This window comes from Micromys minutus, assembly GCF_963924665.1.
Source record: "Micromys minutus genome assembly, chromosome: 19".
Classification (NCBI taxonomy): domain Eukaryota; kingdom Metazoa; phylum Chordata; class Mammalia; order Rodentia; family Muridae; genus Micromys; species Micromys minutus.
The window spans coordinates 24,639,922-24,759,017 of record NC_137954.1 but is presented as its reverse complement, the minus strand read 5'-3'; the positions used below and the strand labels follow the sequence as shown (position 1 = coordinate 24,759,017).

Here is a 119,096-nt window from a genome sequence, read left to right as displayed (position 1 = left end):
CCATGCTCATGTTTGTGTGTTCTAAAAGACTGCTTCCTTTTTTATTTTTTAAGTCACACTTGCTAGAGACTGATAATGGAGGCATGAGACTGGATATCCTAGTTTCTTTCCCCATCTCAGGAAGAATAACTTTTTTCCTTTTGAGACAGAGACATTACTAATCAGACAGGACTAATGGAACAGCGATGGACTGTTGAGCTCATGGAACTCTTGACTCTTGTCTCCTTAGTGTTGGGAATCACATACATGCCCTTGGCTTATTGAGAATTTCAGCATTTTCTTGAGAGATCTGCTGTAGAAATTTTGTTAATGTTTTTTATGAAGATTAGCCTATGTAGGTGCTGAGGACTACTCTGAACTTCTGAACCTCCTGCCACCTTTCCCTGGATGCTGAGTTTACAGCGGTGTGTAACTCCAGCATTACTATATTATTATTTTTGAGATAGGGTCTCATTATGTAGCCCAGGCTAGCTTTGAACTCAGAGATCTGCCTACCTCTGCCTTCTGAGTGCTGAGATTTAAAGGAATGTGCTATCATAATGTGCTCTTAAGCACTGAGCTCCAGCCTTAAAATTCTTTTTACTTTTGGGTTTTCCTTACACAGGGTTCCTCTGTATAACAGACCTGGTTGTCTTGGAACTCACTTTGTAGACCAGGTTGGCCTTGAACAGACATACCTGCTTCTTCCTCCCAAGTGCTAGTAGTAAAGCCGTGCACCACCGAGTCTGGCTGTATTTTTATTCATTGCTAGGTTTGATTATTTTGTCCTGAAAATTCTTTTCCTGTGGTGCTAACACCTCATATGTTCTACCAGTGAGATGTACCCCTTGCTTCCTTATTTTTCAGTTAAAAAATTACGTATGAGTGATTTGCTTGCATGTGTGGCTGGCCTTGAATTCCCAGCAATCCTTGCCTCAGCTCCCAACTGCCATTACAGGTATGAGTTTGTATACCCAGTTTCCTGTTCTCATTTTAAGAGACTAGTCCTCATTATTGGGTAGTTATATTTTCTTCCCAGGGAAGCTGAGAAAGTTGAATCATAAACCAAGGACTAGATTGAACTAAATGTGATCCTTTGAACTTTACATTCATGGAAGAAGTTGGTCCCCAGTTTTTATATAGGTTTTAGTAGCTAGGTGCCACTGCTTCAAAAATGAACTGAAATCTATTTGTTTTGTTCATAACATTACCCCATTGGCTATTCTACAATAGGAACGTCATTGTGTGTATACCTTCACTTGCCCTTGTGTTTATGTATGCTGACACTGGTTGACTTTCCCTTTTAAAAATACTATCTGGTTATATGGGTGCTCTGCCATAGTCCATTTGTGAGGCCCAGAGGGTAAACGTATGGAGTTTCTATCATTTCTGGAGACCTAATTCAGGTCATTTCATCAGTTCCATCTTTATGTACTCAGTATTTTGGTTAAATTAGCTGACCAGAAAGACCTCCAGACTGTGTCTGACCCCTCAGAGTTGGGATTATACATGCACCCTGCCAATGGCTTTTATGTGCTCCTAGGTTCAGGAGACTAGGTTCACATAGTGTGATGGCTGAGTAGAAGGTTCTGGGTGGTAATAAAACAGGCAGGCAACCCAGTGAGTGTTCCTCTTCAGCCTGTTTGCTTTAGTTCCTGTCTTCAGGTTCCTTTCCTTGATGGACTGAAATTTGTAAGGGAAATAAATCCTTCTCTCCCCAGATTGTTTTCTGGTCATGCTTTATCATTCTGCAGACAAATCTGAGACAGAACAAGTGCTCGACCGACTGAGTTTTCTCCCACGCCTCCAGTGTAAACCCTTACCCCAGACCTACAGTAATGCATTTAAAAATTCTGATTAGTCTGTTAGGGGCTAAGTTCACTGATATTTTCAATGTCATTTTTAATTTGTTAGGGTTCCCCTCCAATTTTAACTGACTTTTGCTTTTACTCTTCACATTAAGTTTTGTTTTCCATATTGACATGAAGTTAGTGATTTCCAGCTGTGAGGTATGAAATAGAGGTTATGTATTTATTTCATTACATTATTTGTTTGTATGTGTGGGAAGGCACAGACTCCAGTGTCCCAGTTGAGGTCAGAGGGTTACTTGTAGGAGTCAGCTCTCTCCTTCCACTATGTGAGTCCTAGGGATTGAAAAGTCATCAGACTTAGTGGCAAGTGCCTTTACTCAATAGTTTTTTTTTGTTTTTTTTTTTTGCCCCCCCCCCCCCCACCAAGTCTCACTATGTAGCTCTGACTGTGCTGGAACTAACTATATAGACCAGGCTGGTCCTGAACTCAAGAGATCCACCTGCTTCTCCCTCTTGAGTGCTGAGATTAAAGATGTGTGCCACCCCCCCCCCCCCCAGCAAAATTGGAAATCTTTTCTTTTTTAAAGATAGGGATGGCTGGCCTAGAACTCCCTATGACTATGTATATTAAATGAGCTTAAACCCATGGAGATTTACCTGGCTCTGCCTTCTGAGTTCACAAACCATCCCTGGCTTCTATCACTATATTTTTGAGAAAGGGCCTCACTGAATCCAAGACTACTGCTTTAGCTAGATTGATTGGCCACAAGCCCCTTTATTTTCCTTTGTCTGTGTCCCTCTGTGCCAGGTTACAGGTGTGCTGGCATACCCATAGCCCTTTGTTTGTTTAGGTAATAGGGAATTTGAACTCAGGTCTCTACATGCTTCCATGGCAAGCAAGCTCTTTACCCAGTGAGACACATTCCCAGTCCCTCCATGGTTCTTAACAGTTTTGTCTTCCTTTCCCTGACTTTTGAGCAGCAGCATTAGCAAGGAGATGGACAAAGTCCTCTCTGATGCCTGCAGATGTCTCTCCTTGCCCTGTCGCACCATGAGAGCAGTATATGCTTTCTAAGATCCTTCAAGGAAGCTGAAAATGGGCTCATTGTGTCCTACCAAGCCAGGCATAATAAAATCAACTGTGAAAATGTTCTCTAACATTTAAAGTTCACAATAAATGTAAGCACTACTTTACTTATAGAAATCTCTCCTACTCACAGGCACAGAAGCCAGGAGTGAGGTTTGGCCTGGGCAAGAAATACTTTATCAGGTAAGGGCCACTATCCTAGACACCCAGAGCTCTCATGATCTGCTGCAGCGTTCTGGCTGTCTAAAAATCTATCTACAAAGGAACCATCATTGTCCTCTTAGCAGGGCAGTCTGTGTGTGTAAGCAGACAGGGTAGAGACAGGTCTCACAATGATCACCAGATTAAAGTGCCTAGATATTTCCATGCTGACGGAATAAACTCTCCAATTTAAAAAAAAAAAAAAAAAAAAAAAAAAAAAAAAAACAGAGCATGTTTTATTTTAATCCTGTTGAGGGTGAGGGATGGAAAACACAAAATAAGGGGAGGGGTCTCTTTATAGTACATACAACACCAGGACCAACCACAGGAAGTAAGACCCACTGCACCCCTCCCCATTCAATTCCTATATAGGTCCAAGGCCAGCTGAGAATAAAAGGGACATGAATTAAGACACTACTGGCACAGTAACATGGCCAATGCACCCAAAGATGGAGAGAATGTCCCAGGAACAAGGCCCCAAGCCTCAGCTGCTCCCACCAGTGAAGGGGAATGAGAGACTTAAGCTCAGTAGAAAGGCAGATTTCAAAAATCAGGGTACCCTAGTGAACTTTTCAGATTACAAGCTGCAGAGTGAGTCAAGACATTTACCAAGGTAATGCTGTTCTTTGCTGAGACTTTGCTTCTTCAGGCTTGAGGCCAGAGTCTCCTCTTCAATTTGGAAGGCAGGGGAATAAATGCTTATTCTACCCTCCCTAAATCTAGGCTACTTAATTACTACTTTCTTGGCTCTAAAGACAGAAAGCTAACAAACAAGGCCGGCTCCCTTTGTGAAAGTCGGCTTTAAGAGCCCTTGGGTTGGCACAACTGCCTCTGCAAAGGTTTCTACGAGCATCTGTCCCTTTATAACCTCTTCAAACTTAATAAAGACATCTTCAAGTGCGTGAGACACAGGCTCAAGATTTGGACTCTCTCTAGAGTTGGATTAATAATCCCATCTTTGGAATGAGGAGAAGACAGGCTGACAATGGAAGGACTGCAGAAAGAAAGAGTTTACAGTCAAGCCCATGAAGATGGAAGGGGAACTCTGACACTTACAACAAGTAAAAAACATTTCACTGGCAACCCTGTAGTTTCCATAGACCAAATAAGTGTGTTAAATGGGAAAGGAGACTGAACCAGCAGAGTCCAGCTATTCATTTTAAATCTGAAGAAACTCATTCAGCTAATACTGCTTCAAGTATAATCACGAGGAGAGATGGCGCTCCTGAAACTCATACTAGAAGAACTGGGTCAAGTAGCCATTGGGATCCAGGTGCTTGCTCCGTTTGAGAAGACACCTGGAAATTATCTTGGAAGATCCGAATCTGAAGAACTGTCATCCCTCCTGTCCTAATACATTTCTCCTTTAAAGAAGGTCAGGTAAATTAAGACACTTGCTTTAAGTCTAAGCGGTAAAAAAGGAGAAAGCGCTGAGATTTGGGTAGGCTAGCAGATTAAGCTAGAACCAAAGTCCTCACGGCAGCCAGGCTTGGGTGGGAAGAAACAGGAGCGGAGGGAAACAGGCAGAGTTCCTGCTTGGCCTTTGGCTTTCCTCTTCCCTAGCCTCCCATTCCATCCAACAGCCTGATGCAGCTATCGGTCGGCCAAAGGGGATGTAATGCCCAGACCAACTTTTTATTGAGCTTATGCAGCTAACAGACTTGTAAACAGTGCCAACTGACAATGTTTTGCTGAAAACTACAGCTTTTTTTTCTGTCCATTAAACACATCTCTCTCTTTTGAGATTAAAAACAAAAATCCAAAGTAAACAAATACTGTATGAGAGAGAATTAAGAGTCGTCCAGGAAGGCAAAGTTTAAAAAAAAAAAAAAAAAAGCCACATGGCTTGGTCCCAGGTGCTCTCTATGCCTAGAGTGTTGCTGCTATTATCATGTCTCCTCTTTCTACCAGTGGAGAAATTCAGGCAGAGATTCAGGAGCAGGGTCATCTTGGGCATGCTGCAAATACAGCATTTGCTGGTGTTGACACCCTCCTGGGGCTGTGGTAGCAGACTGCTGTCAGGAGCCCAATTCCTGGGAGCAGCAGGGGGATCCAGGACCTCCAGTCAGCCCACACACCTCAGTGGGGTACCTTGCCCCTTTTCTCCAGTACAGTTCAGCACTGAGGTTGCCTATTCCCAGTCAGCAATAAAACCTGAGCTGTTTTCCTCTTAGGTTCCAACCTCACTTCCCCAATGTAGGGCAGCAGTGAGAGGGAACAGTGAGGATCACTGAGGGGGTAGGGGAATTCCCCGGGGATCGGTGACCTGGCCCTCTTGCAGGTTCTTCACCAGTTGTGCAAGCCAGCGTTTCGTGGTGGTGTCATCTTTTAGCACCTGGGCAAAGGTTGTGTCCTTCAGTTGGTCAGGAAGGCACTGTCTGAGTGCTTCACGTGCCCTACATCAGAAACAAACAAACCAACCAGAAAGACAACAAATAAGCCCACATTTGGGGGCTGGGAAGACCCCCTTTATTAGATACAAATATACAACTTCCTAGGAATCTATGGCTATCAAGTTTTACCATGAAACTATTAGAATTCCTTAAAGCAGGTGTTACGTAGTCCACAAATATTTTCACCACACCCAATGCAGAATTTCATGCAAAAGCAAAATGGAATAATATGAATAGTTTACTTCGCTCCAAACTTTGTTCTGATTTATTAAAAACACTGTCATAATACCATTAGACATAGCTTATGAGAAATGAAATTATTTTAAAAGTTGTACACTAACAGCAGATATGACCTCATTTGTATGATAAGCCAATTTTAATTCTACACTAACACCAGTTATGGCTTTATAGAAAAATTTCAACTTTAGATTTGAAACTCTTAATAATCAAATACCAACTCCACAAAGAGCTGTTCTGAACAGTTACAGCTCTGATACTCAAACAGGCATAATTTCTAATAAGTATATTGCACACTTGGATGGTACTGAAAAGCAGGACAAAATGATCAAAGAATACTGAGAGCTCAATTAACCCCAGTGGCTAGAGACCAATTCACATTAGTCAAGCCACTTGATTCTTAAGAACTCAGAAAGCACTCCACTATGTGGTTTAGCAGAATCTGAACATGTAGCTTTCATCATAAATTATGGATTGATGGGAGAAAAGGTCAAACATTTCTGAAGTGCATTATATCTAACTACAAAGTGCATAATTCTGGCAGAGTTCTTGAACCAACCAAGAAAAAGTAAAGCTCAACAGCTTACAGAAAGCAGAAAACTGCAAGCTAAAAAAAGCCTCTAGGCCACAGGACTTTGCAAAAGACCTTTAAAGTATACTCTGATTAGTTGTAGCCATAGAAAGCCCAAACCACACTAGCCTCCCCTGAAATTGCTTGGGCTTTCCAGAATTTCAGGGCAGAATAGTCACAACAGGAAAATCTAACTAGTTCATTTAAAGTCAGAAGTTTTAGATTTTAACAGGAACTTAAGTTTGTCTTAGATCAACCAAACTTTATACTCGTTCCAATTCTCAAGACAGAGGATCTGAGCTGTATACTAGAATCCATTCTTGAGACTATTCCTCCAAAACCTTGCAAGTCCTGTTAAATCTTTACCTGGGATTATCTGAGAGACGAAGGTAACATCTTACTACATGCTTCAGCAGACGGGCAGATGGCTCTTTGGATAACTGCAGGACCATTTTGCCCTGTTTTACCCAAAACAAAAGAAAGGGGAAAAAAAGTCACAAAATAATTCAAATTGAAACCAGAGATCTGATCATCTAAGAATTATTATCAAGTTCTCAAGATTTTTTTTTTCCTTTTGAGACAGGATCTCTTTAAGTGGTCTTGGTTAGCCAAGCACTTGCTATATAGATCAAGCTGGAGTTGAGCTCACGGAGATCTGCTTGCCTCTGTCTCCAGAGTTCTGGGATTAAAGACACATACTACCACTCTAGCTAGTATTTTGGGGATAGGACACAACTTCTTCATGGTTTCTCAATGGTTTCTCATCAGGTGAGAAACCCAGGCTGCTACTTCAAGCACACAGTCATCCTTTTGCCTTCCTCTGTCTTATAGATACTAGGATGACAGGTATATACCACTGTTCCTGGCCAGAAATTATCTCTAGTTAGAAGACTACATTTTGGGCTAATTACAAAGGGACTAAACTTTGTGATTGAAGTAGACTGCAAAGAGAGTAAAGGAAAGAACTCACCAAGATCATGGCAACATGGGAAAAACGCTCATATGTCTGACATATATAAGCCAGACCAGTGTCATCTAAGAGGATCTTCTGGAGAATGAATGTGGCAACCTGGAGTAAAACAAAGAGCTGTTCAGACTTGTCATTTAAGTGACTACTACTCCTATATCTAGGCATGATCAGCACTCAAAGTATACAGCAAGCAGAGTCCCCTGAATTTTACACAACTTTATCAAGCATCATTAACAATTACCATATCAGGATTTTTTTCTTGTGGCTGAGTCTACAAAGTCCATACCATTATTCTCATTTTATATAAAAATGAAAGCCCTAGATAGTTACCAGGAGGATTGCATAAAATTTGAGGTTAGCCTTGGCTACACAGTGAATACCAAACCAGTTTGAAACCGGGGCTCAACCAACTCCCTACCTGCTCCAAGCTCCTATTTTATTTTTTTATTTATTTATTTTTTCAAAAGATTCATTTATTTATTATATATAAGTACACTGTAGCTGTCTTCAGACACATCCGAGAGGGCATCAGATCTCATTACAGATGGTTGTGAGCCACCATGTGGTTGCTGGGATTTGAACTCAGGGCCTCTGGAAGAGCAGTCAGTGCTCTTAACCACTGAGCCATCTCTCCAGTCCCAAGTTCCTATTTTAAATCAGACAATCTTTATTTTGGGAAAAAGGTTTGACACAGGGTCTTACTCTGTAACCATGACTAGCTAGCTTCAAACTCACAGCAATGCCTCAGCCTCCTAAGTGCTGGAATTACAGGCATGAGTCACAATTGCAGACAATCAGGATAATGATTACCTTTCTTTGGTGCCATAAGAACAGCTGTTGTTATTGTTCTGAGGTATAACACTGCATATACTTCACTGTATATATGAGGTATAATGGGACAAATCATATACTCTGAAGGTAGCTAAATCTTAATCATTAAACCCTGAGAGTGCTGTACAAGGATCTTTGCAGATATGATTAGGGATCTTGAGCTAGAGAGATTACCTACTCAGGTCCTAAGAATCACTAACATCATTTTAGCAGAGAGATGGAAATTTAACCACAAAGAAGGGAATACAACAGAATGAGATGTGAACATGCTTGACTACTTTCAGCAACAGAACACATTGAATGTAATTCTAGAAGTAAAATGGCACGTTAAGGACTCCCCTCTATAGTCTCTAGAGGAACCTGGCCCTGTTCTACTTGGCTTAATTTTAGCTTATTGAAACTCACTTGTGGCTTCTAGAACTAAGAATAAATTTATAAATTAAGCCATCATTTAATTCTGCCAATTTGTCATGACAGCAATAGGCAACTAACACGAACCACATCAAAGAACATATTCACTAATAAATTATTACTTGGTGAACTTTTAGTCTGTATACCATATCTGTACGCCATAACAGCTTAGACCACAGAACATTTCCAGCAACAATTCCAGAAGTCTAGTATTGCCTTCTATCTTTTCCCAGTTAATCCTTTATAGGTAATCACCAATAATTAAAAATCTAAGGCACCACCAATAAGGTAGCCTGGCTTTTTGTTAAATGTAAACGAGTGCTTTGTCTGCATGTACATGTGCATCCTTGTGCCCATGATAGCCAGAGAGAAAGCATGTCAGATCTACACTGGAGGTACAGATCACTCTAAGTTGGTATGTAGATGATAAAATTGAACCCAGGTCTTCTGGAAGGGCCATTGGTCTTATTGCTGGTCCATCACTCGAGCCCTTTTACTTGTTTTTGAACTTCATCTAGGTGGAGTCACAGTAAAAATCTATATGCTGGTTTCTTTGCTTAATACAATTAGAACTATCAGCATTACATATATCAGATCACATTTTTTAATGTAATTATCTAGGACCATACCACCTTTCAATCTTTTAAAAACAGAAATGTTATCAATGGGTGAGGACATCTGCTCTTGAAAGCCCAAGTTCAATAACCAAGGTCCACATGCTGAAAGGAGAGAAGCAACTCCTATAGAAAGTCCTCTACCTTTACATGTGTGCTGTGATATGTGCACATACAGATTAAAACATAGTTAATCACCAAATCCACCTATCCTACTACACTTTACCACCCTGGAAAAGCATTTATAGTAGGTCTAGAATTAGATTTAGACATCAGCATTTATCAAAGGTTTATTTATTTATGTATTTGTACGATATGTGTGCATGTAATGTTACAGGTCTGTGCAGAGGCCAGAGGGTATCAGGTACTCTTCTCTATCACTTTTTGCCCATTACTTCCAGGCAGGGTCTCTACCTGAAACCTGAGGTTTGTGTTTTCCTGTAGGCTGGAAGCTAGCAAGCCTAGCATTCTTATCTGTATCTGCTCAGAGCTGGGGTACAGGTGTATACAGGATGTAGCTTGCTACACTTGGTACACAGGAACTGAAATCTGAACTCCAGTTGCCATGATTATGCAGCAAGTGTTCTTAACTACCAAGCCATTTTCCCCAGACTTTAAAAGATTTGTCTGTTTTTATGTGTGTGGGTGATTTGCCTTCATCTATCTCTGCACATCATGTGTACATAATGATGAGAAGGAAAGAAGGGGCATTGAATTATCTGGGACTGGAGTTATAGGTGGTTGTTAGTCACCATATGGGTGATGGGGATTGAACTTGCGTCCTCTGGAAAAACAGTAGTTAAAAACTGAACCATCTCTCCAGCCCCACACCTATGTCTTATAAATATTTTCCAGGTTATTACATTGTTACAGTCTTAACTGAGGACCTTTATTTTAATATGTGCCTACTATGGATAAAGTATTTTAATTGTAGCACAAAAAAGTTAAATACAAGCCTGGTACTGTGGTACAAGTCCTCAGGAGTCTGAGACAGGAGGATTGTTCCAAATTTGAGAGAAATTGAGTTTATGTGCATTGTATGTTTGCAGAGGGCTGGTGGTCTTGGGTGCTTTAAGAAGGCTGAGTAAGTTATGTGGAACAAGCCAGCAGCAGCACTCCTCTACGGCTTCTGCATCAGTTCTTGCCTTGACTTTCTGCTCTGACTTCCTTGGACTACAAGCTGTAAGATGAAACAAACCTTTTCAACCCCAAGCTACTTTAAATCATTGCATATTATCACAGCGATCGAAACCTTGACCCAAGTTGTTTGACCCTTAGAGCCCCACATAAAAAGCCAGATGTGGTGGCATGCACCTGTAATTCCAGCACTCTTATTGGGAAGCAGACACAGAAGTGCCCAGAAGCCTTTGGACCAGCTAGCTCACAGAAGACCCACAGAAACAAGACAGAATGTGAGCGCTAACTCCCTAAGTTGTCTTTATCTCCAAAGGAGGGAATGGCTCAGGCACAGGCGCTCTCTCTCTCTCTCTCTCTCTCTCTCTCTCTCTCTCTCTCTCTCTCTCTCTCACACACACACACACACACACACACACACAAAACAAACATTTTCAAGGTGAAAAATCTGAAAATTAATCCAGACCACAAAGCAGCAGCTCCAGAGCCAAAACAATGATGAATCTCACTTAAAGCACATACCGTTTTAGAAAGCTCACTTCCAGATTCCATGATGCGCAAACACAATGGGATGATTTCTGTCGTCAATAAAAAGTTGATTACTTCTTGCTCATCTGTTTTAACCAAGGCCCCTAAAGAAAATATAGACAAGCAAAGTTATTTTAAAGAAAGGATTTCTAATTATATTTACTCTGTATTATTCATCGAAAGCGAGTAATATGACATACAAACTGTAGTTTCTGTGTCAGGGAATCCATTTCATATCCATTTAAACAAAAAGCAAGAGTCAGATGTAGTGAGTCATGAGTGTAATCCCAGCATTGGGAAGGCTAAGGCAAGAAGATACTGAATTCAGGGCCAACCTGGGCTACAAAGAATTACAAGACAGAGAGAAGGGGGTTAGGGGAAAGTTGGAGAGAGACAGACATACACAGACAGAGAGAAATTCATGTAGGCACATTATTCTTAAAAAAAAAAACAAAAAAACCCCCTTAAATCAGAAAAAAAAGATTTATTGAATTAAGTTCTTGCCAGACATGATACTCTATAATTTGATGTGTCTCTAGGATATCAATGCTGTTTAGTTGGTAGCATGCTTGCCTAAAATGCACAAAACCCTGGGTTCGATTCCCAGCTCCACATTAAAAACCATAGCAAGTAAAATGAAATATGCTTGTAATCTCTGCACTTTGGAGGTGAAGGTTAAAGGATAAAAAAATTCAAGGGTATCCTCAGCTATATAGTAAGCCTGAGGCTAACAAGGGATACATAAGACCATGTCAAGAAAAACAAAACAAAACCCAAAAAAACTTACCAATAACTCCGAGGCTGGTGAGCCGAAGATATTCAAAGGGACGAGTTTTGCTGACTGTGTGCAAAAAGGGGTACAAAAAGAGTGGGATGTGTGCTGCGAGAAAAGCTGACCTGAAAGAAAACACAACCACAGTCAGAACCCAGAGCTGATGTCTAAGCCTGAAGCAATACGGGAGACTGCCAGGGTGTGGAATCTTTAGAAAAGAATTTCACTGGCTTTTAGTTGACCAACATTCTTAATGTATGATTTTGTCCCCTAGGACACATTTGTCAGAAGCGGGAGATGTTGAGGTCTACTTAACATCCAGCTACAGAAGCCAGACACGTCGACATTGTTGAGAAGGGTACTTCCTTGCCCTCAGACATACCATAAAGATTATATTTCCCATAGTTTACAACTGCCTTTGGTACTTTATACTTGAAAGGGGATCTTCCAGGTTCTGCAAGCACCCAGACAGGAGTGGCAGCTGGGTGCATGTGTATGTTCTTGAGCACACATGCATGTGTCTGTAGGTACACACACACACTGAGCGGTCATTTCAATCAATTCCTTTCCTAATTTATAATAGAACAGTGATCTCATAAGACGAAGTCAGATAAAACCTTATAAGATGCCAAAACAAAGAAATCACTATCAGGTTTATCTGCTGTGGTTTGTTTGTAGACAGGATCTTATACAGCTGAGAGTGGCTTTAAACTTACTATGTAGCTGATAGTGATTTTGAACTTCTGACTTCCCAAGTGACAAGATACCCAACTATGTCCAGCTACTTTGCTGTGCTTAAACATACATTTTTCTTTTTTGTTAGGCATACCAAATACACTAATCGTCCTGCCTCTGCCTTCCCAGTGGTGGAATTATAAGTCTGTACCACCACACCCATCTAAGATAAATTTCTAAGCCGCTTTTTTAAGTTTCTGACAGGTCAGTACTAACTAAATACTCAGACTTTATATCAGAAGGAAATACCAAAGAAGAAAAAAAGAGACAAGATGACAGAGGAAAACATCAAGTGAGGAGAGCGATCTAGAAATTGACAATGAAGGTGTAACTAAACCAAACATAGATGCCCTCAGGAAATGGGAGATGAAAATGCAGAACTGAGGAGGCGAAGAAAAGGGAGGCTGCCATTGACACACTAAATAATGGTGAGCTCCAGAAAGCCATTGACTTGTTCACAGACGCCATCAAGCTAAATCCTCACTTGGCTATTCTGTATGCCAAGAGAGCCAGTGTCTTTGTCATATTACAAAAGCCAAATGCTGCCATCAGAGACTGTGACAGAGCTATTGAAATAAACCTTGATTTAATCCAGACCTCAGCACGGCTCTTTTCCAGGTGGTTTTCCTGAGGGAGTGCCTGGTAATCTTCCTGGAGGACTGCCTGGAATGGGAGGGACCATGCCAGGAATGGCAGGAATGCCTGGACTGAAGGAGATCCTCAATGATCCAGAGGTCATAGTGGCTTTCCAGGATGTGGCCCAGAACTCATCAAATATGGCAAAATATCAGATCAACCAGAAGGTTACGAATTTCATCAGTAAATTGTCAGCCAAGTTTGAAGGTCAATCATAAAGTCAAAGTTCTTGCTGAATGTACCTCTGACCTACCCTCTGCATCAAATTCAGCCGAGGCATTTTACAGTGATTTGTCATTAGAATGTTCATTCAGATAATGATTTTCTACTAGAAATTACAAACTTAAAAAACATTTTTCAACCTTAAACATATTTTTAAAATTTTTAAAAATTTAGGGAATGTCAATTTCTACATTTTCTTTAGCAATCTTTTTGGAGTTTTTCTTTTGAATCACTGGACAAGGAAGGTGATTTACAGCTTTCATGAATGATGTAAATATTTGTTAGTGAGAAGCAAATAAAACACATTTAGTTGATTGAGTTGGACATAGGGTTACTGAAGCATTTTGATTTGTCTTTTTTAATGTTTTATTTCAGAATGATCTATTTCAGTAAATCTCTTGGGACTACCATTATTTGGATTTGACCTTGGTGGGACTGGAATGTTAGGCAGAGCAGCAGTGGTCCTAGGTTTTGTTTGACCTGTGTAAGCTGCATTTAAATCTTAAACTGCTTTCGTGTTGCTTGCTAGATTACATAGCTTTGCGGTTGTCCATTGTTCAAATAAATGTTCCGTAGCATTCTCACACAGAGGAAAAAAGGCTACAGCAGATTGTTTATCTCTATTTGTATGAGTGTATGTATTGGTAGGGAGTGATGAAGCCATGCCCATTTCTCCCTCCACCAAGTGAGTCCTGGGGATGGAACTTAGGCTGTCAAGTTTAGGGAGCTTCATTACTTGTTGATCCATCTCACTAGCCTCAAAGTAGATTCTCAAACAGGATTTTTCTCTACTTTTTCAAATATGACAATATAGTAAAAAAAATTTGCATGTCAATCCCCATTAAAATTACAGTGGCTGCCTAGAATTAAGAATGGCTAAACTAAGAAGGACTCTGAAGCAAGATGTAATGGCACATACCTTTAATCCCAGCTCTGGTGGATATTAGTGAGTTTGAGACCAGCTAGAGTCTCTAGACAGCCAGAGCTACAAAGTGAGACTTTGTCTCAAATAAACAAACAAAAAAGCTTTAGAGATCAAATCTGAATTTTGTGACAAAAAGTGCTTAAAAATATTTACTGAGTTCCTATTATATGACATGTATTGTGTAACACTTGTGGTCCAATGCCTACCATGATTTAGAAAAGAGAAGTAACCATGTGCCTATCATATATTATCTTTCCTGTGATATAACCATTGTTCTTTAAAACTTTGCTGCTGTAAGATGACTCTGATTTAAGTAAAGATAAAAATAATTAATTTAGTTTTTGTTTTGGAACAGGGCCTCATTCTTTAGCAAGCCTCCTGTCTTAGCCTCCTGAGCACTGGAATTATAGGTATGAACAACCATGAAAGGCTTAAAGCTCTGATTTTCTATTTGGGATTGAATCAATGACAGAAAATATTCTTTAAGGTAGTTAAGTAAAATCATCTTACAACAGAACAAATCACTAAATTAGCAAACTGTTCCTGTGTTGTATGTATGGTATGGAATTGATTTTGGCTTCATTTTAAATCATGTCATGTAACCAGAAACTAAAAACAGCTATCAACAATGTAGAAATGGGTATGCGAACAGTTACAGAAAACAAGAAAAAGGTGCGTACACACCTATAATCCCAGCATCCGGGAGACAGAGCTGGAAGGATTAACAATTTAAGGCCAAACCTGGTGTGAGGTGGCAGCAACCGGCAGGTGGATTTCTGAGTTCAAAGCCAGCCGGTCTACAGGATGAGATAAGTAACAACCAGGGCTACAGAGAACCCTGTTTCAAACAAGCAACCTCCCCCAACCTCCAAATGAAAAAAACAAAACTAAAAAATCCAAATGAAAAGAAAGTTTAAGACTCGTCTCAGCTATGAAAACAAAAACATTTTGTCTCAAAAAGAGAAAAAAAAAAAAAAAAAAAAAAAAAAAACAAAACAAGCAACCCACATATACCCACCAACTCCAAAACCAACCGATAAAACACTACAAGCAAAAAAAAAAAAAGCCAAGAGACATACAGAAAGTATATTAAAAATATTCACACACCAAAAACTGTAAAAAAGTCATTGCCATGAATAAGTAAAAATATGAGTTCTGAAGACTCATATCTGTACACTATATTGCATCTCCTTTCTCTGATCACTCAGCAAAGGTATTTAAGTTCCTATAAAATACTCACCTACCCCCATTAATTCACCAACACAAAAACATTTACCTGGTCTCCGGGTGTGAGGCCACACACTGTAGCAGTGCTAGAGCATTGCAAACTCTGTTAGACTGGTGTGCTGTCAAGGTTGGAGGGTTGATAGATGGATAAATATTTACAATTTCCTGAAAAATGCAAAGAAGCCCAGACAGCAATTAATAACCAATTAATTACCAGTGTCACAGCACAGTAACTTTAATTCCTGAAAGAATTGAAATTTTTTTTAGATGTATTTATTTCATGTATGTGAGTACATTGTAGCTGTCTTCAGACAAACCAGAAAAGGGCATTGGATCCCATTACAGGTGGTTGTGAGCCACCATGTGGTTGCTGGGAACTGAACTCTGGACCTCTGGAAGAGCAGTCAGTGCTCTTAACCGCTGAGCCATCATATCTCCAGCCCTGAATTATTCTTTCAATACAGGTGTACAAAGCTAAGTAGGCAAGACTTTTTCCTATGTGCCTCTAGGAATACTGTGTCTCCCATACTTCCCCCTACATTTGCAGCTAGTCTTTATTTTACTGTATTTCATATGTGTTGGTGTTTTGCCTGCATGTGTGTCTGTGCATCACATGTATACAGTGACGAAACCAGAAAAAGGGTGTCAGATTCCCGGGAACAAGTTACACACATCTGGTTGTAAGCTACAATGTAGGTGCAGGACTTCTGAAGAGTAGCCAGTGTTCTCACCATTGCATTGAGCCCTCTCCAGACCCTATAACTAATTTAGGGACCTTTATTTTTCTAACTTTAAGAAGTTGTATTCTACTTTATAACGAGACCCATGTTGAATATAGTTCTGCTTATTTTAGCTGCAAATCCTTTCAAACACTAATAGATTCTTGGCTACACGTGTTAGGAATAACATGAATTTAGCAAACAGATTTGAAAGATTATTAGTAATTTGGGGAGAAACTATTTATTCTTGGTTTTATTAATTTGTTTTTGTGGTGTGTACAGACATCACAGCACTTGTGTAGGTCAGAGGACAACCTGCAGGATTTAGATCTCTCTTTGTACCCAGAGATTAAACTCAAGTTGTCAGGCTTGGCAGCAAGTGCATTCATCCAATGAACCACCTTACTAGATGCATGGTCTTCATTCTATTTCTATATTCTTCACAGCTATAACAGATCTATCCCCCCCCCCATTTCTAAAAGCTGTTTTTCAATGCAGCTCTTAGATATAACCGTTAAACACAGATTTTTAAGGCCTGCCTCTCAGATCAACTAAATTCAACCTCCTAGGTAGAACCCCTAAATATTCATTTAACAAATACCTCTCTGACTTCTTAAAAATGAAGTCTTACAAACGTTAATGTAATGGTTTAAACAACCATTCTCAAGTCTTCAATATTCATTTGAGCACAGGAAAAGAAAAATCCACAAGTGACAAACAGTACTACTGAATTCCTACTTGTGGACACGTACCCACCTGTAAAAGTGCTGCAATAGTACCAAATGAATGCCATAGCATGGGCGCAAGGTCAGGGACAGACTCTCGCTTTTTGCTCAGTTCCAGCAAAGCATTTTCCCTTGTCTCAGGACTGGACAGTTCATTGATCCATTGATAGATCTTCTCTCTGTCCACTTGGGCCAGTGCAGTAGGCACAGGCTTTAGGGGAAAACAGGAAAACAAATGTCAACTTAGTACAAGTAAACCAAATCTCCTGCAGTAGTGCTTTATAAACATGTATATTTGTAAATTATAGGAGCTTTGTTAAACACATATATTTGATGCAAAATAATTCGACCTGTTTGCCAAGTTATTGAGCCCAATGTTTAGGAGGCTATGTTATAGGTGTATTTGGGCTGTCCTGAAAAATATACTAGGATGCTTACTTCTGTAATGTTTTAAGTCAAAAAACTAACAAATAGCTATCAATAAGAGATGGTGTAAGTATAGTATGGTAGGTACATCTTTATAATGAAATATTATGTTTGAAAGAATGTGGATTTGGAAAGCAGTAAAATACTTTAAATGGGGCTTAACAGGCCATTAAAGTAGGAATATGAAAGACTTTGTTGATGGAAGTAATTTGAACTGTGCTGACCTGGCCCAAGAGGATTTAGAGAAGAACTTCAGTATGTGATATAACGATTGTTTCAGTTGGTTTTTGGTGAAAAATGTGACTACTTTTTGCCCTGGTCTAAAGAGTCTGCCTGAGGCTAAAATGAAGAGACTCAGATTAATTGGTTTAACAAATGAAGTCTCAGGAAGAACATTTTGAAAAAGCATAGTAAGCTTAGAAAGGAAAAATATAAAATATGATTTGAGTATTAAAGGGGTACCAGGAAGCGAAAGAGCTAAATCCTGTGTTCAAGGGGATAACAAATTAAGGGAGTGAGACTTTGGGGGCAAAACCCTACCCAGCTAAATTTAGATCCAGGCAAGGTGATAGACAGCTTTAATCCCAAGATAAGCGTGCAGATCTCTGAATTCAAGGTCAATCTATAAAGATCCAGGAGAGTCAAGCTTAGGTAGTGAAGGAGTTGGAAAACAAAAAGCTGGTGATAATGTAATAGAAGAAGGGGGGCATATCCTCATTATTAAAAAAGAATTTATCTTATTTTATTTATGTGTGACCTGTATATGTGTATAGCACATGCATGCATGTGGGTACCCAGAGGCTAGATAAAGGCATCCCTTAGACCTGGGATTTTTGAGCCTTCCATTGTGAATGACAGGTCTCAAACTTCAGTCCCCAGTCAGTATAAATTCTTAGTAACTAATCATCTCTTTAGACCCCACATCTTCATTCCATAGATGAAGAAGTTATGAGGATAGAGAAGTTATTTAAAATTTAAATGACAAAAAGGCTCATGCCTATGATTTCAATACTCTGGAGGCAGAGGCAGATAGATTGTTGCATATTTGAGATTGCTAGTCTATGCAGCAAATTCCAGACTACCTACAGATAAAACTATCAAAACAAAAACCTTTATACAGGTCATCCAGCAAGAGTTCAGATTCTTATCCTCTTTGCTAATGTTGTTTATTATCTGCCTGGAAATCAGATCTGCTATAAAAATGTTTGTTCTTCTTAGTTACAGGTGTTTTACCCACCCACAAAGCCTGAGGATGACTTTTAATAATGCATTTTGTCTTAGGCATAGAATACATACAAGTTTCAAACATCATGTTTAGTTCAACAGATTCTAAAAGAAAGTCTAGTATCAAGAATGCCATTGTTAGGAGAAATTCTCTAGTTAAATAAGAGTACAATGCACTTAATATTCATTTTCATGTGAAAGTTGGAATTGTTTTTAGAGTGGTTAAGAGCTCTTCCAGAGGACATGGGCTCAATTCCCAGCACCCACATGGCAGCTCATAACTTTAACTCCTATTCCAGGAGATCCAACACATAGACATACATGAAGTCAAAACACTAAGTACATAATATAAAAATTAATTATTTTTAAAAGTTTAAAATTATTTTTAAAAAACTATAAATACCACCATAAATGAACACATCCTGAACTGGGAGCCTAAATCAGCTTAAGACCCAGTTTAAGGCAGGCGTGGTGGTGTGAGCGCCTTTAATCCCATCACTTAGGAGGCAGAGGTAGTTAGACTCTTCCAAGTTCAAGGCCAGCTTGGCCTACATAGCAAGCTCCAGGACAGCCAGGGCTACATAGAAGAGACCCTGAACCCTGAAACCGAAATAAGTAAATAAACTGAACACTGCCCCCAAAATCCAGTTTCCCCCCTCCCCAAACCAAAATCCAGCTTGGCTATCTATAGTTTCATGACCTATAGTAAATTATTCAATTCTGTCATGGTTAAAGGGGAGCTATTATATTAACTACTAGCTTCAGTTTAAAAAAATCTTAGAAATTATTTAGTTCTGTTGTAAGAAACATCAACTTTATATAAGTAGAATTTACATACAATAACAGCACACCCGTTTTAAAGTCACATTTCACTGAATTTTGATGAACTTACATATCTCAGTGACCATCACAATTATGATATAGGTTACTTCTATTATCTCCAAAAAAGCTCTCCAGGGCCTTGTTCAGTAAAGCCAAAATCTGGTCTAGACAACTAGATATTTTCTGCTGCTGCAGATGAGGCTGTGCTTTCTAGTAATTAGTTAGGAGGTATGGTTCATTCACTTTATCCTAAGAAACAGGCTGATAAAAGATTAACACGTTAATTAAACATAGTGAATGTATGGCAGAGCTCAATTTATCTAAAACCCACCTAGTCTATGTGATTGAAATCAAACATCCTCCCTTCATGTTGAAATTATTTCTAACAACTATAGCAAAACTTTACTATTGTTACATTATAGGTTTAACAGTTGGATTTGCAGTGAGTTCAACTATTAATTCATACCCCATCTTAAAATCATCTGAGAAATTTAGACTATTAATTACCATCCTCAATACTCAGACTACGATTAAAGCAGGGCTCTGTTCCAGTGCATATTGTGTCATCCTTTCTAACTCAATTGTCAATCAATGCACCTGTCATTAACATGCTACTTATTTACACAGTACAAGTGCAGGTGTAGTATATACATATGCAGGGCTTAAGTGTACAGAGACAGATTTCTCACTTAACCTGGTGCTAGGCTGGTAGTTAGCAAACCCTAGTGATTCTTCTGTCTGTAACCTTACTCTGAAAAGAGGAAATCAACTTCATGAAGCAGTATGTTCTTTAAATTATTTTTTATGTCTATTAGCTTGTGTGTATGGTGAGTTCTGAGGATTTAACTCAGGTCATCAGGCTTGGCAACACTGATTTTTACCCACTGAGCCATCGCACTGGTTCCTGAAGCAATGCCAGTTACACTTAGCTGGGCTGCTTGCTTTTTTTCCCCTTCTGAGACTAGGTCTAACTCTGGCTGGGATAAAATGTTCCGTAGAGCAGGCTACCCTTGAATGCAGAGATCTGCCTTGCCTCTGCATCCCTGTGTGCTGGGATTAAAAGCATGACATCATGCCAATCAGATTGTTCTCTTTTGGAAGGAGTTTCTGGAGACTGAACCCAGGGTGTCACACATGCTAGATCAAATATTCTGCTATAATGAACATCTCCAACCATCTTTTAAAAAGTGTTTTCTAAGATTTAATAAAACTGCCAGGCTGGTCTTGAACTTGTGATCTGTCTGCCTGAGCTGATTTTACAGATGTGCTGCCACCACTCTCTGGAGAATGTTTTTTTTTCTTTTTGGTCAGGATATCACTATGCTACCATATAGATCAGGCAGGCCTCAAAATTCACAGAAATGCACTTGCTTCTGCCTCCAACACACTACTGTCCCAAATATTTCATTTTATCCTTAAAGCTAAGGTAGATTTTCATGTTTTATTTGGTCCTTTTGTCATGTTATCTCATAATGTAATCCCATACATTATTTCCCTGATAGCAATTCCCCTTGGTGAAACAAAGTGAAACCGGTCAAGTGTTCTTAAATTATGCTGCTTCCGGTATGGCTGTGAGAGTAGCCATTCAGGTCAGCAGTATTTGAATCCTTACCTGGTAGTAGGAACCGTCCCAGCGGTGGGGAAAACAAGTAAACAGGACTCAACAAATACCTGCCCCTGACTTCCAGAAGACAGACAACCCACAAGCAAAAATTTAAAAACCCAGTAATTGAGCACTGGAATCAGCGCTCTATAAGAGAAAATGTTGGGGTTACAAGCTGCTATGAATATGGTTGGAAAGTCACTCTGAGGTAGACTTGTGTGCATGTATGGGAGGCAGAGTCCTAAGAAATACGTTCCAGGTAGAGACTATGCAACAGAAAAGTTCGTATACTTTTTGGTTGAAGCTTAGTGAGCAAGTGACAAAACCAAGCCCATGACTAAGACACATCATACAGGGCTTGTAGGCCAAGGAGAGTACTTTCTCTAAATTAACCGAAAGTCATTGTATGACTTTCGCTTTTCTGGTTAGAAGATAAATCGAGATGCGCGCGGAAGGCTCTAAACGCAGAAAACCTTAAGTCAGATATTCTTTGGCTTGCCTCACGCAAAGTAAATGGCCTGAGCTAGAAACTAAATTTTCTAACCACGGAGATGTGCCTAGGCGGGATCACGGGACCACAGCGAATGGCCGTGGAATTATCCTCATCTCCGCCGATGCCCAGCACACAACCGGCGTTCAGAAACTGACGCCGAGCGCAAAGGAATCAATGAATGGCCTGCTGAGGCAGCGCGGGGCGCGGGACTAGGCCTCGGCGCCGGAAAAGAACGCGAAAGGCCGCGCGCCCGGCCAGGAGAGGGGTCGGGAGGGAACAGCGGGGTACGGCTCCGCCACGGTCAGAGTGTAAAGACTCCCGGACCTTGAGACTAGGGGCAGAAACAGCTGGACCCGGGGTCCGGATCTGGGAGCTAGAAAACAGGCTGAGACGGACATCCGGGCGCAACCACTCACCGCTGCCGTTGCCAGGCTGTGCATGTTGGGAACAGCCGCCGCTCTTCTTGTTCCGCCGGACGCGCGGGACCCGCGTCCCAGCTCTAGCGGCTCTGCAGCTGAAGATGAAGAGCCGCCATCCGCCTCCGGCTCGCTCCTCCCCCTTCGCAGCCCTTTGACCTCTCACCTCCGACCCTCCGCCCACACAGCCCTTTCCCGCCTCCTGGACCTCGGCCTAGCAAACAGTCCCAAAATATGTTCTTTGAACCTTCAGGTTCAGAAGCAAAATGATGTCTGCAAACTAATGTTCCTCGTATCCTCCCGGCATCACAGGTATATCCCCTGAGAAACGTGAACTCTGACTTTCCTCCTAAAGCCAGAGAAGGGCGGGAAAAGGCCAGCAGCCTAGGAAGAACAAGAATTGCGCATGCTCAGTCAGGTTGAGCGAGAGGAAAATGATGGGAGGGCCAAAGTTGGTAAAGTGGAGAGTGCGCATGTGTATTACAGTACCGTCAGGGCAGGGGCGGGGCCACCCGGGTTAGGGGATGGGCTTGGTGAGGGGGCAGAACGAATGCTTGAAGGGCGGGGCTTGCGCGCTTACGCGCATACGCCTCGACTGGTTGCGTAGAGTGCGTGCGTCCGTACGTGTTTGCGTGTAGTCACAGTTCCCGCCATCAGTGGGTTTAGGTGTGCTAGGGAAGAGACCGGCCTCGCAGTCTGAAGCTACGTGAGCCCCCTTCCTTTGGAGCCTCTTGGCCCCTCCCCCTCCGCGGGAACTTCGTGCTTCCGGCAGGCTGGTCGGGAGCTGGGACCCTCTGGCACAGGTAAGTGAGCCAGGACAGCTTCTGAATTTTGAGCCGTTTTCTCCGGCACCCCCCCACCTTGTGCGGTCCGCCCACTCGGCGTCCACTACAGAGTTCGCCCGGCTGCTTCTCAGCCCACCCCCGGTCCTTGGACTCTCCCGGTGCCTTACAGGTGTCCCATTCGAGTGTTTCCTCTTTACTTTCCTTTTCCTTTAATGCAGTCCGTACTGTCACTTGCTTTCTGCATCCTAAACCTGGCCCTCTTCACCAGGGTTTAGGTGGTTTCAGCTTGCCTCCTTGCAAGGCCTGCTGTCTTTACAGGTGACTTAGTTGCCACATATTCATCAAGAACTTGGATGCGATACTCAGTCGCCCTCTTCACCTTTCTTTACTACTTCACTTGGATATTACTCGCTAAAAGGGAGTGTAATTTTAGTCATGCCTTTGGTTGCTACCCGTATCTAGCCATGACACTCACGTTGTTCAGCTTACTAATTTTAAATCAAGATCTGGCGAAAATTAAAAAGGTAATTGGTAATAAAGTTACGTGTCGTTGGAGAGTTGTGCTGTAGTGTTCTTCAGATATTGTTTTGGCGAGTTACAGTACCTAATGAGTCTATACCTGAAAGAGCTAATCTAGAGGGAATGTTAAAGGGGCATTTGGGTTTATTGGGTTAGGTATTAAAGGACGATTATGGGCCAGACAGATAGACACTATTGTGTTTGTATGATAGGTTTGTCATTTGTCATGTTAATATTTGGATGAATATCCAAAAGAATAGTGTTGCATACTAGAAAAGGTAAATGAGGGACTGAAAAACCCAAGGATAGATGTAATCAATTGTCTTGGTAAGAACTTTTGGCAGGATAAAATGATTTGGTTTTGGACTGGGAGTCTCTTCTGTTATCCTTTCATTTTTCTCTAAGTTTTAAATTCTACTATATGTTGATAACTTGGATTTTTTTATTTTCAGTTCTATATTCATCTCAACTTGATTTTTCCCCCCTTAGGAATTTCAAATATGTCACTTTTTTTTTTTAAGATTTATTTATGTAAGTACATTGTAGTTGTCTTCAGACACACCAGAAGAGGGCATCAGATCTCATTACAGATTTGTGAGCCATCATGTGGTTGCTGGGATTTGAACTCAGGACCTTTGGAAAAGCAATCAGTGCTCTTAACCACTGAACCATCTCTCCAGCTCAGTGTGTCACCTTTAAAAACTAGTCTTTTTCTCTGTACCCAAATTCTCTTTTTTCCAGTGTCCACTACCACAAGTGGCATGCCCATTTTGATGCCATTTATTCAGTTATGCTGGGTAGAAGCTAGAGAGGCAGTCTTGATTTCTTCATCCTATGTGTTCATATCCTTCCCAAGTTCTGGTTTACTTCTAGTACATGTTCTGCATCTATTTCTGACCACTTCACTTTTACTTTTCTAGTTCAAGCCACATTCCTTTTTCATATGGACTTGATTTCCCTTGCTCCTATTCTCACCTGTAAAATAGGAGTAAGAGTTTTTATCTTAGCCAGGTAGTGGGAGGCAGGGGCAGACAAGACCAGCTTGGATTACAGAGTGAGTTCCAGGACAGCCAGAGCTACACAGAAAAACCCTGTCTCTAAAAACCAAAAAAGAAAAAATAAGTTCTCACCTTAGTAGATTATTATGACCGTTATAAACTTGGTAAAGCATTGACACATAAAAACTGTTAAGTAAGAATTTATTATTATTGTGATTATGAGTTAAAAAACAGTACTTTTCTATCTGATCTCCCTGGGTTTTGTTTTTCTTCTTTCCTTTTCTTCCCAAACTCACCACTCTGTTTATCCATTCATCCAAATAACATATAATTTCTTTGCTTGAAACCCTTGAGTGACGTTCCCATTGCCAAGGTGCTTATTACGATAAAATTTAAAATCATGTTCTGGGGATACAGTTCAACTGCTGGAATGCTTGCCTAGAATGCATGAATCCCTGGGTTTGCGCTCTAGCACCAAATAAAGCCAACAGAAACAGGAGGATCCAAAATTCACGGTCCTTCTCATATACACCAGCCGACAGCCCCACCCCCCCTTTTTTTAAAGAAAAACATTTCAGATACATAACCTGCTTCTTGCTTACTTCTTTAGTTTCACCTTCAGACCTCTTCCTTTCTTTTACCTAACCTCTAGCTACACTGATTTAATTTATGTAGACACAATGTTTTTTGGTTTATGGCTTTTGCATATTACTCTGTTTATGGATTGTTCCAGCACTAGTGCTACCATCCTTCAATCAACTTGCGCTTTAATTTTCAGTTTAAGTAATACTTTCTCAGAGAAGCCTTGTTGATTTTTTTTCTCCTCTACTCTCAACTCCCAAGTTGGATTAAAGCTACTTTAGGCAGAACCCTATCCTGCAAATACAACTGACCTCTTACACACACATACACACACACACACACACACCCCACAATGTAAAAGTAAAAAATAAACCAAAACAAAACAAACATAAAGCAACTTACTTTCGCATTCACTTCTCAAGAATTGGTTAAATGAATCAAATTGGAAATTGCATAAGCTAGTACTGATCTAAAGTGTAAGATGTACTCTTATCAGATGAATTATTCTGCAAAGACCACATAACATCAAAGGAAAACAGGTAGGAATATGGCTCAGCTGTAGGGTACTTGGTTAGCATGTTGGAAGCCTGAGTCTATTTTAAAATGAGCAGGGGGCAAAGAACAACCAATGGTCTACAGTTAAAGATTTTTTAAAACTTATTCCTGTGTGAATCAGGAACAGGATTGTATGAAATCATGCTGATGTCAGACAATCTAATGGAGGTAAATCTTTTCTTTTGTAAATTAGAGATAAATCTTATTTAGGTAAAAAATTTCTTTCCACTATGACATGAACTTTATCTCTTTGTATACTTCTTGTATGTGATTTTAAAAATTATATTATTGGTGTGGTGTCTGTGTACATGTTCATGCAAACATGCAAGTTGGGTGCATGTGTGTTGATGTGGCCCAAAGACATCTTTCAGGAGTCAGTTCGGTCTTCACTGTTAGATCCAGGGATCAAATTCATGTCATTGGGCTTGGGCAACTAGTTCCTTTTCCTGTTGGGTAGTTCTTTACAGGGTCCTTGAAAATCCGTAGATTAGTTTATATTTTTTAACAACAGGTTAAATTGAGACTAGTAAAGATGAGGGGTTTTTTTTTGTTTTTTGAAACAGGGTTTCTCTGTGTAGCCCTGGATATCTCTCTTTAGACCAGGCTGGCCTCAGACTTACTAAAGATACTCTTGCTTCTGCTCTGAAGTGCTAGGATAAAAGGCTCATGCCACCATACCTGCTTTAAACTGGGTCTTAAGCCACTTCAGGCTCCTAATTCAGAATGTGTTCATTTACAGTGGTATGTACATACTTGCAAGATGAAGTTTCTACAAATAGATGAAACAATTCTTGGTAGATAAGGGAGTCAGTATTAAAGTTTAATAACATGTTTTAGGGCTTTAAGAATTTTTACTGAAAACAATAAAACAGTAAAGTGTTATAGATGTCAAACACAAGCAGTTAGTTTTATTTTCTAGTTTGTAATGATCAAGTAAAAATGTTTACAGTGGAGTTAATAGTATTAGTAACAGGTACTCAACACTGATTATTTTGTTGGAATATACTAGAAGTGTGCCTAAGTTCTTGTGGTTATATGTCATGTGCCTCCCTAATTAGGGAGAAGGCTATAAAAACAGTGTGGACTTTGGTTCTTAAGAAATAAAAAGAATGGTTCTTTAGAAAGATTTTGTAGAAAAGGATTCATTGATGGGAAAAACAAAGTCCTTTGAGAATAGTGTCTGGGAAGTGACTCAGACTTCATTGATGAGAATGACCTATGGTAGTGGTTAAATGTTTGGGTTCCAGCCAGGTGTAGTGGTATGTGCCTGTACTCCTAGTCCTTGAAGAGTGGAAGGAGAAACAGTCGTCACCACTACATACGTACTTCAAAGCAAGGCTAGGTTACATGAGACTGTTTCAAAAACAAAAAACCAAAAAAAAAAAAGCAGGGTTTGGACTTCACTTTTTCTCTTGCTGATTCTATTGTTTCTTTTCTTCTCTTTCTTTTTTAAAGATTTGTTTACTTTTATGTCTTTTTTTTCCCTGCACATATGTATGCATATAACATCTGCCCGGCACCTGTGGAGATGAGAGTGCCACTACCTACCACCCAACTAATTTCTTAATCTCTGAAAGCCTGAGTTTCCTTTTTTTGTAAAATACACTTATAAACCCTATCCTCTAAGATTACTAATATTAAATGAAAGTGTTTCATACTGTACTTAGCACTCTACTTAGTTAATACATGACACTTACTGGGTGGGTGATAGCAAAAAAAAAATGAGAATTTTAATTAATTAATCAACTTATTTGAGATTGGTTCTCATGTAGTCCAGGCTGGCCTTGAAACTCACTGTGTAGCTGAAGATGATCTTTGAACTGATCCTGCTTCTACCTCTCAAGTTCTGGAATTAGAGGCAGGCCAGTTAACCAGATACTGAGGATCAAATCTAGGGTTTCCTACAACCACCCTACAAACTGAGCCATATCCCTATCACAAAGTGAGAAATTTCTAAATTAGGGAAGCACTTTTTCAAAGATAGGGGCTAAAAGATATTGAATATGTGAGAATGAGGTTAAAGTTTAGCAGTTGAGACTTGAGGGAAAGGATAAATATAGGGAAATCAGGCCAAGCATAATGGCACATGCCGGGCTGGAGAGATGGCTCAGTGGTTAAGAGCACTGACTGCTCTTCCAGAGGTCCTGAGTTCAATTCCCAGCAACCACATGGTGGCTCACAACCATCTGTAATGAGATCTTGATGTCTGTTATGTCTAAAGACAGCAACAGTGTACTCATATAAAATATATAAAATAAATAAACCTTAAAAAAAAATAATGGCACATGCCTTTAATCCCAGCACTCTGGAGGCAGAGGCAAGTGGACCTCTGAATTTGAAGCCAGTCTGGTCTAAAAAATAAGTCTAGGACAGCCAGGGCTCTGGCACACAGAAAAACCCTTTCTTAAAAAACAAAAAACCCAAACCAACCTAAAACAACCAGGGAAATGGAGGAACAGTAGCTGGTCAGGCGCTATGTTGTCCTCATTTGTTTCTCCTGCTACACTGTCTTCTAACTGGAGTAAATCAGTGAATTTTGTCCAAATGAACAGATGAGTTCAACATTGCTCTTGTTGTATTCAGGTTTATGGTAGAATTTCAGAGAAACCTAGGCTTAGAGGTTTAAGAAATTAAAATTAAGAAAGAAATTTTTGTTGTTCTGAGAGCTTTCAAAAAGGTAAGTGAGGTGAGGATCTCTTTTCCCACCTTTAAAAACTACAGCTCAACATACCTTAGAAGCAGCCTTTAAGATACTTATGATGTAACAATGTTTCTAAAGTCAACAAAGGTACTTTTTCACTGACTTAGTTTCAAAATCTAGTAGCAATAAATAAAAGGAAGACGCAGGGTGATGGACTTGAAAGGCTCTTCTTACAATTCCTCATTCTCTACTGCAGACACATCCCTATTTTGTGAAGGGTGGAAAGTCTTGCATTATATTTTGAATATTTTCAGTAAGTGATCTTTAAATGAGTCTTTTTTTATACACATGATTTGTTTTCTTGAGTTTTAATTTCATATGTTGAAAGTTTTTAAAGCATACTTATATTTTCTTTAGCTGAGTTGATGACTCCTGGAGGGACCACTGGTAGAGCTGAAGAATATGAATAGTTTCTCAAGAAAAGTACATTGCTTTTGGCACAAGAAGCAAAATAACTGTGAATTATTATCACGTGGAATTTTTCAGTAAAAATCACTGAAAAGTAAGTTGGTTTTGTTTTGGTTCTGTTTCCAGTATTATGCAAATAGGCAAGAATTGGCAGTTTTTAATGTTTACTGTGTAATTATACTTTTAATGCCTCTAATATGTGTGCATTTAAGTAACAACACAACATATACACGTAGTCTGCAATATGAGCTTGCATGGAATGAATGCTCAAATTTGGATAGTAATCAATTATGAAGTAGTTTAGAAAAAAGAAAATGTTTTTAGCATACTTAGAATTCATTTTAATTTTCTTTTGTTCTATGTTACTTTAATAAGGGAATTAGTGTTAGAGTTCAAGGAATTCCTGTTGACAGAAAGTTTAACTATTGCTAGACACAATGATTCACTTTTAGGTGGGGGGCTAAGACAGGAGAATCCCTGAGTTTGAAGCTATCCTATACCATACAGTGAGTTCTAGACCAAACTGATACAATGTAAGGCCCTGTCTCAAAAAAATGTTTTTTCTTTTAAAATTGTTTTTATACGTACTTCAGACTGAAAAAGAAACTCTTTTAAGCAAGGAGGCCAAGCTCTGATATCATGAGTGTTCAGAAGTGGCTGCTGTTCATCTGTTCAGTACAAAAGGGGGCACTGAGCATATTAAAGTCTGATTGTTCTTATTCTCTAATTTTATGTATCTTTCAGTTTTTTCATTAGAAGAAAACAAAGTTGTTTGCGAAGTGATTAAGAAAAAGTTCAACACATAAAGTTATGAATTAAAATTTTTAAACTCATAACCAAAATTTGCATTTAAAATTAGACAAAAATAAGATTTTTTTTAAAAATGTCCTGTATATTTTAGTAAACATGAAATTTTATCTCTGTAAGTTTTATTTAATTATGATTTTTTAATTGAATGTAAAGATAATTGTGCTTTACATTCCCTTTTGGTACCTTAACCAATAATAAGATTGAAAGAATTTGATAAGACATAAAACTTCTTAAAGGGAGAAGAATAAGAAAAGATGAAAAAATTTATAAGATCTAAAACGTTTTTTTGAGATGGACTTACTAATTGTCTTTGATCTGTACTTGTTGTATAAGCTAAGTCCATGTTTATCTTCCAAGTGCTGGGACTTGTAGTGCTACCATGCCTAGCTTGTTCATCATTTTGAACCCCGATACTTTATGAGATTAAAGAACATATTCCCTATCTTAAAGTAGTATAGACAGAAACAAAGGTATAAACAGCATTTATAATAGTGTCAAAAGTGTCTCCATAAGCACAACATATAACAGGAATATGGAAAAGGTTTTAAATAATTAACCTCAGAGTGGTTACGAGGAAGAGAACCAGTGAAAAGTAGTCAGGAAGCTTACCAAGGGTAACATCTAAGTTGATCCTTGATTTTAGAACCAAGGGAAGTAATTAAGGCAGATTTGGGAAAGGAGAATAAATCAAATATATATATATATATATATATATATATATAGACATGACCACAGTATGTAAAAGTTCAGTGTCATGAGAATACATGACTTTGGGAAAAGTTTTTAGTTGAAAAAGCTGGAGTGAGGGGCACTTACTGGGAATGGATAATCGGACCTGGATCACCAGGCTTTGATGTCATGTTAATGAAGTTGTATTTTATTTTGAGGAGAGTGAAAGGTCATCCAATAATACTAAGATGGAGAGTGATTCTATTTAATTTGTGTTTACTTATAAAGTTGCCTGAGGGGCTGAAGAGATGGCTCAGTCATTAAGAGCACTAGCTGCTCTTCCAGAGGTCCTGAGTTCAATTCCCAGCAACCACAAGGTGGTTCAGGACCATTTGTAATGAGATCTGATGCCCTCTTCTGGTGTGTCTGAAGATAGCTACAGTGTAATCATACATATAACATAAATAAAAAAAAAAATTTTAAGTTGTCTGAAAAGACATGTGGAATTAGAATTCATAGAATTTTGACCTCCCATTTCTAGTTCGGTACCAAAATATTATACAAGAAGGTCAAAGCTAGTGATTCTGGCTTAGGAAGCTGGTATAGGAGAAGAAAAATGTATCCTTTCTAATCCTGATAGAAAAAATGGAAAAAGCCTCAAGGACTTGATCAAACAGTAGAGCCACAAATAATTGCTGAAATGTATTACAAGTGTAGGTTGCTTATTTAGCTTTCTATAAGGTTACTAGTTTGAGCAAAATGACACATGAATAGGCAAATCTATAGATAATAAATTACTTTGAAGTTATATATTTAGTAAATTGCTAATATTTAAATGTGGCTACAGCTGGCCCTCAGAAATTTTTGAGGATGTGAATAAAGAGCATTGACATTTAAAAATGTTTTAAAATCTCTTTTAATTCCTAGTTACTTTCTGTGCAATAACTATTAGGCTTTGAACTAGAGGACCCCAGACTAGTCATCTTCTGCCTGCAGGTGAATTATGTTTGATTTGTAGCTTTTGAAAGTAAATTAGAATTTATAGCTTATGATATAAAATAAGTTGTTTTATAAAAAGTTCATTTTCATGAAGAAAAAATAGGTGATCTGGCAAATTTGGCTCATGTGCTAGTAGATTTGGTAGCACTTGTACATGTTTTATCTACCCAAGCCATTTCTTTACCTAGCCAGCACTACAGATGGTTGATTTGTAACTTGTGTCAACATGGGATTTATTGAGGTCTTTGGAAAAGATACTATACAGAAGGAATAATTCAACTTGGATGCTAACTCCATAAATATTAATAGTACTATCAGCTGAGTAGTATATGTGTTATTTCTTTCCCCCTAACATTGTTTGCTGTGCACTTTATGGTTGGCAGCACTAATAGCAGAGAAAGAAATTACAAGTTAGTGACAGAATTGGCTCCCAATTTCTAGACCTATACTGTCTTTTCTGTTTTCCAGTTGAGCTATCTAAGCAGTAATAGTGTTCAAATGAGGTTTAATTTATAAACTTATAAGCAAAAACCTATTTTAGAGACTCTGTTTTAGGATTTGAAAATACATAAAAAATTTGATTTAACAATTTTAGATACTTGCACATTTATATATATATAGTACTATTTGGTAACATCTCCTATTACTGTAATTTTACTTGCTGACTTTTGGCAAAGCTAGTTGCGGAGTATTAGCCTATTAATGACTGCTATAAGCCATTTATAAGTATTAGAAGTTCATTCAAGAGGTTGGGAAGATGATTCAGTGGGTAAAGTTGGGTAAGTCTCAATGACCAAGCCTGATGACCTGAATTTGAATTTCCAGAACTCACTAAAAACCTGGACAGACTGTGTACATATCTGTAATCCCAGCATACTTCTACAGGAGATAGGAGGCAGAGACAGAATCATAGGAAGTTTATGACTTCATTAGCCTGCAGGATGCAGCAGTGAACAAAAGAGACCTTGTTTCAGACAACTGCTGTACATATGTACCTCTATTCAAGCACACACATACACACACATAATTCATTCTGGAAACTTGAATATTTGTCTAAAGTTAAATTGCTTTATAGGAATGGTAATGCTGAATATTGGGTTAGGGAGGGAGGAAGATGTTGTTGTTGTTAGAGATTAAATGATTTTTTTCTAATGTATTCTGGATGTTGAACTAGTTTGTTTATTCCTAGTATTTGAAATTCATTTGATATATGGCGTACATGTGAATATACTTACCGCTGACTAAGTTATGTTGGGGTGAAACTCCAGATTCTAAGAAATGGAGTCAGTGGAGTTAATTTTTAACCTGAATTGAATTCAAACTCTATTATATAAAAAGAAAAGAATGAGTACTTTAATGGTAAAGTCACCTAAATTGAGAATGGAGTCTCTATTTCTAATTGCCATGTCAGCTAATTTATGAATCGTGCAGGATACAAAGTACAGTTGCCAATAGATACAGAGAAGCATGTCCAGAAGAAATGAAGATAATTACATTCCACCTGCCTTAGGTGTCTATATTATCTGTATTCTTCATCTGATCAAGACCTTTGAGTATGAGGATGCAGAGATAAAAGATTTATTGAACTGGAAAACTGTATAAATGATTCATTAAGTATTAATCACTTGTAATTTTTTGTTTTTCTTCTTTAGAATTCATCAGGTGAACATATATTTTTGCTTTTTAATTTGGTTAAAAGCAATTTATTTTTAAAGAAAATATGTCTCCTCTGAAGATATATGGTCCTATCAGAATTCGAAGTATGCAGACTGGGATTACAAAGTGGAAAGAAGGATCCTTTGAAATTGTGGAAAAAGACAATAAAGTCAGCCTGGTAGTTCACTACAACACTGGAGGAATTCCAAGAGTATTTCAGGTATAACAAATTTTGATTTGGACTGGTTCCTTAGTGAATTCTTTTAGTAAATAGCGTTAATGTGTCAGAGTTATAGGAAAGTGACCCTGCAAGGCTTCCTACTTCAGAACACTAGAACTTTTATGTACCTATTTTATAAATTCCTCAGTAGTTTTGTGGATTTAATAAAGTAGTCACCATTTAAGAAAGTAGTTACCATTGTTGCAATGAAAACTAATGGGAAAGAATTTAGAGAGGTTTGGGTACCAAATATTTAGCTATTTCAAATCTATATTAACAGTCATGAACAGTGATTGCATATCTATATGCAATCTTAAGAAGGAGAGGCAGGAAGATTAGCAGTTCAGTGTTATTTTGGGCCACATAACAAGTTTGAGGCTAGCCTTGATTATATGAAACCCTGTCTCAAAAACTAACATGGCATGAACTGTAAGCTAAAATCCAGCCCCCCCCCCACTCCCCGGAAAACAACAAAATAACAATAAATAAACCCTATTAGGCCTGCCAGCTGTGGCAGCACACTTCTATGACCTCAGCATTTTGGAAGCTGAGCCAGTAATACTTGTAATGCAAGGCCAGCCTGGGCTTCAGAGGCAGAACCCAGATGAAGTTGGGCACATATCACAAAGTGATAGGGCCATGAGAACCTGTCTAGGGAAATGGGGAGCTAAATATGAGCTCAGTGGTTACACTTGCCTAGTGTGCTCAGTACCTTGGATTCAATTACTAACATCTTACACACACACACACACACACACACACACACACACACACACACACACACACACATCAGGGTGATCTGAGTTGATTCTCCCTTTTTTTTCTTTGAAGTAATTGCTAGATTTATTTAATGGGATGTTTTTTTAGTGTCTTCTAAAACTTAGTACATAGGTAAGTACTATGATAGTACTATGTACTAAGCTTTAGAAGACACTAAATAATTCTATCATATGTCATAGATTTTAATGGATGATTGTTCAGGTCATCTTTATAGCTTTATAATTTTTGATGTTTTGGGTTTTTGTTTTGTTTATTTGTTTTAGAAGAGGGCATCAGAACTCATTAGAGATGGTTGTAAGCCACCATGTGGTTACATATGGGAATTGAACTCAGGACCTCTGGAAGAATAGATGGTGCTCTTAACTGCTGAGCCATTTATCCAGCCCCCTTACAGTAACACACTATAACTTCTAACTGTAAAAATGTCAAGGTTCTTTGTTACTTATCACAATCATTAAAAAGATAGTTATTAGGCCAGCAAGGTGACTTAGTGGGTAACAGCACCTGCCACCAAACTATGTGTTCTGAATTTGTTCCTTAAGACCTAGAGGGTAGAAGAGTGTCAGTTCCCACAAGTTACCTGCTGACCTGCACACACATATGTACACACAAAAAATATAATAAGAATTTAAATAGTTAATCTTTATCTTCTGAACTACTCTGTGGAACACAGGGCTGCTGCTATTTGTGTAGTTGAATTTAAGAAAACATCTTTGCATGAAAACACATTTCTATAATAATCCCAGCATTTGGGAAGCTCATGTAAGAGAATCACAACTTCAGGCCTAGCCTGGTCTGCCTGGTGATTTTTGAGGCCAATTTGAGGTACATAGTAAGATAGTGTCTCAACAAAACAAAACAAAACAAAAACAAACAAACAAAAAAACAGGATCTGGAGAGGTGACTCAGTGATTAAAAGCACTAACTGCTCTTGCAAGAGTCATGTGTTCAGTTCCCATCACCAACATAACAGCTTACAACTGCCTGTAATTCCAGTTCCAAGGTATCCAGTGCCCTCTTCTGGCTTCTGCAGCACTGTCCATCCATATAGTATGCATTCATACATGTGAACAAAAATTCATGTTCTTAAAAGTAAGTAACACAACTGTAACTTCAGTTCCAGGGCATCCAATACCTTTATCTGGCCTCTAAGGGTACCAGGCAAGAAACATAACATGAAAGCAGAATACCCATACATATAAAAATAAAATACATACTAAAAATTTATATTTATTATTTAGTTTTCAAAGAAATATATGTTAAGCTTTATGCTCGAGTTTTATTGAATAAATTTTCTCTTTGTACTTTTAAACTATGAAAGTAAGTTGCTTATACTTTTGTGTATCACATATATTCTGTTTAGGTATAGTGGTACATACTTGTAACTCCAGCATTCAGGAGCTCGAGTCGGGAAGAACTGAGGCCAGATAGACTGGACTTTACTATGTAGTAGGCTCAAGGCCAGCCTGTTATATAGTGAGATTGTCAAAACAAAGATCAGAGAAATTGCTGAGAGGGTAAAAGTACATATCAACCAATTACCACAGGCTGTCCTCTGACCTACATTGGCATGTTGTTGTAACCCTCCTCCCCTAATACTCACAAAATGAATAAGATGTAATAAAAAGTTGGTTTGAAAAGCTAAATGTGAGCTGTGTATGATGGCGTGCATATTTAATTCCATTACTTAGGAGGGCAGAGGCTTGGTAGTTAAGAACACTGCGAATTTAGAATTTAGAGGCCAGTCTGGTCTACATAGTGAGTTCCAGGCCAAGTAGTCTATATAATGGGACCCTATATTTAAAAAAAAAAGAAAGAAAGAAAGAAAGGTTCGGTGGTTAAAAGCACATACCTCTCTTGCTACAGACCCAGTTCAATTCCTAGTAGTCATGTGGAGCAGCTCATGACTGCCTGGAATTCTAGCCTCAGGGAATGCAATGCCTTCTGGCTTCCACAGATGCCAGTACATGCCCATACTCAGACACACATGCATCCTTGTAATTAAACATAGAATAAATCTTTTTACAAAAGGTATATATTGGAGTTAAATTTATCAAGAAAGGGGAACTCTTTTGGATGAAGGGAGAAGTTGAAACAAATGTATGAAGGTTAGCAGTTTTTAAACAACTTTATTTTAATTTGCTGGATATTTTGGACAAGAAGATAATTTTTCTTTCTTTTTATTAGCTAAGTCATAACATTAAAAATGTGGTACTACGACCTAGTGGAACAAAACAAAGTCGCCTGATGTTGACTTTACAAGATAACAGCTTCTTGTCTATCGACAAAGTACCAAGTAAGGATGCAGAGGAAATGAGGTTGTTCCTAGACGCAGTTCATCAAAACAGACTTCATGCAGGTAAGTACCAGTCATCTCATGAGTCATTCGGTGGAGTGTTTGCCTAGCACGCACAAGGCTCAAGTTCAGCACATAGAAACCAAGCATGGTGGTCATGTATGTAATCCCAACACTTTAGTCGAGGAAAGAGGATCAAAGTTTAAGATCATCCTTGGCAATGTGAGTTGTATGAGATTATGTGAGCTCAGGCCATTCTAAGCTATGTGAGAAAGAATATGATCACTGCACACCAGTATTCCTGATGGAAAAATCCTCAACTAAGTACTATTGAACTGAGTCAAATGGCACAATACAAGAATTATGTTAAATTTATTTCTGGAATGTTAGAATAGTACAGCATGAAAATCAGTCTATATATATAAAATGTAAATATTAACAGAAGGAAGGACAAAAAACAATCATCTCAATGTTTAAAAAATAACAAAATTTAATGTTCTTTGATAATAATACTCTAAATAAACTATGGGTAGAAGAAAATTATTTCAGCATGATAAAAGGATTTGCATGTTAAGCCCACAGCTAACACACTTAAGAGCAAAATCCGAAAGCCTTTTCTCAAAAATCAGTAACAATATAAGGATGTTTGTTCTTACCAGTTCTGTTCAGTATAGCCCTTGAGATCTTAACAGAGCAACTGGACAATGAAGAAAAAAGGGGTGTTCAAATTGAAAAGAAGGAAGTAAATACCTCTGTTCACTGGTTGCCTTTATCTTTTTTTTAAGGTTTATATATATATATTTAAAAAACTTCCTTTGATCAAGGCTTGTAACACGGAAAGATTTGTCAGATAAAATGGAAAGTTTCCAATACATCAAAACATAAACCTATAAGTCATCATAAATACAATACCCAATAGTAAAAACCACAACAGCAAATTCACACCATCCCTGTAACAGTCATGAACTGATTTCACATGCTTCTGACAGATGGCAAAACGGCCTGCTGGATGTCAAGTACACTAGGACTTTAAGGTCACACTCATCTCACAGGGCTGTGGCATTGGTGGCTCAACTCCAGAAGCAAAGCAGGTGCCAGCACATTCAAACAGTGTATCCTTTACATATCAAAGCGAGAAGTAAGAAAGCAGCATGGTCACACTATCAGAAAGATGGTAGGGAGTAAGGACAGCTGTGTAAAGCTCGAGGCCGAGAGGTGGTTTGCTGGCTTCATTTCTTTGGCTTCTTGGGCAGTGGCCACTGGAACAGTAAGATGTGAGGTTCTGGTTCATGGATCATATAGTGGACCCATCCCTGACTCTGCTGAACACCAAGATTTCTCCATTCAGATTTAGACATCAAATGGGTTTTGGGGACCAGCTTGGCTATGTCCTTGGGCAACATGACATGCCAGTACCTCAAACTCGTATTTGTCTGAATAGTAGATTTGTTTGTGAGACATGACTGTTCTGCCCGAGGGTGCTCAGCCCCGCACTGCAGGCCTCCAGACAACTCCCAGCAGCACGCCATCTGTTTTCTTTTTAAGTGTGACACATGAATGGAGTGGAGGTGTAGCTCTGGTGGAACAGGCACTTAGTTTGTACAAGGCCCTGCACTCTCCCTGTCCACAAAGAACAAAGATATAGCAATGGGAGTTTTCTTATCTTTAGTTCATGTATTAGTACACCACTCTCGTAAAATAAGGTTTTTGTTGGTTTCTATTTAGTAGTCATTTGTTCATACCACCAGTCTTGAACTACATTAACATAAGCATTAACACTACTGAGTTCAAGTATAGTGAGATGGCAAATGCCTGCTGTCCCGGCACCTAGGAAACCTTGTTTAAAAACAGTGTATTAACTAACTCTGTTGAGGAAAGGATAGAAGAGAAAGAACAGGAGGGAGGTGTACAATAATGTACTTGTAACTATCACTAAAGAGGCAGCAGGATTGTGAGTTTGAAGCCAGCCTGGACTGCATAGCAAAATCCTGTCTCAAAAAAGCATTTGAATATAGCACAGTTTAAGATCTTACACATTGGGAACATTGCCCATCATATTAATTGAATCACAGTCCTAAGAATTAAAATGTGAGCTGGGTGGTTGTAGTGCCTTTGATCTTAGTTGGAGGTAGATGAAGGTCAAGGCCAGGACAGCTTGGGCTACATAGACCCTGTCTCAAATAACAAATAAATGAATAATAATAATAATGTGCTTTAAAAAATGTGGGTAGCAAACCATGTCTTTAAATGCATTGAGAGCTGTTTGTTCCTAAACACTGATCTTGGTAGCTGCATGAGGAAAACAAGATAAACAGTCCATATTTGTAGAGTGCCTTGAGCTTTTGTAAACAAGTATGGATATATATATATTTGGAGTAGAAATTATTCTACTAGGTAATTTTTTTAACTAAAATTTTTTTAGCTACATTTATTTTCTTTGTGTATATGTGTGTGAACTAATTCACTATGACACAGTATGCATACATGTGAAGAGTTGGTTTTCTCCTTCCATTATATGGGTTCCAGAGGTGGTTTAAGCTTGGTAACATGTGCCTACACAAACACACAAATAATACAAAATAAACAAAAGGTAATGTTTTTTAAATAAAAACTGTAACTGTTAATGTTTCTGATATTTTATTGACATTGGTATAGGATTAATGCTTAAGTTACAATGATATGTTTCTCCATCGTATTAATTGTAAAATACTATGTTTGAGAATTTCTAGCACTTTCTTGTAAATTTTTATATCGTTCAATGGTCTCACCCTTTTGTGGTATTTATTCTTTTACCGGAGCTTTTATTTCTAAATGTTGCTATGTATTTTGTTTATACATTCTGTCAGGAAAAAAAATGGAATGTTTTGTCTTTTTTCCTCTTATTACTTTCATCTCCATATTATTACATAACAATAATAAAGATTAATATTTTTACTAACTTACATGGCTTATTCATTTTTGTCCCAGCTATGAAATCTTCTCAAGGTTCTGGTAGTTTTGGAACTATTCTGGGCAGCAGGGCCTCTCAGAAGGAAACTAACAGACAGCTTTCTTACTCGGACAATCAGGTATGTTCATTTAAATCGTCTTAGCTTTTTAAAAACTTGACTAGAACAGTTATACTAAGTAGCAAAATAGTATGGACTTTAGGTGACTTAAAGTGTCACAGTGGCGCTTTAGCATACATAACCTCTTATCACTTTGTTTTTATAAGCAATTTCTTTGATTTTATCCAATTTTACCTTTTTGTTGTTGTTTTGGCTGTTTGTTTTGAGACACATTTTCTCTGTGTAGTCCTGACTATCCTGGAACTAGTTCTGTAGACCAACTGGCTTCCAATTCAAGAGGTCCACCTGCCTCTGTCTTCCAAGTGCTTTGAACAGCCACTACTGATGCCTGTCTTACAATTCAATTTTACCTTCTTACATAGTTTCTCTAAACACACAGTTTTACTTAACAATTGTTTTATGTCCCATGGTCATCAGTATAGTGTAGTTTTTATGAAGAAGGATTTCTTATTTAAAATCTGGCTTGTAGTACTGCCACTTATATGTGTCATTGGTTAAGCTCCTCAAGTTTCCTGAGCCTCAGTACCTCTCTGTAAAATGGAGACAACACCAACATCTTAAAAGTTTGAGACAGCATCTGTAAAAAGGGCGAGCTGCATACTGTACGACTAGAGACCACCTCTCAGTTTTGCTACTTCTTTGATGCCTTTGGGTCTGTTTACATTATGAATGTTGCCTTTACACTATGTAACACCACACTTTTATTGAGATCGTCCCTTTGATTTGAAAAAGACTTTTGCTTATAGTATTCTGCAAGTTGTGAGACTTGGTGTGCACCAGTAAATATTCTTATAGCTGTTTAGCAATTACTGTGTTTCTTTTCATTGCTTTGCAAAGGAAAGCCAGGTATAAAATCAGAAACTTCAAAGCTCTTCTGTAAATTTATTTGTACAGAGAGATGATTATACTTGCTAGGTTGAACAGTAATAAAGAGTTAAATGACTTTTAGGTTCTTTTCATGGTTTGTTTTTAGAGTTTTAAAATTTTGCATTTAGAGTAAATGTCTGTGTGCGTATGTGCCACTTACATACATCTGGTAGTCAGACATAGAATAATTTTCACACCATATGCATCCTGGTGATTGAATTTTAGGTTATCAGGCTTCATGAGAGGTGCACAGGGTCAGCTAGAGATTTCTGTTTTGTTTTTTGGTTTTTGAGACATGTTCTCTCTGTGTGTAGTTCTGGCGGTCCTAGCTTCAGACTCGGAGATCCTCTTTCTCTTTCCTTTGCCTCCCAGTACTGGAATTGATGGTATTGACCACCTTCCCTGCATGACAATGAAGATAATTGTTATCATGAGAGAGTGTGTAGGGAACAACCAGTTATACAGCTAGAACCAGTGTGTTTTTGGGGAAGGAGTGGAGGAGTCTGCCCTTTTTGAAGTATATTTTGAGGTGAACAAATTTATAGTTAGAAATTTAAATGCTGAAATGTTAAAATGTTTAGGAGATATGAATGTTTTGGGTTTTATTTTGTTGTGGATTTGTTTGTTTCTTTTGAGCCTTTGTTTGTTTCTCTGTGTAGCCTTAGCTGTCCTGAAACTCATTCTGTAGACCAGGCTGCCCTTAAATCCAGAGATCCACCTGCCTCTGTCACCCTAGTGCTGGGGTTAAAGGTGTGCACCATCACCACCCAGCAATAAATGTTTTACCTCTATAAACATCTATAATATTAATTCTACACAGTTTTCTATATTGTAATTCAATCTTTTTGGAACTAGAGTTACATGTAGTTGTGAGCTGTCTGATGGTGGGTACTAGGAACCAAACTCTATTTGCAAGAACATTTAACCCTCTTAACCCTTGGGCCATATCTTCAGTACCTCATTGTAGGTTCAGATGTAAAATACTTTTATGGTCAAAATTTCAACCCATAAAGAGCTGGAGGGTTGGCTTACCAGTTAAGAGCATTTGTTGCTGTTGCCAGAAGACCTGTGTATAATTATAAGAACCCATATGTGGCTCACAACCATCTGTAACTTCAGTCTTTGGCAATTTGTTGTCCTCTTCTGACCTCTGTGGGCACCAGACACACATGTGATGCACAGACATGAATGTAGGCAAAGCATAAAACAAATGAATAAATTAAGTAAATAAGCTAATTAAATTTGTTTTAAACAACAATAATGGCCTAACAGCTAGTAAGCTACCAAGTATATAATTAAAAAGAATAGAGAAAGAAGGGAAGAAGAGCAGATTGGGAAATAGGTAGTGGAATTCAGTCCCAGAATCACATAATTCTTAATGTTACTATATAAATGTCAACATCACTGGCTGAATGTTCATTTCAAATGTTACTTCTCACAAGTGTTCACATTACTGCACTAACCATTCATTAGGTAGGGAGCGGATAACAGTAATGGTTCTCTGTCTGTCTATAAAATATTTTATGGTAGTACTTTTTGGTTTAATTTTTTTTAATTTTATGTGTATGGTCAGTTTGCCTACGTGTATGTGTACACCATGTGTGTATTTTGGTGCCTTTGGAGGCTAGAAAATGCCAGCAAATTCCCTGGAACTGGAGTGTTTCAGATGGTGTTTTCTGCCATATGAATGCTAGGACCTGAACCTGGGTTCTTTAAAAGATCAGCCAGTGCTCTAACTTTTGTGTCATCTCTCTTAACTCATTAATCTATGTTTTTAATGTTACTTTGATTTATAAACTGGAGATTTTTATATTTTGTGGTGTGTGGGCTTGAATTTAGAGCCTTTTGCAAACTTGTAGGTGCTTTGTTGCTGAGCCACACCCATTAATTAACCTTGAAAATACACCACTCATTTTAATTTAGCTTTACAAACATTCTGAGATTTATTTTCTGTCCTGAGGTCATAATTCTATAAAAGGGAAGTAATTTGGATGTATGTTCCATAAAGGAATCATAATTTTTCCTCACCTTTTTTTAATGTACATTGGTGTTTTGCCCTACATTCATTTCTGTGTAAGAGTCTTGAATCTTGCAGTTACAGACAGTTTTGAGCTGCCATGAGGGTGCTAGTAATTTAAGCCAGATCCCCTGAAAGAGTAGTCAGAGCTCTTAACCAATGGACCATTTCTCTAGCCCTGTCACTTTTTTCCCACAATGTATTCATTTTAGTATATGTGAGTATTTTTTCTGTTCTCTACATGCATGCTTGGTGCTATGGATAGTTCTGAGCCACCATATGGGTGCTGAGAATTGAACCCAAAGTACTGTGCAAGAGCAGTAAGTGAGCTCTTAACCACTGAGCCATCTCTTTGGTCTCAGAATTATATAGTTTTTAATGTCAATACATAAAACACCATTGGCTGAACATTGATCTCAAATGTTAATTCTCACATATGTTCACATGACTGCACTGACCATCCTTGAATAGATCCTTAATTCATTTGTCAGCTTATCTTCTTTCTCCCCATTGTTGTATGTCTGCTTTATTTCTCAAATTGACTCCGTCAAGAACCATGTGGCTTTAATGTGACCTCACCTCCATCCTTTTTTTTTTTTTTTCCCTTTCATGGTTCTAAGGCTTTGAGCATGTCAAACATGTAACACTGAACTACATCCCCAGACCTTATCTTCATTTCATATCGTAAGCTGGATTTATTTTTTCCACAAAGATCACTATGCGTACTGATCACTAGAACATGTCTTTCTTTGGTTTTATTTTTTATTATTAAAAAAAAAATACACGCAGCTGCGCGTGTGTGTGCATGCGTGTGCGCACACACACACACTATCTCTCTCTGAAACCCAAGGCAGACCTGGATACAGAAGGTAAGAACCAAGAATGATACCTGGTGCATGCAGTTTCAGTACCTGGGAGACCAAAGCATAAGAATCCTTGTAAGCGCAGAAGTAGCTTGGACTACATACTGATTTCAGACCAATCTAGACTACAAAGTGAGACTAGGTGTTTGTGGAGTTGGTTCTCTTCCTTACATTTTACATGCTTCTGGGAATCAAATTTGGATCACCAGGCTAACATGGCAAGTGCCTGAATTATCTCATCAGCTGGCCCCAAGAGTTTTAAGTTTAAAAGAGTACTATGAGAGAATTAGATGTTTATAAGCCAAGCACTTGAGGAGGCCAAGGCAAGAAAATGGTGAATTCTAGGCTATCTGGAATGACAGAGCAAAATTCTTTCTCAAAATCATAAACAAACTACAAGAAAATGGTTGTCAAACTCAGTTTCTCATACTTGACTGTTTTATAGAATCTCCTGGAGATCTTTTATAAATATATTCATAGGTGCTGAGCATGAAGCTCAGTGGTAGTGTTCACAGGGTGTCACTCACAGAGGCATGATTTCACAAGGTGAGTCTTATACCAGAGAGATTGGACTAGAAATGAATAACCTGGGTGTACTTTTTTTTTAACTCTCCATAAAAAAAAGTTGCTCTGAAAAAATTAAACTTGAGCTGGTGATGCAGCTCAGTTTCCAGAAGACTTGTCTAGCATCAGCCAGATACAGTGGTGCATGTCTATAGTGTTAATACTATGGAGGTAGTAGCTGGAGGGCCAGTTCTAGATAAGCCATATGCTGCTAAACTTGGCAAGTTTGAGGTGGTCCTGGAGTTTATATGCGGTCCTGTGTCAAATATGTTTTCACTTAAGTCAAAGATTTAACTGTTCCACATTTTATTCTTACAGGCCTCTTCAAAAAGAGGAAGTTTAGAAACTAAAGACGAAGTTCCATTTCGAAAAGTTCTTGGCAGTCCTGGTAGAGGACCGATTAAGACTGGAACTGGAACTGGAATGGCTGTTTCCCGGACTGTTCCTTCTTTGACGCTGACCTCAACACCTCTTAGATCAGGATTATTAGAGAATCGGTAGGAAAGACTTTATTAGTCCTTCAGAACCTGTTTATAAGTGTTGTTTGGGATTTTGAGGGATTCGAGGATAAGAAAGCAACAAGTATAGAACACAATTTTCATGTATAATTACAAGTGTTTGTCATCAGTTTATGTCAGTGACGTGTACTGAGCATGAAGACAAACGGCATATTAAGTAGACTGTAAAGAATCAGACTATTGTTTTTCTATCTTTGAGCATGTTTTAAATTTTTTTGTGTGGATGTGGGTGTATAGATACATGTGTACATTTGTACATGTGTGTGAAAGCCACAAAGCAACTGGGGGGGGTTAATTCCTAAGATTATCTACCCACTTTTTTGAGATCAGGCTTCTCACTGGCTTGGAGCTTATTAGCAAGGCCCAGGAACTGTCCCAGCACTAGGGTCATAATCACATACTCTCAAATCTATCTTTCGTATGGGTCTTGTGCTTTACTAAGTGAAACTTTGTTCCCAGCCCTGGTTTAATGTTGTTGATGGTATAAATTATGACTTTGTAAAAGTAGTCTTTTTAAAAAATCTCTTCTCCATAGCACTGAAAAGAGGAAAAGAATGTTATCTGGTTCAGAACTGACCGAAGATTATCCTAAGGAAAATGATTCATCATCGTAAGTTGCTTTAAGAGCCTAAGCGGCTCTTGACCAATGCTTCTTAGATCAATTGTTAAAGCTCGTGTGGAGAATTTGCAGCAGCAGTATTCAGTTTGTGATCATTGCTATTATAAAGTGTCTTGGTGTTGCTAGAGCAGAGACTTACTTCATGGGGGCTCTAGCTCTTGTCATTCTATTGCACAACTCCAGTTTTGCCTTTTGTTACATGGAGAGAAAGGACAGAGCTGAAGAACTTGAAATAAATAGTTCTTTTGTTCTTTGAGTTTCTTGTTTATTTTTGTTTTTGAGACAAGGTCTTGATAAGTATGTACTGGCCTTGAGCTCATCAGCCTCCTGTGTGCTGAGATTACAAATGGATGTCACTATGCCCAGCTCAACAAATGTTTTAGTGTTAGCCTTCCTCCCTATAAAATGAATTTGTAATTCTCAGTAACCCGTATAAAAGACACACAGTTTAGGTATTTTGTTTACAAGCTGTAAACAAGTGCTCATGGTACATCTCCTCTCATGGCAGCCTCCTCCTCCTCCTCAGTGCTCAATGCCCTCTCTTTTCCTCCCTCTACCTGCAGTCCCCTCACTCGATCCTCAAGTCCCACATAATCTCACTCCACTGCCCAATCACAGGCTCTAGCCTGTTTTTTTTTTTAAGATTTATTAATTTATTTAATGTATATGAGTACACTGTCACTGTCTTCAGACACACCAGAAGAGGGCATCAGATCCCATTATAGATGGTTGGGAATTGAACCCAGGACTTCTGGAAGAACAGTCAGTGCTCTTAACCACTGAGCCATCTCTCCAGCCCATTAAGGCTCTTTCTTATAATAATAATAAACAATATACAGTAGGAACAATTATGAAAACTCTTAGGTAATAGTTAACATTCATAATGTCTACTGCATTTATATTTGGCAACCTAAAGTATTGTATTATGTAGCCTATCTTCATGAGTAAAGCATTCTGCATCTAAACTACTTTCTATTCTAATCAGTATTGCCATCCTAAAAACATCTTAGATCTAGAACATCTTAAATCCTAAACATCTTAAGTTTATAGTAAAACTGTGACTATCTTCAACTCTATCAGACCTGAGAAGTTTGCAGGAAGCACAGGGACACAGCTTCCAGAAATTATAGAAATGACAGACAGCTGACTGCCTATACAGTCAACAACATTCTCTAAAATAATAGAGCATCATTTTCAGCCTCTGGCCCAGAATATTTCACACAGACCTTCTGTGAAGCAGGAATTATTGAAAGACTTTGTTACCTTGCCTTGGCAGTGCTTGGCAGTTGACTTCCCTGCATCTATTTGTCCTTTCTGGACAGCATTCTGTCTGCAGATGAAGTTAGGCATTTTCTTTGCCCAGTGGCAAATGAAGCTCTCTTCAAATAGAGATCCTTCAATGTTCATCATCTTCTTTCAAGTCGAATGGGGTTCTACCAGGAGCTGACATAAAACCATCTTTAAATGCCATGTTCTGTAAGTCTCTGTGGCTTTTGAAGACCATATATTCTTAGCATATCTGAACAAGCAAACGTTCCTTTCTTCAGTTTCCTATTATCTGTTCAACCAGGACATATATTTCTGTGATGATCTAGACTAGTATCTGACGTGACTGTGAGTTTGACTGTCTATTAACTTGTATTTCTTTTCTTTTCTAAACTAATGTAACCTTTACATTTTATCAGCAAACAAAATTTTGTACCAGTGTAACAAAATATAACCTCAGTTTTACATCAAAATACAAAGATCTAAACCAATGTAAGATTATTACTATAAAATATTTTTTGGTTTAAGAGTAGATTCAGTAATCTACCCTTTTCTTTTTATTATTCCTGTAATACTCCTATATCCTCCCCCCTTTTTCTTCTCAACCTCTTTCTCCTTACATAAAAAAGAAGGATAGAGAAAAAGAAAGAGGTGGCTAGAGAGATGGCTCAGTGGTTAAGAGTTCTGACTGCTCTTCCAAAGGTCCTAGATTCAATTCTAGGCAACCACATGGTGGCTTACAACCATCTGTAAATGAGATCTGATTCCCTCTTCTGGTGTGTCTGAAGACAGCTACTGTGTACTCATATACATAAAATAAATAAATCTGTTTTTTTGAGTTTTAAAAAAAGAGAAAGGAAAGAGAAAAACAAATTCCTGAATCTAATCCCCCATTTCATTTTCTCCTTGTCCAAGACCATAACTAGTTGTAACTTTCCCCTTAAATGACAACACACATCCAGTATCTAATGAATGACCAAATTTCCTCCACCTCACCTCTTTGGAAAGGGGCGGAGTTTCCTTAAAATTGCTTTCTGCTAATTTTGGGGCACGTTTTTTTTTGGGGGGGGGCCAAGAAAAACGGGAAATGGTTAAGTCTTAAGAAAGGCAGCTGTAGCGTTTGTTGTCCAGCTCCTGTGTTCTGAAAAGGTTGAGGCTTAAGTGAAGTCCTGATTGAATTAGTCTATGAGGCTGGACCTAAAGAGCTGGCTGTTTTGAAGTTGTCCTGGAAGCAAGTCTTTAGAAGTATTGATGTAGTCTGAGGTTGGATCACATAGGAAGCTGGAACAGTAAGATTAGTGTACCTCAGCATCCCTGAGGGTGATCTTGTCAGGGTTGTATTTTTGGTTTTCTGTGAACATAAAGCTTTCAGAGGTATCACAACACCTCCCTTTCTTGTGAGTGAGTGAAAGACATCAAGAAGCTATTCCCTGCTTCCAAATTCATTTGCTGAAGCCCTCATCCTAAAGTTGATTTTAGAACTAGAACTTCATGGAGTTAGATGAGATTAAATGGGGTCTTACAGGTGTAGCTCTAATTGAGAAGGACTGGGACTAGAAACAGATGTCCAGACCTCTTTCTGAGCACGCTGGCCATGTGATAGATAGTGAAAAGGTGGCCATCCACACGCCATGGAGAGGGGTTGCCAGAAACTGAGTCTGTTCATATCCGTTGTTGCATATAGTGTCTAAATTATAGCCTAAAATGTATTGTTGCCTAGGCATGGTGATGCATACTGTTAATCCATGCATTCAAAGGCAGAGCCAGGTAGATCTCTGTATTCAAGGCCAACCTAATCTACATAGTGAATTCTAGGATAGTGGGCTATGTAGAAAGAGCCTGTTTCAAAAAACAAACCAACAACAAAATACATTGCTTATAAATTATAGTCATTTCAGCTTATTTGAACTTGGCTTAACCAGTTACATGTACACACTTTGATATTTCTCTTGAATCTGTGGTCAGTAAGTAGCTTGGGAAGCTTAGAATAGTCTTACTCATGGCTGACCCTGGAGTTCCTATTAAACCATGTGTCTTTCACCATCTAGAAAGCAAGCCTATATTTATTCACATAGCAGTGGCAGGTTTTAAAGGAATTAGAAATCTGAAAGACATTTTTAGGCTTAGGATCAGAACTCACAAACACTTCTGTTTTGTTCTTTCAGGAAAAGAAAATTAATTACAGGGGCAAGTTCATTAAAGGATGGAGAAAAGGAGACAAGGTTCTTACGTAGCCCAGGCTGGTCTCAAACTCACTATGTAGCTCAAGCTGTGAGCTGACCTTCTTGCCTCTACTTCCTGAGTGCAAGGATTAGCTATATTTCTTAATAATAGGTTGTAAGCTGAAGATGTGAAACAGAGGAAACAAAAATGGAGTTAGGGAATATGGGCAGAACAACAGCATTGTCTGCTACAAGCTTAATTTATGATGATTCTCCTAAATTAGAAATTTCAATCAAATCTTGGAGATTTTATTTATGTAGACACTCTGCTTTCAGGTACTTGGAAATAATAGGGAGGAATTGAGGTTTAAAGTTAATAACTTTGTGCATGATGTGATGGTGCATGCCTTTGTTTTGTTTTTCAAGACAGGGTTTCTTTGTGTGTAGCTATAGCTCTCCAGGAACTTGCTTTGTCTACCAGACTGGCCTCCAACTCAGACATCCACCTGCCTCTGCCTCCTACAGGCTAGAATTAACAACTCCCATTGTAAGCCAGATGTAGTAGTTTATGCCTTTAATCCCAGCACTTAGAAGGCAAAGACAGGTAGATCTGTGAGCTGGAGGCCAGCCTGATCTACAGAACTAGTTCTGGGACAGGCAGGGCTATATATAGAGGCCCTGTCTCAAAGAAAGTCTTAACTTTGTATTCATGCACTTAAACTTATTAAACACTACAAGTTGAAATGTTTATATTTTCTAAATAGCATTTCAAATTCTATGTGACATAAAAACCTTTTGGAGTTTGTTTTTCAAAACTCCAAAGCATCAATACTATATAGTTGACATATTTAATTGTCCTTGTCTTGTCAATAGTTTTAAATTTTATTACTTTGCATGTGCACATACTTTTTCCTACATGTGGAGATCACAACAACTTGTAGGAGCTGGTTCTCTGCCTTCATTGTGGGATCCTGGGATCATACTTAGGTCATTAGGCTTTTGTATCCAGCCTTTTATTTAGTGAACTCTCTGGCCAGCCTTTTGCTCTTGCTCTTAGCCAAGAAAAATCTGTATCATCTTATTGTCTTTAATTATTTTAAAATATTCCTTTTTTTTTTTTTTTTTTGCTTAATTTGCCAGAGTCATAGTTTATATTGGTTCTTGACTCAATGAAAAATTATTTTCATAGTTCTTAATTCACTGAAAATTAAGAGTATCTTTATACAGTCCCTATATTGATTTAAAATTGTTAACTGTAGGAACAACAAAGCTATGACAGATCCTTCAAGAAAATATTTAACCAGCAGTAGAGAAAAGCAGCTGAGTTTGAAACACACAGAAGAAAATCGGACATCAGGTAAGTTTTGATCTTTAGTTATAGTTTCATTTTTTGTTTTTATGATAGACTATATTAAACTAACTAGTACTTGCCTTGTACATTGTTCATGAATAGTGTTATTCATTAGTCACTAACTCGTACCAGTAATTGACAAGAGTATTTTAAAGAAGGCTGACCAGATGACTCAGTGGCTTAGATTACTTTCCACTAAGACTGAAGACCTGAATTTTATCTCAGTGACCCACTTGGTGGAAGGAGAAAACTGACTTTGGAAAGTTATCCTCTGACTTCCACAGGTATGCTGTGTTGTGTGCTTACAAACACACACTGAATATAAATACATAAATAAATAAAGACTGTTATCGAGTCATAATGTTAGACACCTATAATTGCAGCACTCAGAAGGTAGAAGCAGGGAGCTGGAGAGAAATGGCTCAGCGGTGAAGAGCACTGGCTGTTCTTCTAGAGGTCGTGAGTTCAATTCATGGCGGCTCACGACCATCTGTAATGGGATCTGATGCCCTCTTCTGGTGTGTCTGAAGACAGCAACAGTGTATTCATATACATAAAATGAAAAAATAAATCTTAAAACAAAAAAACAGAAGGTAGAAACAGGGGAACCAGGAGTTCACAGGCTAGCCTCAGCTACCATGTGAGTTTGATACTAGCTGGGGCTACTGTCTTCAGAAAAAAAAACCAGTAGTAAGTGGCACGGTAACTTATACTTTTAATTCTAGCACTGTTCTACCCCCCAACTCCAAAATCCAGATTTTACTTTTAACCCCCTTTATTTAAGTATGTTAAATTTTAGTATTAAAGTGTCAGGACCATAGACCGAATCAAAGATTCACAGTTAAATTAAGGCTTATCATTGTTGCTCCTTATCATTGGGATTCCTACAGGAAGAAATATGACCAATATAAGCTTTAATTCTGAAATGCTAACACTTAGACCATATTAATAGCACATGTTTAAATGATTATAATCAACCAGCAATCAGCAAACATAAACAGGAAATACACAACCATCTCATTAGTATACAAATTGCTGTTATAAATGATAAAATTACATGTATATTAAAGAATTGCTTTTAAAATACTTATAACTTACTATCAGCAGTTGTTTGAGTTACTTATCTATGGTGCTGAGGAATTGCTGAAGCAAATGAGAAAGTCTTAAGAACATCTGTTTCTTTGGGCAGTCATTTAGTCCCAGTAGTCAGAAGGCAGAGACAGGCAGAGCTCTGAGTTCTAGGACAGCCTGGGCTACATGGAGAAACTCTGTCTGGAAAAAAACTAACCAGTTGGTCTTATACAGAAGTCAGAGTAGGAGTTTCCCAAGCACCTCTTGGGAGAGAGGAGTGTTAGCAGCAAAGGTAAGAAGAGTGAGAGCAAGGAAGAGGGAGTCAAATGACTGCATTATACACATGAATGAAACTTTCAAAGGAAAAAAGAGGAAAGGGATCAGAAGCCAGAAGAGGACCTTGAACAGCTTTCAGGCAGGGGGACACTTTTCTTCACAGTGCTGATCTTCGGGATGGGCGTGAATTAAGAATAGAGTTAAATATAAATTGTGTAATCTTATTAGATAGGCCTTAAGTGTTCTTTCATGTGTTGTAGGGATTTTACCTCTGCAGTCATCCTCATTTTATGGGAGCAGAGCTGGATCGAAGGACTACTCTTCTGGTGGCACTAACCTGGACAGGTATGCGTTAGTTACAGAATTCGAGTATAGAAGTTGAAGGGTTCTCCCGCTTCAGAATTTTGAGTGATGAAACAGGCTATTCTTTATACTCTTAGCTAATGCCCTAGTTTAAGCACAGCAGAGCAGAGTCAATTCTGATGGTAACATCATGACACTTTAGGTAGAAAATTCTCAAGAAATATTTTAGTTTTTATCTGCTTTGAAATGTGTCCAACAATAGTAAACTGAGATCTGGAAAGATTTATACTGATGCTGCTCATGTTGACTGACACTTTTGACCATTGCATTTTCTGTCCTCTCCAGCATGGTCCTGTTAAAGCCTTTGGGGGCATTTTGAACCGCTTTTGTCTCCTATGGAGTAATAAAGTTTACTTCCAAAAATTAACACTTTTTTTCCTTTTAAAAAGCTAAAGTTTGGGCTGGAGAGATGGCTCAATGGTTAGAGCACTGACTGCTCTTCCACAGGTCCTGAGTTCAAATCCCAGCAACCACATGGTGGCTCACAACCATCTGTAATGATATCTGATGCCCTCTTCTGGTGTGTCTGAAGACATTTACAGTGTACTTAGATATAATAAATAAATCTTCTTTTTAAAGCTGAAGGTTAATATATTTCTTTCATCAGAAAGAATTTTCAAAATTTTAATTTTCAGCCAGGGGTGATAGTGCATGCCTGTAACCCTCCAAGAAGCAAAGAAGAAATACAATTACCACAAATTAAAGGCTGATCTGGTCTACAAAGTGAGTTTCAGGCCAGCTAGGGCTACGTAGCAAGTCTCTCAAAAGTATGGTTATGGGGTCTGCAGAGATTTCTCAGTGGTTAAGAACATGTACTGCACTTGCAGAAGACCCAAGCTCAATTCCCAGTACCCACATGGTGGTCCACAGCCATCCATAACTTCAGTTTCAGAAAAACTGGCGCCCTCTTCCAAAGTTCCAAGCATGCATGTAAACAGTGTATGTGGTGTTCTCTTCCTGGTATTCCCTGAGGAAAAAGCAAGGCTACAAACCAGGCCTTTCAGTGGTATCTGGTTACTTGAGTTGGATGAGGAATTATGAGGACTAGTAAGATGGCTTGCTGGGTAAGGACACTTTTCCCAAGCCCTGCAACCTTAGTTTGAGCCCCAGGACCAACCTAGTACAAAGAGAACTGACTCCTGCCGATTGTCTTTTGACCCCCTAAACAAGAGCTGTACACATGTACGTGCTCTCAGACTCACAGATAAATGTTATTTTAAAAAATAATTAAGAACTTTAATATGTAAATATTATTTTTAAAAATGAATTAGGAACTGTAATATAAAATCCTCTGCAAAAATAAAGGATAAAGGGCTGTGGGAAGAATAGTAACCAGGCATGAAGACAGTGTTACAGAATGCAGAACAGTAAATGTAAATGTAACTAAGAGACTTAGTTGGGAATTCTCTATCACAATAGTACTCTGGGAAAAAAGAATAAAGTCAAGGATATTGTCAGAGTAATAATGAATGAAAATGCTGAAACTCCTCATGTTGAAAAGCATCAACAAATGAGAAACAATAGATATTATTTTAAAGATCTACATGGGAGCCAAGTGTTATAACAAACATCTTAAATTTTAGGCAGGTGGGGCTCTGAGTCAAAGTTAGCCTGTTCTAACACGCACATTTCAGGACAGCTAAAAGAAAGAAAAAAACTACACAAAGAAACCCTATCCTGAAAAACAACAAAACCAAACAGAAAGTTTAACATGAGCAAAATAGTACTTTAAAAAGAAAGCAGATTGACATTTGTAGCAAAAGAAGAAGAGTTAGATGTTCGTAATAGAGTAAATTATAGTTCAGGGATATAGACAAAGAATGTTGTATTTGTTCAGCATGGTGGTGTAGTGCATATCTGCAATCTGAGTGCCCTGTATACAGGGGCAGGCCTATTTCAGTGAGTTCAAGGCCAGCCTGGTCTACATAAAAAAGCCAGGCAGGGATCCATAGTGAGACCCTGGGGGTGGGGGGGATGGGGAACCTTAGTAATATAGGCCATTTAGAGAAACATATAAAAAAGGTGTTCACCTTCAAGTATAATTAGTAATGCAAGTTAGAATAGAAACAAAGTCACATGCTGCCTACTGGTAAAGATGATACTTGTAATAATATAAATATGAGGACAGAAATTTCTCATTGAATGAAATAAAAATTGCTTTAATCTTTTTGGAAAATAATCAAAGTATATAGGAGAATTTTAAATACCCCTATTTCTTTCTCCAAGCATAAACTTTTAACATCTTTCTTTAAAACATTAAATATTTTCTCTGATGTGATTTGAATAGTGAAGAAAATATATGGCCTGAATTTGTCCAAGACTAGCTAAACTGATGTGACATCACAAAGTGCATGGAAGAGAGCTGAAAAGGGGAACTTTTTTCTCAAGCCATTAGCTTTGGACTGTGTAGTTTATAGGGCAAATACAGAAACAACTTCAGCTTTATGTTTTGTTTTTCTTTGTCTTTATTGACAGTTACTGAATGACTATAAGGCATGTGCATAAGGCTCTTAAGTTTCCTGTATAAACTTAATTAGAATTTTTCTCCTAAGTGCCCGTTTGAGACTTTTTTCCCTTAGACATTGATTTCTCTGACTCTGCTAGAGAGAACAGGTAGTAATAAATATTTTTATTTTCCTTTTTTGTTTGTTTGTTTGTTTTTAGGTGTAATATTTCAAGCCAGACTCCTGCCAAAAGAAGCCTGGGGTTTCTTCCTCAGCCAACTCCTCTATCTGTTAAAAAACTGCGGTGTAACCAGGATTACACGGGCTGGAACAAACCCAGAGTGCCCCTTTCCTCCCATCAACAGCAGCTGCAGGGGTTGGTAAACTTTCTTTCTTACAAAGTGATTCAGTTGAGTTATTCTCCATTTGTTGTGGATATCAATATAAGAAAAAATTCCTATTATAGTTGTAAAATATTTAGAAATTAGGTCATATCTGTCATCTCTCTAATATCATCTTAAAGGAAACAGTGACTATTTTTTAACTGTATACTTTGGCCTACTGTTGAGTTACTTTTATCATCATCATATATATATATATATATATATATATATATATAACACAAAAATGAGATCATAATGTGGTAATAAATAATAGTGGGTGCTCAAGTTAAACTCAGGTACTTCCCAAAAGCTGCTAGGATTATAGGTATAAAGCATGACACTTGTACTCTTATAATGTTAATGGGTTTCTTTTAGGATGCATTCTTTTAATGGCTTACCTATCCCATTTTGAGACCTTCTCTCTCTACACTGATCTTTGTTTCTTTTTCCTGTCATCTCCTCTTATGTACTTTATAGTTCTGCTCTGTGCTACTCTGTTGACACAGTTTCATGAATTACCAGGCTCCTCCAGTGTTTCTTTCATTGCTACATAATGTCTATACCTATCTCTAGAAATAAATCTTCCTCTTTTCAGAACTCTTAAGAATTGTAGCATTTTAGGTCTTATCCCAAGACTCCTAATGGAAAAGAAACAGAAAAGAAACTTTTGAAGGTTAGAGACTACCTAATTCTATTGTACAAATCTTCCAAAACAGGCACACACACACACACACACACAAAAACACACACACACACATACACGGGGGGGGGGGGGCTGGGGGGGGAGCTGTGCAAAGAAATAGATAAAAGAAGCCTCTGTTTCAACTCTACTAGGAAACAAATGTTTAATACATATCTAAGTGTATAGGCAAACCCATTTCCTACTGCGCTCCTGGTTTCCATTGCTTAAACCTGTGGATACTCACAGTTGGGATAAAAGGCTTAAGAAATTATATGAATACTAATGTGTAAGGATGATGAAACACTAGCAAAGGAGAGAAATCACTTCCAGAAAATCCAATGACCAAGTGCTAAAATGAAAGGATAGAAAGACATACCTGCTCCTTTTCCTCCCTCCTATTGTTACCACCTCTATGATCTACATTCAGACTTCACCTTACTAACTAAATTAACTAAAGAGGGTTTAGAATCCTGTCCACAAACAAAACTGGAATGTAAGAAAGAAGGCTACTTCCCTACAAAATAACAGGAAATGGAGGCTGGAGAGATGGCTTAGAGGTTGAGAGCTGGCTGCTCTTCCAGAGGTCCTGAGTTCAATTCCTGACAATCTCGTGGCCATCTATAAAGGGATTTGATGCAATTATACATCTAAAATTAATTAATTAATTTAAAAGGAAAGTGAGAAATGTTAAAATATGTTGGTTGATGACGATTCAAAAGCATTTATGAACTTAAGTGAACTAGTGGTTTTTGTCAGTAAACTTGAACTAAAATTAAACATTCTCAAATAAGATTGATGTTGGAGATGTGTTTTGGGTTTTTGGTTTTTTTTTTTTTTTTTTGAGATAGGGTTTTCTGTGTAGTTTTGCCTGTTCTGGAACTCACTCTGTAGGCCAAGCTGGCCTCCAACTCAAAGATTTCCCTTCCCATCCCAAGTGCTGTGATCAAAGAAAGACATGAGCCACTATTGTCCTTTAGAAATATTACAAAAGGTGCAGTGAGTCAAGGATTTAAGTTATAGTAAAAGTCAAAGACCATGTCTCATTCATAAATAAACTATTGATATGTATGTAGGCAGATCATCAGATAGAAAAAAAGGTCCCAAATTGTTGAAATTTAGAAGCACTATTAAAATAGCAATTTTAAGAGATAGTAATTTTTAAATATATACAAGAATAAATTCTAATAGAATCAGATGAACCTGTTGTAAAAGTTTTCAAACCAGGCTAAAGAGGTGGCTTAACCATCATGAGCAATTTTTGCTCTTTCAGAAAACCTGAGTTCAGTTCCCAGCACCCTCATCAGCCCTGTTAAAACTACTTGTAACTTCAACTTCAGAGAATCCAGTTGCCTCCAAAGGGTACCTGCACACAAGTATACATATTCAAACACAGACACACACATATCTGTGATTAGGAATAAATTCAGTATCTTTAAACTCTTTTAGGTAACCAGAAGTTACAGATAAATCTCTATAACTTACATGTAGGCAAAGGCTGTGTAAATTTGGTTCAAAATCAAGATTTATTAAATTATTAAAAGATTGATAAATTTTGTAATCACTAAATTTTGCATAGACTGGCACCAAAAAGAGGCCATTGGTGTATTGGAAGTAAAATCTTACTGCATATAAATAAAGGGATGATTTTTATTATACAAAGAATATAAATTGATGGGGAAATGATGCCTCATTTTAAGTTTGTGTAGGAAGGTTAGATTATACAGTTGTCAAAGCAGTTTCTCCATGTCAGCAGTAGCAGCATGTTTCCCTGTAGCCCACATTTTCAATACTGAGTCAGAAACAGTCCAGTTATATGTAGTTTAACAGGCCCTACAGCTGCTTCTGATGCATAATGGAGAACTTTATGCTTGCTGAACATACTTTAAACACTTCTTTCATTTCCAGATTCTCCAATTTGGGAAATACGTGCTATATGAATGCTATCTTACAATCTCTGTTTTCACTCCAGTCATTTGCAAATGATTTGCTTAAACAAAGTATCCCATGGAAGAAAATTCCACTCAATGCACTTATCAGGTAATGTCATATATTTACTGAATAACTTCATTGATTTTTTTTTTAATAATAGAATTTGGGACAGTAACATTTTTATGTGTTATTAATATGCCACTGAATGTTTTTAAAATATGCTAATCTTGTCTCTTATCAGACGCTTTGCAAACCTGCTTATTAAAAAAGATACTTCAAATTCAGAGACTAAAAAAGAACTACTTAAGAAGGTTAAAAATGCTATTTCAGCTACTGCAGAGAGATTCTCTGGCTATGTCCAAAATGTGAGTATTTAATTTTAAATGTTTTTAGATATAAAAAATTGAAATTAGCTTTTAACTTAGTTTTTAAATTATTTGTGTAATGTGGTCACCTTAGATGGGAAAACCTAAGGAGTTACAATAACTTCCAGTATGATTCTTATATGTATTTTATTATTTTGGTTGGTTGGTTGGTTTTTAAAACAGTATCTCACACAACCAAGTCTTAAACATGATAGATTTATATATTTATAGCCAAGAATAATCGAAATGCTGGTCTTCTGCCTCTACCTCCCAGCTGTTGGGAGAATGGTGCTGGTATTTGAACCCTAGGAGTGAAACATGCAGGGCAACTGCTCTTCTGCTGAGCTAAATCTCCAACACTCCTCACTTATGTTTATTCAAAAGATATAAGTATTCCAAATCCTTATCAGAACGAGACTAGCCTTGTTCAGTTACCTTTAGACTTTTAGGTGTTTTATAAATTGCAGTTGTGTAAGTCACAGTTTAATAAGCTATCTTGACAAGAAATGCTTTGCCTGATGGCACATATTATCATTTTCTTAGGATGCTCATGAATTTTTAAGTCAATGCTTAGATCAGCTGAAGGAGGATATGGAAAAACTGAATAAAACTTGGAAGATGGAACCTGTCCTTGGAGAAGAAAATTCACCAGATACATCAGCTACCAAAGTGTTCACTTGCCCTGTTATTACAAACTTGGAGTTTGAGGTTCAGCACTCCATTATCTGTAAAGCGTACGTAATCTCTAAGCAAACTTTCTCCCCTCCTTAGTCCTTTATGGCAACTGGCTAAAATTTTTCTTGTCACAACCAAAACTTATTTGTCTTTCCCATGGGAAAAATACAAACCCGTAAATTCTACCAAAACACTTTTTTTTCCAGCCTTTTATTCTTTAAGGTTTGTATTAAGTAAGTAAGATTGATATAAGTAAGACTGATTTTAGAACAATCTTAACTATGTTTCCCAAGTTGGTCTAGAACTTGGCATCTTCCTGTCTTGGCCTTCAAGTGCTGTCTCATATGATTTATCAGACCTTTCGGGCTGGTCTGGAACTCAGATTTTACCATACCCAGTAGGCTAAGTTTCTTTTAAATATTCTGTTTATTTTTATTTTATGTGCATTGGTGTTTTGCCTGAATGTATGTATGTCTGAGGATGCCAGATCCCCCGGAACTGGAGTTACAAATGGTTGTAATCTGTCATTTGGGTACTGGAAATTGAACCCAGATCCTCTGAAAGAACAGCAGCCAGTTTTCTTAATGGCTGAGCCATCTCTTCTGCCCTCATTATTAGACATTTTTGCAGCAAGCTTTTTTACCCATTGACCCATCTTTCTGGTTCCTTAGTCTGTCTTTCTTTAGCAATAATTGAAATAGTTTTTGAAATCTGTTTTTGTTGTTATTAGTCTTGTGAGACAGTGTTTCACCACATAGATCAGGCTGGCCTTAAACTCAAGATCTGCTTGCTTCTGTTTCCAAGTGCCAAGATTAAAGGAATGCACCACCATGACCAGCTGTGGTACATTTTTATTTTAACTTAATAGTTAATGGTTAATTGATAGGTGGATTGCTTTTCATTTATTTCTTTGTTTTGAGACAGTCTCTGTGTTGTTGTGGTTGGCCTGGAGTTGCTTTCCTCCTCTTCCTCCTCATCTTCTTTTTTGGGTAATTGGGAACTGTGAGGTGGAGCTTTTTGGTGTGTATGTAGCCTTGAGTATCCTGGAAGTAGCTCTATAGACCAGGCTGACCTGAAACTCACAGAGATCTGTCTATCTGCCTCTGCCTCCTGAGTTCTGGAGTTCTGAGATTAATCACCACACCTGCCTGATTTTTTTCTTCTTCTTCTCTCTCTTTCTCTCTCTCTCTCTGTCTCTCTCTCTCGCTCTCTCTCTCTCTGTCTCTGTCTCCTTTCTTTTTTTTAAGGCAGAATGTTGCTGTGTTGCTTATGTTAGCCTCAAACTATTCAGAACCCGACTCAGCCTCTTAAATACTGGATTTACAGGTGTGAGCCACTGGACTTGGCTGGAAAAAGTTTTTTGTTCTTTTGTTTTGTTTTTAAATTATTTAAGTGTTTTCATTTTATATATCTTACTATTTTGCCTGTGTGTATCTATATATAGGCAGAGGTCGAAAGAGGGTGTCACATCTCCTTAGAACTAGAGTTATGGATGACTGATTGTAAGCTACTATGTAGGTGCTGGTAATGAAACCTAAGAACCAGGCCTGCTCAAAAGAAAATTTTTTTGTTCTTGTTTTTTGTGGTTTAGTGGTGGTGTTGTTTTTCAAGACAGGATTTATCTGTGTACCCTGGCTGTCCTGGAACTCAGTTCAAGACCAGGCTGACCTCAAACTCACAGAAATCTGCCTGCCTCAGCCTCCTTAAAGTAGTATACTACCAAGTTTTTTAAAGGTAATTTTAGCTTAATGCTTTTCATTTGTCTTTTTGGTACTTTTAATATTCAACTTTTAGCCACAGTAACTTTCTGCCATGATTAAAGAAAAAGTCCTAAGAATGCATTTTTCATTCATTAAGTACTGCCTCTCTCTCAGGCAGGGTTTAAGGTGATCTTTGCCTTTGTATGTCCTTTGAGTGTGTATAAACTCTACAATGACTATGAGCTGTTAATTTTTCTGGATGATAAGACTTTATCTGACTACAGAAATTTTGCTAATAGAACCAACACTACCAGTCTTACTCTTGAATTGTTTTTTAAATATTTATTATATATAAGTACATTGTTGCTGTTCTTCAGATACACTTGAAGAGGGCATTAGATCTCATTACAGATGGTTGTCAGCCACCATGTGGTTGCTGGGATTTGAACTCAGGACCTCTGGAAGAACAGTCAGTGCTCTTAACCACTGAGCTATCTCTCCAGCCCGAATTATTTTTTTATAGGAGATAATATGTATATGGGCAAATCCCACAAGCTCTTTAAATCTGAGTCTAGATATAGAAGCAGAAGGCTTATCTTACTAAAAATCAGAGAGATTCTTCTGTATGAAAGAAAACTATAGAGATCATATTATGCTTCTTGTGTATGTTGAACCATAAGCTTTGTAGGGGAAGAAGGTATCAAGTACATTTGTATTTTTATGTTTCTAATTCTACACTAAATCTCTTCTCATCCTTACAGATGTGGTGAAACTATTCCCAAAAGAGAACAGTTTAACGACCTCTCCATTGACCTTCCTCGGAGGAAAAAACCACTCCCTCCTCGTTCAATTCAAGATTCTCTTGATCTTTTCTTTAGGGTAATATCTTTGATATATTCATATAACTCTGTTTTATATTTTATAAATAATTGTGTTTGAAGTTGAGGCTTTGTCAGGGCAGAGGAAAAACTAATGAAAGAAGGTAGTTTTTTTTTTTTTTTTTTTTTTAAGATTTATTTATTCATTATATATGAGTGCACCATAGCTGTCATCAGACATACCAGAAGAGGGTATCAGATCTCATTACAGATGGTGTGAGCCACCGTGTGGTTGCTGGGAATTGAACTCAAGACTTCTGGAAGAGTAGTCAGTGCTCTTAACCACTGAGCCATCTCTCCAGCCCAAAAGAAGGTGTTTATAAATGCTATTTATATATACATTTTTAATAGGCTCAATTAAAGCTCTTAAATATCTTTTATGTCTAAATGAGTAGTAATTGTTTAGACTTTTTTTTTTTTTTTTTTTTTTTTTGGTAATTAAGTATGACTAGGAAGCATTTGAATGGCCTTTGCTAAAACTTGTCATTCCACTGAACTAGTAAAACTAAAGATTATTTGCATTTAGTGGGCTAATGCCAATTCAGCTTCATCCTTATATTTAAAACTCTCTTATCTTTTTATAGGCAGAAGAACTTGAATACTCCTGTGAAAAGTGTGGTGGAAAGTGTGCTCTTGTCAGGCACAAATTTAACAGACTGCCCAGGTAAATTTGACTGCCTTTTAAAAGGTGTATGTTGCTAAACCAGTGGGGATACAGTTTAGGAATACAGTGTTTGCCTTATCTGTACAAGGGCTTAGATTTGATCCCTAAACCCAATAAGCAAGCAAACATATTTGAGTGTTGCTTAACATTATGAATTAAATATCAGGAAAGCTTACCTAGAAAAAGAGGAGGGGCTGGAGAGAGAGCTCAGTGGTTAGATGCATCAACTTCTCTTGCAGAGGGCCTACGTTCATCTTCTAGAACCAATTTTATAGCTCTTACCATCAACTTCAGTTCCAAGGGTTGGTAATCCAGACAAAATACCCACATACATAAAAAATTAAAATGTAAAAGAAAACTTGGAATACTGTGGAGAAAGTGGTCTTTGAGTCTCAGGAAGATAACAAAAGGAAAATGCAGTTAGTAACACTATACTGACTCTAAAATTTCCTTTCAGTAATATTGTAAGTTACATAGTTTGAGTATCCCTTCTGAAATGCTTGAGCCACAAATGTCTTGTATTTTGTAATATTTGTATATATGTAATGAAATTTCAGGGTTGGAATGTATATAGATCTAAGTACCAAACTTCATTTACATGTTATATGTACATTGTACATAATCTAAAAATAATTTTACATACTATTTTTAATGTCACTGTGTTTTTAACCTATATCTTCTTATATAAAGTAGGTATGGAATTTTTCACTGTAGCATTTTGTAAGTTCCAATAAAAGTTTCAGATTTGGGAACATATGTGATTTTTTTTTTTTTTTTTTTAATTTTTAGGTCAGATGTCATTTGTTTTTCTATAGTCTCCCTTCCTCTCTTATAAATCAGGAAAAATCTGCTGCAGACACAATATATACAGAGGAGCACTTACTTCATTTTCCCATTTCTTTTTCCAAGGATTTTATAAGTTAGTAGATTTCCAATAATCATAAGATTAATTTTCTGCCTTAGTTTACATTACATTGATAGTATGTAAACATAAGATGAAACTAGTTGTAGAAATTATGATGTTATTATAAGACAGCTTCTAAAGCTTTCCAAGATTAGATCTCTGCTACAGACAGATGGTTATTAACATTAAATATTCATGTGGTACTCTGTCTGCACCAGAAAGCTTTACTTGCCTTTATTCGGTTTTCTGTAAATGTAGTTTCTGGAACTCTAGACCTCAGGGGAAAGTTCTTTTATGTTCTATAATGCATTTCTTTCTCAAAAATAAGTTTTTGGAGAAATTACTATATAATTTGTAACCATATTGATTTTTTTCTTTTTTTTTTTTTTTTTGTTTTTAATTTAAGGGACTGTCTTTATGAATGTTATGAGGCAATAGGGAGGGAAAAAAATTGAAGACAAAATATTGGTTACTACTCTCATTAACTGCATGCAGTTAAAATTACTGAGGTGGTTCTGGAGAGATGGCTCAACAGTTAAGATTGTTCTTCCAGATGGTCTTCCCAGCACCCACATGGATTTATTGTTATTGTTTATCTAGGATCTCTCTATGTCCCCCTTTCTGTCCTAGAACTGTGTGAACCAGGCTGGGCTCTAACAGAGATCCACCTGTCTCTAAGTGCTGGTATGGCTACCACACCCAGCCCACATGGTGGCTTAAAACTGCCCGTAGCTCCATTCTCATGAATCTGATTCTCTTTTAGATCTGACTCCTCCAACATCAGGCACACAGGTGATAAACAGACATAACATACAGGAAAAATATCCATGCACATAAAATTTTTTTTAAAATGTCAAATTAGCCAAGCAGTGGTATTTGTTTTTAATCCCACCTCCCACCACTCAGGAGACAGGGACAGGTGGGTCTCTATGAGCTTGGGGCCAGCCTGGTCTACAGATCAAGTTTCAGGACAGCCAGAGCTACACAGTGATACCCTATCTTGGGGTGTGGGAAGGACTAAGAAAAAGAAATCTCTTTTTCCCCCAGTAGTATAGTTGTATTGTGTTACTTTGTTCTAAACCTGTTAAATAAAATGGGTGCCTCTGAATCTCAAATACTAATTATCAGCCTTCCAAACAACTATCTACTTTTATTTTGTTTTTTGGGGGGAAGAGAGGTAGCTCTGAGTCTAGGCCTTGGTTTGGTTTTTAAAGACAGTCTTACTTTGTTGCCTAGACTGTGTTGCCCAGACTGGCCTTCAGTTTGGAACAGTCCTCCTGTCTTTGGCTCCCAGTGCTGGAATTACAGGTCTAATTATCTGTTTTATCTTTCTGCTGCTGGAATTGAAATCAGGCCCTCATTGGCTAAGCTCTCTGCCTTGTGCTGCCTCCCAGCCCTCTCCTTTCATTATTGAAAGGCCTGGTGCCTTTGTCACTTTAATCTGACTCGTCTTCATAGTTTTGGTAATTGCCTATTCTTTTCATGTTGCCTTTATTTGGTCTTTGAAGCATTAGTTAAATATTTTAGAGTTTGGCATCAGTTTTCCGCTCTTTAACAACTGGATCAGTATATCCTTTTACATTGTAAATTAGGCCATAAATTGTAGCTTTTGTGGGGAGGCGTATACTGGAAATCTAGCCCAGGGTGTTATACACTGGAAGCAAAAGTTCTCAGGAGCTATACCACAGTCTTTTTAAGTTTTTGTCTTGAGGAAGGATTTCAGTAAGTCATTATGATTGGTTTTGAACTCACAGTTCTTCTGCTTCAGTCTTCTGAGTTGTAAAATTAGAGCCTTATCCCACATAAAGAAAAATGTAATCAGTAACTTCAGTTTGCTAATTGTTCAGTTTGTGGCTTCTATAATAGAAGCCTGTACAGAAAGAACAGATAGTTTTCTAAGGGGAGACAGTTTTTTTTTTTACCCATACTGGAGTTTAAATATAAGATTTTTGAGTTTCAATATTTGAAGCTTGCCAGGCAGTGATGGCAGACACCTTTAATCCTAGCAAATGAAGGCAGAGGCAGGCAGATCTCTGCGTTCAAGGCCAGCCTGGGCTACAGGGTAAGTAAGTTCTAGAATAGTCATGGCCTCAGAGATACTAACACAAGGGGAAAAAATGAAGTTCTTACAGGCTTTAAATACATCAGGCAAAAGTTAGATGAAATTAGATGACAGTTACCTTGCAGTAGAAATAACTAAACAAAAAGAAAGTGTCTCTAAAGAGCTAGAAGTCTTTTCAGACTCAGACTAGATGGCCATGCAAATGTTTTATATAATGCTTTCGTTAGTGGGGAAGTTTTTTTATTTTTCCTTAGTTTTCTCTAGAGAAAGTGCTTCTACAATAAGATAGGTAGGGCCAGCAAAGTGGTTCAAAGGATAAAGGTACTTGCTGCCAAGCTAGGTGACTTGAGTTCAGTTCCCCAGGACCCATTTGTTAGGAGAGAACCGACTCACAGTTACCCTGTTTTCTATATGGACAGCATGGATCTCGTGTGTGTGTGTGTGTGTGTGTGTGTGTGTGTGTGTGTGTGTGTGTTAAAATAAGAGAATAATCTTGAGGGCTAGAAAATTAGAAATTAGCTCAGTTGAAAGAGTGCTTACCTAGCTAGCATGGAGGAAACCTTAAATCAAAACCTTAAATAGGCACTGCATAAAACCTTACAGTGAAATGCACTTGTAATCCCAGGTGTCTTAATACTTGACGGAAATGGGAAGAATGGAAGTTCAAGATTGTCTTTAGCTACATAACAAGTTTGAAGCCAACCTGGGCCACATGAGACACTTATCTTTAAAATATATAAAAATAACTAATCTTGAAATACCAGGGAGTTGACTGATGTTTTAATCATAGCTTGTGGGAATCTAGGGCAGGAGAATTACGATAAGTTTAAAGCCAGTCAAGGCTATATAATAAGTTCAAGACCTAGCTAGAATACAGAGCGAAGTCTGTCAACAGCAAAACCTGGATGTGATGTCATGTACCTAAGATATCAAACATTCAAGAAGCAGAAACAAGAATTATCACCATTCAAAACCAGCCTAGTTTGCATCAAAAGTTCCAGGCAAACCAGGACTATATGTTAAGATCCTATCAAAAACAAATTTCTTGAAATAATGTTGGCTCACCACTATGCAAAAGGGTTACTATGTAATATATAATCTAAAAGACATTTTTCCATATAATTATATATAACCTATTTTAAATGTATAATAGTCAAGTAAACAATTTAAGGTTAACTAAAGATTTATAGACATATTTAAAATTTTTATTCTTTTTCCTACTGTGTGTTGTTTATTGATGGGTAATTTTCCTAGGAGCTTCATACATACTTGATCTAAACTTCATTACTCACTGGATTCAAGATTTTTATTTGTATCTATCCTAACACCTTTCTACATGGCAAATATTTAGTAAGTGTTCCTTAAAATATTTAGTTTGGCCAAGTGTGTGTGTGTGTGTGTGTGTGTGTGTGTGTGTAGGAGGCTGAGACAGGTCTGCTTACGTAGCTCCGGCTGAATGCTATTTATTTATAGAGGCCTATCAGCCTCTGCCTCCAAAGTGCATGACCAAATGCATTCTGTAAGTGAAAATTTGTCTGACATGATTAGAGTGATTACTATAAGAAAGATGTCTATGTTCCACATGAATTAGCAGAGTCATTCTCTTCTGTGTTTCAGGGTCCTCATTCTTCATTTGAAACGATACAGCTTCAATGTGGCTCTCTCGCTTAACAACAAGATAGGACAACAAGTCATCATTCCAAGATACCTGACCCTATCATCTCACTGCACTGAAAATACAAAGCCACCTTTTACTCTTGGGTGGAATGCACATATGGCAGTGTAAGAGACCATGCTTTGTACCTTTACTTTTAAAATATAATATTTCAGATTGACCAAATTCAGTAACAACTGTCAGGAAAAAAATTCAACCCAAAAGGAGATTTTCATTTTTTTATTATTTTGGAGCTTTAATATTAAAATGCTATCTGATAGAAGTAATTGGAAAAAAGATACTTATGCAGAAGTCTTCCAAATATAATAGATTCGTCTCGTAATATGGTACTTTTTTGAGGGAGTGTTGCTACTCTTTTAGAATACCCCCTTTCCCCACCAAAAAGACCATTTGGCATTCTTGAGAATTTAAGTAAAATTTAGTGATTTGTTTCTGTGTTCTTCTTTATAGGTTCTATTTTAATAGATCTGAATAGGGCTTGAAATCAATGTTCTTAATAAATGTCTCAGCTCTTTGGAACATGCTAATTTGAGAAATTAAATGTTATAGCCCCCCCAAAAATTTTTTATTGTAAATTATGTACAATATGAATAACTTCAGAGAATCCTAGAAGTGTTTTAGAAAAAAAGAACTCCCCTCTGCTTTAGATTTGTCTTTATCATCATGCATGTGGACTTCAAAATGTGGTGCATTCCTGCATGCTTGCTCCACTTAGAATCTATGCTATAGATATTTTTCACTCTTGAACAGTAATTTGGTAGAATCATAAAGCCCTATAACAGAGCTATAACAGTGAAGAGAATTTTTGAGAATTTTATTCAAATCATTAATTTCACTGAGGTTGGTAATTTAAGAGGCCAAGCCTTGCTGTGTGTTGTAGCATATGTCTGTAATTTCAGCCTGAAGCAGAAAGGATGCTTCAAGACCTGTTTAGGCTATGTAGAAAGTTTGAGGTCACCCTGAGTTATATAATAATACTGTTTCCAAAAAGAACAAGGAAGGACAGTTTCTTGGCTACAGTTAAGCATTACAGAAAATAAATGGAAATTTAATTGATGCAATTTCATAAGATGTATTTCTCTTGGATTTATAAATTACATCACATAAGTTTACACACTAAAGTCCTCAAGGGTCTACTAGCAAAACATGTGCCTAGAGAGCCTTTAGTGTTTGTAATTGGTTTTCCTTCTGCTTTTATTTGAAGTGTTTTTACTTGGTGCAAACTGCCCTCTGATGGTAGAGCTGTTAGTCCCTCTAACGGTATTACATATCTTGTGATCAATGATCTGTAATAAAGCTGGCTGTATTTTAATGCAGTTTTAGTGGCTTTAAGACCTTGGAAAATTCAGCCTTACTGTGGGAAAATCTGCTGTGACCATTAAGTGCAGTAGTATATTCGATGCTTGCCATCTAGGAAATCTCAATAAACTGAGAGCTATTATTATTTTATTGTTCAAAAATAAAGAAATAAGAAGAGATGGTTTTCCCATAAGTTCTTCTCATGTGTTGACTTCATTTGCAAAGCTGTTTATTTCAATAATTAGAGCAAGGAGCCAGAGATGGTATTGTTAGTATTATTTTAAAATATTGTTTGCTTTTCAGGAGGGGATACGAAGAGACTTTTAGGGTATAATACTTAACTTTACCAGTTAAAACATCTACCTTTAATGATACAATTGTATACATTATATATTCTCCAATTTTCTGATAGTTCTAGACCATTGAGAGCCTGTCAAATGGTGAATTCCTGCATCACCAGCCCTTCTGCATCTTCAAAGTGAGTTGTTTTTCTTATGGACACAAATTTTGTCTTTCTAAGGACTTGGCTCACCAGAATCTCTAAGGTGGCCCACCCCTTTTCCTCATTTCTTTTGCATGCCAGTTGCTCAGCATTACTAATGCTTGGGGATGTCCTTGAGTCTGACTTAGATAGCATCTGGGCACAAATTTTAGCAATCAAAAAACATTCCAGAATTTTGTTTTTAAATTTCTTAAATTATCTTTGTTAATAAGTGATGTTTTCATCCTAAAACTTTGGAGAACTGATGTGAGATTTAAAAGGATAAAATAACTCCTGTCTGAAACACCCTTCCTCACAGGTAGACACAGACAGAACCCCACCTGTTGCTAACTCATCTCTTTGACACTTACAGGGAGAATTCTGAACAGAAACAGAAACTAAGCACTAGAATGCAACTATTCTGCAGTTTTAAATTTTTTAAAGACCAAATTGTACTTCCTTTAAGAATTCACTGGAAATTCTTGATTAGACCTTTTTTCCCTAAAAATTTCATTCCCAAAGTTTTGTTTTGTTTTTGTTTTTTAAGAAAAACACAGTTTTGTTCTTTAAATGCTTGTTTGGGACTTGTGTAACCATAAAATGACACTTAGGACATTTTCCTTCCTGTTACTATTTCTTAGTATTATAAAACCAGATGATTAACATGAGTAGAAATCTGAACTGGTACCATTATGAATACTCTTGCCTGCTCTCCAGATACAGTGAACAATACCATTCCAAAGGGGCAGGGTTCAGTTCCCAGCACTCACATGTCAGCTCATACTTGCCTGGAACTCCATTTCCAAGGGATCCAACACCCTCACACAGACATATATACAGGAAAAATACCAAGACACAAAAAATTAAAATAAACTTTAATAAAAGAATTTTTTAAGTAAGTGATGCATTTATAGTACAAACACTTTTCACCGTTACAGGCAAGTTGTCTTCTGTAAATATTGTTGTCACTAATCTGTATTTTGTGTATCAGGTCACAGTGGTTGCAAGAAACAGATGGTTTCTTTGCACATATTGTACCTTGGCATCTGTCCTACTGGGATGAGAATTTGAAAGTTGGTTAATAAAAGGTGACTAGGGTCTATAAGACACATCATGCAAATCAAATTTAAGCTGAGTTCTAAACACTGTACATCGGTCCTTCTGTTCTTTGTCAGATTTGACCATGATAAAAACATCTTAGGAATCACCCTCCCTTCAACAAAGTATTTAATTTAAAAAAACATGTCAAGGTTTGCTTGATGAGCATGAATCAGAAATAACTAGAAAGCTAATTAAAGCTGGCTGTGGCAGCTTACATCTGTAATCTCAGCACCTGGGAGGGAAAGGCAGCAAGCTCAGGAGTTCAAGACCATCCTCAAACAAATTGCAAGTTTGAAGGCAGCCTGGGCTGTATGAGACTGTACAAAAATCACTAGTGGACCTAATTTGGCAAATTGTAAGTTATACTGAAAACCTGCCTCTGTTGAGGCCTTGGGATTCTTGAGTCTTGATGCCAGCCACCGGCCTCTGTTCTTCTCCACATTTCTATGCTGTGCTCTTGGTTTTCACTGCACTCTCCTTTTTTTCTTGGTGTCATGTCTGTTTCTTTACATGTTTACAGTTTTCACATTTAAATTAATTGTAGCTTTCAGATTTTTTTTTACTATAGAATATTAGTTTAACTTTCATCAAAGAAAGTTTTTGTTCTTTTATCTTTGCCATTTCCTCCTTTGATGCAGTAGCATCTTAGCAGGTATCACTGATCAATATTGTCTCCCATAAATAAATTTTAATGAGATTGAAGCTTACCTTTTTAACTCTTAAAATTTTAACCGTATTGGGAGGAACTTTTCTAAAATACATTAATGCTGTTCTATCCCTTCCTTTCTCTCTCTCTCTCTCTCTCTCTCTCTCTCTCTCTCTCTCTCTCTCTCTCTCTCTCTGTTTTTTTGAGATGGTTTCTCAGTGTGTCTCTAACTGTCCTGGAACTCGCTCTGTAGACCAGGCTGGCCTGGAACTCAGCTTCACGTGTCTGCCTCCTAAGTGCCACATTAAAGGCATGTGCCACCACACTCAGCATGTTATGCTATTCTTACACACCTTGAAACAGTTACATATTTCTCAAATGATTTGGAATTTGTAATGTGGTGCTAGAAAGATGGCTCAGTAGCTAAAAGTACTTGCTGCTCTTCCCAGAACACTGAAGTTCAAATCTCAACACCCATGTCAGATAGATTACAACCCAGCATCAGGGGACCTGGCACTCCGTTCTAGAGGCCTCCGGTACTTCCACAAGTGTAGTGTACAAAGACCTGGAGCATACTGGCACATGAGCATACACGCCTGTATTTACAAAGTAAAAGTGAGTCCACATTCTAACTATCAGTGCTGCACTGGGCTTTGTTTTTTGTTTTCAAACAAAATCTTGCTATATAACTAGTCTGGTCTTGGCTCTACATTTTTATTGCCTCAGCCTCCCTAGTGCTGCCAAAACAAATGCTCACTACAATACCCCAACTTCGCTGTTTTTGAAGATGGTACTGTTTGACTTTACATTAAACAACCTTCAGTTCTTTCTCCCCCTGCCCTTTCTTTGTCATTATCCACCCTTATTTCATGACTCATTTCTTATGAATTCGATACAATATTGGAAATACATCATGTCCTAATATATAGAACTACTTTTCTCAGGAGTTTGTTTTCTCATTCTGGAATATCTATTCTGGGAGGTAGGCAGGTTGTCAGAAGCCTGATCTCAAAATAATAGAATAAGTAGATTGTTACTGTCATTTTAAAAGTGCATAGAACATACAAAAAATAGCTTTCATATGCTTTTGTCAAAAATATGGTGGTGAATGCCATTAATCATAGCACTTGAGAGACATAGGTAGGGTGATCTCTGTGAGTTTGAGACTAGCCTGGTCTACATACCATACGAGTTCTAGGACTACCAAGGCTATGTAAAGAGACTCTAAAAATTTTTTGCTGATTAGTTGCTATACCTTAATGGACTCAATCCAATACTTTATAAGACAGTAACTAACTAAATTTGGAATTGGTCATTAAAAGACAAATGCACAAAGTGTGATAGATACACAGTAGCATAAGCATTTTCAAGCTATGGCTCTCTAGGAGGGTGTCAATGGTAATACTTAATATACTTTTTTGTAGTTATTTATAATGGAAAAGCTTTTTGTTTGGATGTTTATACATTCAATAAAAAAAACAAACAAACAAAAAAAAAAAAAGACAAGTGTTTATCAGACTTTTTTTGTATAATTACAGGAAATTCACCTTCAAATCCAAGAGCTCCTTGACATCAGGTCTTGATTCTGACAGTGAGGATGAACTTAAACGCTCTGTGGCCCTCAGTCAGAGACTTTGTGATTTGCCAGGCAGTGAGCAGTACCAGGAAGATGTGGAAAAAGTAAGTAATGATTTATCAAAGCATCTGACAGTGTTCTGTTTAGTTTAGCTATCCAAACGAATGCTCTGTTTCAGCACTGGCTGTAGAAGAGTGCTTTTCCTAGATACAACAACAAATACAAAACAGGTTTTGTCTGAGCATGTTGGTGCATGCTTATCACAGACAAAGCAGAATAGACAGAATAACATGTTCAAGGCCTGATCTGCATAACAAGACATTGTCTCCAAAAATAGTTGTCTATTTTTTAAATAAATGAATGTCACTGGGGATTTAGCCAGTGTTGAAGTAATGTTTGGCTAGCATGTGTGGGTTCTGGGTTCAATCCCCAATTCCTCACGAAAGGCCAAGATGACATCAGAAACTCAGAACTACTTCCACATTCTGTATTTCATCTCTTTGTTTATTTTGATAGCCGTTGTTTTTAGGGGGAAATGTAGTCTTTAAATCATAACTGTGAAAGCATAGCTTCAGTGTCTGTTACAATCTGTAACAGTGCTTCAAAAAAGTAAGCTTTTCCAGATGTTTGCAGCATTCTATAGAACTACAGAAATTACTTGTGCGCTGAATTGTTACATCTTACAACAGAGCTGAAGGATTGTGATTGCTTCCCTTAGATATGAAAGAATGCTAGGAATATTCCTAGAACAAAAGTTACTCAGCATATTTTTATGATATATGAATCTTGTGTAGCTTTCATTTTTCTTATTTAAGACTAGACAGTATTGCAAGGTGATGTGTGCCTTTAGTCCCAGTATTTAGGAGGCAGAAGCAAGTGGGTGATATCTGTGAGTTGGGTTCCAGGCCAGTCAGAGCTATACAATCCAACTCTGACTCAACTAAAAAAAAGCATTTAAAATATAATATTCAGGGTAATAAATAGAACGTTTATATGTATATCTGGGCCAAAATACTTAGTACTTATTATTTTTGACTAATCTTTTGATTTTTTTTGTTTTTGTTTTTGTTTTTGGGGAGTGGGTTTTGTTTGTTTCTTTGTCTGTTGAGACAGGATTTTTATGTTATAGCCCAGGCTGGCCTATAACTTACAGCAGTTTTATTGTCTCTGCCTCCTAAGTGCTAGGATTATAGACATGCACCACCATACCCAGTTGACTTACTGTTTTGAGTAACTTTATTTTAGCAGTGTTTACCTTCCTAATTTCTATAAAGGGTATACTTAGCACCTGTCATAATCAAGCAAAACTGTTGGGTTTGGAGTTGTAGCTCACTTGATAAAGTTCTTGCCTAGTGTACATGAAGCTATGGGTGTGAGCAACAGCACCATTAAAGCCAGACATGGTCACACACAAATTCAGTTTCATGCTCCTCTTATTTTTAAAGTAAGTGTGTGTGTGTGTGTGTGTATGTGTGTGTGTGTGTGTGTGTGTGTGTGTCAGCCAGAAGAGGATCAGACTTGGGAACTGTGGATTAAACTTGATCCTCTGCAAGAGCAATTTGAACTCCTTACTGATGAATGAGCCATCTTTCCAGCCTCCTAATTCCCACTTTAAACTCTAGGGTTAATGTTGAACATTAGCTATATTGATTGACATTCATATTGGTAGACATTGGGTATATTGATGGACATTTTGCCTTCTTGTAAAAGTAATTCTCTTCTTCAGGATTTGAAAGCGTGCAGATTAGAGCCTGGGAAGTCCGAATTGGAGAACTCAGGATTTGACAGAATGAGTGAGGAAGAGGTGCTAGCAGCTGTGTTAGAGATAAGCAAGAAAGAAGCCTCGCCGGTAATCAGCCCTGAAGATGATGATAAGCCAACCAGCAGTCCGGACACTGGGTTTGCAGAAGATGATATTCCAGAAATGTCTGAAAATCCAAATGCTATGGAAATTGAGAAACCCAAAACAATCACTGAGCCAGGTAAGGTTCATCAAGATTAACATCTGTTACACAAAACATGTTCCAGAGTCTTTACAGACACATGTCTTCTAAATAATCCAAGCCCTCACTTTTGAAAATGGACATTATAGAGGATATCACAAAATTAGTTTCTAAATTTTTGTGGAGTCAAAGATGCTTCAGTTTTGAATTACTTTATATGCAAATAAAATAATAGTGTATTCTTAGGTTAACAAAATCCAAAAAGCTGATGGGGTTCTTCTGAGATATTTATTTCTTCCTAATGCAGTGTATTCCCCTGCTCTTGTTAGTCACTGTGTAATAAGTATCACTTGGTCATATTCATTCTTTGTTCTCAGAACCATTCTCTGGGTCAGTGCTTCTAAATCAAGGGCATTCTTCACTGACAGGGTCTTTCATTTTTGGTTGTCACAAGTAGACACAAGTTGTCACAGGACTGCTTCTGGCAGGAGCACTTCCATTTCCATAGATGAGAGGAATCTAATTCCTGTCAGGTGGCTCAGTAAATCCTATAAAATTTACCAAATACATACATCTCCATTTCCCATTCCCCAAAAGGCCTCATCGGCACCCCATGCAAATTATTAATGATACTGAGTCTGAGAAATCCTGATATAGATGTGGTAAGATGAAATTTTTGGTACTAAGAAAATTCTAAGTAAGGCTAGGGGTAGTAGCGTATTCAGTGGCCATGTGCCTACCATGCACAAGACCTGGGTACAGTTCCCCAGCATTCCCAAACCAAGCATGATGGTGTCTACCAGTGATCCCAGCAAGGAGGTGTAGGTGGGCGGTCAAAGTCTAGGCCATCCTCAGATACATAGCAAGTTCTAGGCCTGCCTAAGCTAGATTAGACCCTAACCTATAATGTTAAGGAGGGCAAGGTAAATTACTCTTTCAACAGTAGGTGTCACTAGAGTTCACAAATTTCAGGTTTTCTCTAAAATAATGTTCTGCTTCTTCAGGTCCTGCTAGTTTTACCGAGATAACAAAAGACTGTGATGAGAATAAAGAAAACAAGACCCCAGAAGGCTCTCAGGGAGAGGCTGATTGGCTCCAACAGTATGACATAGAGCGGGAAAGAGAAGAGCAGGAGCTGCAGCAAGCACTGGCTCAGAGCCTTCAAGAACAAGTAAGACACTTTCTGTTGCTGCTTCCTCCCTGCTTCCTAGAAATCCAGTCACAATAACTGATGTGTTAATCGTTTACTATGTGTCAGCCATTGCTCCTAGTTACTTAGATTCACTTAGTTACTGGAAAAAAATATTTGGGCTTATTTTTGATTGGAACAGTTATTAAATTAGTAAGGTTTTTATTAATAAAGTGGAATAAAATACTATTGGTCATTTTATATGCTTTAGGGATGTTAAAAGTTCTGCAAGCTACCAACAAGTACCTCACTGTGATTTTATGAGTGTATAGATTATTCTTTGGTTATTTTCTGGTTGTGAGCCATCTCTTCAGCCCTGGTTATTTTCTTAGTATTTCTTTTACTATAAATTATTTGACCAAAAATATCTAAAAATCTAATAAATTTTAAATTCTGGTGATAGAACCCTTATCAATTCATTCTATAGCAAGTCTGTACACAGGTGTTGTAGTACTGGGGTCAGATATAGGCGTTGCAACTGCCTATTCTAGGCTGGAGCCCTAGTTTCCAATTTTTACTTTAAAGATGTATTTTATGTATATTTTGTCTGCATGTATATATGTGGACTGTGTGACTGGGCCCACATGGGCCAGATGGCACCAGGTCCTCTCTGGAACTGGAATGACAGGTGGTTATGAGCCAACATCAGTGCTGGGAACTGACTCAGCAGCAGTCAGTGTTCATGACCACTGGGCCATCTCTGAGCCCCCAGTTTTTACTTCTTTGTGCCAATTGATTGTGCCTGTTGCATCAGCTAAGATGCTTAACTCATAGGTGCTATCTTTTCATGGTTGTTTGATTTAAGATAGTCCAAATCATACTAGTGAAAACTCATAACTGGTCAATTAGTTATTGAAAAAGAAAAAGTGGGGCTGGAGAGACAGCTCAGAGGTTAAGAGCACTGACTACTCTCCAGAGTCATTTCCTGGCAACCACATGGTGACTTACAACCATCTGTAATGGAATCTGGTGCCCTCTTCTGGTGTGTCTGAAGACAGCTACAGTGTACTCACATACATAAAATAAATAAATCTTTTAAAAAATGAAAAAAATGTATTCATTGTAGGTTGTTTAAAATCAGCAGTGTAGCAGTGTTTACATCTACACCGTAAAAGGTGATAAATGGTCCAGGGAAAAGAAAGTAAGTAGTTTGATAGGTATGAATTATGTGCCAGGCATTTTTTAAAAAGAGATTCATTTATTTATTTTATGTGTATGATTCTACTGTTGGCTGTCTTCAGCCACACCAGAAGAGGGCATTGGATCCCACTTCAGATGATTGTGAGCCACCATGTGGTTTCTGGGAATTAAACTCATGACCTCTGGAAGATCAGTCAGTGCTCTTAACCACTGAGCCATCTCTATAACCCTGTGCCTAGCATTTTGTACATTTTTTTAAAAATTATGCCATACAGTCTCACTGAATGATTTTAGGTTGGTAAGCCTAATATTATTGACAAGAGGAAATTAAAACCCCACTCACTGTTAGGTTTTAAGAGGACAGTGTTGAAAAAGAAACAAGCTTCTATTCCATCTTCCACCCACATAGGTCATAGTCCAAATGCCTGTTAAGCTAGAGAAGGCATGGTGAGCAAGTGCTCCCAGAGTGGTCTTGTGTCTTCATCGGCTTGAGGAGTACTTTCACAAACACTGGTTCTTGTTCTCTCTGTAGGAGGCCTGGGAACAAAAAGAAGATGATGACCTCAAAAGGGCCACAGAGTTAAGTCTTCAAGGTATGGAGAGGAGTTTAATTACAGTTTTAAACTGAAAAGTATATTAATACATAGAACATTTTAATATTTTTTTCTTTTTTTAGACAAAGTCTCTTAACCTAAGGTATCTTTGGAACTCTCTGTAGCCAAGGATGGGCCTTAAACTGATCCTCCTGAGTGCTGAGATCATAAGTATGCATTGCTGCAGTAGTGGAGATCACAGGCAGGGCCTATGTGTGCTAAGTATATACTCTGCCAACTAAGCTCTTTTCGTTGTGCTTTTGTTTAGTTTTTTAAATGTAGTAACAGATTTGAACACCTCCCAAGTACAGAGAAAGAACCTTAGAAGTTCATACATACATAGGTATGTATATCTATTTCTTAGAGAAAATAACTGTTGAAATATTTCCACTAGCATATATACATATATATTTTTATATATACACATATGTATACATACACATACATATACATACACACACACACACACACACACACACACACACTTTTTTTAAACTAGGGCTGAAGAGATATCTCAGTGGTTAAGTGAACTGGTTTCTCATCCAAAGGTCCAATTTCTAGTATATCTATATATATCTTTATATCTCTAGTTCCACAGAAAACAGCACCCCTTTTGATGTTCACAGGCACCAGACATGCACATAGTACATAAATACATGCAGGCAAAAGACCAGTATTTAACAAATAAATCTAAAAGTATATACATATAGTTTAAAAGTTATTTTACTACCTATATCAAAATAACATTTTTTAATCTTGAAAAACAAAGTAGCAAGACAAAATATCTATTTACTAGAAGATTTATAGTTCCATTGCTAAAATTTCTACAATATATAGCTTCAATTCAGTTGACTTTTCCAACAATTTACTCTCAGGAAGTCAGTTGAGAAAATCAAGAGTAAGGACTCTCAGCATAAGTTTCACACATGGGATGGAGAGATAGTCCAGTGGGTAAGAGGACTTGTGCAAGCATGAGGACTTGAGTTTGGACTCCTGTGCCTATATAGGAAAGAAGGAAGGAAATAAAAAAAGTAAGCCAGGCCTGCTCACAGATGTGCTGTAATCCCAGTACGACATGGTGGGGAAGGGCTATGAAGGTGAGAGGATGACTAGAGCTGGCTGCCAGCTTACCTCTAGGCTCAGAGAAAGAGACTTTCTTCACAGGAAGCAGGCAGAGAACAACAGAGTAGAATGCATAGACACATTTTAAAATACATACAAATTTTTAGAAACTCACACATGGCCATGTTATTTAGCAGAATGTTTGGAGCAAGTACTGGTAGTATGCAGAGATCTTAGATGGCTCTTCATTTCTGTTTCTAAACCTTCGGTTTTTCTCCAGTTCTCAGAAACAGATGGAGATAAAATACATTGGGTGGTATAAAATGAGTGATTCTGACTGGTCTGAAAAGCAGAGGACAGAGGAGAACACTGCCAGCACTGTAGTTAGGACAAAGCTACAGACCCCAAGCTAGGCCTTTCAGGCACTCTGTCTTCAGCACAACCTGGGGATGGGCATCCACCCCTAGGGCGTCCTAGCTACACAGGGATGGTCTTGAACTGAACCTGCTATATCTACCTCCCAGGTGCTAGAAATGAGATCCTGTAGCACACCACCTGGTTCATTTCTGTAGTTTTGTTTTACTTTGTTTTGTTATTTTTAAGACAGGTCGCAGTATAAAGCTCTGGCTGGCCCTAGAACTCACTATGTAGACCAAATTGTCCTCCATCTCACAAAGATCCACCTGCCTCTGCCTTTTGAGTGTAGGATTAAAGAGATGTGCCACCGTGCCTGGTTCCAGTTGTGTACTGACGGAGAACATCCCCCACCCATCCTCCCACTCCCATAACACTCCCCAGTAACTTTTTAAGAAAGTCATGATTTAAATATTTTTGGAGTCCTTGTAAGTTTCATTCATTCTTAATATTTTGACAGAATGTAGGATTTCTAACTTCATAAAAATACTTCTCTCCCTAACTTAGGTAATTACATATGTTATTTTCAGGGTTGCTATCAAAACTGTAAAAGCCTTCCTTTATCCTTGTTTGTCCCTTGAAGCTTATAATTCCACTCATTGTTTCTGTCATGCCTCCAAGTGGGTCTGTGTCACTCATAGCTTTTATACACTTAATCTTAAACTAAAAATATGTGTCCTTTAATTCTTAGAAATTTTAATTACCCTTTCTTCTCTGAGATAAGGTGTCATATAGCACAACTGACCTTAAATTTTTGACCCTCCTGCCTCCTCTTCCCAAATGCTAGAATTGCATATATATAGTCCCATGCCTGGCTTTCTTTTCTCTCTTTGAAACTTCTATTATCCAGGAGTTAGCTAGCCCTTGTGAGTTCCTCACGGCTTCTAATGAGTGTTTTTGTCGTTTTGGTGTGCATTCTGAGAAGCTTCTTCAGACTTCTCTAACTGCAAACTTCTGAGTTTCTCTACCATCTGTTTAATTGTCAAGAGATGTTTTGTTTTATGGCTATCTTTTATGCCTTATTATTTGTTTCACTGGAATAATGAACTATGATTTATTTATGGCCATAAATAGTTAATTGGCTTGATGTTTTCTCTCCTCTGAGTAGATTGTTTGCTTTAGCTTGCTCTAGCTGGTATGTTTGGTCTATGTAGACCTTGTTAAAAGCTTGTTCATGTAGCCACTAATCCTTACTGTTATTTTATCATTAAGATGAGGGAGCTGAAGAGATCATTGAAACCTATAAGCACATGAACAGGCCAAGTCTTAAGTCTTACTCTAACCCAAGCTAGCCTTGAGCTCACAACAGTCAACATCCCAAGTACTGGAATTACAAGGTGTGAGCCATATTCCTGCAGCTTTCGTGGCTATTCAAGTGCCTGAGGTATTTTCAATCTCTTACCTTTTGTTCTAGAGTGTTCTAAAAGCCAAGCATAATAACAGAGCTGGAGATGTGAGTCACTTTCCTCATTCAATATGCATCCATCTGTGAAGTCCCTTAAACTAGAGACTGTTTAACCTCTTCAAAGAACAGCTCTAGAATTCTGTCATTGCTTAGCACTGTGTAGTTAGGGAAATGGTATGCTTTCTTTTCCATTTCTTTCCATTCTTTGGTGTTCCTGCCTTTTAAATGTCCCTCTGCTGTGATTTTTTTTTCCTTTTCAATAAGCAAAGAACTATATTTACAAATCCTTCATGTAGAATCATTAATAAAAATGGCTTATATACTGTATTTGTATGCTTTATATGAAATTTAAAAACTAAAATTGGAATTTTCATCTTTGTTATATTTCAAGAACTGGTTTTATATTTTTAAAAAATGAAATTATTAGCTTTTCTGTTGCCTTATTTTGTTTTGTTTTTGAGATAGAGTCTCACTATTCCTGACTAACCTGGAATTCTCTCTGTAGACTGGGTTGGCCTTGAACTCACAGAAAGTTGTGTACCTTTGCCTCTTGAGTTAGAAGCTTGCCTGATTTGGCCTCTTTGAGGGATGGGAGCTGCAGGAAGTGAACTTGGATTATCTGTATAATTATTCTTGTTCAGTTTATTTGTTTCTTATTATTAGATGTCCTTTTGTGGGATGGTTGGGTTTGTTTTGGTTTTTTTGGGGGGGGGGGTGTTTTGTTTTGTTTTGTTTTGTTTGTTTTTTTGGCTTTTGAAGACAGGATTAATTTGTATATCATTGGCTGTCTTGGAATTTACTCTGTAGACCAGGCTGACCTCAAACTCACAGAGATCTGTTTGCCTCTACTTCCCAAGTGCAGGGTTAAAGGTGCACCACCACCACCCAGCTACCTTTTAAGTATGTATGAGTGTTTTGCCTGCATATATGTATGTATACCAGTGTGTGCCTGTGGTGAAAGTCCCTTTCTGTGCTTATGATAAAATACCATCACCAAGGCAACTTATTAAAGAAAACATTTTATTTGACTTAAGGTTTAATCCATGATGGTGGAGCAAAGACATGGCAGCAGAAAGAGCTGAGAGCTCACATCTTAATCCACAACCATGAGGCAGTGAGCAAGCAACACATTCAAATGGCACCTCAGAACCCGAATGATGGACCTCTTCCAACAAGACCACACCTCCTAATCCTTCCCAAAATAGTAGTTCCAACAACTAGGGACCAAGGATTTAAACATGTGCACCTATGGTTGCCATAGGCTCATTCAAACCACCACTCTACTCTATGGTAGAATGTTAACTGGCTTGATCTTGGGCAGGCAATCATAGTTATTGTAAGTCCTTACGTAGAGCAACCTGACATGTCCAGAGTTGCTGTTTGACTCCAGTCCTCCTGACCACTGTCAGTTTGCACATGCAAACTTCTCTAGTGAGGATTGCTAGCTGCACTAATCAGTGGGCACATAGATTCAGAGGGCAATTTACTACTTTGTTCATTTAGCAAAGTAATAGTAGTAAATTTATTCCTTGGGTCTATAAGCTCCCCAGCCACTGTGTCTTAGTAAGTTGTATAGTACCTAGTATGCGTTTTCTCCTGTGAAGTAGGCCTTAAAGCCAGTTAAAAGTCGTTGGATACAACCATAGCATTTGTTCCACTGTTGCACCCATGGGCATATCTTGCCATGATAGTTGTTACTGTAGCTCATATGGACCAGCAACTGGGTAGAACTGTTGATGACTTCCCCCAGCATCTTCTGGTAAACTAGGTGAAGGCATACTTGAAATTACAGTGCCAGGGAGGTGAGGATAGTCTCATCAGAACCCATCCTAGTGAGAGACCCTCTCTTTAAAAATCCAGGTAGAGGAATTGGAGAGATGGCTCAGTGGTTAAGGATACTCTGGCTGCTCTTTCAGAGGACCCAGGTTCAATTACCAGCACCCTCATTGCAATTCACAATCATGTGTGAGTCTTAATTTCAGGAGCTCTATCATCCATTTCAGGCCTCTAAGAGCAGCAGGCATGCATGTGATGCACAGATAATGCATACAGACAAAACACCCGTACACATAAAAATTAATTAACAACTAACAAAAAAGGGTAGAAGGCTCCTCAGGAACAATGCCATGTACATTATCAGTCACCTGAACTTATGCAGACACACAGCAAACAAGAAAAGGAGTACTTCCATAGATCCCTGTGTTTACAGTTAGAGTACACTCTATAAAAGAGTACTATAGAGTAATATAAAACTGGCTGTCTTCAGCCTTTCCTCTGCCTGGTGTTAGGATTGCAGTTGGACACCCTCAAGTCTAGCTCTGCCTCGAGCTATTTAATCTTCCTAGTCATCCTGTGTCTGTTCTAAGAACTTTTACAAGACCCATCTTTCTGTTCTTTAGAGTTTAACAACTCTTTTCTGGATTCCCTGGGCTCAGATGAGGACTCTGGAAATGAGGATGTGTTTGATATGGAATACACGGAAGCTGAAGCCGAGGAGCTGAAAAGAAATGCTGAGGTATGTCTGGCAACACTGTCGGAGTTCTTCTGCTCCTTCTCTTTAGAGACTCCTTCAGTATGGCACAGCTTCTGCCCTCAGCTGCTGTCAATGTATCTTCATCTTCTCTTTTGCTCTTTATTTCTTTCAGACAAAACAGAAATACATCCTGACTATCTGGTGTTCTTATTAGATAAGAACATGTATATCTATATAAATGAATACATAAATATATTATATTACCTCTAGTTTTACCAAATAACTACTAGTGTATTTTTATATTTAGTGAAAACTGCTTGTTCGGTTAATTCTGTAATAATAAACAAATGGGTATATCCTCCTACACTTTTTGTTTGTTTTTTGAGACAGGGTTTCTCTTTGTAACCCTAACTATCCTGGAACTCAGCCTCAAACTCAGAGATTCATCTAGTGCTGTCCCCAGTGCTGGGATTAAAGGTGTACACTACCATGTTCAGCATCCTTCTCTTTTTGTAAATAATTGCTTTTCTCCCAAAATACTGAATACTTGGGATTCCATTCTTCTAGCACACAACTATTATTAGCAACTATTAATATATTATTTTGTCATTCCCACCTTCATATGTGCTTCAAGATGTCATAACCTAAGCAGTGTGTTTATTCTGCTTGTTAAATACTATTTGCTTGACTTAGTGGCTCACGCCTATAATCTCAGCACTTGGGAGGCCGAGGCAAGAAGATCCACCAAGAAGAGTTCAAGGCCAGCATGGACTACAGAAGAAGATCCTGTGTCCAAAGGGGAAAAAGATTGTTTACAAGGTTTTTGTTTGTTTCTTTTTTTTAACTTAATGTTTTTATTTGTTTTGGGTTTTTTTTTTGTTTTGTTTTGTTTTGTTTTGTTTTTTTTATTGTATGTGTTTCAATGCTCTATCTGTATATGGAGCCTATACACCAGAAGAGGGCATCAGATCCCATTACAGATGGTTGTGAGCCACCTTGTGGTTGCTGGGAATTAAACCTGGGACTTCTAGAAGAGCAGTCAATGCTCTTAACCACTGAGCCATCTCTCCAGCCCCTTTTTTTTTCTTTTTTTAAATGAAGTCTCCTGTAGTTCAGAATAACTAAGAACCAGCTATGTGCCAAGGATGACCTTCTGACCCTAACCCCTAACCTCCTGAGTATTGATTGGCACTATAAGCTTGTGTCACCATGCTCTATCTATGCAGTGCCATACTCAACCCAGGGCTTTCTGTAGCAAAGTAAACAGTCTACTAACCAAGCCTCATCTCCAGCCTGAGCGCTTTATTCTGATGTCTGTAGTCCTTTAAATAAACATACTACTTAGGTAATTTTTAACTAACACTGAAAGTTTAAATTAGTTTTGTTGGTGGTGGTGGTTTTGTTTTTGAGAAAGATTTTTGCTATATAATATAGTCCAAGATGGGCTAGAATTCAGATCCTTCTGCTGAGTACTAGGGTTACAAACATGCTTCCCCATACAACTTCCATTTTTTAATTATAATAGTATGCTCAGCAACTGTGTGTGATTATAGTGTTCTCCACATTTTGAATTTCTTACTTAAGAAAAACTTTCCAAAGTAAAATAATTCATTAAAATTTATAAATTGCTAGTGTAATGTTTTTTGCTTGTTTTTTTTCTTTTTTTTTTTTTAATGAATTATTCATTTCATATATGTGAGTACACTGTAGCTGTCTTCATTCACACCAGAAGAGGACATCAGATCCCATTACATATGGTTGTGAGCCAACATGTGGTTGCTCAGAATTGAACTCAGGACCTCTGGAAGAGCAGTCAGTGCTCTTAACCGCTGAGCCATCTCTCCAGCCCTTGCTTGTTTTTTCAAGACAGGGTTTCTCTGTGTAGCCCTGCCTGTCCTAGAACTTGTTCAATAGACTAATCAGGCTGGCCTTGAACTTAGAGGTCTGCCTGCCTCTGTCTCCCAAGTGCTAGGATTAAAGGTGTGTACTACCACTGCTGTGTACTAATAGCTTTTATTTCCTAATATCTGTAACTCTTCAGGTTTAACTTTATTATATATCCTATGGTGTATGGATTTTACTTTTACTTTATTTTATTGACTATTTTAATACAGTTTTATTATAATGTAGAACTCCATAATTATTGAAGTAACACAGCTACGTTCCTTTTCATTCTGCTGTGCAGTAAGTACATAACTGAGTTTAACTTTCTGTAAAACTGTAGTTATGATATACATTCATGTGGATTTGAAAAATAAGCTAATATGTTGCTAATGGCAATAATTTTGCTATAAAGTTGAATAACATATAATTGATCTGCCACTAATAAATCGATTTATTGGATACATGCTAACTTCATTATTATAATGTTGCAGTGAGTAATTTATTTACATAAAGTATACCTTTTTTGAAGATCTGTGCGTGCATGTGTGCATTTATGCAAACTGTCAAGGCCAGAAGAGGGCCTCGGCTCCCCTGGAGCCAGAGTTTTATAGGCAGTTGTGGTGCCTCTGTAGGTGCTCTGTAAGTACAGGATGCTCTTCCCAAGTATTCTCAGTCCCAAGTATATTCCTTTCCTTTAATCTTTTCCTTAGGATACTTTCTGGAGATAGGTAATCACTGAAGTATTTTACTGACTTTTACTACACTGTGCACTCAAGATTATATTACCCTTGATTAATTTGAAGTATTTTACTTTTATCTAAATGAAGAGGTATGTCTACTTCTGTTTTCAGACAGGAAGTCTTCCTCATTCCTATCGGCTCATCAGTGTTGTCAGTCACATTGGGAGCACCTCTTCCTCAGGTAAGTAGACTCATGACAAAGTAGCCACCATTTGCCTCATGTTGTTATTTGCATGTCTTTATTAGGTTTAGGTTGACTACTTTAAGGAAAACTAAAGAGGCTAAGGACGGAATTGATAAAGTGCTTGTCTGTTAGCATGTAGGAATCCCTAGGTTTCATCTCCATCACTGTATAAATTTGAAATTGGGATACACATCTGTGATCTCATCATTCATAGAGTGGAGGCAGGAAGATTGGGAGTTCAGGGCCAGTCTAAAACCTCATCTATAAAAAGATAAGAAAAATTTTAAATATTCCCTTAATTAAACACTGTGTGTGGATTATGCAAGTTGGTGTGACTATTTGGTTTTTCTATTCATAAATAATGATAAATATTTTCATGAGCAAATATATTTATTAGAAAGTTATCTACCTGGGGAAATGATTCAGTGAATAAAGTACTTGCCTTCCAAGCATAAGGACTAGAATTTGGATTTCAGTGTCCACATAAAAATCCAGTGGCCTGTCTGGAATCCTAGCAGACACCTTAGGCAGACAGGGGGATTCCACATAAGTGACACTAGCAAGCTCTGGGTTTAAAAAGGCACCCAGCCACAGTAAATAAAGAGGGAAGTGACTGAGGAAGACATGTGTATGCACACGTGCAAAAACTAATATTTCTGAAGCTGATAATGAGGCTCTGACTTGTTTCTCTTTCTCAAACTTCTGATAACCGAGAAAAGAATTTATTTTGAAAAACGGTAATTTTCTGATTCTATGTGTTTCAGGTCATTACATTAGTGATGTGTATGACATTAAGAAACAGGCATGGTTCACTTACAATGACCTGGAAGTCTCTAAAATCCAAGAGGCTGCCGTGCAGAGTGACCGAGATCGCAGCGGCTATATCTTCTTCTATATGCACAAGTAAGAGCCCCAACAGACGACAGGAACAGGCTGGGGTTACCCAGACTCTGCTCCCTTCACTTAATAGCTGGGGGCTTTGGAGTTTTCGATCTTTGCTTAAGGTTTATCTCTTGATAGTTCCTCATAACTCCCGAATATTTTCTCTGTTCACATTATCATCTCATAAGAATATCTGGAAGTCACACTTAGAGTGGCTGTTCTGTGGGAGGACCTGTCTTATAAGCTGGTCTTCAGTTCTGTCAGTGAGGTCTGATCATGTGAATAGGAACTGCACGGCGTTCTTACCAAAGCTAACTGCTGGCACATCCTCATTCTCAGAAATCAGCTTCCAGGGTTGAGATGCTCAAACAAGTAAACTGCTGATTTAACGAAATGTAAGTGCCAAGCAGGATTATGCAAGTTTTATCAATATCCATGTCCTGGTTTGATTTGGTTTGGTTTGATTTGGTTTGGTTTGGTTTGGTTTGGTTTGTTTTTTGTTTTTTTTTTTGTTTTGTTTTGTTTTTTTTTTTTTTCCCTCGCCTGTATTTCTCTGTTCTCATTGAATTCTGATTTTTATGGTTTGTTTTTTAAGGGAGATCTTTGATGAGTTGCTGGAAACAGAAAAAACCTCTCAGGCACTTAGCATGGAGGTGGGGAGAGCTGCCCGTCAGACCTCGTGAGGAGAACCTTGTGGACGACAGCACAAGCTGCACGTCTGTCACTGCCACCCTCCTTACCATCCTCTGCCTGAAGAGAATTGGGAACTCTACTTGATGCAGGAGCAACAGCAGCTCAGGGCCAAACCAAAAGAAACTTCACTCGTGTGCAACGCTCCATGCTGTTTTATGGAAACCTTGGTCTCGTCTATAGCTGATTATCCTCTTTTTCTCCTACAAGAGTGCTGCTTCCTTTTGTCTTAGGAATGGATACATGTTGTAAATATATATGTACATATCCACACACACATTGAATGAATGGAGCCTTAAAGAGCTAGGATGAGCCACCAGAAGTAGTATTCCTGCTCACAGTGAATGCTGCAGCTGCTCGGCAGAGAAATCAAAGTGTCCAAACACATTCATCTGAGGGGGTCTGATGATGGAGTTTGGCTTTTAACTTCTGGGTTTTTTGTTTTGAGTAGTTTCGCTTAAGTCCAACCCTTCATGCTTGTTATAGGTAAAGCTCACTGGAAAGCTAATTACACTAAAAACAGTTGTTTTCCTTGCAAGAGGCATTTCTCTAGGCTGATTTGAGTTTTATTTTTCTTTTGATTTTATGACTCTCATGCTGTTTACATGCAGTTTCCAAAAAATGGATTGTTGGTGCTTCAGAATGCCACAGTTCCACTTGCTGTTTATTATGCCCTTGGCATTTTCTCTCGGATGTCTCCACACAGCATACTTGTCATACTCTTCCATGGTGGTAGTAAATCTAGAAGCTTAGATTTCCTTCTGTGTCACTTTCCCATGGAACAGGCATAACCCCAATGGATTACAACCTCAATTATAAAAGGTTCAAAGACAGCTTCAACTGGGACTCTTTGACAGGGATGCTTAGGGCAGGGAATAGCACTAGTCTCTGTCCTGCAGGCAGAGAAAGTAAGGGGCATGCTACTTTTTACTCTGGACCACTAAAGCTAAAAGCTAAACACTATGTTGCAAGAATGAAAATACTTAGCAAGAGGAGATTAGGAGAATAGCTTTCAGTGATTCCAGGAGCTATCTATCAAAGGTGCCTAGTACATCACTTACTTGTTAGTGCTCTGAGTGAGACCAGGTGTCAGTGCAGTGGCAAGTGCTGCAAAAGTCACTGTGCCCACATGACTTGCCTGGGTAAGCAGCTCATGAAACGATAGAATGAGCCAGAGGGAATTGTCAGCTCAAGTGTCATTAGGATTGCATAGACCTTAGCAAAATGAAGCCTGCAGTCATTTTTTTCCCTGTTTTTTCTTACTTTTATTATTAATGTGAGGGTTACTGTGAGTTCTGAGTTAGGTGTGAAACTCTATTAGATTTTCAGGGGATGTTAAAAACCCATCACTGAAGATGCAACATCTTTTTGGAAGAGTGTATTCAGAGAGCCCCAGCCAGACTCTTGGGGGTACTCTCACATCACTTCTTCTAAAGCTCTGACTCGCTCACGTGTGCTTCGGTGCTTTGACTACTGATAAAGTGACTCCTACCATCTAGCACACATTGTAGTGAATGTTCTAAAGTGGCATGGGTGGGCTATGCAGCAGTTTACAGCTTTAAATTGTGTTTTTTACTTGTAGCAGGAGCCTCATTTTGTCTGGTTTTGCTTGAAAGTGACTGGTTTTCTTGAATGGGGTGATGATCGTGTGCTTTAGCAAGTTCTCATCTCTGCACTGGAGAATTTCAGGCTGTTGAAATGATGAGGAAGTTTAAGGGAAAAAAAGGCTCTGAATTGTGGCTTGGAGGACAGTAGAAATGATGCCCTAAGCCTAGGCTGCCTCCTGGGCATTTGAGCCACTCTGACAGCTCATGTTCCTGTTGACTCAGAAGTCTGGTTGGCACACAGCCTGATTTGTTTCAACTCTCATGTCTTGGGCAGGACTTGTTAAGAATAGGTTACTTTTTGCAAATTTAGGACTTGAATTTTATGTCCAGTGCATATGATGACATGTCAGCCTCCCCTGCTCCCTTCTTTCCTTTAGCTTGACCATTTGACTCCCAATGGCAATCTCACCTAGATTTTATTGGTAGGGTACTGGTTGTTCTAAGATGACTGTGTCTTATTTTAAAATTATGAGTAAAATGTTTCTTTTTTTTAAACACTGTGATCAAAGAATCGGGGTATAGAACAGTTAATGTGTTGGGCTAGGAAGGGACAAATTATTAGATAGAAACAGAGAGTGTCCGTTCCTTTCAGTCAACATTAATAACCTTATGTAAAATGCCAAATGTATGGTTATGTTACTTTAAATGACTGATCTGGAATTTTATAGCAATTAGTATTCTATACAATCTTGTCATCTTAGCCAAAACTGGAAGAGAAAATAAACTAAAAAGTTGACTTTTCACCCCCCCCCATGTTATGCAGAGTTTAAAAGCTGCATGTGAATATTGTTTATTTTAGTAGCTAAGACTATCATTTAGGTCTGTGGGGAGGCTGTACTCTTGCTTCATAGGGATAGATATGTATACATACACACATACGCTTTGTCCCAGCAGGAAGAATAAGTAAATCCATGAATTGTTTTCTGATTCCAAATTAATTTCTTACTTTTCTGTGGTCAAGTTTAACCTAAACAGCTCAGTAGTAGCAGACATAGCCAGTGTAGATGTATGTACATTTTAAGATGTAGTACTTAACAAATCGGTTAACTCTGGTGCAAATACTGAACTTCACTTTTTTTTTATCTTCTAGATGAAGTATAAAAACTCTTAGGGAAAAGCTCTACTAGTTCAAACCTTAGCATAGTGACTTGAGTTTTTCCCTCCACACCACAATTGCTGTGGTGTGGCACAGACCCATAATGTAGATCTCTTAACTAGATCTAAGTTTATGTGACCCTTTTTATATATAGGGACACTTTCAGAAACCCCAGCCCAACACAGGAAAGTGGCATAAAAGTCTACCTTTCTGCCTGCTTTATAGTAACATCTCTCTGCAAAGACACTAAAACTGGCTTCTGCCCTCTAACATCTTTGTATTGCATTATTTAAAATTCTGTCTATATTGTCTTACCATCTGGAGAACTATGTTAGTTTCTTGGCCATGGGAGTTTTGTAACAGGGGTAGGTACTCTTTGTGTTGCCACAGTAGACTCGGTGGTTTGCTTTAGTTATTAGATCTGAGCAGTCTCTCATTTGTACACGATTGTAAACTGTATCCTTTCCATGAGTGCTGTGATTCTAAGGTCTGGAGGTTTTAATCATAGGTGTTCCCGTATGAATAAACACTTTAGTGACACTGGACTTAAAAGTTACAGATAGGTGATAGTCCTCAGGCCTGAGAGGAAGCTGGTTGAGGGTCAGTAGTCAAGATCCAAGTGTATCAAGATAGATGAAGGACAAAGGACAGTTGTCTGAAATAGTCAGTTGGAATAAGAGTGGGCAAGGAGACCATTGTTGTATGTGCACCTGTCACCGTGCTTCCTTTTCTCTTCACATTTCCTCCTCACCCTCCCTGGCCCCTTGGTGGGGGTTCTTCATGCCTTGAGGTGGGGGTGGAACAGAAGTGAGGTTCCTGCACTTTGCTGATTGAGCCGCTCCCAGGTTTGCTGGCAGCTTTGGCCACATTATTTGTGAGGTGGCTTTTTTTCCTTTGTGTTCAGAGTGACTTTGGTTCTAATTATTGTTTGTGTGGAACGGCGCTTTATCTGTGTTTTAGCAGAACTGTTCCTCTTATCCTTTAAAGTTTCCCTGGTTTTGTTTTCTTTTTAAATTATACTGATTTTTGTTTTGGGGGGTTTTGTTTTTTGTTTTGGTTTGGTTTTTTGGTATGTGTGTGAGAGAGACATTAAAGCCTTTATTAACCTCATATTTGACTTGTTTCTTTAAAGGGACGTGTTTCTGGGGACACTGGATAACAAGTTGTTTTAAGAAAAAAAATCACCTTCTGTTGGCTTCTGACTGGGCTTCAAGTAGCAAACCCATGTTCCTGATATTGTCATTTGAGGAGTCTGTGAACCTTTCTTTGCAAAGGATTCTGGGTTACAGCTTGTAAGCCCACCCTTTTGAGTGTGGAGGAGGAGAATACCTGATTCAATACTTGTAGGCTTCAGCTTTCAAAGAAGGGGTCCCTCAGCAGGGAAGAAAGACCTTCCTGTGGGAATGTCAAATTGCCCAGCCCCCCTTCTGTAAGTGAAGGTGCCAGAGTAAAGCCCAGACACTAATGTCTCCTAGAGTGGTTGGCTGCTCATGTAAGGAAAAGAAAACTCTAGAACAATACTCCACAGGACTACAGCATATTTCTGAAGGAATGGGCAGATTACTATTATAAACAGAAGGAACTGTCACACTGTGGCTCACAGATACAATTTGACATTTTTAATTGGCACAGGACTAAAACCAATAATGGTGGAACAAAGCTCTCGAAGGAAGGCTGCTAGACAGGCAGAGCTTCGATTCTCAAAACAGTCCTTTTTCTTTCTTGATGTTTTGTTGTTTCCATCGAGGCAGGGCAGAGAAGGCAGCTGGAGTCATTCCCAAGGCCTTAGTGAAATCTTCAGTGGACAGGTGCTCCTACGAGAGAACCAGAGGGCAACAGTCACAGTTTTCCCCTGGGTTTGCTCAAGATGAATCATACAGATGTGGCATATGATCAAACAAATGAGGGACAAAAGCTAACAACGTCAGGAGCCAGGGAAGGGAGGAGGAGGAAGTGTGACATGAATAAATGTCCGTGTGGTCAGTCAGCCTTCTGCCATGTTAGGCTTGAAGTCAAATCTCAGATACTGGCTTAAGGAACATCTGTTCTTCTCAGACTCCTACTCTATGGAGTTTAGGTAGACCCAGACCCAGGCTGAGACTTGAACTCTACTTGGGTGGGCCTTGAACTCCTGGACCTCCTGTTCCTACCTCCCAGTTGCTAAGATCACAGGCATGTTCTGCCAGCACAGTATTCATGCTTCACAGTTCAAACCCAGGCCATAGTCTTAGCCCAAAATGGGAGCTACTTCTTTCAGATAGGATGTCATTGTATAGCCTGGCTAGCCCAGAGTTCATTTTGTATACCAGGCTGACCTTGAACTCTTAGAGATGAATTTGCTTCTGCCTTCTGAGTACTTGAGATTAAAGGTGTAAACCACCATACTTGGCTCAGGGATGTTTCTTTTGGTTGATTTTGGTTGGTTGGTTTGGTTTTGGTTTTTGGGTTTTCTGGCTTCCAGGAGTACTACATGCACATAGTACACATACATTCAAGCAAAAATACATAAAAATAAATAATAAAAAGGAATAAGATTTAAAAGGCTGGGGAAATGGTGTGATAGCACACTTTTGTAGCTCAAAACTAGAAAGATATAGGCAGGAGAGTTAAGTGCTTCAGCAAAGCCTAGTTTAAGTCTTAGGCCGTTCTGAAATGGAACTGTGGGCTGGAGAAATGGCTCAATGGTTAAGAGCACCGACTGAAGTGAAATGGCCTCAGGGGACATTTCTCTGCTCCTACAGTGGCTGCATTGAGCAGCTTCTTAACAAACACTGTTAGATGGGTTTCAAGCTTACTGGGAACCAAATCTCTTACTAGAACCCTGTGTCACAGTCGTGACTGCTATGACAGACTAGGTTCTGCACATGGATCCATGATACCTATACCTGTCCTCACCCACACTGCCATCCCCTGGGCCCAGTAAGGCTGACTTCTCAACTGTGTTAAGACTGCTGGACTCTGACCCCAGCTGGAAGGCAGAGACTGCCCATCCCAGTGAACCTGTATCTTTCATTGCCCTGCTCTTCAGCTCTGCAGGCCTGCCAGATGATTACCAGCCTCACCCGTGACCATATCTGCCTCCCAGAGGTTGACTCATCAGCACTACCATTACCCTGTTGCTGCCGCCATCAAGACAAGTTTGAGGGAGCCAAAATGTCTGAAATCTTACTCTCCCCATTTGGCACTGAACTCGGCTTTCTCGCAAAATGCATATAATATTCACGATTTAAAAAGTAAAATCAAGGGCAAGGTAGATGGCTCAGGTTAAGAACACTTGCTGCTCTTGCAGAGCAAGTTCAGTTCCCAGCACCTACATGATGGCTCACAATCATCTGTAACTTATTACAGGGAATTTTGTGCCTTTTTCTGACCTCTGTAGAGAGCATTGATGTGGTACAGACATATAGACAAAATGCTCATACACATAAGATAAATCTATAAAATACGATTTCTTTTTGTTTTGTTCTTTAAAATTAGCTAATGTATATGAGTACACTGTAGCTGTCTCCAGAGACACCAGAAAAGGGCATCAGATCACATTACAGATAGTTGTGAACCATCAAGTGGATGCTGGGAATTGAACTCAGAACCTCTGGAAGAGCAGTCAGTGTCCTTAACCACTGAGCCATCTCTCCAGCCCCCCAAAAATTAAAAATCTTAAAGACAACAAAAAAAAAATTTATCTCAGCACTTACGAGACAGAAGCAGGTGGGTCTCTGAGGCTGGCCTAGGCTATATAATGAGGCTCTGATATTTAAATTTTTTTTAAATAATATTTTTAAAAAAAATCAGCTACTGACAACTGATTTTACATTTTTTAAACATTTATTTTATGTATGTGGGTACACTGTTGCTGTCTTCAGACACATCAGAAGAGGGCATTAGATCCCAATCAGTCTCTTAATGGCCTGAAACTCACTGATTAGGTTAGGCTGACCAGCCAGCAAACTCCAGGGATCCTCCTGTGTCCATTTTACCAGGACTAGGGTTAGAAGCATGAGTCACCATGCCTGCCTCTGTTTTTCATCCATTTGTTATTTAAGACAGAGTTTCTCAGCCTTGGAGTCCTGGAACTTATTCTGTAGACCAAGCTGGCCTCAAACTAAGCAATTCACCTGCTTCTTCTGTTTCCTGAGTACTGGGATTAAAGATATGCACCAACATCACCCTCCTTTTTTATTCTTTTTCTTAGATGTATTTGTGTATGTTTTGCCTCCATGTATGTATGGGCATATTCGGTACCTGCAGAAGTTATAAGGCATCAAATCCCCCAGAACTGGAATTAAGGGTAGTTGGCAGCCACCATGAATTCTGGGAACCAAGCCTGGGTCTCCTGGTCCTTGAAGTCATCTCTGCAGCCCATGGATGGCATTTGATATGGGTAACAGAGGTGGGGGTCAGAGTTCACAGCAAGCACTTGGAGACTGAGCCTTCTTACCAGCCCTAGTTAATGGTTTTCTGACTGTAGAATGGGATTACTGGTAGAAAAGATTTGAGTCTGTCTATAACCCAAGCTGATCTGGAATTCACTAAGTAGCTCAGGCTAGGTTCAAACTAGAAATGATCCTGCCTCAGCTTCCTAAGTGTCACCATCATGCCCCATAGTTTGAAAACTTTTCTATACACCAGGGCATGAAACAAATCTCTATGTCTACTGAGCATTGTAGAGCTACAGTAGGAACATAGGTGCCTCCTTGCTTTCTAGACCGGCAGGGAGAAGCCAGGGAACAGTGTATGATGGTGGTCTTTGAGGCAAAAGGCAGGAAGGGCGTGCCATCAAATTTGGGATGATCCTCTTGCCTCTGCCTCCTAAGTACTTGAATTACAGGGATAAGCCATCATGCCCAGCTCAAATTATAGTTTTACGTAGACGATGTGTGTGGGCACAAGTACATACCTACACAGGTATGTGTGACAGAGGACAGCCTCAAGTGTCAGCCTTAACCGTCCACCTTGTTGGAAACAGGGTCTCTTACTGTTCAGGGCTGTGTACACCAGACTAGCTGGTCCTTTCATGGGGGTCGCATATCAGATATTTATATTACGATTCGTAACATCAAGTGTACAGCAAGGAAGGGGCAATGAAATAATTTTATGGTTGGTCACCACAACATGAGGAACTGTGTTAAAGGGTCATAGTGTTAGGAAGGTTGAGAACTATTGCTTTAAGTGACAGAAAAACACTGAGCTTAGTTTGGTCCAGGGTTTCTATTTTGGGAATGTCACAAATTTCCCTCCTTCATAGTTCTAATCCAGTAATGTGTGTATGCCACCAACGCTCCCCCTAAGCTTGCAGAGCCTTCTACTTTAACCACCACTACTTTAGGTTCCTGTTTTTCTCCATCCTAGCAATAAGTTTCCTAATGGGTCTCCTGGCTGCTCGTTACCATTTGTTAATCTTATTTTTCACTGTGCAGCCAAAGGAGTTTTTAAAAGTGGAAGTACAAGTCCTGACGTGATGGCAAAGCCATTCATCTCAGTACTTGGGGAATGAAGAAAAGGGGATTAGAAGAGACACTGCCTCAAAAAAAGAACCAGTAAAAGAAAAGAAAAAAACCCACCAAAGGCCGGAGAGATGGCTCAGTGGTTAAGATTGCTCTTCCAGAGACCCAGAGTTCAAGTCTCAACAGCCACATGGTGACTCACAATCATGTATAATGAGATCTTGTGCCCTCTTCTGGCAGATACTCATACATTAAAGTTTTTAAAAATTAAATAACCAAACCATTCATGGTGGTGCACACACCTTTAATCCCAGCGCTCAAGAGGCAGAGGCAAGAAATCTCTCTTGCTTTAAAAGCCAGCCTGGTCTACATAATTAGTTAGAAGGTATAAAGACCCTGTCTCAAAGAAAACAAAAACAAGGGACTGGAAAGATAGATCAATGGTTAAGAGCACTGGCTGCCCTTCCAGAGGACCTGGGTTCAATTCCCAGCAGCCATATGGCTACTCACAACTGTCTGAAACTCCAGTTCCAGGGGATCTGACACCCTTAGACAGACCTAAATACAGGCAAAACACCAATGCACATAAAATTAAATTAAAAATAGATTTAGTAATGCATGTTATAGGCAAAAGAACAGGAGGATTATTACAAGTTCAAGGCCAGCTTAGTCTACATAGCAAGTTCCACTTCAGCCAGTGTTACAAAGGGAGACCCTATTTCTAACAAATAAAAATTTCAGTTTAAGCCTTAAGAGATGAATATCTAGCCTCCACTGTTTCAGCCACAATAGGTCCCCGAAGGCACGCCCAGCTTAGCCCTTCTCACCAGTGTCTGTCCCTACCTCCTATGCTCACTCCCTGAGCCTCTTGCCTTCACACTTAACTGCTGCTTCTCCAAGAAAAACTTTTGATCCCATAACTGGGATTCCTGTAAACTTTCAGAAAACCATCTCTGACACATAATGATCCTCCTGACACATACTCCCACACAAACAATGAGCAGTGTCATTGGACTTCTATGCCCCGCTTCCAGGAATATAAGACTCCCATCAAGGTGTTTGTTCACCAAGGAATCCCCAGCACCCAATCCTCTGAGAACCTCAGACAGTCTGAGGTCAATTAGGTTTTCCAATAAAATGGACCAGTCCTTGTCCTGCTGGGTGTACTGGACTCACCTCCTTCCTGCTGGGATCCACGCCCTCAGGGAGATCCTCCACAGGCTTGTTTACCAGCTGCTCCAGGGGAAAGATGGGCAGAGGCCCAGAACTGAAGCTGGTATTGGCAGTGAAAACGTCCACTTTGGGGCTCATAACCTCCTAGGGAAAAAGGCAACCACAGGTTACTTCAGCAGCCGTGTGGCTACATCCTGTGCTCCTTGTTCTAGGGTACCATCTTCAGGAGACCCCTCCTGGTTCTACCCTTCCCTCTTGCACACACAGAGATGGGGGGCAGGTGGCATGCATGCACACACCCACTCAGTAAAACAAACACATTTTCCTAGGCTGGACCCAAAAGCCTAGTGACCTGCATCTAACCTAAGTTAGTTGGGAAAAGATGACTACTTTACCAATGACTAACTTCTCTATGGCTTCCCCCTGGAATGTGACAATCTAATTTATCTAGGACATTTGTGGCCCTTTCTCTCATAGCTGTTGTAAAACTGTCATCTATAAATTCATCACTCGGCCTCAAACTAGCTTTTCTTTTCAAACACTGCACTGTCCACCAGAAAGGGCTAAGCACCGTAAGTGTTTTCAGCCTGTGATTGGAGAATTACCCTCACATGCTTAAGAAGTCGCTCTTGGGTTCTGACTGCGTTTCTGAAGAGTTAGCCCTGTCTTGTTCCTTCCGTGGGCCTGTGACCTTAAAGGCCAGTTTTGAATTCACAGCCTCATATCCCAAGCCTACATGCCAAACACATCTCTAATGAGTAAGGGAGAGACTGATGGAGGGACAATCATTCTGCCTGAAGAAGTGTCCCTTATGATGGGGCCTAGTGACGTCACTGTTTCCCCAGAACATCATCAGACCAGGTAGGCTTTACATTTAAAGCATACAGAACCTGGAGCTGAGGAGACAGTGAGTAATGACTGAAGTTTAGATCCCTGTCACATACACACAAGCCATGCCGAGTGACGGTCCTTCTGTAATATCACACTCCAGAAGTAAAGACGGATCCCAGAGGCAAGCCAGCTAGCTACTTGACCAGCTGAATCAGAAGGCTCTGATTTGCAAAATACCTTGCCTCAGTGATTAAGGTGAAGAGCAGTCAGGGAAGACACCCATGTCTGCCTCTGTCCTCCACACATGAGTGAAACACACACAATGAAGAAGCAAAGCCACGAATGCTCCTAAGAGCCAGCTCAAAAATGGAGCCTTGACATCTGCTGACTTTGCTTCTGGTTTCGATCTGTTTGAGTCTAGGTATTTCAACCTAGTCCTCCTGCCTCTGCCTCCTCAGTTCTGCGCTTATAGTCACACATCACTATGCCGAGAAAAAACTATCTGCAATTTAATATGCTGTCTCATGGGTACTAAAAATGGGGAATCCGTTTCACTATGGGAGGGGATTATATGATATTACACAGCAAGGACTTCCACAAGAAAAGGGAGGAGGTTGGGGTGAAGTATGACAAGAATGCCTTCTGACATGTCAGCTCCCACGGATAGGACCACCTTCAGGCCGTTCAGATCCTGCCATACTCACATCAGCAATCTGGCTCCAGTCCCCAGTGTTTCCCAGCTCTGTCTTAAGGTCATCATAGGATTTGGTGTTCTGCAAATAAAGTATGTAACAGATCAGACCCCTTCTCGGCAGAAGAGAGATGAATAGCTGTTTGCTTTCAAGAGTAGAAAAAGGTTGATCTGGGACTGTTGGTGTGATAGGTAGGGAGGTGCTCAAAGTAAGCAGGTGAGCAAGGAAGTCCTATTTTGGAGATCAGATGGGGGTGGGAAATAAGGCCAGAGCGGGTCACATCAGAAAAAGGCAGGGCAAGCTGATGAATCTGTCCTTGCTCAGTTGGATAGGGCGACAGAGACAAATATGTGCTTCCCTGACCCAAATAGCCACAGGCACTACTGGCATACTGTCTCCCCAGATGGACTCTGGGAAACTTGGGGGAGCTGGTACACTTAAGGGGAGCCCTAGCAGAGGACAGGGAAGGGAGAGGGAGTTTTAGGAGCCTCCTCTATACACAGCCCCAGAACTTAACACCCAGAGTGACACATCAGAGCTCCCTGAGTGAATTTTGCTTCCTGAAGGGATGAACGAGGTAAAGAAGGAATTTGGGCAGGAAGGGAGGGGGAAGAGGGGCACCAGCACTGCTAAGTTGGAGGATCAGAACGACTGTGAGGCTGAGTGGATAAAGGGTGCTTGCTTCCCAAGCATGAGGTCTGGGGTTCAGATCCCCCGTTTCACATAAAGCTAAGCAGGTACATAGTAGCTTTCCTGTGTATGACTGTAGCCTCTTAGCCTGTCAGAAAGTGGAAACAGGACTGGCACCCCAGGGGCCAGCTGACTAGCTAGACTACATGAACCTATGTATGAGCTCTGGGTTTGAAGGAAAATCCTGCCTCAGTAGTCAAAAATCAAGGATGATTAGAGAAGGCACTGTGATAGGAACCTTGGACCTCCATGTGTGTGCATACACACATGCACATGTGACAGGCACACGTAGCACACACATGGCAGGGTGAGGGGAGGGGGAAGACTTGCTTAATTCATCCTGCAGATGACAGCCTATCAACAAGAGTCAAAAGTAAAGAAAACGGGAGAGGGAACAAAAAAGAAAAGGGAGAGGGAACAGCAGATTTGAGGAAACAAAGCTCTCTGCCCTAAGGACTCCAAGGTAGCCTTAAAGAAGTTCCTAAGAAAGGACTGTCCTCACACTCCTGTGCCGTCGCAACCACCAGTGGCTTCTGAGAACAACTGCACATGGTAAAAAACTGAGTCTTGCATTTTAGTTCTGATCAATTCCCTACAGCTTTGCTTAGCACAAAACCAGAGTACTAGAATTACCCCCTCACGCCTGTGCCACTAAGCTATCCCTCAGCCTTTGTTTGGTTTAGGTTTTTTTGCTATATAGCTCAAGCTGGCCAAACTTGAGACCCTTCTACCTCAGCTTTCAAGTTCTAGGAACACAGGCAAGCCTCATCCACTGCACCTACAAACCTTGGGTATTTTGTTTTATTGGTGGGTTGTTGTTAAAACAGAGTCTGGAGGCAGAGGTGAGTTGGAGGCCTGCCTGATCTACAAAATGAGTTCCAGGACAGCCAGGGCTACACAGAGAAACCCTGTATCAACAAAAAAAAAAAAAAAAAAAAAAAAAAAAAAAAAAAAAAAAAACGAAAAACAGGGTTTCAGCTACCCCAGGCTATCTCCAAACTTGCTTTGTAGCCAAGGATAGTCCTAAACTTCTGCTGCTCCTGCCCCTACCTCCCAGAAGCTTGTAAACCATCTATTCTATTCTTGTACTATCTATTCTTATACTATCATATCTATTCACTGCTTTGTTTTTAATTCCTTCCCTCTCCCTCCCTAGAGAGCTGACTATGTCACTGCAGCCTAACTTCATATTTTAAGCACCTAAAACCGTTTTACAAAATCCCAAAGGGGGTTGGGGGGGGGGGAGGCTGGATGGTAGGATCTAGATTAGGGCCTCCCTTTGGGATATGCCATGAAGCTACTGGGAGTGGGGGTTGTGCTGAGTCTTGAGGACAGGCTGGACTAGCTACTCACACTCCACTTGAAGGGATCCCAAGCCAGGAACCAGCCTGTGAAGGTGGGGGGCTCATTTCCCTGCTTCACCACAATGATAGGGGTCTCAGGGTCTCGGTTTCCAGGGTGGGTCTTGAGGTATTCCTGAACAGTTGTGGCTGCAGCCTTCTTCTCTTCCTCGTTGGCGTATTTCCCTATCCAGAAGAAGACCTGTGGAGAGCCCCACAGTCCCTCAGTCCTTCCTGCATGTTAATCAACTCAGGCATTCTCCATGCCTTCAGGATCTGCCTTGACTCATCCCTGATGCCCAGCTTGGAAGACCCGACACTACTCAGCTAATGACCCTGAACAAGGCCTGATTTGGCCTTGATTTTACATCTGGGATATGAGACTGATCACATGCTGCTCAATAGACAGCTTATGAATATGTGGTACTCCCCTGCCACAGAGCTCAAGATGCCTGGCAACATTCCTGCTTCTGTGGGAAATAAGTCAGGGGATGACCCTCTGTTTCTTCCCCCCTCCTTCCTAAAGAAGAATGCCCCACCCAGAACGCCCCTCCCCAAGACCTCGGCATTTCCCTACATTAAAGCTACTAGGATCTCTTATGGTAGAAACCAAGGTGGGGAAAGGTAGTCCCCAGACCTCCTGTCCTACCTGGTCCCAGACATCCAATAGAAACACATCCTCCTCCTCCAGGTCGTCCTGATTGAAGTCAAGGATCTCTGTGGCCAGAAAGCGCCCAGTCTGGTTGGAGCACTCGAAGAGCCGAGGAGTGATAACTTGGTTTTCCTCCTGCAGCCTGTAGGATTGGCAGAAGGAGGTATGGGGCAGAGACTTGAGAAACACAAGCACTAAAGACTCAGAAGGTCTCTCACACAGAACAGGGGGCAGGGAAGGAGATGCTGGGACGGTACCTCTTGGTGTTGGCATAGGGCGCCTTCCCCCCTAGAGCCATCCAGAAGTTGGCTGGCTCCTGCCCCTCTACCACCACTTGTTTCTCTGTCCGGGAGATGGTATCAGCAACCATCTTGGCCATCTCCCGCTCGTCCCCACTGCAGCCCTGGGAAACGAGGGAAGTCAATTGTGCTAGGAAGACCATCCTTGGTGTCACCCACCACCTTGCCCTTCTACTACATTCAGCTGGAACTCCTGAGTCTGAGAGGGTTCCTCTGGATCAGGGCTCTGGGCACACCCATGAGAGACAGTCCTTACTTTCTTCTATCCTCAACAATCTAAAGACTAGCAGAGATGATGGGGGGGAATGCAACCCCCTCAGTGGGACAAGGGACTCAAGAAAGTTGAGACAGGGGAGTACCTGCTGATGGGTACTTCATAAGAAAGGAACAGGGCAGGCTGATTCTGACACAGAGAGAATCAGAGATATGCAAGGGAGATTCTTAGGCTACCCACAATGAACCTGTGAGACCTGATCAACTAGAAGTCTCCCATCTTTGCCACAATCTGTGCTGTGACTGAGAGGTTCCTAGGACCCACTGGAATTGGGAGGCTGTGGCCCCTCGCACACCTTTCCACACCACAGGTAGCAGCAGGACGGAGTCTTGAGTATGAAGACATCGTTGGAGTTGAGGGAGGTGGCCCGGGCTGTAACCTCAAAAGCCTTGGTGTTATCAGCACTGGTTCCTCGGACCTGAAACAGCCTTGTAGAGGGCTCAGGCTCCAAGTTGTTCTTTCGGGAGGTGCCTCCCTGCAGGTATAATGGGACGTCGGGAAGACAGGGACAAGCATGAAGTGAACACAAAGATGTGAAGAGCACCCAGAGAGGGAAAGGGGTGAAGAGCCAGTCCAAAGACATCTTGGATCTTGGTACTCAAAGGCTTTCAGTGGCCCAGATAATCTGCTGGCCCTTAGAGGCCCATAAAATTTAAAATTTTAAATGAAAACATAAACTCTTTGTGTTCTCTTTCTCTTTCGTTCTCTAAACGTTCAGGGAAGCTGTACTTCTGCACTGTAAGCCCCCCCCCATTTTACCTCCAGAGAGCTCTCTAGTCCCCCCTCCCCAAATGTCTATAGGTCCTCTGAATTTCTTCCCACCATGAATTCTCTGCTGCTCTCTGCTTACTACGTTTCTGGCTCCCACTGAACTCAACTTCCATCTCTGGCATTTAGCTGCACAGTGCTCCAAGCTGGGAAGTCACCACTTAGGCAGAGCCATATGACCGTCCCTTCCCAACAAGTGATATCCTGTCATGTCTCGCTTCACTTCCTGAGTTGCAAAAGACTGTGTCCTTAGAAGGTTTGCCACAAAGAGATCTTTAAACAGCTGCCCAAGATGTCTAGTTCATTTCACTGGGAAGGTATAGCAAAGCTAGCCCCTCACAACCCTCCTTTTTCATGTAGCAGAGAGCGAATAACATTTGTACACATTGAAGGTTCCTTCCCTATAACCCTAAAGCAAACATGCTGGGTTTCTGTTACCAAGTACATACACAAGTGACCTCTCCTATGAGGGACAGGCTTTGCCCCAGCCTCATGCCCACCAGACAACCCTTTCCGCCATCTCCCAGATGCCATCTCTTAGTTCAGCAGCTGCACCTGATAAACCACCATGTGCCCCTTGAAGATAGACATGAGATGAGGTGGCTCCTTGCCCATTGTGACCCGGATCTGCACTGGTTCATCGTTGTACTTCTGGTCCAGGATAACCGCTTGATAAGCAGAAGCTGCAATTTCATCCTGGCTGGCCTGGCTGCCCTGGGAATGAGCAAGAAGTGGGGATGGGGTCCTGAGTTTGACCCTATCCCTCTGCCTCCAAAATAGTCTACACCCCAACTTTAAACTTTTATTATTCTTGTTTAAGAATGTTTTCAATATGAATTTATTCATTTTAATGTACATGAGCATACTGTTGCTGTCTTCAGACACACTAGAAGAGGACATCAGATGCCTTTACAGATGATTGTGAGCCACTGTGTGGTTGCTGGGATTTGAACTCAGGACCTCTGGAAGAGCAGTCAGTTCTCTTAACCACTGAGCCATCTCTCCAGCCTAGTTTCAGAATGTTTATGTGTGTGTTTACATGTATGGGCATGAGTCAGGCATAGTAGCACACAACTTTAATCTCAGCCCTCAGGAGACAAAAGGCAGGCATATTTCTGTGAGTTTGAAGTCAGCTTGGTCTACAGAGAGAGACTACATGCACATGCCCTGGTGCAAGTTTAGAGGTCAAAGACTTTCTGCAGCCGTTCTCACTGTGTGGGCTCTGGGGATGAAACTCACATCAGACTTGACAGCAAGTGCTTTGACCCACTGAGCCATCTCTCTGTCCACCCATTTCTAAAAATGTTTTTCCTTTTGAGATGGAGTCAGTGAGTGTAGCCCTACATGTCCTGGCCCTTGCTACATAGAACATTCTAGCATGGAATTCACAGAGATCAACCTGCCTCTGCCTCACGAGTGCTTGGACTAAAAGCATGTGTCCCTATGCTAGGCCTCGGTCAATTATTATCACTTTTTTTAGACTGGATCTGACATATACTAGGAATATTCTATATTCTAGGATAACCTTGAACTTCTGATCTTCCCTGCTGAGTACTGGTGGCATTCCCTACCACACCAGGTTAGATGCAAGGCTAAGGACTGAACCTAGGGCTTTGTGTATGTTAGGCAAGCAGTCCACAGCTGAGTTACATCCCAGTTATTCCTAAATCTGGCCGGGCTAGGCCTATAATTCCCTTCAAGCCCATATTGAACACACCTAAAACCTAACCCCAATAGACTGCAATTTGGACCCTATCCCCAATTCTGGCTCACCTCAAACACACTCTATTCTTTCTGCTCCATCCTCAGAAAAATACCACATAACCACATAACTCACTGCCTGCATTCACAGGTAACAGGAATTATTAGAAAAGAGACTCAACCAAAAGGAAAGAGCTGTGAATGGGGAGAAACCAATGGGAACATCAGAGCTAAAGCCAACCCAAGATGGGAAAAGCTGGAGGGAGTTTCCCACCTCCAGGGCTATTCAACCCATGGGTGATGGCAGAAGTGGCAGAGAGCTGAGCAGATGTCCTGCAGGTGGGGTGGGCAGGGCCTCACCTGCCAGATATACAACAAGTAGTGTTCCTTTTCGCCTATGAGGTAGGTGTAGAGCAGCAGGTAGCAGTCGCCACCGTAGAAATGGCCTAGCCACTTGGACTCCACAGGCACCAGCTCTAAGTCCTCGATGCGCCACACCTGGGATGGGAATCAGTCCTGTCTGAGGTCCAGGCTGGGTTCCGCCACCCCCTTCCCACCAATCTGTCCCCCCTCCCCTTCCCTCACTCACCTGAACCTCCCCACTCCCATCATCCACCATCTTCTGCTGGGCAGCCACTTGAGGCCGAACATGCATAGACAGAGCATCAAACTTCACCTGTTCCACCTTGGCTGGAGAGAGGAGGACACCAGCTGTCACTAACTGAGGTGCCCCACATCCTCACTACAGACCCACATGATAAAGAGACTTAAAGCCAGAGAGATTCAGCTGTCTCTCCAAGGTCACACACAAAAAGGAGTAGAGCTGTCACAGCTCCCTGCCCCTAAGACCTAACCAGTGGCTTCCCGGTCACTCGGGGCACCTGAGGGTCAAGAGCAGTGCTTTATTTAGCTCTATTTCCTGTAGAATTCAGACTTCAAGCACAACCTTGCCTCCCAGATTGGCAGGAAGCCCAGGGTGATGGAGGCTCCACACTCTCTCATTTGAACTCCTCCCCCAGCGTCTGGCATACCTCTTACCCTCAGCAAATATAGTCTGCTGAGGTTTTTGGTTCCTAGGGAGGCTCAACCCCATTCCACATGAAAAACAAGTCATTTTTAGCTTCCCTTTTGTGATAACTCCCGCTTTTTTTCCCCCCTGAGCTCTCAGTACCCATCAGGGAGCTGGGAGCCAGCGTGAAATGTGTATATGAAAGAGGAGAGTCAGGAAAGGAAGGAGGGAGGTGTGGGTTCTCACCCACAGAGCCCACTGTGTGGGTTTTGCCAAGGCCTGAGGTCCGATTGGGCACGGTCCACTTCTGGAAGAGCTGTTGGAAGATGGCGGACTCGGCCCCATCGTTTTGCACCTCAACCTGCGTGCTAGGTGGGTACTGCTTGGCTTTGATGAAGTTCTGGGAAAAGAAGAGGGTCACTGAAGACTACTACCCTACTGTCCCTAAATCTGCACACACCGCCTACAAACCAAAGCCTGGCTCTGACCCCATCCAGACCCACTGAGCATCAATCCTGAACACGCCCAGCTCCAATCCCAAAGCAGACCCCAAACTTAACCATACTAACCCTCTTCAATCAAGGTCAAACCTAATAATATATCAAACTCTAACCTCAACCCTGAATCTTGACCCTAGACCTAACTTGGATCCCAACAGATCCGACTCCTACTTAGACTATACCTCAATTCTGTTCTAGTACCTATTCCAATCCAACACTGACTACAGACCTGAGCCCTGGCATTAAGCCTACTGTCTTTTTGGAGGAAGACTAGCCATTCCCTTCTCTAAACAAAGCTCTTGCGACACCTAATATCCCGAAGGCCTAGATTTGGCTGGTGGTCAGCTTACTCACATGCTGAGAATCACGAAGCTGGTGACATTATGGTCCTCAGCCCCCAACAACAGTGTCCATTGGCCCCCATCCCTGACCTCCCAGAATATTCCTTGGACTCTGCCTGATGCTATGGCCTGGTCTGAATCCCTTTCTGCTGTAGTTGTGGCTAGCTCTGCTGTTCTCAACCTGAGGGTCACATATCAGATATTAACAACGAAAATAATGTTATGGTTGTGGGGAGGGTGTCACCACAACATGAAGAACTGTGTGAAAGGGTCACAGCATTAGGAAGGTGGAGAACCACTGTGCTAGACCCTTTTCTTACTAAAGCCTGGTTCATGGCTTCGCTCCTCTCCTGGGCATTGGCATGTTTTCCCTTCCACACAAAGATCTTCAGGCCTCCCTGGTCCAGAATGTAACAGTCCTAGAGCCAATAGAGAAAAAAAAAATGAGCCGGTGGTGCTGGGGGCGTGGGTGATGCTAGGCTGTGCTAGTTTATCCCCCACTAAATCTGCTTTAGCATTTTATAGGTGTCCCTTGCTTGGGTTCCTTTAGACCCTCTCACCTCATGGCTGAGCAGGTTCTGTGTGAGTGGTCGAGTAGCAACTTCTCTAACCACCATCTTTCCTTCTGAATCAGACACACTGCAGAACAAAGGAAGGCATGAATAGAAGGTGCTACTGGCAGAGCACCTTAGCCCAGGAAATCCCCGGGACCCAGGAAGGCCCTTGGCCAGAACTCACTGGTACAGCTTGAGGGCAGCCTTAGCGGCCGGCTCCACCACTGAATCAGAAATTGCAGCCTTGAGTTCCTTGCGTGGGCCCAGCACATGATTCATAATTGCCATCAGCTGTGGGGAGTCCCCTTCCTGCTCCCCATCCACCACACCTACGTAGGTGCGTCCACCCCGTTCCTGGTCTCGGATCTCTTTGGCCAAGGTCATGCCCTGCAGAGAAGCCACAGATGACCCGTGATGGTTGGCAGACAGGGTGGCAGTGTTCACCACCCTGAACTCTGCTGGGCAAACTCTACCCCATCCTGCAGATCTGTAAGGGGTGAAGACAGGGTTTTCAGGTGTGTGAGGCAATGTTCTGAAGCAGTGGAAAAGTAGATCTACTCATAGGTGGGGCATTGGGGGTATAGGGGTGTTTGGTATGGTCTTGCTGGACCTATAGTTTTGACATTGTTGGGAACTTACAGTTTCCCTTCATGGTTTTGTACAAGAGCTGAACCTCAAAGATCATAGCAATCTATCTAGTCTGCCCAAAGTACACATGCTTACAGCACACACACAAATTCACATGAACATACCTATACACAAATATGTTCATGTGCACACATAGTTCGGTTTCATGAAAGCTCACACAAGCATGCATCTGCACACATAGTCCCATGAGTGCCAGCTTTCATATGTGCCCATACTGTGGTTCACTTTTTTTTTTTTTTTTTTTTTTTTAGCCCATGACTCCTCCCTTCATGGGCCCTCTGGAGTCCCTAGGCCCTGTGTGCTACCATCTCTAGCCTAGCTCTTAGCTCTCATCATAGGACAGACCCTCTTCAGATAGTCAAAGGTGCCTTCTGTTTTCCCCTTGAGGTCTTCCCCCATCTCAGGAACTGGGCCTCCTGTTCTTACTGTTCTTATTGTACTGTTCTTACTGAGAACTGTTCTTACTGTTCTCAAGCATAAGGCTTTTCATCCTAATCCCATACATAGCGAAGCCAGGATTCCACCTGGTCCTCTCCCCAGACCATTTCTACTCAGAAAGCTTCATTAGCTAGGGGTATCCAGAAGAAGACCTGATTCCTTTTCACAACCTGCTGGTCACACATCCTGCCTATGAGACCTGCTACCTGTGCAGCATCTTCCTACTGAGCTGATGGACAATACCAGTCACCTTCCTGCCCCAGGGCCTTTGCCCCACCTCCATCTGATCCCCAAAGCCTCCCTGTATTCCCAGTACTGAACTTCTCCAGTAATCATCCCTCTGATTCTTCCTTTCCCTTATGGCTTTTTGACCAGATGACCAGCTTCTGGGTAGAGCAAGGGCAAAGCTCTGCCCACCTCGTCCACTCCTGGATACCCAGGGCTGAGAATGGAGCCTGCCATACCACGGAGACATATTCCAACATGAGGGTTAGTCACAAATACACACAAGCAGTATGCCTCTTTATGTACATGAAGACTTAGGTCTACTTTCACACACTGTCCTGTCCCCAGAAGTACCAGAGAGAAGCCTGTGGGGTGGGGGTGGTTTTGGGGTAGGGAGTTGAGGCTGACTGGGGCAGGTGATACTGAGGTTGCTGGAGCAAATGATGAATTGCAGAAATGAGGTGCCCTGTCAGGGTTACCCGAAGTCTCTCCATGCGGTTACTCTCTGGCCCATTCCACTGAATGATAAGCTTCCCAAGGTCCAGCAGGAAGACATCCCCTCTGTTGAAACTCTTCCAGGACATTTCCACCTAGAGGGCACAAGGAAGTTCAGAGCCCATCAGGAGCCTACACATCAGCCTCATCAACAACCACCCTCCCTTTCTTCTGCCCCACTCAGTTCTTAGCCAGCTGGGCCTGCCCACCTCTCCAGCCAGCACATTCCTCTTGCCCTTGACATGCAACAGTCTCTGGACATCACAGGAGTTCGTCTCTACGTGCTTCATGCCAGAAGCCACACCCCCTTTCCGGATCCTTGGGAAAAAAAGGAAAGCTGACTTAAAGGCATTGAGTAGGAGAGGTATGCCAAGGTCCTGAGCTGCTTTAGGCCCTCTGGGGTCCCAACTGAGACAGCCAGTTTGCCTGAGTGTGCAAAGGAAGTACTTAGGGTTCAAACATTAAGCTTACACTCACCGTTGGTGTCCTACAAGGGCTTGGCTGGCCTGTAGCATACTGTTGTACCTGACCCTACACTGTAGGTTTCCTGTCCCCTGCCCTAGCTCCTTGCCCTGCAGAACGGTCTGCAAAAATAATCATGGTGATTTGAAGAGAAGAAAATGGGCATAATGCCAGGTCCTGGCGACAGGACACTGAGGCTGAAGAAGGGAGAGATGCTCTTAAGGGCAGAAGAGGAGTGTACAAAAAAGGAGAGGGTGGGGACTACGGCTGATTGGCTGCCTGACTGGAGAGCTTCCATCTCCTACAAGGTAAACAAACTGCAATGGAGGAGCAGGTGTTTCCATGAGGAAAGCCAGCTTCAGACTTTTCTAGACAAAGTAGAAGGTGATTGTAGTGTTAGTGAAAGGCCTGACTGGAGAAGAGGGAGCAGCCACCTGCCAGTTAGCCTGGGTGGTTGTGGCTTGCTGGAACAGCCTCAGGCCTCAGGCCCTGAGCAGTCCCTGTAGACAAGAGCTAAGGTACAGAACTCACAGGCCATTGTCACGGGTTTTAGAAGGGTCCGAGGGGTAAGTCCAGCCAGAGTAGACTCAGAGCAACAGCAGAAATAAGGGTGAGCAGTAGAAAGGTGGAGAAAAATCAACAAAAGCCATGTGAGCTCCCCAAAGCCCCCACAGCTTCAGGCTTTCTTCCTGGCCGGCTCACCTCCCACTGTCTAGAGTCGCTCACACTGTGGACCTTAATGTTCCTGTCTCTTCAGCCCAGCCCCCATGTCCCAGCTCCCACCTCTGATGACCAATCTTGGTGTCCTCCCGGCCCCAGTTGTACCCCTCCCTACACAAGGCCTTTTTTGAAGTAGCTCCGGAAGGTCTCGCTCTCGTTGCCTTGGACCTCGCGGTGCTGGACAGCCCGACCCTTTAGGTAGTCGTCCATCTGTGTTGTGTAGATGGCAGCTGCCCCCTGCTCATCCTGGGACGAGTCCTGGCCAATCCAGTAGTGGATATCATAGGAGAGGGTGCTGCCGGTCTTGTGGATCTGGGGGTGGGAGGCATCTGTGTAGTGAGACCTGGTTTCCCACGGTCCCCTATCCCATTCTGCATGATCTCCCATACACTTGGACCCTGGGCCATGGGTGAGCCTGCATCAAGGAAGGCCTCTGGCCTGCTGTTGAGGCCCGAATTGTGGTCCAGCTCTACCAATGGAGAATAATGCCAGAAGGTGGCTACCTCCTCTAGGGACCTTGTTCTCATCTTGACAATAACTCATGTGGACTGATGCATGTGGGCTATTGGGTGACTATACAGGCAAACAAATGTATTGCAATCATCCCTCGATGTCCGTGAGAAATAGGACCCCTGTACTTGATACCTTCTGTAAAATGGTATGTGATGTTTGTGTAAAGTCTGAAAAAGCCTCCCTTATGCTTAAAAAATCATGTATATATATATATATATATATATATATATATATATGTATATATATGTGTGTGTGTGTGTGTGTGTACAAATATGTTATGTGTGTTTAAGTGCAGTTATAGGCATGCCCTTGTGTGTATGTGTGTGTGTGTGTCAGAGGACAACTTTTCCAAGTTGGCTCTCTCTTTCTACTGTACTTCAGATTTTGAACTTAATTTGTCAGGTACTTGTATTTGCTGAGGATTTCCTGGCTCCAGAAGTAACTTTGCTGTTACTGCTACTTTGTTTTATTTTCAATACAGGGCCTTGTGTAACTCAAACTGGGCAGGAATGCTCTGGGATGGCTTCCCCCTGGATTTCTTTCTCCCTCAGCCGGGCGGGGATTACAGGTTTGTATGCCAACGCACCCACTCATAGGGCGAGGGATCAAACTCAGGGTGCCCTGGATACAAGGTCAGCACTCTACCGTTTAAGCTACATCCCAGATCTCTCTTAGACTTTACATCATCTCTAGATGAGTCATCATACCTAATAAAGGCAGGTACTGTCAGAATAGGTGCTATACTGAACTGTTTATGGAATAGTAACATGAAAAAAACCTGTATATTGAATTCACTACAGATTCAATTGTTTAATTTCATACATATATAGTATATATATACTATACATATATATATATGCATTGTGTGTGTGTGTGTGTGTGTGTGTGTGTGTGTGTTTGACATCTCAGATCCCCCTGGAAGTGGAGTTACAGGCAGTTGTGAGCTAGCCCACATGGATGCTGTGCTGGGAACCAAACTTATACACTCTTAACTGAGGAGCCATCTCTCCAGCACCCAAGATGCAATTTTCTTCCATTTGCAGTTATTGATTTTTGATGCATTGCATCTACAGATATCCTGTTAATACACGAATACCTGCTACACCCACGATTATTGTGTGAACCCATTGCAGCTGTTTCAGTCTGAGACTTTTCCCTTTCAGTAAGGATGTGGTTAATTGTTAAGGGCGTATCTTCAAAATTTAGAAGCAGGGTCGGCAAGAGGACTGACTCAGTGAGTAAAGGCACTTACAACCACACAGGACCCATATAGACAAAAAGAGAGCTGACTCCTGCAAATTATCCTGTGGTAACATGTGCACCTTGGCATGTGTGAACCCACGTGCACCTCAGCATGTGTGAACCCATGTGCACCTCGGCATGTGTGAACCCACGTGCACCTCGGCATGTGTGAACCCACGTGCACCTCGGCATGTGTGAACCCATGTGCACCTCGGCATGTGTGAACCCACGTGCACCTCGGCATGTGTGAACCCACGTGCACCTCGGCATGTGTGAACCCACGTGCACCTCGGCATGTGTGAACCCACGTGCACCTCGGCATGTGTGAACCCACGTGCACCTCGGCATGTGTGAACCCACGTGCACCTCGGCATGTGTGAACCCACGTGCACCTCGGCATGTGTGAACCCACGTGCACCTCGGCATGTGTGAACCCATGTGCACCTCGGCATGTGTGAACCCATGTGCACCTCGGCATGTGTGCACCCATGCACATAGACACAAGCACACAGATTTCCAAAATGAGTAAGTGTAATTTGAAACACTTTAAAAGTCAGGAGCAAATCAACATAAGAAAAGCACAAATATCTTTAGGTGGGTAAACATGGGGAAGGGATATGAAGATGATTGTGGGTTTTAAAGGGTGGGGGGCAGGGCCAGCAAAATGGCTTAGTGATAGGTGCCTGCCACTCTGCCATGGCAACGGATGATGAGTTCAGGCCCTGAGGTACATAAGATCTTCCCCTCCAAGTTGTCCTCTGAACTCCACACTGTTTCCATGACAACACACATGTGTGCCCACACACATTCACATACCAAAAATATAATAATAAAATAATAATAGTACAAGGTGGGCCAACTCGGAAGGCCCCCCCCAAGGCTGAATGAATTTATAGAAAGGACTTTTACAAACATTTCTAAGCCCTGTGGAGCCCCACAGCTGGACCCCTGGACACTTGCAAACACTGATTGATGAAGCCAGACCACCTCTCAGTACAGCCCCCAGCCTCTAGTTTCCTCCCTAAGACCTAACAGGCTTTGCTTTCTGTCCAGCCCGGTCCTGCCCTGACCCACTTACAGCCAGGACTACATAGCAGTCACCATCAAAGAAGCTTCCAAAGGTGTTGGAAGGAACAGGCACCATCTGCATAGCCTGAGGAGAGAGAGAGAGAGGTCACAGCAGACATGACGGCAAACCTGAAGTTGTACCTACTCAGAAGACTGAAGCCACAGGACTGCTTGAGTCTAGCCGTTCAAGTCTGCTATGGGCTGTGTTGATCTCTAGGCCACACTGTGGGATCAGTGGCCTCCCAGGAGTAGGACGCTATTGGGTTTCCTAAGGAGGAGCAATGCTGATCCAGGTCAGAAAGAGGTCACATGAGCTACCAGGACCACCAGGTGAGAAAGCTGACCAGGAGATGTGTCAGGATGGGAGCTGAAGGTGCAGGGTCCAACAAGGTTTGGTTGTACTTTAGAGTCCTTACTGGCTGTGGCCCTGGGTTCCATCCCCAGCATCACAAAATACAAGAAAAAGGAAAAAAAATTAGGATCCAGGATTGAACAGTAGGGAAAGGGACGTAGAAAGAAGAAAAGGTGGCTGGAGCTAGGGAAGAGACAGGAGAGAAAGACAAGACCAGTTGGGACGAGGATGTAGAGGAAGGCTAAGGAGGAAAAGGAGGAAAGGTGAGGGGGAGTGGGCGGGGTGGGGGCGGAGCATGGGCGGAGCTGGCTTCAGGAGCATCAGCAGCCCCCTGCCCAGTATAGAGTATAGGGCAGAGCTGGAGGAGCCAGGCAAATGCCAGGTTGCCTCCACCTTCCTGAACCCCAGGATTCCCCTTCAGACAGAACTCACCTCGATCCTCCATATCTGTATCCCTGGAGTGGTGGTGTTGAGAGAGCCTTTGACTTGGGCTGTCAGTTTAGTCATGGTGGATGAGCCTAGAGGAGAAGGCATGTAAGAGCAATGGCCATAGAGCCAGGAGTGCCCTGAGTCTTGGGTGAAGACCACAGGTTTGAGAGCCAGAGGAGAACGGGAAGCTGGCTCCCTCAGTACCTGTTACATAGCCCAGCACTTAAAACACATCTTTCCATCCAAGTTTTTGAAACAAGGTCTTGCTCTGTAACCCAGGCTATCCTGTGTGCTAGCGTACCCAGCTTAAGACTCTTCTTTAGCCTCAGTCTCCCCCCTCTGTAGGCTTTTTGAGACAAGATCTCATGTAGCCCAGGCTGGCCTTGAACTCACTATTTCAGATTGCTTGTTCTTATGTAAAGGAAACCAAACCAAACCAAACAAAACGCAAAAAGTGCTTGCTCTATCTTCAGGGTTCATGTTAAAAAGCTTCAAGCAGTGGTGTGTGCCTGTAATCCCAACACTGTAGAGGTGGAGACCAGCATATCCCGGGTGTCCCTGGCTAGGCAGCCCAGATGACTTGGCTTTAGGCCAGTGGGCAGTTCTGTCTGAAGAAAATAAGGGGGTGGTGGCAACAAGGGGCAGCAGGATGACTCAGTGAGTGAAGGTGTTTGCTCACTAACCGGAGGAGCCGAGTTCAACCCCTAGAACCCACAAGGCAAGGAGAAAACTCCAACAAAATATCTGTGCACTCAGGAACACTGAATAAACAATTATGATATTAATAAGATGGGCGGTATCTAAGGAATGGTACATCAGTTTGTTCTCTGACACACACACACACACACACACACACAGGTGAGCACCTGGAGGCACAAACATGCACACACACACACACACACACACAACTTTAAAAACCTAGAAAGTTTTTGTGGGTATTCTGTTCACAGCAGTGTCAAAAGTGGAAACACAGCCTGATCTACAGAGTGAGCTCAGGATAGCCAAGACTACATAGAAAGACGCTGTCTCAAAAAAAAAAAAAAAAAAAAAAAAAAAAAAAAAAAAAAAAAAAAAAAAGAGAGAGAGAGAGAGAGAGAGAGAGAGAGAAAGATTTGAGGGGTTGGGGGTCACAATTTCCATCCATCAGTGAAACAGAAAATGGTTTATCCACACAGAGGAACACTATTAAGCCATAAGATGCTAAGATGGAGTGTATCAGTGACACACGCCTCAACACAAACCATACAGAGATAAAGAAGCCAGTCAGAAAAAGAATCCAGCAAACCATCTTATTTCCATGAACTATTCAGACAGGCAAATCTGTAAGGCAGAGACTGTGGTTAGGTCTTAGGTCTGGGGACAGGGAACAGGGCACTGGTGAACACAGAGGTGACCACTGGCATGGCCAGAAAGTTCTGGACCTAGAGGGTGGAGAGCTACATAGCGTTGTGAATATGTCAAGTTCCACAGAGTCATCTGAACAAAATGGGGACTGGGGATGTCGCTCTGTGGCAGGGAGCTTGTTTAGCATGCACAGGGTCCCAAGTCCCACCCTTAGCTCCTAAATAAATAAATAAATAGAATAGAATAGAATGTCTGGGTGTGGTAAGGAATGTCTGTAAACCTTAACACTGGGGGTGAAGAGCTGACACAGAAATAGGAAAATTTAGGGTCAAAACAGCCTTGGCTATACTATAAATAGACAGACAGACAGACAGACAAATAATCTATCTTGTGAGTACTTTACTATAATAATACAAAAGAATACACTTCTCCCTCACCAGCCCTACCAACATCCTCTAATCTCTGTGATTATTGCCCAGAACATTGTTTGTTTGGGACAGGATTTCCCTGTGTAGCCCCAGCTATCCTGGAACTCTGTAGACCAAAACTGGCCTCCAACTCAGAGATCTGCCTGCCGCTGTCCCCAGAGTGCTGGGATTAAAGGCATGCGCCACCACGCCCAGCTGCTGCCCAGATGTTCCAACAAGTGCAGGGGTCATTTTTGCCTGCTCAGCACTAAACCCCCAGTATGAAATTGGGTGTGGTGTTGAACACCTGTAATCCTAGCACTCAGGAGGCTGCAGGGAGAGCAGGAGTTAAAGGTCACTGTGGCGACAGGAAGCTTGAGGCCAGCTTGGGCTACAGAAGACACTTTCTAAGAATAATTAGGTATCAGCAAAATGACTCAATGGGCAAAGACACTTGCCACCAGCCTGATCATTTGAGTTTACTCCCCAGAGCCCACACGGTGAAAAGAGAAAGCAACACCCAAAACTTTTCTCTGATTGCTACGTGTGTGCTGTGGTACACACATGCCCACAAACATGCACGATCAGTCAGTCCATGTTATTTTTTAGATTTATTAATTAAATCTCCCACATTTAGTACACTACCAGTACTCTGTTGGATGAATGAATGAATGAAGAAGAAAGGTAAGTAAAGAGTAAGGAAAAAAAAGGAAGGTTTCGGATGGATAGATGGGAGGGTGGGTGGATGGATGGGTGGATGAATGGGTGGATGGATGGATGGATGGATGGATGGATGGATGGATGGATGGATGGATGGATGAGGGGGTGGGTGGATAGGTGGATGGGTGGGTGAGTGGATGGATAGATGGATGGATGGATGGATGGATGGATGGATGAGTGGGTAGGTGGATGGCTGGCAGAAAGAAGCTGCCACCACTGCAAACCAGCCTCCATCTACAGGGCTGGAAGAAGCCTCCCCATCCCAACCTTTCCCTAGCTATGTCTCTTTCCTTTTGAACCTGTAGCTGTGTTTATTCCAGCTGCTGATCAGAGTCACCTGGGAGCTTTTGTAAAAGCTCTTGCTGCTCAGAGACTGCATCCCCAGGGGTTCTGATTTAATTAGACCAGAATGTGGCTTAGGGCTTGGATACTTTATTTCCATCAGAGATGAGACCTGAGTCCTTTGAAAACTGGCCAGGAATCCTGGCATGGGGCACAGGGAGAAACACTTGTACCTGGTCATTCTCAATCCCCTCTGCCAGGATGGGGGCCACCCATTCTCCACGTGCCTGCCCCAAGCTTCGTAGGAGTCAGTCACCCTCTGTGACTGATCCTTGGCCTAGTGACTAACAAGTGCAAGGTCAGGTATCCCACACTGACAGCCCCATTTCTCCAGCTAATCTCTCCTTGCACTTTGATTTTGAGTCATGTCTTGGATAATAAATGGCTCAGCTTTTACCTCTTGTAAATTCCTTCTTCTGAACCCCACAGGGTGGCTTATCTTGTGTTCTGCCCACTCTGATCAACCTGCCCCTTGGTGATCCAGGCCACCAATCCATCTTGGGCAGCTTGCTGTGTTTGCAGAAGCCTCATGGGCCTGACTCTACCTGATAACCCCTGTTGGCCTGAGCCCGAATATCAACCAGATATTCCTTAGCATGAAGGGTTCCCCCAAGACACACACACACACACACACACACACACACACACACACTCCATCCTGGTTCAGCAAGATCACTTTGGGTACAAAGGACAGTATTTTCTGTTTTATTCTGGTCATCTTTGTTACTGTTACTCTTCTGCACTCTCTGGGTGAGGAATGTGGGCCATATCTTGGCGAGCTAGGAACATAAATCTGCCAGATAGACTGTCCTGGAGCAAACTGACAGCAAAATAAACTAATATTAGACACAGGGGTGTTTATTGACCACTGGAGAGGGGACCAAGACTCGCTGCCCCTCTTTCTGAAGAAAAGTGAGATTCTTAAACAGAAAGGGGCACAGCCTCCAGGGCCATGTAGGGACGGCTGGTTCTGAGAGGTCCAACCCCATGGGTACCCTCAACTGCTTCTGCTCCTACCCATGTTGGTCAGAGCAGACACCTCTCCCTCACTCCAGAAGGACCTCCTTAGCTCTCCTGCCTCCCCTAAACTTCAGGGAGGGTTGGAGGGCTCTCATTCTTCAATCTGCCAGCAAGGACCCTGGGGTAGATATGTTCCTCTACTTGAACTCATTGGCTCACCCTGGGTCCCCACTCTTCTACAGCCATGTCCCTGGGAGGACACGTCACCCAGAAAACCAAAAGTTAGCTATGTGTATAGACTCTAGGATGCCTCTCCCTCCTGTCCTCCTATCCTCCTGTCCCAACTGTCTGTCCACCAGCACACTCTTCCAACCCTCTCTTCTGCCTTCTAGAACAGTAGTAGCCTAACAACTGCCCTATCTTGGCTTTCCAACTTCTTTCATATTCTTCCAGACTCAGTTGGGACACACTTCCTCCAGGAAGCCTTCCCAGAATTCTTAGGGTGGTAAGGAGTTCTTTCTCAGGTTCCCACTGTGTCCCAGGCTGAAACCTTTCTCATCCCTGGCCACACGGTGTTGAAAAGGCCTATTTATAAATCTGAAGTCCCCAAGTCCACCACCTAGACAGACACAACCTACAGAGGTGAGTTTTGGTTTGGTTTGGTTTTTTTGAGGGTAGTGGTTTGCTTCTTTTCTCTTTTCTTTTCTTAAAAGACAAAGTCTCACTTTGTAGCTCAGGCTGGCCTCAAACTTAGCAATCCCCCTGCTTCAACCTCCCAAGTGCTCAATTTATTATATTATATTATATTATATTATTATTATTATTATTATTATTATTATTATTATTATTATTATTATTATTATTATTATTATCATGCTTGTAGCTACCAGCTCATAGCCCATAGTAGGTATACAACTAGCACACATACTGATGTTCTGAACTAGGGAACGGAAGGAGGACCTATGGGCCTTAGATTCAGGGTCTCCTTATCTCCCACAATTTATCTTTTTATATCTACTGTTGGTTGCTCTTGGGGTGGAACTTTAGCAAATCCTGGCCGTGGCCATGGGTTTTAGTTCCAGCTTTTAACTGGACAGGATTGTGGTAACACTGTGGGTTAGTTCAGTCTTCCCTATACAAAGAATACCCTTCTGCTAAGGTTTGGGGGTCCCTGGAGGTAGATACCCCCAACCTCCAAGTGACAGGAAGATTCCTGAGCAGATGGCCTTGGTCAGAGTGAGTCCCAAACTTCTGGGCAGGCTTGGCTTTCACTGACAGCTCTAATAAAACAGACCATGGAGACTAGAAAACTGAGGGCCTATTTCCAGGAAAGGGGTAATGCCCAGGTCTGATAGGGCCTAGAACCCTGTAGCCTCTAGCTCCTGCCTCTCCCCTCTACCCTGGTGACTTCGGCTTATATCCCAGGATCTGTGGGCCAAGGACCCAGCCTCCTAAGAGTGTCAGGGGAACGGTGACACACAGAGAGAAACCATTTCAGATGTGCATGAACAAAGAAGTGAGCCGCCAGAGAGAAGAAATAAATGCAGTCAAGGAGAACAACTAATCCCAGCTTTCTCAGGACTGTCCTGAGATTTTAACTGTAGAAATCTGAGTCCCAGGATCCACCTTAGTCCCAGGGAATCTGCACAGATGACATCCAATGAAGTAAAGGTGGGTTACAGGGAAGGGACCTGTGAACCTCCTTCATTGAAGGCCCAAGACAGCCTGCTAGCTTCTTGCTTCTTTCAGAGTTTCAGAATACCTTACCTCACCACCTCCCCATCACCAACTTGCCCAGGCTGCCAGAGAGAAGCAAGGACGCTGTCCCCTCCAACCACTTGTGGTCACCATGTGTCCCCACCGGATTGCCTTACCTGTCTGGAAGAGGCAGCCACCACCTGGGAGATCTTAGGAAGTTGTGGCAAGCTGGCTGCAGGAGAACGACCTTTGTCCTCACCCCTCCACACACACACCTCCTAGGAACTTCCTTCACCATATAAGGGAAGATAGGGCCCCAGAGAGAATGGATGAGGGGGTGGGGAAGTAGGTGCCCAGGTGCCTGGGAACCTAGAGCCCAGCAACAGCCTGACAGCCAGAGCTGGCTTGTGCCCCGCCCTTGGCTCTGCAGCTTCAGGGATGGGGTGCATGCCGCCTAGTACCTGAGCTCTCTCTGCAGGTAGACAACTCCCACCAGGGCAGGCCACAGGTGTCGGAACCATTCCTCCTTCCCACCAAGAGGGAAGCTCAGCAGACCACTCTCCTGCCCTAGAGAAGTGTCACGGGGTGGGGGATGGGATGGGGTGGTTGGGGCACTGGATGGGATGGTGGGACAGGACTTCTGGGGCACCCAAGGCCAGAGTTCAGACTTGGGGTTCCCTTGGGACAGGTGGGGCTTTAGCACCCCTGCAGATCTCTTCTACTCAGCATGATCCTCGCTCAGTGGACACAAGGACTTTTCCGTCCTCCTCCTTTCTGAACCACAACCTCCACTTTTATGAGTTGCCATAAACCAGTGCCTTTGAACCCTGCTCTGCTGCCTTCCTTCTCCCAGGCGCCCAGGGCCTCCTCCTCCCTGCCCTGGATCTGGGATCTGCCTTGCTGCTCTCTGCTGTAGGGTCTCTGGAAACCATGACCTGCTTCTCCCTCCCTGCCTCTGCCCCCCTGTAGAATTTCGAATCTTGGTCCTTTGGGAGGGCAAGATGAAGAAGGTATTTGAGGGCAGCCTCCCCTTGACCTTCCCAAGAGCTCCGGAGGCAGAAAGTGTGTGTGTGTGTGTGTGTGTGTGTGTGTGTGTGTGTGTGTGTGTGTGTGTGTGTCTGTAGGCACATGAGCATGCACAGTCAGTGAGGACGGTAAACATACTGCAGGTGCTGTTTTGTTTAGGAATAATGTAGCACTCATTCTTGTGAATGAAAAGGAGTCTCTGTCCACCCCGTTACAAGCAAAGGGAAAAGGCAAAACTCCAGGATAAATAATTACCCATGAGTCAGTGCTCATAATCTGTTCTGAAGCATCTCCTTCTCCAGCATGTTAAGTTTCCTTATTTATGTATGTGTGTGTTTTGCCTGCATGTGTGTCTGTGGACTGTGTATGTGGTGCCTAGGGAGGCCAGAAGAGGATGTAGGATCTTCTGAAACTGTAGTTAGAGATGGTATTAGCTACCATATGGGTACTGGGGACTGAACCTAGGTCCTCTGTAAGCGCAGCAAGTGTCCTTGGCAGCTGAGCCATCTCTCCTGCTCAACATATACCTTCTAAAAGAATTTACTAATTATAATTATCACTATAACTATTATGGTTGTACATGGGGATCAGAGAACATGTTTCAGTAGTGGGTTCTTGCCCACCACTGTGGGTTCCAGGACTAGATTCAAGTCTTCATTTTCTGTCTTCTCACAGTGCATGCTAAGGACAGCAAAGTCCGAGCTAACCAATAGCTCAGGGCTAGGTCTTCAAACTCTATTCGACTGTTGCCATTGCTAAATGTTCGCCATTAGACTATCTCCATCTTCAGTGTGGGCAGGGGCTCAGTGATACTGAGGCACAGCACACACTTAGTCTGTGCAAGGCCCTAACTTCATTTTCCCTATCATACAAAAAAAAGGTTAAAAATTTTAAAAAGTGGGGCTGGAGGGGGTGGCTCAGAAGTTAGGAGCACTGGCTGCTCTTCCAGGGGCACCTGGATTCAATTCCCAGCAACCACATGGCAGCTCACCACTAACTCTAGCTCCAGACAATCTGATGCTTTCACACATGCATGCAAGACACCTGTGTACATAAGGAACAAAAAAAAAAAAAAAAGACAGGGCCATGCTCTGCACCCCAGCTGGTCTGAAATTTATAATCCCCCACACTTCCGCCTCTCCAGTGCTGGGAATATAGGTGTGTATCACCAGATGCAAGAAAGAATCTATATATTTTTTAAAATCTGAAAATTTTCTTAGGCCTAGAGAGCTGCTTCCATGGTCAAGGCCACTGGATACTCTTGCAGAGGACCCAGCCTTGGTTCCCAGCACCACATAACAACTCACAATGCTTTGTGACTTCACTTGCTGGGGATCTGATGTCCTCCTCTGATTTTGAGGGTACCAGCCACATGCATGATTCATATACACCCGTATACACTCCTACCTCATGCACACAAAATAAGTAAATATAAAACAAATGGCTTCAAACTGTTAGAGAAATAGCTCAGTAGTAAACTATTGGCCTGAAACGTGGAAAGCCCTGGGTGCTGTCCTCGGGACAGAAATAAATACATACATTTCTAATTTCTTGTTATGATAAATGCCAACCATATGGGAAATCAGAAACGAGTGTAACAGCCATCTGTGGATGAAGGAGTTAGCACATTTGCCGTGTGTATGGGATATGAGCAAAGATACTGTGAGGGAAGTTTTCATTAAACAGCACTGCAGCCGGTGCTCACCACACTCAGGACGGGCACTTTCTGTTCTGTGGTTCGAAAGTGATCTTCATACCTGCGAGTCTGTGCCAGTATTTATAAACCATCATGTCTGCAGGCCAGAGTCTAGTTCCACTGATTATCTCCTAGTGGACCTTATCAGCCCTTTTACGTGAAATCAAATCAAGAATAAGCATTTCCTCAGCACTTTTTAATCTAGGAAAGTCCTTTTTCCCCGTGACATTAGCTTACCTGGGTCAAGAGAATCATCTTATAGGATGTTTCCATTATGGGTGTGCCCCAGTTTTCTCTATGGTATTACTGCTACTGCCACCTGCTGCCAGTTACCAACTACTACTTTTGGTTTTATGACGCAAGGTTTCTCTGTGTAGCCCTGGCTGTCCTGGAACTAGCTCTGTAGACGAGGCTGGCTTCTAATTCACAGAGATCCGCCTGCTTCTGCCTCCTGAGTGCTGGGATTAAAGGTGTCCGCCACCATCACCCAACCTCCTTATGGTGTTTTCTTCATGCTTAAAACAAAACCAAACAAATTCTGAACAAAGGTTTCACATAGCTCTAGCTGGCTGAAAACTTGCT

General features: G+C 40.5%; 3 protein-coding genes and 1 pseudogene across 4 annotated transcripts; 1 reads left to right on the top strand and 3 right to left on the bottom strand.

The window, feature by feature from the left end:
- Nucleotides 1-3,377: 3,377 nt before the first annotated feature.
- On the bottom strand, nt 3,378-22,066 carry CNOT9 (CCR4-NOT transcription complex subunit 9). The gene is made up of 8 exons (XM_080933058.1): nt 21,713-22,066; nt 16,760-16,939; nt 15,334-15,449; nt 11,555-11,664; nt 10,762-10,871; nt 7,250-7,348; nt 6,646-6,737; nt 3,378-5,474 (listed from the first exon to the last, which is right to left on the bottom strand). Exons 1-8 carry the CDS (start codon nt 21,734-21,736, stop codon nt 5,306-5,308), a joined length of 900 nt encoding a protein of 299 aa, XP_080789184.1. The 5' UTR covers nt 21,737-22,066; the 3' UTR covers nt 3,378-5,305.
- Nucleotides 22,067-22,380: 314 nt separating this feature from the next.
- Nucleotides 22,381-88,537, top strand: USP37 (ubiquitin specific peptidase 37). Its single transcript, XM_080933386.1, has 25 exons — nt 22,381-22,515; nt 28,210-28,354; nt 32,391-32,614; nt 35,582-35,753; nt 38,658-38,758; nt 43,388-43,566; nt 44,123-44,197; nt 48,894-48,991; nt 50,593-50,677; nt 53,360-53,515; nt 56,110-56,241; nt 56,375-56,498; nt 57,042-57,232; nt 59,635-59,752; nt 60,336-60,415; nt 64,999-65,163; nt 66,768-66,833; nt 70,122-70,263; nt 71,886-72,141; nt 73,107-73,273; nt 74,964-75,024; nt 80,305-80,420; nt 83,114-83,183; nt 83,951-84,089; nt 84,664-88,537. Exons 3-25 carry the CDS (start codon nt 32,459-32,461, stop codon nt 84,749-84,751), a joined length of 2,937 nt encoding a protein of 978 aa, XP_080789512.1. The 5' UTR covers nt 22,381-22,515; nt 28,210-28,354; nt 32,391-32,458; the 3' UTR covers nt 84,752-88,537.
- Nucleotides 36,920-37,151, bottom strand: LOC308433061 (cyclin-dependent kinases regulatory subunit 1-like; annotated as a pseudogene). The gene has a single exon. The product of its transcript is annotated as a cyclin-dependent kinases regulatory subunit 1-like (transcript).
- Nucleotides 88,538-89,161: 624 nt separating the features above from the next.
- VIL1 (villin 1) lies at nt 89,162-110,399 on the bottom strand (the record flags this gene model as incomplete). The annotated part of the gene is made up of 19 exons (XM_080933395.1): nt 89,162-89,275; nt 94,082-94,222; nt 95,614-95,682; nt 97,645-97,833; nt 98,281-98,425; nt 98,541-98,686; nt 99,152-99,331; nt 100,180-100,338; nt 101,686-101,823; nt 101,915-102,015; nt 102,581-102,734; nt 103,496-103,594; nt 103,736-103,814; nt 103,914-104,116; nt 105,520-105,630; nt 105,745-105,853; nt 106,833-107,029; nt 109,551-109,625; nt 110,325-110,399. 19 exons carry the CDS (start codon nt 110,397-110,399, stop codon nt 89,162-89,164), a joined length of 2,484 nt encoding a protein of 827 aa, XP_080789521.1.
- Nucleotides 110,400-119,096: the final 8,697 nt, after the last annotated feature.

What these genes read in the sequence shown, in the direction of transcription:
- USP37 (XM_080933386.1), top strand. Translation starts at nt 32,459, where the DNA reads ATGTCTCCTCTGAAGATATATGGTCCTATCAGAATTCGAAGTATGCAG. An exon ending in CAAAACAATCACTGAGCCAG is followed by an intron (nt 72,142 to 73,106) that starts GTAAGGTTCATC and finishes CTGCTTCTTCAG; the next exon opens with GTCCTGCTAGTTTTACCGAG. An exon ending in CTCAGAGCCTTCAAGAACAA is followed by an intron (nt 73,274 to 74,963) that starts GTAAGACACTTT and finishes TTCTCTCTGTAG; the next exon opens with GAGGCCTGGGAACAAAAAGA.
- CNOT9 (XM_080933058.1), bottom strand. Translation starts at nt 21,736, where the DNA reads ATGCACAGCCTGGCAACGGCAGCG. An exon ending in CTATTGCAGCACTTTTACAG is followed by an intron (nt 15,450 to 16,759) that starts GTGGGTACGTGT and finishes TGCATTTTTCAG; the next exon opens with GAAATTGTAAATATTTATCC. An exon ending in GAAGTGAGCTTTCTAAAACG is followed by an intron (nt 7,349 to 10,761) that starts GTATGTGCTTTA and finishes GTTTTACTCCAG; the next exon opens with GTTGCCACATTCATTCTCCA.